Below are 134,113 nucleotides of genomic sequence, written 5' to 3' on the forward strand. Positions count from 1 at the left end.
CCATATCCCAGCTACTTTCCAAGCCAGCCAGTCCCTCTAGGGCCATGTCCGTATCCAGGGCCGTTTGGAATCACAGCGCAGCCTGCAGTTTTTCTGCCCGCCGCTCCACTGGCCAATCCAGTGCCGGATTACTTGGCCTACTCCATCTTCATCACGGTGTGCTGCTGCTTACCTCTGGGCATTGCTGCGCTGATTTTCTCCTGCTCTGTAAGTATATTAGTTTTATTTATTTTCTTTAACATTTAGCCTACACAACCATTAAACATAACATTGCATCACATGTTTGTAGAGTTTAATGTGGTAATCAGCAAAAGTTAATGATGTGTTAAACACGTGTTGTTTATCTTGACACCTTTAATGGGCAAAGAAAAAAGGGAAAATGATTCCTTATTGTTTTATGATCTTGATTCTTGACACTTTAATGGGCACAGGAAAAATATTATTAATTATTTTTATTACTTTTTTATTTCTCACTTTTTTATTTCTCACAAACTCCTTTTCAAGTTTATTTCTCACATATTTACTCAATTTACTAGCAACTTCCAAGTAAAAAAAAAAGAGAGATAGAGAACAGAAGTGTCTGACATATGTTTCACAATTGTTATTACAGACTCGAAATGCCAACTTCTTAGGACAGCGAGAATTAGCAGAGAAGAACTCCAAAACAGCACGCACCCTGAATCATATCGGCCTTGGTATTGGCACCGTTGTCACTGTAGTAGTTATTATCAGCCAGATTGTGTTTTGGGCTAGATTTAAGATGTAGATAAAAAGCTGTTGGATGCATTTTACAGATTTGTTTTTCTGTATTTTAAATGTTATTTTTAGAATTTGTCATTATTGTTATATATTGCATGCTTAAACCAATGAAATACCATACAGTTTATATAAATATATATATAAATATATATCTCGTATGTATTTAATATAAAGGTATGTATCATCATATGTGTAATGTGTCTTTAAGATTTAATGTTTTTAAAGAAACGCCCAAACAATTTAATAATGTGAGGATAAAATAATAAACAAATAAATTACAGTTACAAATTACATTGAGTATTTATTAGAAATTAATGTCTCAGAAAAGCAAAACAGCCAAAAATACTACAATGACATCAACCAACTTAAACAGAAATGAATAACTCAGCTACTCAAATAAACAAATCAGGAAGCACAAACACAAACATTTTTTATTTTTAAACTAGTGATAAAAATTCCTCAATTAATTAGAAGTCCTTTCCTTTTAAAAGGGGAGACCAGGGATGAAAGTGACACTTTTTGTTTGAGCATCAGAAACTGTTTTAGCATGTGGGTTTTAAGTTAGCATGAATGCAGAGTAATTTAAACTAGAGAAACAGCTACTTTAGGTTTTGTAAGTCAAATAATTGTATCTACAACAAAATGATTGCAAAAATGACTTTCTTTCCTTAAAATAATACACTTCCCCTGTAACATTAAAAATGTGAATGGAGTGTATGATATTTATGTCCTCATCATAGCTTCTTTTACAACTAACCTCGTGTTGCATCTAAAAAATTAAATACTTTCAAAACAATTAGGTGTATTTGTAGTTACATATTTTGTGCCCCAGTGATTGTTGATGTGCCACGTCAGATGGCATCCACTCCACAGACCCCCCCCCCCCCCCCCCCCCAATAAACCCGCTCAGAAATCATGAAATCATCCCCATCAGTTACATGTTGTTTCCACCAGGTGGCGCCTATTAGTCACTTTAATAGAAACGTCATAAATGCAACAGATTCCTCATCTTCACCGGATTACTGTACACACCAGAGACAGCCACTGTTCAGTGGTGCAAGAATACCACACCGTGTTTCTCAAAACCAAGAGAAACATGGATTCCAAAAAATTCAGCAACAGGGCAGCCTTTGCTTCCACTGCAGCAGGACCCTCCGGAGTACCCCAATGTTGGATTCCCCTTCATCCCAGCTATCCCAGCATAAGCTCCAGTGACACCTGTCCTGTACACTCAAGGGTCATATCCGGGACAAAATGTAGTCACTGTTCAGCCTACTGTTGAAGTGTTCACTCAATGTCAATGCTTTCCTGCTGTTTACCTCTGGGTCAGCTACCTCTATATATTTCTAACTAATATATATTTATGGTCAGAACATGACAACCACTTTACATTTTAGATTTTTTTTTACCCTTTTCCAGCCATTTTCCTTTAACAAAATAATTTATGTTCATTGTAATTTATGTTATGTAAACGTTTTAACAACCTCATTTAGCAGAAGATACTTACAGAAGATACTAACATGTTTTCCAGAAGACAAAATAAGTTAATTTTACCCTGATCTTCAAATTCAAAAAGCTTTTAGCCCCGGCTATTAATGCATCGTGTTTCCCTCCTAAAGCAGCAATGAGCGTTTGAACCTTTTGTAATAGTTGCATGTGAGTCCCTCAGTTGTCCTATATATTTTCTCATAATGTATTAAACTCTGAATTTATGAACAGTGGGCATTTTAACTGTTCAGGACAAACAAAGAGCTCATTAACAACTATCACTAAAAAAAAAAAAAAAAAAAAAAAAAAAAATCACAGCTGTGGTAACAACACAGTATTAAGAAACTTTTGAGCGGTGTATTTTTTGTAAATTCAACTATTATTTTCTCTTGTGGACTATATGTTACCGTCTTTTATGTGAAATATCTTATTCAGGTCAGTTCTAAATAAAAAAATAGCATGCATTTTGTATGATCCCTCTTATTTGGGTGAAGCAATTAACATTTGTACTTTTGATTTTTCTTTCCTCTCTGAAGTCTCCATTTGTTGGTAAAGTAACCCCCTTTCTGTCTAGCAGAAACATTTGGGATGTTAAAAATATCTTTTTTTTTTCTTCCCTCTGGTTAGTTTCAACGTCATTTTCATTACAATCAAGCACAATACATGCATTGTCATATTTGAAATTGTTTCGTGTAGACTGTGTTTTATTGCACAATGATTTAAGAGACAAAATCGTAACCTATATTTATTACACTGGTTAAAATGAAAGTATTGATCTTACAGTATACTAAACATCTTGAACTTATATAAGACCTTTAGTGTATTTGTGTGAAACTCGCAGGATGTTTTTATAGTACAATGTCCACTTACATGTCAAAACATCAAGTACAATTTGTAAATTACCGAAATTTTGCATATACATTAAACATTACTTCAAGTTTTGTGTGTGTGTGTGTGTGTGTGTGTGTGTGTGTGTGTGTGTGTGTGTGTTGACAGTATTTCAACCACTCAACATTAAAGTTCTTGAAATTTTATTGTTAATAACTAAGACATGCTCAGATTATTTATAGCATTTAAAATATGACCGTTTTTTTCACAGTATAACTCATTGTGCAACTTCCAGTTTTGTGACTTTCTGTAACTGTAGCTGTTTATAGCAGTGGTTTCAAAACTTTTTTTTTCTTTTTGAATTGACGCAACTCATATATGCAACCATTTAAATGGAAGTCAAGCATAGATAGATCTATTATCAGCACAGAAAAGCCTGAACCAGACTACAATACCAGACTACAGCAATACGTCTCAGCGGAGCACGAGGCGAATTCAATTGCAATCAAAATCCAAAAATCAAAAGAATAGATCCCAGTCTTTCAATCTTCCTCGAAGGACTGCAATTCAACTAAGAAATCAGCGATGTTGCATACTTCAGCACCACCACCAGCATACCAGTACAGTACCAGGACAGGCCCCAACACCCCTGTGCAGCCTGTGTTTGTGACCATCGGTCCACGGGCCAATCCAATGCCAGATTACATGGCTTACTCCATCTTCACCATGCTGTGCTGCTGTTTTCCTCTGGGCATTGCTGCGCTGATTTACTCCTGCTTTGTACTTACAAAGTCCATGTGCTTTCCTTTTATTCCATTTCTTTAACATAAATAGGCTAAGCATTAAAGGAACACTCCACTGTTTTTGGAAATAGGCTCATTCTCCAACTCCCCCCGAGTTAATAAGTTGATTTTTACCGTTTTGAAATCCATTCAGCCGTTCTCCTGTTCTGGCGATATCACTTGTAGCATAGCTTAGCATAGATCATTGAATCCTATTAGACCAATAGCATCGCGTTCAAAAATGACCAACGAGTTTTGATATTTGTTGTATTTAAAACTTGACTCTTCTGTAGTTATATCGTGTACTAAGAAAGGTGGAAATGCAAAGCTGCGAGTTTCTAGGCTGATAAGATTAGGAACTACACTTCCATTCCGGCGTAATAGTCAAGGAAGTTTGCTGCCGTAATATGACCGAAGCAGGCGGAGTATTATCAGAAATGAGTTCCCAGCTAGTTTAGCATTTGCACATGTGCTGCGTGGTATTACTGCACCTGCTTCAGCCTTATTACGGCAGCAAACTTCCTTGACTATTACGCCGGAATGGGAGTGTAGTTCCTAATCTTATCGGCCTAGAAAATTTAAGCTTTGCATTTCCACCGGTCTTAGTACACGGTATAACTGCAGAAGAGTCAAGTTTTAAATAGGACAAATATCAAAACTCGTTGGTCATTTTTGAACACGATGCTATATATATATATATATATATATATGTGTGTGTGTGTGTGTGTGTGTGTGTGTGTGTGTGTGTGTGTGTGTGTGTGTGTGACCCTGGACCACAAAACCAGTCCTGAGTAGCATATATATATAGTAGGGTATATTTGTAGCAATAGCCAACAATACATTGTATGGGTCAAAATTATCGATTTATCTTTTATGATAAAAATCATTAGGATATTAAGTATAAGATCATGTTCCATTAGGATATTTTGTTAATTCCTACCATAAATATATCAAAACTTAATTTTTGATTGGTAATAGGCATTGCTAAAAACTTCAGCTGGACAACTTTAAAGGTGATTTTCTCAACATTTTTTACTTTTTTACTTCAGATTCCAAATTTTCAAATAGTTGTCAAATATATATATATATATATATATATATATATATATATATATATATATATATTCAACACTAGCATGCTGTAACAAAACTTATGGTATTTAGGTGCCATATCAACACTATAAGAAAATGTGCCAAAATTAAAACAGCTGAACATTTATGTAACCATAGCAAAAGTAAATTTCTTAATGAAGTAACTTTTTTCATTTTTTTCATCTAATGTTTAAATCTGCTATTATTTCAAAGTCCAATCTGTTATTTATGTGTTTAGCTTTGCTAATGTCACAGTTCTGTCTGTTTGTGGTCTTAGTTTCTCCCATTGTCTTCCCCCGTCGATCTGTCTACTTTGGTTTTACCCTCATTATCGTCATCCTCTGCACCTGTCTGTTATTATCCATTCCCCTTTATAAGTCTGTCTTTGGCATTAGTTCATTGTCGGTCTTTATCGTTGATTTGAGTTCTACGTGTGTGGCTGTATCTCTGAAGATTGTAACCTACTGTGCGTTAATAACCACACGAAGCCGGTCACTATTAACAAAAGGGGTTATTATTATTAAAAGGAAGAAAAAACAAAAGCGATTAGGAGGATGATTACTCCCGCATTTACATTTGAGTGCAGTGTAAGGGAAATTCCCTGAAACCCGAGCCTTAAAGGCACAGACACCCAGACCGTTACAAGATATAAAAAGAAGTTGTTTGTTTGTATTCTAATCTCCCGTCTCGTTCGTCAAGCACAACCTATAACATCTAAGTAGCATGAAGACACTAGCCAGTTTTAAATATGAGTTGCACAGATGGTGAATGTAAAAACACTGCCCCACTATTTTAGAACAATGCTATTCTATGACATCATATAATTTTTATTTTTTTTTAAATTTATTAATTACTTCCATGAATTTGAATGAGAAACCATAAGAAACAGTTGAATAGAGACTGAATGTTCAAAAAATTATTTCAAGAAATGTAAAGCATTTTTGCTCATCTGTGTGTCTCCTGTTCTGTGAGACTTGTGTGGGGGGAGGGGAGTGTTATTTTCATTCCTGTGATTTTCTGAATGTGTTTCATCATCTTGTTGCCCACATTGTTTTAAACTGTGCTGTATAGCTGTGTGTTGCAATCAGGGCCGTCCAAAGCAAAATGAGCTTATTTTTAATTCTTAAAAAAAAAAAAAAAAAACATTATTTCATTTTAAAAAAGTTAATCGTTTTATTGACAAACGATAAGATTTTCATAACATTTTAAGCTCGTCATATGAACAAACATATGTTGTTTGCTTGTTGGTATATACTGTAGCGTAAATTCAATAGCGTCTAATACACTTTTAACTAACCTTCCATCAAATGAGAATGAAACATTACGTTTCTAAGAAAACCCATCCAGAGAGTGACGTCTGCCTCCTTTTTTGAGAGCTCCCCCATCTGCTTCATGGCTCAAAGAAAATCAGTGGTTGACATTATGTTTTACAATTTTTTTAACAGACTCGAGATGCCAACTAGTCTGCAGCGAGAATTAGCACAGATGAACTCCAAAAAAGCACGCACCCTAAATCATTTCGCTCTTGGTATCGGCCTCAGTATCATTATGTTGGTGATCATTTCCAAAACTGTGGCTTGAGTTGATAAAAGCTGTTGGAGCTGACATGGCTGGATGCAGAAACATTTGATTCTCTGTATTTTAAATGTTAATTGCTCAATGTATCATTATACTTAAAATGCATGCTTTAAGGCTGAATATTGTATGTCTTTCATTGTGTCATCTATCCATCTATCTATCTATCTATCAACACGTTTAAACCATTTTATTATGCAAGCAACAGTGCATCTGGCAGTTAACACCCAGGGTTGCAACACCTGTACCTGCCAATTTATGATAAATTAATTTTGTCAAAAAAACAAAAACAAACAGTACAATGATACCACAATAAAAGCTGGTTCTCAGGAATCATCCAACTTCAACAGAAATGGAATTGTTACACAATACTCAAACCACACACTAAAAATTGCCAAGTTGGGATGAATATGCACAAACCCAGTGACTGAGTTGTTTTGACACAGTCGTTGGATTAAATCTTTAACCCAGCTGGGAAGTTTTATTTAACTCAACATTTTATGACTGGTTTAAAGGAACTCTACTTTTTTTGGAAATAGGCTCATTCTCCAACTCCCCCCGAGTTAATAAGTTGAGTTTCACCGTTTTGAAATCCATTCAGCCGTTTTCCTGTTCTGGCGATATCACTTTTAGCATAGCTTAGCATAGATCGTTGAATCCTATTAGGCCAATAGCATCGTGTTCAAAAATGACCAACAAGTTTCAATATTTGTCCTATTTAAAACTTGACTCTTCTGTACTAAATGCAAAGCATCGATTTTCCTTTAAGATTAGGAACTACACTCCCATTCAAATGTAATAGTCAATGAAGTTTGCTGCCGTAAAGTGGACGCAGCCGGTGGAGTAATATCACCAATCAGTGGGCACAGCCAATCATTGGTGTCTGGTGGTAGCCATCTCTTCCTAGTCTCAGCCTCAGACGTCACGCCCACGGAACGTTGGCTAAACGTCTGATGCATATGGTACACTTAACTGGAAACACTTCAGGAATGTCGAAGTCGTCATCTGATTAGTTGAATTTGACCGGATTTCCGGAACACGCGAGTGTCGCGTTTATTTTCGGTCCACCGGGAAACAAAGCGCAGACTGGTTTACTCGGCGTTTTGCTAAAAGGTGCTTATGCAGACGCCGTTGTTGTTAAACACATTTGCGACATTCGCGAACAAATTACTGACTTACTGCTTGTTCTCCCTCTTCTTCGTTAACTTTCAATGCTGGTTATTTCAATGACTGACTTGTTGCATGCCAGTCAGTTGTTGTGGGGACATTTCTACGCCCCGAAACGTGACGCTGAACGAAACGAACTGTGATTGGTTGTTTGACATGTCGGTCAAACGGCCTTATAGGCGGGCCTTGGCCAATTAAAGCTGCCATGTATTCCAGACCTTAAGACGTCAGTCTGAAGGTCTGGCTACGCGAGACTAATCTCTTCCTAATTGTGAGTAGAGTGGTGGAACAAAGAGAGAGAGAGAGGTAGAGAGAAAAAGAGAGAGAGAGAACAGGAAAAGAACAAATACGTCCTGGGACGTAACAGTAAACTTAAAAAAAACTCACATAAAATATACCTGCAATGAATTCTCTAAACAGAATGGTGTCATTATTTTCTAAGGACGTTTGCTATCTGTTTTTAGTGTTTTAGGTCACAGAATGACTGCATGCTTGCTGGGTGACAACCTTTGCTATAGGTGACACGTGTATGAAAAATGCTCAGGAATTAGAAAAACATCCACATTTTTGGCCTGATATTTAATTTTACCTGAGCTCATCCAGTTACATATTGATTCCACCAGGTGGCACTTGCAGTCAAGCTGGAGAAGTTCAAGTTATGCAAAAATCTTGTCGCTCCTCCCCTTACAAAACAACCCAACCTACTGTACTAGTTCCCGTAAAGGGAATGTGATAAATGCAACAGTTCAGTGTTCACTGACTACTGACTACACACCAGAGACAAACACAGTTTAGAAGTGTAGAAAAGCTCATTGCGATCAAGAGAAACATGGATTCCAAAACGTCCCCAACAGAGTGGATTTCATCTCAGAATCCAGGACAGCCTTTGCTTCCACTACAGCAGGACCCTCCGCAGTACTCCGACGCTGGATTCCCTGCCCCCTACAGCTATCCCAACAGTTCCCAGCAATACGGAGCTCCGCCGACATCTGGCCTGTACTCTCAAGGGTCATATCCAGTCCAGAATGTGGTCACTGTGCAGCCTACTGCTGAAGTATTCACTCCACTGGCCAATCCACTGCCAGATTACCTGTGTTACTCAATCTTTACCATGCTGTGCTGCTGTATTCCTCTGGGATCGGCTGCCCTTGTTTACTCCCTCACAGTGAGTATTGGTTTATATGCCTGTCTCATATACTTCATTTAACCTATACATACCTGTCTTTATAGGGTACCACCATTTCAGTGTTTAAATATGTAGAGAATGACTGCAATCTTCACAAATAAATCTTATTCTCAGTCAGGATAAACATTTATTTACTGGTGATTTACCATTGTAGATTGATGTTGATATTGTGATTGTTACTTTTCATACATTTAACTTTGATTTATAGGCCTTTTTGTCATTCTTTCTTCATGTATTTACAATTAACATGGTAACTTTTACAGTTTTGTTGCTTCCTGTAACCTTCGTTTATAGAGAAAAAGGTGCGGCACCACAGAACAAAAACTGAATTAATTTAAATCAGTTCAGTCTTCCATCCGCTGAAATAGGGTTTAAACTTTAAGTACTTACATCTATGAAAAAGTGTTTGCATAAAACAGTTAGGCTATGTAATGATTTATGTCTGGAAAGAAGCCAATTTTAAAAATTCAAGCCAAAACAAGTTCCTTTGCAAGTTCACGCAAAACTAAAGCTATAAATATTGCCTATTTTCTTTGCTCCTTCTTGAAGAACACATTTTCTTTTCAGTTGACTGGTACTGCTTGGATAAAACATTTCTAATAAACGTATTTGTAAAGTGATGACAAAGAACAGATGTTCGGAGGGAACATGGGATAAAAACAAGTAAATCACCTTATTACAAGTCATTGTATGACTAGAATGATTTTAAAACCGTTTTGTATTACAAATGTTATTAGATTTTAAGTTTTAAGAAATGCTGAATATACAAATGAGGCATTACTTAATTGAATATACAAATTGCATACATTTCCAAAACAGAAATTTGGACATTGAATAAGTTCTTGTTTGACATATAGTTTTTGTTGTTGTGTTTTTTATACACAGAAAGTTTTTAGTTTCTCTTTTTATCATTCCATAAATCCAAAAATTTTGTCAACAGCCAGAAAAAAGTTTCTGTGTATAAGGAATACCTCTCTGTAACAACCTTCAGAATATAAACAAGAAAGTGGAGCTTCCTGGTAGTGCGTGAGGGGGAAAAAAAATTATTTTTGAGAAAACAGCCTTGCATGATTTTCCAATTTCCATTTGCTTTCCATAGTTTTTCCACTGTTAGTGTTCCATTTTGTGCAATGTTTTCTAAGATTTTTTATTATGACCTGTGAAGTGTTTTAATTATGCATGTTATTTAAGAGCGGTGCTTTACAAATGTAATATTGTAACATTAGTTTTTTTTTTTTTTTTTTTACAGACTCGAGATGCTAACATGTTTGGACACCAGCATATAGCCAGCAGGAACTCCAGAATGGCCCGCATCCTCAACCATGTCAGTCTTGCTATTGGCCTAATCTTCTGTTTGATTCTTGTAGTCTACATCATTCTTGCTTTCATCGTAGCTACACGCGTTAGCCGTTATGGACCATAAATGTAAGCAATCTCATGCAGTAAACCAAAAAGTTGAAGACAGTGAATGTTTTACAAACATAACCACCTTATGTTTCAAATACAAGCACATTTGTGGTTCTGCTTTTAAAGTGTTGCTCAAGTTATTTTTTATATGATAGCTTTTAGACTTTTACTGTATGTATGAGCACTATGTAGAGGACCAGTGAGGAATTATTCAGTGTGTTTAATGGCACAGACTCCTCGCCATATACGTAATTAAAACACATGCTTTTTAAAGGTGATTGTTTTATGATTTAAAACAATGAAAGCTTTAACTGTAAACATAATGTAGCATCATTTAAAACATTATATAAAATTTGGAAAAATAACAGAAGTGTCAGATTTCATATTTGAACTTTTACCATTGTCTGTTTTTTTTGTTCCATAATACACTTTTCATTTTGTCTTTAGTTAGTTTTATATACTAATTCATCATCAGCTTCTTCTTCTTCTTCTTCTCGTTTATACCTTTTAAATACATAGGTTTCCAGAGTGGCCGTCTTTACAAATAAAGCAACCTTAAACAAAAAAATGTCTAATAACTGTATTGATCTGTATTTATTGATATTATCTGGTTATCACAAAAAGCAGAATGTATAGGGTAATGAACAAAAATATCAAGTCTTGACCAACAAATAACGTAATTTTCAGAATAGGGAACACTTATTCACTATAAACTATGACTTTTCAATCAATAAATTCCTAATTTGCTGTTAGGAGTTATTATAGTAAGGTAGTTGTTAAGTTTAGGTATTAAGGGATGCAGAATAAAGTCATGTAGAATAAGGCATTGTTATGTGCTTAATTAATACTAATAAATGCCTAATATTCTAGTAATATGCATGCTAATAAGCAACTTAAGAGACTGTAAAATAAAGTGTTACCATGTAAGGCATATTTATGTATATCCTATAAAACATCTGGATATTTTAGAACATATTTGTTTGAGGACAGCTGTATTCCCAACTTGATTATGGAGAACTTCCTGTGTTAAGCCAGATGGGTTTAGGAGTGGGCTGCCTCCCCAGGGTCTCTGGGCGGGTCCCTCTGAATCCCACATATTAAGTTTGGACGAGTAGGCCCTCTTTGCGAACAGCCCTGCTCAGGGTTTAGCTGTTATGCCCTGGCTCAAACTTACTTTGCTTTGGAATTTTAGTGGTCCGAGGGACTAAGTATGTAACTATTACAGAAGGTTCAAACACTCACTGATGCTTGAGAAGGAAAAAACAATGCATTAATGCATTAAAAATGTGTACATTTTTCTTATTTTGCCTAACTATATATATTTTTTTCAGTTAGTACCCTTCAGAAGCAGAAGATACTTGTTTCCCAGAAGACAAAATAAGTAAAATTTACCCTGATCTTCAAATTCCAAAAGTTTTCACCCCTGGCTCTTAATGCATTGTGTTTTCTTCTGAAGCATCAGTGAGTGTTTGAACCTTCTGTAATAGTTGCATATGAGTCCCTTGGTTGTCCTCAGTGTGAAAAGATGAATCTCAAAATCATACAGTCATTGTTGGAAAGGGTTCAAATACACAAAAATGCTGAAAAACCAAAGAATTTGTGGGAGGATTTTTCTGGAGAACAGCAGGCAGTTTAATTGTTCAGGACAAACAAGTGACTCATGTACGAATATCACTAACAAAAAAAAAAAAAAAAAAAAAAAACCTGTGGATCATTCAGGTAACAACATGGTATTAAGATTCGAGTGTATGTAAACTTTTGAACAGGGTCATTTTTATACATTTACCTATTATTTTCTCTTATGGACTATATGTAAATGTCTTTTATGTGAAATATCTTAGTCAGGTCAGTACTAAAAAAAAAAATAACATGCATTTAACATAACATGTATGATCCTGTTACGGAGCAATAAACAAACGAGAGTACCAGAGGGGTGTTCCATAAAACAAATTTACCAAATAAGCCAGGCTTATTTTAGTTAGTCTGACATATTGTCACTTGATTTGGCTCAAAATAAGTCAGACTAACTAAAATAAGCCTGACTTATTTGGTAAACTTGTTTTATGGAACACCCCCCAGGGCAGGCAGCGAAACAGACAGGATGAGATAAACCAGGCAGGAAATCAAGACACGAATGACTAGACTTGATAACAAGACTTAACTTAAGACTAAGGAAACTAGGAAATCACTCTGTAATTGTAGCTAATGCTGCATTCAAGTCTTCCTGGGGCTTTCGTACTTAAGAGTTGGCAAGTCGTCATTACGACGTCAGGTGTGTTCAAGCCACTTTGGTCATTTTATTCATTTACCGTCAGTGCAGACAGTGCATATCTAATGTCTTTGGCTGCGTCCTACGTTTTTTTACCGACACACCCCAACTTGGAAACTCTGGGCTTAAAGAAAATTTTGAGTTTCCCACTCGTAATGATGAAATCGTGGTGGCGTTCATGTGCTTCCAACTCATAAATACGATCTATCCGACATGACTTGAACGCCAGTGGTGGACGAAGTAGACAAATCAAGCACTTCAGTAAAAGTACAGATACGTATAATAAAATATTACTCCACTAAAAGTAAAAGTACTCCTTTATCAATTTTACTCGAGTGAAAGTACAAAAAGTACTCTATTTTTATGTACTTAAGTAAAAAAGTACTGATAGATTGATTTATTTTGCAATTTTATATAGGCTACTTTACTTAATTTTATATTAGCATATATTTTTTACAATCCTACTGCTCAATATATATGGGATTTTTAAGATATAGTCAAGATATACTTTTGTTGTTGATATGGACTGCGTTTACGAGAGTGATGTAATGCTCACTGCGAAGTACCTGAGAGAAAACAGATTTGACCATTTTAAAGCTTGTTGTTTTGCAGAAAGTCATAGTTATATATTGATGCAAAAAATGACTGATTCCATGTCAGACGGGCGGGGGTTAAAAAGGTAATAATTTATTCAATGTTTTTAAAAGACATACATTTTTGAGCATAAAAATAAATGCCATAATTAAAGAATAGCAGCAATAACAAGAATCACATTATTAATGACTGCTCATTCCAATGTAATTTTAATGTAATTTTGATTAGAAGGAATAAACATATTAATTCCCAATTCCAAGTTCAATAATTAAATCATTTGTCAATCTGATCATATAAAGCCAAACCAAATATAGTCTAATTAGTCAAATTAGAATTAAAAATCAAGGTTGAATTAAAGATCTAAGTCAAATTCAAAGCCAATTAGAAATTTAATCAAATCTAAATCAAATCTGAGAGAAGTAAGTCTAATAGAAATATTAGACTGTCTAGGTGCACCCAGTATCAGAGTAAAAGATCGAAGAGCGGAGGGAAAGGAGAAGTAAGAAAGTCTCCGATCTGCAAGGGGTGCAGGGTTAGCACTTCTTATCCCCTAAAATCAGACAGTACAGGAAGTCAAAAGGTCGCTTAAATGTCTAATTTTGATTAAGAACACATTACTCATGTCTCAGCTCGTGAACAAAGGCGTTATTAATTTGCATGTTCGCCCACCAACCCAAACTTAAATAAGGTAAATTTACTAAGAAGTACTTCTTGTTCTAAGAACATAGGTCTGTGTCTGAGTTGATGATAGATATGATGAAATGTACGAAAATAACATAACTACACAGCAACAGCATACAGTCTCATGTCATGTCTCAAAAGGTCAGTCAGGCTAAAACTGTTAGGGCATTAAATACATATTCTCAAAAAGATTAATAATGATATAAGATAATAATTCATAAGACATATTCATATGTTAATAAGGCATAATCCTACATATGAATCTGCAAATTCTTGTTAATTTCATAAAGACACATCATATATGATATGAGAATAAGGCCTGAAGTTAGGAAGAACATTTTAAGGAAAATGTAATTATATTTTCATAATATTTTTTCACTTCTCAAACCTTGTCTGTGGTGTAAAAACACCCCTAGCCAAATGACACCCCAGTAATAACACCCCTTATTACTGTAGTTACCAAGTTCTGAACATCACATCCTTTCTTTTTCCCTCTGATGTAATCTGTCTAGGTGATTTAATAAAATTCCGTTTGCAAAGATGCATAAAAAAGCCTTATACTCACTCCTGCTGTGGGTGAAGCTGCATCACAAATGATTCACACGCACATAGATGCATATGTAGATAGGGATCGGTGCTTTCCTTTTAAAAACGAAACTACTGCTATGTTCATGATTACATCCAACAACAGAACACCTCAATCTCTCAATTAGAGTCTTCATCTGCACCTGAGTCGACACAATGGCAGTCGGACTGTTACAGCTCGGTGAGGGCGGGTCTAAGGTAAGACGCTCATGTCAGTCAACTGTGTTTCATCACAACGACAAGCTGCTGAGAATTATCTGATTTTAAAAAGGGGATATTACTTTTAAAGTTTAAAATATAACCACTGGGTGGATTTTTATCATTGTAGGGTGGTAGTACAGTGGCCGAGAGAGCTCAATGCGCTGCAACTTAAGAAAACACATGCAAACAGAAAAAAACGACAACAAATAAAGAAAACATCTTCATCAGTTTGACAACACAGGTGCTGCAAATCCTTGCAACGCAAACACAAATACGGAAACGCGCTGCAAATTCTCACAACACAACCAAACTCAGAAACACGCTGCCAAGCAAAGTTCGGACTTGCGTCCTTCGTAGTTTGGACTTGGAAGTTTGACTTGGGAGTTCGAACTCCCGAGGACGTGAGGATGCAAGTCCTGCAATTCTGCAAATGGAACAGCAGTGTACTTGATAACGTCAGTCAGCTCGCCTTTTCTACTCCGGTTATCTTCACTGCTTCACTGTATGTATTTACAATAAAACAAAATATAATATCAACCACCTCTGACTCTTTTCATTTTCATTTAAGCATATTAATGGCTGCAAAAACGTAGTTCAGGGAATGTACAACATTACAGTGAAACTAAATATTATATCAAACAGCTTTTACGTTTCATTTAACGTTAAACATATTAATAGCGACAAAAATGTGGTTCATGCAATGCGTTACAAAACAATAATTACAATAAAAGGAAGTGATATCAAACACCACTGCCTCTTTGTTTTCTTTTCGTACTCATTTAAAAAAAATGAAACATTAATATGCGATTTAAGCTAAATGTGCACTGTGTATAATACATCTTTACTCAATGTATAATAAAATGAAACATGACAAGCACAAATCTGCCTTTTTTGTTAAATGTCAGTTTTAATGAACAATATTAGCCATTATAAAAGTATAAGTATAAAGTATAAGAGACTTATGTATCGGAAATAAAGACAAAAGCAGACAATTCGGTCAAATACATGCTAAAAAGTCAGCGTTGGATTATGATTGATAAATAATTTATGAAGCATCAGGTCCCAGATGGGTTTGTCACTTTTTGAGGTCCCCCTGAAACATTTCCATTGTGGTCCGTGCTATTTGCAGTGCGTTCCTGTGTTTGCAGCGCGTTCGTGTGTTTGCAGCACGTTTCTGAGTTTGCAGCGCGTTTCCGTATTTGTGTTTGCGTTGCAAGGATTTGCAGCGCCTGTGTTGTCAAACTGATGAAGATGTTTTCTTAATTTGTTGTCATTTTTTCTGTTTGCATGTGTTTTCTTAAGTTGCAGCGCGTTGAGCTCTCTCGGCCACCGTATTACGGTTGTGTATACAAACTGCCAACACACATTAATGTTCAAACATGTAAAAATTAGTTTTGCATCCGATGACCCCTTTAAAACACAAGAGACCCTGATGTTGATCTGTATGCATTTAAGCATTTCAGTGGATCAGATCACCCTTTAGAGCAGATTTAGATCACAATCAACTGACAGTTGCAATAATTAATCCTAAAATAGTAACTTCCTTTTTGCAGCATCAGTCGCAAACGCGCTCACAAGATCTCCCGGTTCTTATTTATGAATTCAGTTCACTGGAGACTAGCTTTTAATGGCTTATTTGAATCAGTGAGTTGTCGACTCGAGAAGAACTGCAATCGGATCAGTCCAATTCGTAAATTAATCGTTTGGTGCGATTTACGAAACAATTAACAGGTTCATTGAAAAGGACCAGTTTGTTCATGAATCAGACACCGTTACTGCGTCTCGGAGTAGGGCTGGGCGATATGGGCAAAAATTCATATCTCGGTATTTTTAGGAGGAATGACGGTATACGATATATATCCGGTATTTTTCCATAAATGGTTACTTAAGAGTCAAAGCCTTTATTAAAACTTTATTAAACAGTTTTTGAGCAAAATATAATTAAAACACGGGGGTTTCCCTCCCTGTTTACAAATAAACAGCTGCACAAAATCTTTGATAAATAAAATACAGTGCAGGTTGTTTCTCCTGCTTAACACTATAAGCTGCACAACATATTTCAAATTATGAAAAAAAATTAGAAATGAAAAAAAAAAATAGACCAGGGGTCTTCAACTAAAACGGCTCGAGGTCCAGTAATGAACCCTGCTCACCAGCCGAGGTCCGGACAATTATAAATTAAAAAACAATTTATGTTTTTTGCGAGACCAGGTTATCTGCAGCATATTTTATCTTAAATTCTAGACATTTGAATACCTTTTTAAAGACCTGAACAAAAATAAATAAATAAATAAATAAAATGACTGTAAAAAGCTTGATTTACAATTCATATGCAGGTTACACAAAACAAAAAAGATTTCTTAAATGATAAACTTCACATTCCAGCCTTCAAGAGTCAAAAGTATCAATTCTTAAATAAATTTAAACAAACATTGTCAATCAAGTATTATATTAACAAATGCATATATTTTACTGCCTTAATTGTTTAAACTTGTCGATCCATCAGTTCACATGTACAACTCTACGTGTTTGCTGCTTAAAACCATGGATTGATTTTTTTTACATTAATCTTTTTGACAACAGCCGACATACGAGCTGATTAAAAATGTCAGATCATTGCCTTCCAGCAGGAGGCGCTGTCAGAATGGCACAAAAAACAGCTCCGAACGTGAAATGTGCAGCGCTCATATTTATATAAAGTCAAATTTATATTATGCCTTATAAAGTTTCATCGCAATTCTTGCCTTTTAGTCCCCAATTTAAGACGACCTGAAATCATAATTAAGACTTTCTTAACCCTTACAATACTGCAGTCATCAATGAAAATGAGAGCTTTATTTTAAACACCGACTTTCAAAAACAACCCCCCTTATCTACACAAAATACGTTTCTTTTAATGTTTTCCCCACTGTGTTCGGCGCACAAGAGAAATATTAGGGAAGTAAATGATTGTGTAATATCAGCATATGAACTTCATATTATGAAGTATATTCGTCTATCATTGTCTCTGAGAAAATGTGCACGTCGGATGCTAAAAGAGCTGTTTTTACTTTCGCTTTGTAGGCTGTTGCTCAGTTTTCACGTTGCTTGTGTGATATCCATTGGCTCACCTTCATGGTTTAAAACATAAATATGTATAAACATACAGTATAAAAAGATATATTTACAATATTTTGCGACTTAACCCCAAAATAATGCATTTCCATCAACGTTTTTCACTCACAGTTGACGACCCCGGGGCTAGACCATAAATCGGCTGTTAGTACGAAATGAGTCACTTTTGCAAGCCGCTCGGAAAGCTTCCCTCTGACCTCACTGTACATTTGCGGCAGAGCTTCTGATGCAAAGTACTTGCGATTGTAGCTCGTATCTTGGGTCAATGCTTTTTAGCGGCGTTTTAAAGCCCTCGTTTTCACGCAGAACGCGCACGCGCCATATCGATATGAACGATATTGGATAATCCCGTATCGCGTTGGGGAATCATATCGATATATCCCCAGAACTCGATATACCGCCCAGCCCTATCTCGGAGCACGTGATATATTATAAAGAGTAAAGATATGTTTTATAAAATGTAGTCACGTAAAAAGTACGATCTTATGCTTTGGTATGTAGTGAAGTAAAAGTAAAAGTTACTCAAAACAAAAATACTCCAGTAAAGTACAGATACTTGAAAAATGTACTTCAGTACAGTAACGAAGTACAACTACTTTGTTACTGTCCACCACTGCTGAACGCACCATAACACTAGGAGAGGAGTGTGCTAAACGCTCTGCAATACTCAGCCCGTAACAGTGGGAAGGGCCTCATATTTATACAGTATCTGATTGGACACACCTGTGTGTGTAATCAGTGAGGTGGAGCATGGGAAATGGAATGGCAATGCGACCTCTGGTGGCGAACAGACAGAAGACCATGGACTAGATAGATAACAAATATTGGTCAAATAGTTAAAGGTTCCATATTGTACACATTTCTGGAGGTTTATTTTAGTTGTTGATGTCCTTAAGAATATTTATTTGCAGTATAAGTGCCAAAATCCATCTCAATATATTTTTACAGCTCCTTTTTTATGAGCTCTGTCAAGAACAGGTCGATTTTGGCCCATCTAATTAATATTCATGAGCCTCTCTTCTGATTGGCCTGTTGTTTTCTGAGTGACGCACAGCCAGGCCAACCACTAGTAACTACGGTCATGTATGCTGTGGCCTAGCCCAGAGCCATAGAGAGAGCCTAACCTGCTGATACTCAACAGGATATTTCAGAATGATCATTAATGTTTCTTTCTTTTTCAAACACCGAATGCAGTAAGCTACGTAACTGTTGCTTTAGTAGAGTCCCTTTCACAATGCGCGCTGATTCCGGAAAATTACGGGAACGAGCGCTGTGTGAACAAAAGCCAGAACCAAATGCCATAAAGGCAGTGTTGTAGTGATGATGCACGTCACCCTGCGACTCTTCATGACGAAAAAATACGTGCAAAGTGGAATGAAGCAGTCCATTTACAAACCAATCAAAACGAATGATTTGGCGTACCCAGAGCCATAGAGAAACAGAGTTGCGACACGCTTTGATCTCGCCGCCGTGCAGTCACGTGGTTCTTGGAGCTCTCAATAGTTCCAAACAACTCCGCACTGTCAATGTGTTTGAATGGCTTTAAGTAGAATAGACAGCAGTTTTACTATATTTGCAGCAATTTCGAGTAATTATTAACACATAATGTGCATTGATTGAGTATTGATAACTACTCTGAATACGCTTTACAATCGCATTTTATTGTGGGGAGTGATAAAGAGACATAATTAATATGTTCTCATACTTTTTGGCAGTCAAATGTGACCAAACACCTTAAGTGTAACTTTTATTCAATTTAATAATTGTAATATATAGTTCAGTTCTAATTAGTTAATATATTGAGGAGTTTACTAAATAATATGTGCAATAATGATCCTGGCCATTTAAAAGATAACATTTTCTAATATAGTATTTATATTACAGTTAGTGTAATATTTAAGGTTAAATACATCTGAATGTGTATTTGCACATGATCAAACACTCTCTTTTTTGTTTCGATTTAACGTTAAATTTAAAAAAGTAATTTACTTGAGTTAGTTTATGATATTCAAATATACAACATAACTGAATATTAAAAGGCAAGCAAAAATGGCATTTAACATAATAGAAAAGATGAAAATAGTGTTTAAAAAAACACAAGTCAACGAATTGCATTCAGCATACATTTTTATTCTTGAATGCAGTCTTTACTGAAACTCATTCAACCTCCTACAGTGAGAGAAAGATTGCAGAAAGACTAAAAATGTAAAAATATGACAATTAGTATCTGGTTATGGTCGCTATTACGGTGTTTCTCACGTTATCTAACTGCATTTACAGTATAACTGTTTATTTTTTAACGATAAACATTAACTATGACACGCTTCATAAAATACCACAACTGGCCAGTTTTCCAATAGGTCAACTGATGCGTTAAAATGTAAAAATATGCAGTAATTTCTCCAATTTACCAGCGCTGTGCTTGAGAAACGCTGAAATGAATGGACTTCTATGGAGGAACTATTGGTTGTTTGGAACTATTGGCCGCTCCATGACACGCTTTACTTCCGCATTCCTCAGTTCCTATGGAAGCCTATGGGAGTGTCGCAACTCTGTTTCTCTATGGCTCTGGGCGTACCCATATTTGCATGCTGAAGGTTATACAGGTAAACACTCTTAAAAATAAACAGTAACGACTTAAACGTTAATGTTTACAATCAAAATACACAGAGATGAAGCATACTAGAAATAATATAAAGGCTTAATTAGCTCAAGTTTACCTGAGGTTACACATACGGTGCTGCAGATCACAAGGCAAAAGGAAATTACAATCAGCCAAATGGATTCCAATCAGCCTCCAGAAGCCAGCAGTTCATCTGAAAAACCAGGGATGCCTGCAGAAGCACCACCACCATATCCTACCTCCTTTCCAAGCCAGCCAGTCCCTCTGGGGCCCTATCTAGGACAGTTTGGAATCACTGCGCAGCCTGCAGTTTTTGTGCCCGCCGCTCCACTGGCCAATCCAGTGCCAGATTACTTAGCCTACTCCATCTTTATCACGGTGTGCTGCTGCTTACCACTGGGCATTGCTGCAATGATTTTCTCCTGCTCTGTAAGTATATTCGTTTTATTTATTTTCTTTAACATTTATATAACCATTAAACATAAAATTGCATCACATGTTTGTAGAGTTTAATGTGGTAATCAGTAAAAGTTAATGATTACATGTGTTGTTTATCTTGACACCTTTAATGGGCACAGAAAAAAGGGAAAATGATTCCTTATTATTTCATGATCTTGACCAGTGGCGGAGCCAGGGGGTGACTAACTTAGGTCACCACTGAGCTAGTCTCGCGTAGCCAGACCTTCAGACTGAAGGCTGAAGGCCCTGAATTCATGGCAGCTTTCATTGGCCAAGGCCCGCCCATAAGACCTTTTGATCGACATGTCAAACAACCAATCACAGTTTGTTTCGTTCAGCGTCATGTTTCGGTGCGTGGAAATGCCCCCACAACAACAGACTGGTGTGCAACAAGTCAGTCATTGAAATAACCAGCATTGAAAGATAACGAAGAAGAGGGAGAACAAGCATTAAGTCAGTAATTTGTTCGCGAACGTCGCAAATGTGTAGAACAACAATGGCGTCTGCAAGCACCTTTTAGCAAAACGCAGAGTAAATCAGTCTGCACTTTGTTTCTCAGCGGACCGAAAATAAACGCGACACTCGCGTCTCCCGGAATTCCGGTCAAATTCAACTAATCAGATGACGACTTCGACATTCCTAAAGTGTTTCCAGTTAAGTGTACCATATGCATCAGACGTTTAGCCAACGTTCCGAGGGCGTGATGTCTGAGGCTGAGACTACCACTGACCTAAGCTTGGCCGCCCTACTCAAAACTGCCTTTTTTCTTGAATGGGGTTGAATTGGTTTAAGCAAAGACTATAGAATACCCAAGACATGTCACTCGTATAGTTTTCAATGGGGAAAAATGCAACGCTCATTATGGCCGAGAAGCCCCGCCTTCTTAATGAAAGAGCCAACCGTTGATTAGTAAAGTCAGCGTGTCACTGCAGCTGCCGTTAGAAATCCCGGTTGCTATAGAAACAATCGGCGCTCTAAGACGTGCGCTCAGTACTGTGTATGTGCACTGGCTGATCTAGCCTGAGAAATAAGCGTTTTTAACACTATTGGAGCACAAGGAACGATATTTGTGAGACAGTTAATGTCAGATTTCGTTGGACATTTAATCACAAGCTTGGTGAACAGTTTTGGAGAATTTGATGTTTCCCCATTCAAAGAGATAGGAGCTGCACTTGCAGAATTTCAAAGATGGCCTCCGAGTGAAGGTCCACTGAAGTGCCCTGAAACACGCAGCGTTATTCTATGTGGTGACGTACTTTTAACTGAAACAAAAACATATCGCCCAGCCCCGCACACCAAAGGCTATAGAATACCCAAGACATGTCACTCTTATAGTTTTGAATGGGGAAAAATGCAACGTTCATTATGGCCGCGAAGCCCCGCCTTCTTAGTGAAAGAGCCAATCGTTGATTAGATAAGTCAGCGCGTCACTGCAGCTGCCGTTAGAAGTCCCGGTTGCTATAGAAACAATCGACACTCTAAGACGTGCGCTCAATACTGTGCATGCGCACTAATGGCTTAATTAGTGGAGCCGGAAAGACGATGGAGCCCGGTGGAGCTGGTGGACCGACGGGCGACGGTGGAGATGAGGGCGCTGAGAGCCGTGGTGGAGCCGCAGGGTCAGAGGGCCGAGGCGGAGTTCTGGACTCTGAGGCTGGAGGCGGAGCTGAGGGATCCTCCAGCCTGGACACCGATGGAAACTGGCAGACCCGCGGCGAGCCCACTGCACTGGTGGTGGGCTGAGGGTGAGCAGAGGGGCTGTCAGGGGACAGCGGTGGCCATTCATACGGAGACATAGGCAGAAGAGGGGGGTGGGTGGGAAATCCAGACAGGTAGATTGATCATGACAGATAGATAATTCGGTATTGAAGTCTATTAAATCACCAGAATTATCGTCCATGGCTTCAGAAAAGAAGTCAATTAAGTCCCCAGAGTTATTGTCCATCTCACCCTCAGCGGTGGTGCAGTGGGCAGGGCTCTCCATTGCCCTCACTTGCTCCACCTCCACCGTCACGGATGTAGTGGCCGGCTCTCGCACCTGGTCGGACGTACAGGACTTTGGTTCTGTCGCTTGGGGCTCAGGTTCCTCCTCCGCGGTGGGCTCGGGCTAATGCTCCGATTGTCGGGGTGATGGTGGGCTGCTCTCTGGGTCATGAGTGGGGCTGACGTCCTCCTTGACGATGCCGATAGTCCAAGTAGATTCACAGGACGCCAGCACCCACTCTATGTAATCGGCAATGTCCTCTCGAGGACCCTCCCCAGACAGCCGCGCTTTGATGGCGATGTTCAGTCCAGCATGGTAAAACGTGCACAGGCAGCTGTCCAGGTAGTGCGTGAGTGGTAAGAGTTGCACAAAATCTCTGGTGTGGTCCTCGAGAGAACGGTTCCCCTGCTCCAGGAGAATGATGAGAACAGCAGGGTTATCCATAAGGAAAAAGGAAACAAAAAGACTGAAACAAAACGGAAAAATAAAACGCAGGGGAAAATGCCGTGAACGGTTTTCGATCGGTCCTTCTGTTACGGTAGCATGCTGGACGAACGAGACGTGAGACGAGATACAAAACAAACAATATATTTAATATAAATCTTCAAGATGAAACAGGCAGGAACACAGAGAACTTCCACACACGTTGTGACAACATCAAGGACCGTCAAGAGACTGAAAACAAAGACTGACTTTTAAAGGGTGACTAATCATTGAACACAGGTGAAGGGGATGACGCTAACGAGGACTAAACCAAATATCACAGATCTACGGGGGGAGACAATGGGAAAAACCAAGTACAAAACAGACGTAAATGTGACAAACACACATAGGTGTTAGTCTTGCAATTTTATTGCCATCATATAAAAAAGCTAACAATTTATTAATTTTATAATGCAGAATTGTGTACTGTGATGTAAACTTAGACCACATAAAATATACCTGCGATGAATTCTCTAAACAGAGTGGTGTCATTATTTTCTAAGGATGTTTGCTACCTGTTTTTAGTGTTTTAGGTCACTGAATGACAGCATGCTTGCTGGGTGACAACTTTTTCTAGTGTGGTGACACGTGTATGAAACAGGCTCAGGAATCATAAAAACATCCACATTTTTGTCCTGATATTTAATTTTACCTGAGCTCATCCAGTTACATATTGATTCCACCAGGTGGCACTTGCAGTCAAGCTGGAGAAGTTACGGTAAATTCAAGTTATGCTAAAATCTTGTCACTCCTCCCCTTACAAAACAACCCAACCTACTGTGCTAGTCCCCATAAAAGGAATGTGATAAATGCAACAGTTTAATGTTCACTGACTACTGACCACACACCAGAGACAAACACTGTTCAGAGCTGCAGAAAAGCTCATTGCGATCAAGACAAACATGGATTCCAGAAAGTCTTCAACAGGACAGCCTTTGCTTTCACTGCAGCATGACCCTCCGGAGTACTCAGATTCTGGATTCCCTGCCCCCCACAGCTATCCCAGCAGTTCCCAGCAATACGGAGCACCGCCGGCATCTGGCCCGTACACTCAAGGGTCAAATGGAGTCCAGAATGTGGTCACTGTGCAGCCTATGGCTGAAGTGTTCACTCCACTGGCCAATCCACTGCCAGATTACCTGTGCTACTCCATCTTTACCATGCTGTGCTGCTGTATGCCTCTGGGATCGGCTGCCCTTGTTTACTCCCTCACAGTAAGTATTGGTTTATATAGGCCTACCTGTCTTATATACTTCATTTAACATATACATACCTGTCTTTATAGGGTACCACCATTTCAGTGTTTAAATATCTAGAGAATGACTGTAATCTTCAGAAATTAATCTTATTCCCAGTCAGGATCAACGTTTATTTACTGGTGATTTACTATTGTAGATTGCTGTTGATATTGTAATTGTTGCTTTTCATACATTTAACTTTGATTTATAGACCTTATATCCTTTCTTCATGCATTTACAATAAACATGGTAACTTTTACCGTTTTGTTGCTTCCTTAGAGAAAAAGGTGTGGCACCACAGAACAAAAACTGAATTAATTTTTAATCAGTTCAGTCTTCCATCCGCTGAAATAGGGTTTAAACTTAAGTATTTACATCTATGTAAAAGTGTTTGCATACAGTTAGGCTATCAAAAAGCCTAGTTTTTTCCCCCTTTAACTCCACTGCAACTTGAGAAGCATGTAACGATTTATGTCTGGAAAGAAGTCAATTTTGAAATTCAAGCCAAAACAAGTTCCTGTACAAGTTCACACTGGAAGAAGATGTTAAAGTTTCACTATCTTTCTCACAAAACTAAAGCTAAATATTGCTTATTTTCTTTGCTCCTTCTTGAAGAACACATTTTCTTTTCAGTTGACTGGTACTGCTTGGATAAAACATTTCTAATAAACGTATTTGTAAAGTGATGAAACAGAACAGATGTTTGGAGGGAACATGGAATAAAAACTGAAGTAAATCTAGTCATTGTATGACTAGACTGATTTTGAGACAAATGTTTTGTATTACAAATGTTATTACATTTTAAGTTTTAAGAAATGCTGAATATACAAATGAGGCATTACTTAATTGCATATACAAATTGCATACATTTCCAAAACAGAAATTTGGACATTGAATAAGTTCTTGTTTGACATATAGTTTTTGTTGTTGTGTTTTTTTATACACAGAAAGTTTTTAGTTTCTCTTTTTATCATTCCATAAATCCAAAAATTTTGTCAACAGCCAGAAAAAAGTTTCTGTGTATAAGGAATACCTCTCTCTAACAACCTTCAGAGTATAAACAAGAAAGTGGAGCTTCCTGGATTAGTGTGTGAGGGGGAAAAAAATAATTTTGAGAAAACAGCCTTTCATGGTTTTCCAATTTCCATTTGCTTTTCATAGTTTTACACTGTTCCATTTTGTGCAATGTTTTCTTAGTTTTCTTAGTTTTTATATTCTGACCTGTGAAGCGCTTTGATTATGCATGTTATTTAAGAGTGGTGCTTTACAAAGGTAACATTGTCACTTTAGCATTTTTTCATGTTTTACAGACTCGAGATGCTAACATGTTTGGACACCAGCATATAGCCAGCAGGAACTCCAGAATGGCCCGCATCCTCAACCATGTCAGTCTTGCTATTGGCCTAATCTTCTGTTTGATTCTTGTAGTCTACATCATTCTTGCTGTCATCGTAGTTACACGCACTAACAGATTTGGACCATAAATGTAAGCAATCTCATGCAGGACACCAGAAAGTTAAAGACAGTGAGTGTTTTACAAACATGACCACCTTATGTTTTATATACAAGCACATTTGTGGTTCTGCTTTTAAAGTGATGCTCAAGTTATTTTTTATATGATAGCTTTTAGACTTTTTACTGTATGTATGAACACTATGTGGAGGACCAGTGAGGAATTATTCAGTGTGTTTAGTTTCATTGACTCCTCACCATATTATTGTTTATACATAATTAAACCACATGCTTTTTAAAGGTGATTGTTTTATGATTTAAAACAGTGAAAGCTTTAACTGTGAACCTAGATGCAGCATCAGTTGAAACATTTGCTTTTCTGCTTGTCTTTATGTTATATAAAACTTGGAATAATCAATAACAGAAATGTCAGACTGCATATTTTAACTTTTACCATTGTCTGTTTTTTTTCCATAATACACTTTATTTTGTCTTTAGTTAGTTTTATATAGTAATTCATCATCAACTTCCTCTTCTTCCTCTCGTTTATACCTTTTAAACACACAGTCTTTACAAATAAAGTGTCCTTAAATAAAAAATGTCTAATAACTGTATTTATCTGCATATTATTATCTCAAAAAGCAGAATGTGTAAGTTAATGAACAAAAATATCAAACCATAGTCTTGACCAACAAATAAACTGGCAGCACTTTTCAGAATAGGGAATACTTATTCACTATTAACTACTTTTCTGTCAATAAATTGCTAATTTCCTGCTTATTAAGTTATTATAGTAAGGTAGTTGTTAAGTTTAGGTATTGGATAGGATAAGGGATGTAGAATAAGGTCATGTGGAATAAGGCATTAAAGGGGTCCTATATTATGCTCCTTTACAAAGTCTTTATTTTGTTTTTGGGGTGTACTTGAACATGCTGGCATGCTTAGTTGTTCTAAAAACGCATTATTTTTCACATAATTTACATTATTACAATAGCTTTCTCCCCAGGCTGGCACAAACGGCTCGATTAGTTATGTATCTCTTTGGGCTTTTAAGCGAACAGCCCTGCTCAGAGTTTAGCTGTCTGTGATTAGTTATGCCCTGGCTCAAACTTACTTTGCTCTGGAATATTAGTGGTCTGAGGGACTAAGGGACCCATATGTAACTATTGCAGAAGGTTCAAACACTCACTGATGCTTGAGAAGGAAAAAACAATGCATTAATGCAATAAAAATGTGTACATTTTTTTTCAGTTAGTACCCTTCAGAAGCAGAAGATACTTAATAAGTTAAGACAAAACAAGTTAAATTTACACTGATCTTCAAATTCCAGAAGTTTTCACCCCTGGCTCTTAATGCATTGTGTTTCCTTCTGAAGCATCAGTGAGTGTTTGAACCTTCTGTAATAGTTGCATATGAGTCCCTTGGTTGTCCTCAGTGTGAAAAGATGAATCTCAAATCATACAGTCATTGTTGAAAAGGGTTCAAATACACAAAAATGCTGAAAAACCAAAGAATTTGTGGGAGGATTTTTCTGGAGAACAGCAGGCAGTTTAACTGTTCAGGACAAACAAGTGACTCATGAACTAAAAAAAAAAACAGCTGTGGATCAGGTAACAACACACTATTACAGTTTTTTTTAATTGGTTTGGTACTATTTTCATAAGTAAAGTGTGCATTTTCAAATCTCTTAGTACAAAACTTTTAACTGATCACATTTGTAACACCACTAGTCATTCTTTCAAATCTGATGTCATGATTTCATTGTATTTGCACGTATTTTCATTCCACTTAATCATTGTTTCAGAACACAAGATCATTGTGATATATATTGAGAACATTTGCTTTAATCACCCAAACAAAACAGTAAGATCTTTTTTCAACTTAGTACTTTTACCAATCATTTCATTCAGGACCAAATAATACAAGGTAAGTGTTTCAAATTGTCCTTGGTGCTGAATGAGTGTAACTGAACTGTACAAATTTACACAGCAAATATTACACTTATGTTCAGAAAAAAACACACACACACACACACACACACACACATGAAAAAGGATTAAAAAAAACACAAGTCATTTACATAAGCAAAATACACTGCCTGGCCAAAAAATAAGTCGCCACCTGGATTTAACTAAGTGCTATGATCTGGGGTTGCTGCAGTTGGTCATGTCTAGGTTCAGCAACTGTATGTGCTCAAAGAATGAGGTCAGCAGACTACCTGAATATACTGAATGACCAGGTTATTCCATCAATGGATTTTTTCTTCCCTGATGGCACGGGCATATTCCAAGATGACAATGCCAGGATTTATCGGGCTCAAATTGTGAAAGAGTGGTTCAGGGAGCATGAGACATCATTTTCACACATGGATTGGCCACCACAGAGTCCAGACCCCATTGAGAATCTTTGGGATGTGCTGGAGAAGGCTCAGACTCTACCATCATCAATGCAAGATCTTGGTGAAAAATGAATGCAACACTGGATGGAAATAAATCTTGTGACATTGCAGAAGCTTATCGAGACAATGCCACAGCGAATGTATTTTGTGTAGTGAAAAGGATATTTTGTGATTATGTGTATTGTACTAACACAATTGAAAATATGCTGAAATGTTTGAAAAAAGTGCACTTTTGATGATTTGTTGTGATACAAGTACAAAGAGTTTTGAAAATGTACCAGTTGCTTGTGAAAACTGCGCCAAACCAATTAAAAAAGAACTGTAAGAGTCAAGTATATGTTAACTTTTGAACAAGGTTATTTTTATCAATTTAACTATTGTTTTTTTCTTATGGACTATATGTAAATGTCTTTTATGTGAAATATCTTATTCAGGTAAGTACTAAATAAAAAAATAACATGCATTTAACATAGCATGTATGATCCTGTTACGGAGCAATAAACAAACGAGAGTACCAGGGCAGGCAGCGAAACAGACAGGATGAGATAAACCAGGCAGGAAATCAAGACACGAATGACTAGAATTGATAACAAAACTTAACTTAAGACTAAGGAAACTAGGAAATCACTCTGTAATTGCAGCTAATGCTGCGTTCAAGTCCTCCTGGGACTTTCGTGCTTGAGGTCATTTTATTCATTTCAATCCATTTACCGTCAATACAGACACTGCATATCTAATGTCTCTGGCTGCGTCCTACGTTTTTTCACTGACACACCCCAACTCGGAAACTCTAAGATTTCGAGTTTCCCACTCGTAATGACGAAATTGTGGTGGTGTTCATGTGCGTCAAACTCATAAATACGATCTATCCGACATGACTTGAATGCCAGTGGTGGACGAAGTACACAAATCAAGCAGTTCAGTAAAGGTACAGATACGTATAACAAAATTTTACTCGAGTGAAAGTACAAAAAGTACTCTATTTTTTATGTACTGTTGTGTCGAGCAGTATGGATATGAAATCTCCTGACCTGATCTCCCTTGGGGACAAGAGCCCAGGGGAACTAGAACTAGAAATTTAGTTTAACAATTTATTTGGCCAAGAGATTCAAAAAAGACTGGGACAGAGAAAATAAAAAACAAAAGAATAAGGAACGGCACAGAAAGACACCAGACAGCGCCGAAGATGGACAACTGGACGAGGAGCCAGGAGCATCAGAAAATCCTTTATAAACTAAGGGGAATGATTCGACTGATAAAAAGACAAGAAGATATAAATAAAAGAGAATGAGGTTGATAAAAGAATTAATTGCATTGAATGATTTTTATTTGGAATTAAACTCTGTAGCAAATGATTTAGAAGCATTACGAAATCAAACTTCTCTTCTAGCTGAAGATGAGAGTGTCTCTGGTGTGAAAACTGCAACAGGTGAGGTTAGCTCATTTGTGATTGATGATAAGATAAGATTCCAATGTATGTGTGTTTTGCTAAGCTTTGCAAAAAAAAAAGTTTTTTATGCATTTCCCCCTCAGCTGCATAAAAAGTGTCAGTTGGAGGCCTAGAGGGGGAAACCACAAACTTCTATGTGACCCTGGACCACAAAACCAGTCTTAAGTCACTGGGGTATATTTGTAGCAATAGCCAAAAATACATTGCATGGGTCAAAATGATTGTGTCACAGTTCTGTCTGTCTTGTCATTGGTTTTTCCCATTTTGTCTCCCCCTGTCATTCTGTGATCTTTTGGTTTAGCCCTCGTTTGTGTAATCACCGTCACCTGTGTTTAATTATGAGTTACCCTTTATAAGTCTGTCTGTGAGTTCAGTTCCCTGTCGGTCCTTCTGTGTATTAGACGTGTGTGAATGTTCCTGCCTTGTTCCATTCGGAGATTTATATTAAATATATTGAACTTTGTAAATATTGTCTATCGTCTCGTCTACTCCTGCACGCACCCCTGACATAAGGACCGACCTAAAACAGTTTACCCGGCACCTCTCCCTGCGTTTATTTTCCGTTTTTTGTATCAGTGTTTTATTTTTTTTTCCTCATGGATGACCCTGCTGTTTTCATCATCCTCCTGAAGCAGGGGAACCGCTCTCTCGAGGACCACATCAGAGACTTTCTGTTCCTCGTGCCATCTACTCATTACCCGGACAGCTGCTTGTGCACGTTCTTCCGCAATGGATTACATGAAAACATCAAGACGCAGCTGTCCGGGGAGGGTCCTCGAGAGAGCCTTGCCGGATACATCGAGTGGGTGCTGGCGTCCAGTGGATCTTCCTGGACTGTCGGCTTCGTCGAGGAGGACGTCAGCCCCACTCACGACCCAGAGAGCAGCCAATCATCGCCCCGACATGCAGAGCGGGAACCCGAGCGCACCGCGGATCAGGGACTAGAGCCGCGAGCGACAGAGCCAGAGCCCTCTCCGGCTGACCAGGTGCGTGAGCTGGATTCTACATCTGCGACGGTGGAGAGCGACGTGGAGCAAGTGAGGGAAATGGAGAGTCCTGCCCACTGCAACTCCGCTGGGGGTGAGATGGAACACTCTGGGGACCTGATCGACTTCTTTTCCGAAGTCGAGGATATAATATCATATGACTTAATAGACTTTTTCTCTGAGCCACTGACCTGCATAGACTTCCCTCCCACCCGCCCTCTTCTGTCTGAAACTGCCTGGTCCCCGCTGGTTCCGCCCAGCCGTCCTGAGTCCCCGCTGGTTCCGCCCAGCCGTCCTGAGTCCCCGCTGGTTCCGCCCAGCCGTCCTGAGTCCCCGCTGGTTCCGCCCAGCCGTCCTGAGTCCCCGCTGGTTCCGCCCAGCCGTCCTGAGTCCCCGCTGGTTCCGCCCAGCCGTCCGAAGTCTCCCAGGTCATCAGTCAGTCCCCTTGCTCACCCTCAGCCCACCATCTCTGCAGTGGGCTCGCCGCAGGGATGCCAGCTAACATCGGTGGCATGGCTGGAGGATCCCTCAGCTCCGCCTCCAGCCTGCGAGTCCAGATCTCCACCTCGGCCCTCCGACCCTGCGGCTCCACCACGGCTCTCGACGCCTTCCTCTCCACCGTCGCCCGTCGGCCCACCAGCTCCACCGGGCTCCATCGTCCAAAATGTAATTTTTGATTAGTAATATGTATTGTTAAGAACCTAATTCGGACAACTTTAAAGGTGATTTTCTCAGTATTTTGATTTTTTTGCACCCTCAGATTCCTGATTTTCAAATAGATGTATCTCGGCCAAATATTGTCATATCCTAACAAACCATACATCAATAGAAAGATTATTTATCATAGCTTTCATATGATGTATACATCTCAGTTTTGTAAAACTTAACCTTATGACTTAGTTATTGTTTTAATAAACCAAAACCATGTTGAATGGTGATTCGTTTAAACCTTTTTAAACAAGACTCCTGAGTGATTATTAATTATAACCTATTATCTGAGACCTGAAAGTTACTCCTACCGAGCTCTATGAGACCGGACTTGACTGAGCAGCAGAGGACATCACCAGGAATTCCTTGAGTTAACTGACTACACACACAATCCTATAGGTGAGATGCTGGTTCCTTACTTATTTATTAAGGAATGTGTATTCTTGGGATTGCGTTGGTTTGCATTGAGGTGCTTTGGTTGATTCTTGAGTTCTAAGCGATGAAAAATATAACAGTACTTAAGTAAAAAAGTACTGATAGATTGATTTATTTAGCAATTTTATACAGGCTACTTTACTTAATTTTATATTAGCATATATTTTTTTACAATCCTACTGCTCAAAATATCTGGGATTTTCAAGATATAGTCAAGATATACTTTTGTTGTTGATTTGGACTGCATTGACGAGAGTGATGTAATGCTCACTGCGATGTACCTGAGAGAAAACAGATTTGACCATTTTAAAGCTTGTTGTTTTGCAGAAAGTCATAGTTATATACTGATGCAAAAAAAATGACTTCCATGTCAGACGGGTGGGGGTTAAAAGGGTAATAATTTATTCAACGTTTTCAAGACATATATTTTTGAGCATAAAAATAAATGCCACAATTAAAGAATAGCAGCAATAACAAGAATCACATTATTAATGACTGCTCATTCCAATGTAATTTTAATGTAATTTTATGTAATTTTGATTAGAATGAATAAACATATTAATTCCCAATTCCAAGTTGTCAATAATTAAATCATTTGTCAATCTGATCATATAAAGCCAAATCAAATATAGTCTAATTAGTCAAATTAGAATTAAAATCAAGGTTGAATTAAAGATCCAAGTCAAATTCAAAGCCAATTAGAAATTTAATCAAATATAAATCTAAATATAATCTGAGAGAAGTAAGTCTAATAGAAATATTAGACTGTTTAGGTGCACCCAGTATCAGAGAAAAAGATAGAGAGCGGAGGGAAAGGAGAAGTAAGAAAGTCTTCGATCTGCAAGGGGTGCAGGGTTAGCACTTCTTATCCCCTAAAATCAGACAGTACAGGAAGTCAAAAGGTCGCTTAAATGTCTAATTTTGATTAAGAGCACATTACTCATGTCTCAGCTCGTGAACAAGGGCATTATTAATTTGCATGTTTGCCCACCAACCCAAACTTTAAAAATGTTCTAAGAACATCAGTCTGTGTCTGAGTTGATGATAGATATGATAAAATATATGAAAATAACATATCTGCATAGCAACAGCATACAGTCTCATGTCATGTCTCAAAAGGTCAGTCAGGCTAAAACTGTTAGGGCATTAAATACATATTCTCAAAAAGATTCATTATGATATAAATATAATAATTCATAAGACATATTCATAATACAGTTAATAATGCATAATCCTACATATGAATAAGCAAATTCTTGTTAATTTCATAAAGACACATCATATATGATATGAGAATAAGGCCTGAAGTTAGGAAGAACATTTTAAGGAAAATATAGTTATATTTTCATCATATTTTTTCACTTCTCAAACCTTGTCTGTGGTGCAAAAACACCCCTGGCCAAATGTCCCCAGAGTGCATCACTTCCCACTTTTATTATTACTGTAGTTACCAAGTTCTGAACATCACATCCTTTCTTTTTCCCTCAGATGTAATGTATCTAGGTGGTTGAATAAAAATATTTGGACTTTATATATGTGACCCTGGACCACAAAACCAGTCTTAAGTCGCTGGGGTATATTTGTAGCAATAGCCAAAAATACATTGTATGGGTCAAAATTATTGATTTTTTTTTTATGTCAAAAATCATTAGGAAATTAAGTAAAGATCATGTTCCATGAAGATTTTTTGTAAAATTCCTACTGTAAACCTATCAAAATGTAATTTTTGATTAGTAATATGCATTGCTAAGAACTTAATTTGGAGAAGTTTAAAGGTGATTTTCTCAGTATTTTGATTTTTTGCACCCTTAGATTTCAGATTTTCAAACAGATGTATCTCGGCCAAATATTGTCCTCCTAACAAACCATACATCAGTAGAAAGCTTATTTATTGAGCTTTCATATGATGTATATCTCAGTTTTGTAAAATTTAACCTTATGACTGGTTTTGTGGTCCAGGGTCACATATAAAAATGACCTCAACTTGCACCAGCAAGCTTGTTAGCCAGACAGTTAGCGTCAGCTAGCAATATTTACTTATTATCAGTTTGGATATGAATAAACATTGATATCCGTCTACTTGGCTAGTTGATCCAAACAATATAAAAAATTATACCGTTGATAAACAATATAAAAACAGATATCACATAGGGCATTTTAATAAAACTGCGAACATCACAGCAGCGGGGAATATGAACGTGCATGAGTTATTTTATTTAAAGGGGTCATCAGATGCCCATTTTCCACTAGTTCATGTGATTCTTTAGGGTCTTAATGAAAAGTCTATAATATACTTTGATTAAAAATTCTCTATAGTAGTGTAAAAAAACACCCTTTTACCTTGTCAAAATCAGCTCTGCAAAATATCAGCTCATTTTAGGCATGGGCCCTTTAAATGAATATGAGCTCTGCTCGCCCTTCTCTGCTGAGGGAATACCACCTGTAATGTTTACTTTAGCCGCATTTTGCTGCGTTTAGCCACATTTGGCCACGTTTAGCCAACATGCACATTATTAAGAAATTCCATTTGCAAAGATGCATAAAAAAACCTTATACTCACTTCTGCTGTGGGGGAAGCTGCATCACAAATGATTCACACGAACATAGATGCATATGTAGATAGGGATTGGTGCTTTCCTTTTAAAAAAGAAACTACTGCTATGTTCATGATTACATCCAACAACAGAACACCTCAATCTTCATCTGCACCTGAGTCACACAATGGCTGTCGGAGTCGGACTGTTACAGCTCGGTGAGGGCGGGTCTAAGGTAAGACACTCATGTCAATCAACTGTGTTTCATCACAACGACAAGAAGCTGATAATGATCTGATTTTAAAAAGGGGATATTACTTTTAAAGATTAAAAAAATACCACTGGGTGGATTTTTATCATTGTTGGGTGGTAGTACAGTGGCCGAAAGAGCTCAACGTGCTGCAACTTAAGAAAACACATGCAAACAGAAAAAAACGATAACAAATTAAGAAAACATCTTCATCAGTTTGACAACACAGGCGCTGCAAATCCTCGCAACGCAAACACAAATACGGAAACGCGCTGCAAATTCTCACAACACAACCAAACTCAGAAACACGCTGCCAACACACGACCGCGCTGCAAACACAGGAACGCGCTGCAAATAGCATGGACCACAACAGAAATGTTTCAGGGGGACTTTAAAAAGTGACGAACCCATCTGGGACCTAATTATTTGTTCAGCGGCTGTTGGTCAGAGCAGAGGTGTTGTCGGTGAACTAAAAGGTGATAGTTCACCGACAACACCTCTGCTCTGACCAACAGCCACTGAACAAATAAGCCGTTTCTCAACACCAAGTACGCAAAGTTCGAACTTGTGTCCTTCGTAGTTCGGACTTGGAAGTTTGACTTGGGAGTTCGAACTCCCGAGGACGTGAGGATGCAAGTCCTGTAATTCTGCAAATGGAACAGCAGTGTACTTGATAACGTCAGTCAGCTCGCCTTTTCTACTCCGGTTATCTTCACTGCTTCACTGTATGTATTTACAATAAGACGAAATATGATATCAATCACCTCTGACTCTTTTCGTTTTCATTTAAACATATTAATGGCTGCAAAAACATAGTTCAGGGAATGTACAACATTACAGTGAAACTAAATATTATATCAAACAGCAGTGCCTCTTTTCCGTTTCATTTATTGTTAAACATATTAATAGCGACAAAAATGTGGTTCATGCAACGCGTTACAAAACAATAATTACAATAAATGGAAGTGATATCAAACACCACTGCCTCTTTGTTTTCTTTTCGTACTCATTTTAAAAATAATAAAACATATTAATATGCGATTTAAGCTATATGTGCACTGTGTATAATACATCTTTACTCAATGTATAATAAAATGAAACATGACAAGCACAACTCTGCCGTTTTTGTTAAATGTCAGTTTTAATGAACAATATTAGCCATTATAAAAGTATAAGTATAAAGTATAAGAGACTTATGTAATCGGAAATAAAGACAAAAGCAGACGATTCGGTCAAATGCATGCTAAAAAGTCAGCGCTGAATTACGATTGATAAATAATTTATGAAGCATCAGGTCCCAGATGGGTTTGTCACTTTTTGAGGTCCCCCTGAAACATTTCCTTTGTGTCCGTGCTATTTGCAGCGCGTTCATGTGTTTGCAGCGCTTTTGTGTGTTTGCAGCACTTTTGTGTGTTTGCAGCGCGTCCGTGTGTTTGCAGCGTGTTTCTGAGTTTGCAGCGCGTTTCCGTATTTGTGTTTGCTTTGCAAGGATTTGCAGCGCCTGTGTTGTCAAACTGATGAAGATGTTTTCTTAATTTGTTGTCATTTTTTTCTGTTTGCATGTGTTTTCTTAAGTTGCAGCGCGTTGAGCTCTCTCGGCCACCGTATTACGGTTGTGTATACAAACTGCCAACACACATTAATGTTCAAACATGTAAAAGTTAGTTTTGCATCCGATGACCCCTTTAAAACATAAGAGACCCTGATGTTGATCTGTATGCATTTAAGCATTTCAGTGGATCAGATCACCCTTTAGAGCAGATTTAGATCACAATCAACTGACAGTTGCAATAATTAATCCTAAAATAGTAACTTCCTTTTTGCAGCGTCAGTCGGTTCTTATTTGTGAATTCAGTTCACTGGAGAGTAGCTTTAAATGGCTTATTTGAATCAGTGAGTTGTCGACTCGTGAAGAACTGCAATCGGATCAGTCCAATTCGTAAATTAATCTTTTGGTGCGATTTACAAAACAATTTAACAGGTTCATTGAAAAGACCCAGTTTGTTCATGAATCAGACACCGTTACTGCGTCTCGGAGCATGTGATATATTATAAAGAGTAACTATATGTTTTATAAAATATAGTCACGTAAAAAGTACGATCTTATGCTTTGGTATGCAGTAAAGTAAAAGTAAAAGTTACTCAAAACAAAAATACTCCAGTAAAGTACAGATACTTGAAAAATGTACTTCAGTACAGTAACGAAGTACAACTACTTTGTTACTGTCCACCACTGCTGAACGCACCATAACACTAGGAGAGGAGAGTGCTAAACGCTCTGCAATACTCAGCCCGGAACAGTGGGAAGGGCCTCATATTTATAAAGTGTCTGATTGGACACACCTGTGTGCGTAATCAGTGAGGTGGAGCATGGGAAATGGAATGGCAATGCGACCTCTGGTGGCGAACGAACAGAAGACCATGGACTAGATAGATAACAAATATTGGTCAAATAGTTAAAGGTTCCATATTGTACACATTTCTGGAGGTTTATTTTAGTTGTTGATGTCCTTAAGAATATTTATTTGCAGTATAAGTGCCAAAATCCATCTCAATATATTTTTACAGCTCCTTTTTTATGAGCTCTGTCAAGAACAGGTCGATTTTGGCCCATCTAATTAATATTCATGAGCCTCTCTTCTGATTGGCCTGTTGTTTTCTGAGTGACGCACAGCCAGGCCAACCACTAGTAACTACGGTCATGTATGCTGTGGCCTAGCCCAGAGCCATAGAGAGAGCCTAACCTGCTGATACTCAACAGGATATTTCAGAATGATCATTAATGTTTCTTTCTTTTTCAAACATCGAATGCAGTAAGCTACGTAACTGTTGCTTTAGTAGAGTCCCTTTCACAATGCGCGCTGATTCCGGAAAATTATGGGAACGAGCGCTGTGTGAACAAAAGCCAGAACCAAATGCCATAAAGGCAGTGTTGTAGTGATGATGCACGTCACCCTGCGATTCTTCATGACGAAAAAATACGTGCAAAGTGGAATGAAGCAGCGATCAGGGAGCTCCTCGCTATCAGCACTGAAGCACAGATCAGGTTAGTTTCAGTTTAGTGAAATGTACGCGTCGCATTACATCTCACATCCAAACGTCACATGTCTTTATGTGTTGTGTGCAAAACAACTGTGAATGAACCAAATTAAACAATTCCGGAACAAATCATGGGATACATTATCCGTGTATTTTCCGGAATGGCTGTATGAAAGAGGCTGAAGTCGACGTGCCAGTGGTCTCTTATATTAACGTTTTTCGGAAGCCTGTGCAATGATGTAGTTTCCTGACATCTATCGACTGAACAGGGTTTTCTCGACTTGTTTTCATGTTGTTGTTGCTTAGCAATGGCATGGATGCGATGTCTGGGGGTTTGACAAAAGGAGGGTGGGACGGTGGTTGGTGCTCAGGGTGGTGACTGAAGGCGGTGACTGAGTAGATCGGACGTCACATTTTTACGGAAGTTTCAACGGGTCGTGAAAAGGAACAGCTACTTTAAGCAGGCTGTGTGCAGTTTACTGTGGATTGACTGTTGTGAAACTTATATGGTAGTTACATAACCCCTAGACCTCAGTTACCATCGATTTTGACAATATGGGACCTTTAAGATTTTGCAAGGTGTATGTAAACTTTTGACTTCAGCTGTAGGTGTTAGTCTTAAAACTTATTAATTTTATGATGAATTATTTTGTACTGTAATGAAAACTTGTACCATGTAACATATACTTGCAATGAACATTTTTACAAATAAACACTTTTTGAAGTGTTTTGGTTCACTGAATGACACCATGTTTGCTGGGTGAGAACCTTTGCTAGTGTTATGGAAGAATGAGTTGATATGTATGAAACATGCTCAGGAATTATGAAAACATCCACATTTTTGTCCTGATACTTAATTTTCCTGAACATATCTCATTGATTGATTCCACCAGGTGGCACTTGCAGTCAAGTTGGAGAAGTTACAGTAAATTCAATTTATGCAAAAATCCTATCACTCCTCCCCTTACAAAACAACCCAACCTACTAGTCACCTTAAGAGGAATGGGATAAATGCAACATATTAATGTTCACTGACTACACACCAGAGACTGACACTGTTCAGAGCTGCAGAAAACCTCAATCAAGAGAAACATGGATTCTAGAAAATCTCCAACAGAGTGGAATTTACCTCAGTATCCAGAAACAGGGCGTTCTTTGCTTCCACTGCAGCAGGACCCTCCAGAGTACTCAGATTCTGGATTCCCTGCCCCCCACAGCTATCCCAGCAGTTCCCAGCAATTCGGAGCTCCAGCGGCATCTGGCCCATACACTCAAGGGTCATATCCAGTCCAGAATGTGATCACTGTGCAGCCTACGGCTGAAGTGTTCACTCCACTGGCCAATCCACTGCCAGATTACCTGTGCTACTCCATCTTTACCATGCTGTGCTGCTGTTTGCCTCTGGGATCGGCTGCCCTTGTTTACTCCCTCACAGTAAGTATTAGTTCATATACCTGTCTCATATACTTCATTTAACCTATACATACTTGCCATACCTAGATAGATAGATAGATAGATAGATAGATAGATAGATAGATAGATAGATAGATAGATAGATAGATAGATAGATAGATAGATAGATAGATAGATAGTGTCTCTCTGTATATTTGTGTAACTCCAGTTCCAGTTTTGCTTCCTGTAACTTTTGATTATTGAGAAAAAGGTGTGGCACCACAGAACAAAATTGTGGTTTCTACTGGAAGCAGCCAGTAGAATGTTACTGTAAAAAACTGTCCTTCAGATGAGATGTTATAAACTGAGCACTTCTTCGTGATTGTCTGAAAACACCTGTTTAGTGACTGGAAGTAAAAATGGGACAGAATGATTTGAGAATGATTTAAATTTTGGCACAATTTTTCTCTATAGCTATAGTGTTGATATAGCAATTAGTAAATGAAAAGACATTACAAATTTCTTCCATCCACTAAAATGGGGTTTAATCTATAAAAAAAGTGTTAAAAATAAAAACGTTTTTTTTTTCTTTTTTTTTTTCACTTCAACAATACTCAAACTTCAGTTGAGACCACAGTCAAAGCGTATAATGACGTATGTTTGAAATAATGCCAGTTTTGAAATTCAAGCCAAAATTCCTGTACAAGTTCACACTGGAAGAAGATGTTACAGATTCACTATTTTTTCCACAGAACCCATATGAATTGTTCTCCCAGTTAAACCTTTTGTGTAGGAAGTTGTTAGATAAATAAATGTCATTTTGGATTTTAAATAGCACTTCTTGGTCCATTTATAATAAACATATTTGTAAACTGATAACACAGAACATATGTTTGTAGGGAATGTGGGATAAAAACAGAAGTCATTTGCTTTATTACAATGTAATAAATGTAACATTTATAAGTCATTGTATTACTAGAATGAGCTTGAAACTAAAAAAACAAAATAACTAAACAGTTAAATTTAACTAAATAGATATCACCCCACTTCCCAGCAGTTTAATCACAGTACATTAAGGCAACTGTTTTGTATTACAAATTTTATACAATTTTATGTTTTGAGAAATGGTGTATGCAAATGAGGCATTATGTTGTATGCAAATGAGGCATTATCTAATTAAATATACAATTTGCATACATTTCCAGAATAGAAATTTGGACATTGAATAAAGCAGTTCAAAATTCTTGTTTGACATATAGGGCCCTATTTTAACGATCTAAGCGCATGGTCTAAAGCGCACAGCAGGTGCACTTAGGGCATATCCGAATCCACTTTTGCTAGTTTAAGGATGGGAAAAATGGTCAGCACGCCCGCCACATGGTCTAAAAGGGTTGTCCCTATTTTCTTAATGAGTCAAGGGTTTTGGCAACTTCCTTAGCTGGTCAGCAGGCTGGTTTTAGAGGAGTTTTGGCCACTTCTTTAGCTGGTCAAGCTGGTCTTAGCTGGTCAGCAGGCTGGTTTTAGAGGGGTTTTGGCCACTTCTTTAGCTGGTCTTAGCTGGTCAGGCTGATCTTACCTGGTCAGCAGACTGGTTTTACAGGTGTTTTGGCCACTTCTTTAGCTGGTCAAGCTGGTCTTAGCTGGTCAGCAGGCTGGTTTTAGAGGGGTTTTGGCCACTTCTTTAGCTGGTCTTAGCTGGTCAGGCTGATCTTAGCTGGTCAGGCTGATCTTACCTGGTCAGCAGACTGGTTTTACAGGTGTTTTGGCCACTTCTTTAGCTGGTCAGGCTGGTCTTAGCTGGTCAGCAGGCTGGTTTTAGAGGAGTTTTGGCCACTTCTTTAGCTGGTCAAGCTGGTCTTAAGGCAGCCGTACACGGTGCGAATTCGGACGGTCGGAAGACAGTATGGCCATGCACACGTCACAAGTGACTTTTTTTACGGACGCAGTGGTACACGGCACGATTTTAAAACCTGCCGATTTCCGAGGCAATCACATTCTGAGAGGAAGGCTGCGTATAATAAACTGTGTATGTACTGTTAAATACAACTGCTGTCTGTCTTATCTCATAACTGCATATAAAAAATATGAGCCGTGACTCTTTGCTACACATGCAGGAACCGTCTGATCACCCTTGCGTGTGTACACGCTTCTGATTGGTCATTTCCAGTTTGATCAACAAATCGGCTCGTTCAACAGCACACACGTCACACTTTTAATCCGATAGCTCCCGAAGTTTTTTGACATGTTTAAAAATGATTGTGAGGTCGGGAAGTGCTCGTAAGGCACTCTGCTCGTCTCGTAATTTCTCACACACCATACGAGCCCCGACCATACGAGAAGAGACGATTTCCTCTGATAGCCCAAAAAATTGCATACAAGCTTGTACGACCTCAAAAATCGCACCGTGTACGCCCGACTTTAGCTGGTCAGGCTGGGAGACCAGCTAGAACAACCAGCTAAAACCAGCCTGACCAGACTAGCCAGGCTGGGAGACCAGCTAAAACCAGCTACTTCCAGCTAAAACCAACCAGCCTGGTTTTTAGTTGTTTTTTTTCAGCAGGGATATTATTAACATGCTCTTTAAATAACAAAAAAAAATATTGCGCCATTGACTTTAGACCAGGTATTAGTTGGTCAATGGCGCAGTCTATTTCAGTTGTCTCAAAATAACAATGTGCCAACAATGCGCCTGAACACACCTCGTTTTCAGACAAGCACGACTATGGGCGCACAAATGGGCATAAATGCATTTGCTATTTAAACAACCTGGTGCAGGACATGAAAATGATAACTGCGTCAGACTGAAACTAGCAAAATTGACTAGCCACATTGCGCCGGGTATTTGATAGGGCACATTGTTTTTGTTTTTGTTGTTTTGTTTTGTTGTTGGTGTTTTTGTCTTTTGTTTTTTGTTTTTTTACACAGAAGGGATTTAGTTTCTTATTGTATCGCTCCATACATCAGAAAGACTGTCAACAGCCAGAAAAAAAAAGTTTTGTTTATAAGGAAGACCTCTCTGTAACAAGTATAAACAAGGAAAATTAGCTTCCTGAGTGTGAGAAAAAAAAAATCATTTAGCATTTAAAGATATGTATGATTTCCTCATTTTCATTTGCTTTCTATAGTTTTACACTGTTAGTGTTCCTTCTTGTGTAATGTTTTCTCAGTGATTTTATATTCTGACCTGTAAAACCCTTTTGATTTAAATTGTATGCATGTTAAGAAAGGTGCTATACAAAGGTAACATTGTAACATTAGTATTTTATTTTTATTTTTTTTACTTTTTTACAGACTCGAGATGCTAACATGTTTGGACACAAGCCATTAGCCAGCAGAAACTCCAGAATGGCACGCATCCTCAACCATGTCAGTGTTGCTGTTGGCCTAATCTTTTGTTTACTTTATATTGTCTACATCATTGTTCCAAGTTTTCTCAGCTACAGACCATAATTGTAAGCAATCTTAAGGTAGGACACCAGAAACATGGACACCTTATGTTTCAAATACAAGCACATTTGCAGTCCTGCTTTTAAATGTCAGTATTGCTCACTATATTTTTTGTATGATAGCTTTTAGGCTTCTTCCTGTATGTATGAGGAGCTCCATCTGGAAGACAATTGAGGAATGATTCAGCATAATTCAAACGTTAATTATTTTATGTTTAAAAACATTACATGTAGCATTTATTTTCTGCTTGTCTTTACATTACATAAAACTTGAAATAATCAATAAAAGATTTTTTTTTCCATAATACACTTTCATTTCATTGTCTCCTGTTTTTATATTCTAATTCATCATGAACTTCTTCTTCTTACCTTTTAAAAATCCAGGGTTCTTTGAGTGACAGTCTTTTCAATTAAAGTGACCTCAAATGAAATATGTCTATATTTATCTGTATTTATTGATATTACACAAAGCAGAATGTATAAGTTTAGGAACAGAAATATCAAACCATAGTCTTGGCCAACAAATAATGCAATTTATAAATAATGAGTATCTTGACAACAGGATAATACAGTTCAGTTTCTTTACAGTTATACATTTGTCAGAGTAGACATTCAGTGTTTTAGGTCATTGAATGTCAGTATGCTTGCTGGGAGACAACCGAGGTTTAAAATTAACTTATTTGCTCACCAGCGACTGTGGCAACATGTACGAAATCAATGTCAAATTTACAATCGTGGTTCTTGGGGAAAACTGCACTCTCTTGGTCGTGTCATGTTGCTTAACAAGGCTCTATGTTATAAATAGAAAACCTACATTTTTACAGAACTATGTTTCTTCTGTGTGCAGTTGTGTTCTATTGTGTTGATTTCTCCAAAAGATTGTCTCACACACAGACAGGCTGCGCAATGCTCAGGCGTGACCTTCTTACTGTTCCTTGTTTAGACAAGCCACCTCAGTCATTTCCGGTCAACTGTAGTGAGCCATAATAGGAGTGTCCTTTGCTCGTTTTCTCTACATGATCAATTCACAATTTCACAAATTCACAAACATTACACGAGTAAATTCGCTAAAAATGCGCGAGTCATTGCTATGATTGACAGTAATAACCAAACAAAAAAATCTGACAAGCCGATGTCAAAAACTGTGCATTAAATGATTCAGAATAAATTCAGAGTAACAAAACTACAGCAGTAACAGGTTTGTGTTGGTTGAATATAGGCTGTTTAATACGCTATTACAGTTCAAGAGAAAACCTGATGTAGATAAAAGATGTAGTTAATAAATTAAATCTAAAATATTTAAAATTCATATTGATTCATATGGAATGCATTATTTAATTATTATACCATTATTTTTTAACTTATTTAATTTGTAGTGAACTATAAGTATTTAAATAATTTACCCTTATATGCAGTTTGTGACTGAGCTTATTTTATTTTAATGACTTTCTGCACTTGTTATACTATATACTTAAGTACAGTAAAAGTACTAAAATTTGTTATACCAATAATATTATAATAAATCGAAAAGCAAGACTTGAAAAAATCTCGGGAGTTGAAATGGCAGCTGCAGCCAATAATCCTCTGCTGCCATCTTCTGGTTAAGGGTAATTTAATGTCAATTTAATCTTAAAAAGTCGTTGTTTTCCCTGAAAATACTTTTTTCATGTGGTCTTTATGAATGAAAATTGCATCTTTGAAGTGAATTTTATTGCACAGCTGTAGAGATGAAAAATAATAAAGGCTTCGAAATATTACAACATTATAAAATGGGTTCATAAAGTCAAGTTATTGATTATCACCCTGCTGAAAAAAACAGCTAAAACCAGACTAGGCTGGTTGGCTGGTTTTAGCTGGTCAACCAGCCTGGTTTTAGCTGGTCAAAAAAGGAGCTCCATCTGGAAGACAATTGAATGATTCAGCATAATTGATTCTTAATTCTTTAATTGAAAAGTTTTCCCCAAGAACCACGATTGTAAATTTGACATTGATTTCGTACATGCTGCCACAGTCGCTGGTGAGCAAATATGTTAATTTTAAACCTCGGTTGTCTCCCAGCAAGCATACTGACATTCTATGACCAAGGTTTTAGCTGGGGTTTTTTTTTTCTAAAGAATGCTTTTGTTCTAAAGAATGCTCCGTGCATGTGATCAAATTAACCCGCCAAAGTGGCTAGTGGGAATGATCGTGTTACCCGCCAGTACTGAAATCTCAAATGGGTTAATGTCAAGCCCTGGTGACAACCTTTGCTAGTGTTATGGAAGAATAAGTTAATGTGCATAAAACATGCTCAGGATTTTTTTGTCCGGTTATTACATTTTTCTGAGCTCATCCAGTTACATATTGATTCCACCAGGTGGCGCTTGCAGTCAAGTTGGAGAAGTTACAGTAAATTCAATTTGTGCTAAGATGTTGTCACTCCTCCCCTTACAAAACAACCCAACCTACTAGTCACCTTAAGAGGCATGAGATAAATGCAACAGATTAATGTTCACTGACTACTGACTACACAACAGAGACTGACACTGTTTAGAGCTGCAGAAAACCTCAATCAAAAGAAACATGGATTCCAGAAAGTATCCAACAGATAGGAATTCATCTCAGAATCCAGAAACAGGACAGGTTTTGCTTCCACTGCAGCAGGAGCCACCGGAGTACTCTGATGCTGTATTGTATCCCAGCTGTTCCCAGCAATACAGAGCTCAAGTGGCATCTGACCCGTACACTCAAGGGTCATATCCAGTCCAGAATGTGGTCACTATGCAGCCTACGGCTGAAGTATTCACTCCACTGGCCAATCCACTGCCAGATTACCTGTGCTACTCAATCTTTACCATGCTGTGCTGCTGTTTGCCTCTGGGATCGGCTGCCCTTGTTTACTCCCTCACAGTAAGTATCCATTCATACCTGTCTTATAGACTTCATACTACAAAAGTGTACCTTTTGAAAGGGTACCACAACAGCTTTTGTTCCCGTTTTTCTGTTAATGTATAGTCAAAGGGGAACTAAAACATGCAATAGAGAAGATCAAAAATGAGGCCATTGTTGTTATATTTACCAAGGTTCAAATTTCAGTGTTTAAATATGTAAATGATTGTAATCTTCAGAAATGATTTTCATTCCCAGTCAAGATTCATTTACTGGTGATTTAACATCATGGATTGGTAACTCACTTCCCGTAACTTTCGTTTATAGAGAAAAAGGTGTGGCACCACAGAACAAAAACTGAAATTAAAGTAGGTCCTCTTGAGTACAAAAAACTGAGGAAAATAATACATGCAGTACAGAGGTTCTTTCAAAACAAAAATGCCCTCTAGCTATGCTGTTACCGCCATTACCATACAGCTCTTCCTTGTGTTACTGATTAAACAGCCAGTAGAATGTCAAAAATCTGTCTTTCATTAGACGTTAAACTGAGCACTTATCTGTGGTTGTCTAAAACACCTGTTCAGTGAGAGGAAGTAGGAAATTACAGTGTGAGAATGATTTAATATTATTCTGTCATTAGATATTTCACAAAGGGTTTTGTCTGTATCCACTGTAAACCAACTTTATCACGTGATATTATACCCGCTAACTAATAATTCATGAAATTCATGAATTTTAAATAAACAATAAAAACTGCAATACAAATTGTACTGTGGTTAAATAAATGGTCAGCGATATCAGCACATTTTTTTCTCTATATACATATATCAAACAATAAATACTGTTTTGTGACTCTTTAATGTGTCCTGCCAGATCGCTGTAGTGCCTCAGTTCAATTTGCATGTGAACCAACCAAAAAATTTAAGGGACCTCAAAGTTTTTTTCAGAAGAACAGCAGACAGTTGTCTTAATGTACTGTGATTACTCAGCTAGGAAGTAGGGTGAAATATATTTATATTATAGTTAAATTTAGCTATTTAATGTTATTTTAAATCAGTTTCAAAATCTTTCTAGTCATACAACGACTTGTAAAAAGGCAAATGTTTCTATCCCACATTCTCTCCAAACATCTGTTCTGTGTTCTCAGTTTACAAATATGTTTATTAAAAATGTATTATCCAAGCAGTACTATCAGTCGACTAAAAAGATAATATGTTCTTCAAAATTCATTAAAGAGGAAGCGAAGAAAATAAGGAAGTGATATTTAGCTTGTCCAATCATTCCTAAGGTGAGAGAAATTCCAAATTGACATTTACCCAACTTCTTACATGAAAGATTTAACTGACAGAACAATTCATGCGGTTTCTGTGAGAAAAATATTAAAACTGTAGAACATGTTCTTCCAGTGTGGACAGGAATTTTGGCTTGAATGAATCTCTAATCTGGGTTCATTCCATACATACATCATTACATGCTTTGACTGTCGTCTCAACTGACTCTTAGCCTGGAATTTGACTGACAGGCGATCTGACCAATCATAATGCCAAATCTGCCATTTAGTCAGACAAACTATACAGGAGAGTAGATTTGTGTGGATGGATTTGAACTTGAAAAAGTGTGAACACTTTCTGCAGTTTAAACAAGATACTTTCCCATGTTCATTCATGTTTATTTTATGCTATAATTAGTAGAGGGAGATATGGTTTTTCAGCATGTTTGAACCCTTTCCAACAATGACTGTATGATTTTGAGATCCATCTTTTCACACCAGGGACAACTAAGAGACTCATATAGATTAAGAGCCAAGGGTGTAAACTTTGTGTGTACAATTTTTTCCATTTAGTACTGCCCTTCATAAGCTACTGAAGATACTTACATGTACCCCAGAAGACAAAATAACTTAAATTTACCCTGATCTTCAAATTCAAAATGTTTTCACCCCCTGTCTCTCAATGCATTGTGTTTGAACCTTGTGTAATAGTTGCATACTAGTCCCTCAGTCCTCAGTGTGAAAAGATGGATCTCAACATCATACAGTCATTGTTGGAAAGGGATCAAATACAGGAAAAAATGCTGAAAAAAGAAAGAATTTGTGGGATTTTTCTGAAGAACAGCAGGCAGTTTAAGTCATAAACAACTATCACTAAACAAACAAACAAATAAAAAAACAGCTGTGGATCATTCAAATAACAAAACAGTATTAGAAATCAAGTGTATGTAAACTTTTGAACAGGGGCATTTGTATATATTCAACTATTATTTTCTCATGTGGACTATACGTAAACATCTTATATGTAGAATATTTCATTCAGTTCAGTACTACACAAAAAATCTTTTTTTTTTGTATGATCTCTCTTATTTCTGTAAAAAAAATTAACATTTTGCAGATTCTGCAAGGTGTACAAACTTTTGACCTCAACTGTATTTTTTGTTCACACAGAAGGGATTAGTTTCTCTCTTTATTGCTCCATAAAACAGAAAATACAGTCAATAGTCAAAAGAAAGCCTCTCTGTAACTTTTCTTACCACTAGTGCAAAATAGAACAAAAATTCTGAACAACAGATCATGCCGAACCAGTTAATCTAGTTTAGACCAGGTACGTAGTAACTAGGTAGCAAAGATTTAAAGATTGCAAAAACTAGTGCAAATGCTAGTGATGTTTAAGAACTCAGATAACATTGTAACATTTGTAAAAAAAAATTTTTTTTTTTTTTTTTACTTTTTTACAGACTCGAGATGCAAACATGTTTGGACACCAGCAAATAGCCAGCAGAAACTCCAGAATGGCACGCATCCTCAACCATGTCAATGTTGCTGCTGGCCTAATTTTCTATGTGATTATTGTAATCTACGTCATTCTTGTTGTCGTCGCAGCTACACACTATAGACCATATAGACCATATAGACCATAATTGTAAGCTGTCTCTTGGTAGGACACCAGAAAGTTAAAGACAGTGAGGGTTTTACTGTACGTATGAGGAGTTCCACCTGGAGGACGACTGAGGAATGACTCAACATGTTTAATGTTTAACGACTCCTCAGCATACCATTGTTTATACATAAAATACATGCTTTTAAAGTTTTTTTTAATTTTATGTTTGAAAGAAAGCTTTAACTGTTAAAGTAAATGTAGCATCAATTAAAACATTTGTATTCCTGCTTGTCTTTATATTAAATAAAACTTGAAATAATCAAGAACGGAAATGTCAGGTGTCATATTTTACCTTTTACCAGTGTCAGTTTTTTTCCATAACACTTACATTTCATTTTCTCTTGTTTTTAGTTTAGTTTTATATAATTCTTCTTCATCATCATCTTCTTCCTTCTTTTTCAAACCCAGGGCTCTCTAGGGGCCTTTACAATTAGTGACCTCAAATAAGAAATGTCTAGTAACTGTATTCATCTGGTTTTCACAAAAAAAAGAACAGAATGAATAAGTTGAGCAGAAATATCAAACCATATTCTTGGCCAACAAGTAATACAATTCATAAATCACTACCAGTCAAAATGTTTTTATGTTGTTTTTTTTTTTAAGTCTCTTCTGCTCATCAAGCCTGCATTTATTTGACCAAAGTGCAGCAAAAACAGTACAATTTTGAAATATATTTTCTATTTGAATATTTTAAGATGTAATGTATTCCTGTGATTTCAAAGCTGAATATTTAGCATTTTCACTCCAGTCACATGATCCTTCAGAAATCATTTTAATATTCTGATTTGCTGCTCAAATTTATTATTATTATTATTATTATTATTATTATTATTATTATGTTGAAAACAGAGTAGATTTTTTTGGATGAATAGAAAGTTCAAGAGAACAGCATTTATCTGAAATAGAAATCTTTTGTAACATTATAAATGTCTTTATCATCACTTTTGATCAAAAGCATCCATGATAAACAAAAGTATTAATTTCTATAATTTCTTTCCTAAAAATGCTTTTGAATGGTGTAGTTCATAAAGTTACAAAACTTTTTTTTTTATTATTTTAGATAAATGCTGTTCTTTAGATCTTTCTATTCAACAAGAATTCTGAAAATATAAAATAATATTGATAATAATTATAATAATAATAATAATGTTTCTTGAACAGCAAATCAACATATTAGAATGATTTCTGAAGGATCATGTAACACTTAAGACTGGAGTAATGATGCTGAAAATTTATCATTGATCACCGGAATAAATTACATTTAAAAATATACATTTAAAAATACATTTAAAAGTATTTCACAAAATGAGAATATCATGACAAAGTTCAACCTTGTAGGCTCCCTGTGTCCCAATCTAGTCAGCTAATTAACGCAAAACACCTGCAAAGGTTTCCTCAGACTTTGCAATTGTCTCAGTCTGGTATAGTAGGCTTCAGAGTCATGGGGAAGACTGCTGACTTGACGGTTGTGCAGAAGACCATCACTGACACCCTTCATAAGGAGGAAAAGTCTCAAAAGGGAATTGCAAAAGAAGCCGGATGCTCACAGAGCGCAGTATCAAAGTATATTAAAGTGTTAAGAGGAAGGGAAAAATGTGGCCAGAAAAGGTGCACAAGTGACAGGGATGACCGTAGCCTTGAGAGGATTGTCAAGCAAGGGCGGTTCAGAAATCTGGGGGAGCTTCATAAGGAGTGGACTGAGGCTGGTGTCAGTGCATCAAGAACCACCACATACAGACGTCTGCATGACATGAGCTATACAGCTGGAGAATTCCATGGGTCAAGCCACTCCTGAACCAAAAACAACATCAGAAGCGTCTGTGCTGGGCTAAGGTCCTGTTTTCAGATGAAAGCAAATTTTGCATTTCATTTGGAAATCAAGATCCCAGAGTCTGGAGGAAGACTGGAGAGGCACAAAACAAAAGTCAAGCTGCTTAAAGTCCCCGAAATGCAGACGAGCTGAAGGCCAATATCAACTTGGGGTACCATAACACCTCAACTGTGTCAAAGGCTGATCGCCTCCATGTGACGCCGCCTTGATGCTGGAATTAGTGCAAAAGATGGCCCAACAAAGTACTGAGGACATAATACAGTATATTAACACACTTTTCAGAAGGCCAACATGTGTTTAAGATCCTTTTTTTTATTGGTCACATGAAATATTCTAATTTTGTGAAATACTGGATTTGGGTTTTTTATCTTTACTCCATAATCATCAAATTTTAAACAAATAAAGGCTTGAAATATTTCACTTTGTGTGTAGTGAACTAATATAACATACAAGTTTCACTATTTGAAACAAATTATTGAAATACATTTTTTGGCACATACCTGTATTTTCAACATCGTTTTCTCTCCTTTTGTACCTAACATATTTAGACCACACGAGGGCGCATAAAGTGTATCATTCCGTTTCCTTGGCTCTAATATGAAATATAACGCAAATGGTCTCCTGTCTAAACGAGAAAAGGCTCAAATGCGGTAATAGGTAAATACGGAGCAGCATTAATGTTTAGTTTACATCTTAAATGTAATATACGTGCTCTGTATGTCTGCGGACACCCCGCCCACCGCTCCTCTCTCTGCGCAGTCTTTGCAGGACGCGCCGTCTCTCACGTATCTGCATCCGCTCGTCACAGTGTCAAGGTCACGTGCAGCAGCGTTCGGAATTCCACACTTTCCTCATCCTGACATTATAATGTATACATTCATGCAAGCTCACTTCTGCTCTGTCATAGTGACCAGGACGTGCGCTATAATATCCTATAGGAGGCTATGGAAAAGGTTAAACAATTTAATTTAAAAAAATGCTTGCCTTGTGAGCAAGTTGAATGAACGAATACATGTCATTTTAACCTAGTCAAATTACATGATTTCTTTCATGGTCACAATTGTTACCACAGCGCTATTCCCCGGTATCTATAGGGGAAATTAATAATAAACCAAGAATAAATACACACTCGTTTCATTTAATAGCCTAGCAAAAATGAGAATCAACCAGTCGCATAAACAGTCGCAGTCGAAATAACCATATATCACCAATTAAATGTTACTTCCCTATCCTCACAAATTGACATTAAGGCTCCATTTACACCCCATTTGAACTCAAACTCAATCAAGTTGTTTGTCATTTGAAAGAATCTATGCTCCACTCTTATTCTGGATTCCACCAAAGCAGTAGAAGTAGAGATTTGACACAGAAAACAACTTTTTAGGGAAAATTTAAATTAAAAGGCTCTGGATATCTTGTGAAAGGTAAAATATAATTAGATGCATGGAGGATATGCATCTTTTACAGTTTAGGTGTCCATTTTGGAAGTCTAGCAGATCACTGCAGCACCAAACTGCGCTTGTTTCATGCATGTTATAAATCTCCCCTCTATGTCCTTGTATAGTAACGTCTTACACCGTTTCCCATCAGCGTTTCCATAGCATTCGTGACAGATAGCTCGTATACACTTCTTTAAAATTATCCTACGAAGACGGCGTGACGTCAGGTTGCTAGGGTGACCAGCCCCGGTGGCACGTGTCCGGTATAAAATGGTGCAGCATTACGCGGAAACTGAGCAGATCCGCAGCAGCATCACTGAAGGAGGTGAGTTCTCCCTTATATGGGCTTACATCAGATTTGTTTCGAGTATATAGACTGAAAAATGTCATACACATTTTAAACATTTTAAAGATGACTTTTTAGCTTTGCAGGATGTTGTTTGTCTGCGTTTCGGTTTGTAAGGAAGTTGTTACATAATCAGTTTATGCGTGATGCGCGAATATGGAGGCGTGGTTCATTCATACACTTCATGCGGCTTTATTAAAAAATTGGCGTGTTTTTTTTTACTACAAAATATTTTTTAAAAATCACACATTTGTGATATTTTTGTATTTTTTATATAAAAAAATATCGAAGAATGAACAGGGTGACGTGACTTGCGGGCCTGTAGCGATGGGCTCATTGCGTCATGTCGTTCCAGAATGTACCATCTGCTAAGATGCTGCGAAAGAGGGGAGGAAATATTATTTAATAAATTATTTTTCAAAACAGCATCTTTAAACGCGACCGTGTGTCGTTTGAGCGATTTGTAGATTGTTTATTTTAACTCAAATGGTTGTTATGTTTAATCGACGTATTTACAGTAACAAACAATGAATGAAGATGAAACAAACTCCCCCTTTTTGAACATAAAAGCAGCCGTTTGCGGCCTAATGCATATAAAAGCGGATAAACAGAAGCCTAATAATAGGACATCACTCGCATCATGAAGGTCGAATGAGCTGTCAAGGTCAAAATGTTATAATGCCTTGCGATTATTCAACATGTCTTTCTCACAATAGCTGCGTTTTGAACGCTTTATACGAGAATATAAATATGCCAGTGCGTCTACCTGTATTTTAACCTAAATGTGAACAGGACACATGTTACACTGGGAGCATCATGGGAGGTTTTCTCCCTCATGTACGTGACTCGACTCATGTTCGATGCTGCAGTGGAGAACATGACTCAGATCTGAAAACCTTGGGTATCATGAGCAATACTCAACTTCAGAATTGACTTCTTTAGTCATTTCCTTCGAATTCCCCATAAAACACATGAAACCAGACTAAGGTGGTTTACTAGTTTTAGCTGGTTTTCCAGCAACCACCTGAGCAGGTTTGGTCTGATTTGTGTTTTTCAGCAGGGTATTCTGTGATGATTTAAAATAAATAATGGCATTACTATATTCTGTAATGCTTAAGTGTAATTCAAAGACTGTGGGATGAAATATAATATGTGTATGCGAGGATGTGACATGAAGGCCGCATTTCCATCCCTTCTTCACTGACCTTCTGCAGTCTGACTCTGCAGTTGCCACTGGCAACCAGAAAGACCTTCAGCTGGCCATTTAAGAGTCACTTATAGTAACTGTTACCCTGTACCAGGTGAATATGGTAATCATACTGATAAAAAAGAAGCCAGTACAAATTAAATCAGGTGTTTGATGTGCTGATTTATGAATCATGACATCACAAACAGCAAATGATGTGCATTGGTTTGACACTTGTGTCTGCATCATCAAAAGCGTCTAGATGGCAGGCGGATTAAACCACTGTAGCAGCGATTTCTCAGAATGAAATCTTGAATAGTGCATTATCAAAATAGTGCATGCTTATTGCATGTTTTATGTTATAAATGAGCTACCGTACGGTCATACAGTCTGTGCATTGTAGAGAAGGTGTTTTTTTTTTCTCTGGGGTTTTACAGGCTGTAATTAGCAACCTTGGAGGGATAATTTTTAGAGTTAAAATACCATTCCCTTCTGTCCTACAACGAAGCCAAGAAGGGGAACAGTAGGTTGCAGTGTGGGGTAATTAAATTTTTAAAAAACTGCGACTGCAGCCAAGTCACCATTGGCACACAAATAATGGTCCCAATGTTAGACATTTATGTGCTGGACTAGTTGAAGTGCTTATCCTGCTGCTATTGTCTGGCTACAATGACACAGCACTTCCTCCGTTTGCCTTTTACAGCCAAACATCTAAAAATGCAACACTTCTTTACTCAATATTAATTATATTATTATTTTTAAAAAGTCCATAAGTGATTGTTATGGAATTAGTTGCATGCTATATTTTTGTAGAGTGACAATAATGAAGTTCCTGTTTCGTTTTAATGCCGCACAGCATTATTTATTTTCCACTCAAATGACTGTTTGCGTATCCCAGAAAAACTGTCCTGGTTATGCATTTGTATGTCCTTGTTCTGTCACACTGGGTGTCTTTGGTGTGAGGAAATGGCTGCATGCAGGTCAGAGGAAATGCAGTACTCTTGTCTCCAAAAGAGGTGTGGCATTGTGGTTTGTCAAGACTTGCTTCCTACTACATCGGGAGATTGACCAATCCTGCCAAATGAGAGAAAAATGAACACAAAATGACAGAAAATTATTTAAAAAAAATACCTATAAATAAAAAAATACAATTAATTAATATAATATGTATAACAGTTCAACTGTATGCTATATACAGTTGGAGACTTGGAGAATTTAGCGATTAATCAATTTTTTTTAAAATAAATTGGAGTCACATTGATTTGTTGCTTCTACAAAAGCAAATATTTTTACTTAAAGTCACAACCAGAAAAGTAATTTTGGAAAAAAAAGACATTTTAAAACATTTTGGTTCAAAATGGTCAAAATAAGACTGATTTCCATTTCATGCCAACTTTTAAAAATCTCAGAGTTCCACAGAAGGTTGCTCTAATAAAATTTTAATTTTACTTGATCATTGTGCTCTGTTGATGTGTGATCACAGGTGCATCCAATCAGATTATGAAGCTAGAATTAATAATAATTTGAAAATGAGCATTTAACACATGATATGCACGTGACAGTGTTGTTAAGACTGAGAGACGCTAAACAGAACAGTAGGGGAATTGAATTTAGGGTCAGTTCAGAGGTGTATGTGTGTCATTTGATCCAGGCCTAATTGGAGGTAGCAGGCTTTTGGCAGGAAACCAGTTCTCATTGACTCTGTTCCACTGTTCTTTCTGTTGTTCAAGTTTTCTGAAAACACAAAGAGAGATTCACATCCATTAACAAAAATGCATAGTGGCACAATTTGTAAAAACACTGGAGAATCGAAAGAGCGAAAACCAAAATTCAAACAAAAGAAGTCAGAGGAGAGGAAGAGAAACCTAAGATGCCGACATGGCCACTGTTTTGCTGCACTGAATGACCTTGTTAACGTCATGTGACCGTTCTCTGCAGTTTCATCAGATCATTTGGCTTTTAAGGCTTACATTCGTTGATTGCATCCAAAAGCTTAATTTCTAAATTAATCAACACCCACTTTGTCAGATGCTGTTTGCACAATAAATAATTTCTGCATAGGATAGGGACTTGGATTAGGATTACTCAGGCAGGTCAGGTGCAGTATTAGGAGATTATAGTCTTCAGTTACACATCGCCAGCTGCAAGGACGGTCAGTGTCTATGCATGCTGTGAAAGAGTGAGCTTCCTTCTTTCATCACTGACCAAATCAAGATTCTTGATAATGTAACATTTCAGTTGCAGCTGCAATTGCTAGTACTTTCCCCTCTACTTGCTATAGATGGAGTTAAGACCTCATTTAGATTTGTCCTTGGCCGTCCATATGGCCAATCGAAATACACTGAACAAAAAGCAGAATTTTTTGAAAGCTTGACATTGGCATTAAAATAAGTCATTTTTTCTTCATCTCTTTTCACATTGCCCTTGAGCAAATACGACCTGATTTCATCTGCCGATATGGGCCATTGGTTATAGTGCATTAGCTTGCAATTGAGTTCGGGGTCAGCGCTCATCTTGTACAACCAGCATTGGACAAATAAGGAAACGTCAAAAAGCAACTGATTACTAATTCAAAGTGAACTAAACGTTATTCATATTGTGTTTATTGAGATTTATACATGATCTGAAAGCTGAATAAAACTTTCTGTTGATGTATTGTTAGAATCGGAAAACATTTGGTCAAGATACAACTATTTGAAAATCTGGAATCTGAGGATGCAAAATAAACATTGAGAAAATCGCCTTGAAAGTTGTAAAAATGAAGTTCTTAGCAATGCATATTACATAAAAAAAATAATGTTTTGATATATTTATATACAAATTTTGATATATTTAAATTGACAATTTTGACCCATACAATGTATTTTTGGCTACTGCTACAAATATACTACTTAAGACAGGATTTGTGGTCCAGGGTCACTTATGAGTGAAATGGCTTTTATCGTTCCAGGCAAGTATATGAACTCATTTTAGATTGTTTGGTCAAGGTGTCGCCTTGATTAGTTGCTGTATCCTGAGCCTGGGGGTGGTCTTTCAGTATTCCTGGAAACTACCATTGCCATTGGGAAATGGATCGTTCAGTGCCTAGACAATAAAACGCTAATGAAAAATTTCCTAAGCACTCTTCCCTTTATAATAAGCTGCCGTTGTATCCATCTCTAGCTCATAACCTTTTGGATTTGCAATTAATCTTTACATGCATACACAGAACAGCTTTTTGCATTTTCTGCCTCATGCATATTATAAAAAGCCAATTTTCCAAATTCTGCAATTTAGGACATGATTGATTTCATATCCATTTCAAACCGTAACAGAGTTCAGATTAACCATATCCCAGATCCAGTGTTTTTATTAGTAATTAAACTAGTCAAAATTTAATCTGTTTTTTTTTTTTAATATGTCAATATATTTTTTATACATTTTATTTGTTTTAATCTAAATTAAAATGAGAACTGTTGTATTGGAAACTAGAAAATAAAATACGTTTTTAGGGTTTAAAGTAACTTTTTTTACGCCAAGCAGGCAGTGAAGGTCATTTTTGGCCATTTCAATGGTGGACACAGAAATCAAAATGGCAGATGAGGTCCGATCAATGGTGTCTATGGAAAACCTGTTCATTTGTCTCAGTAATGACCATGTGCACTACTTGCCTTGATGAAAGCATAAACATGTGGACTCAAAACAAACCATAGCTCACTAAAATCCAACAGATGAGACATTCTCCATTAACTAGCCACATCTATGGGCTTCTAGAGAGCTATATTTTGTTGTGACTTCACATATACACATTATAACTCAGTTAGCTATAATATGTTTGCATCTTAAGATGTCAAACAAAGTATAACGTATTAGAGCCACTCCCTTGAGTTATTTCATACTCAGTCTTGTAGTGTTGAGGTTAATTCACATCTAGCTATAAAAACAGCGACAGCAGAAATCAACCTATTCTAAACATTACTAAAGCCTAAAGTGATTTAGACTGCCAGTTTATGTTAAAGTTGATCTAAATCAACTGAAAGCTACTTAAACTTTTATCTGCATTTATTTTTTGTTACATTTTGCGTTGTATATTCAATGAGTGCGTCACATCCTTAATTTCATATGCAAATATATCCATTTTCAGTTGCAGTTAAACATCCTTCTCTTCCCTTTTCACTCATCAGGCTTTATCCATATATGGCATGATGTAAAAATATTTGACTCCGTTCCAGTTGTCAGGCTCATATTACATAAGACCCATCCTCACATACTGTGGCACTCTGATAGTATAGAGAAAACTGCTAACTATGTTGGGCATGTGATAACTTGCTACATGTTGAAGCCCAGTGAAGTTTGTTTGGCAATGCACTTAAATTCCCCCTTTCACTGAACTATCAATATTTCAGCAACTCCCTGTGCACACAAGGAAGTTCAAGGACAGATTGTAAAATGCACGACTTGCTGCCCCTGTTCTGCATGAAGGGAGGAGAATAAAAGACGTGTCTTAATACAATAGATCTTCTGCTCTGCCAGGCTAATAAAGTATGCAGGTCCTATGAGGCTGAGGTTTGGAATTTTCCCAGACTGCATGCTAATGGACCCAAGAACAATAAAAACTGGAGATCAGTTCAAGCCTCCACCCACCATCCAAAACACAACACTGGCTCAGAGAAAGTTCACAAAGATCAATCCCACAAGCGTGTTTAGACAGAACACTGAGCTGCTAGAGAGGGTGGGGAGTATGATCGAAATCTTATATCATCGCAATCTAAGAAAATGAAATTAAATCTATATCACACTAAAGCTATTAATTCACTACATAATGCCTATTTTTTTTTATTCTTTTCTCTTATTTTGTGGAGGTTGATGGGAGTCAAAAGAAATGGCAGTTCTATACAAAAACAGTTTCACATTATTAAACACTTGAGTTTAGAACAGTAAAACTAAAATTATTATAAATGTATATTATGCATTATAAAGTTGATGCAATTCTAAAACCCTGCTTTGTTTTTGTCTTCTCTTATTTCAGGTTCAGGTCCACCATCTATACACTTGCAATAATGTCTGATCTTTGCGTTGGAATCAATGGGTAAGTTCACATCTGATCTGTCAGGATTTTTTAACATATGATTACAACATCACAAAAATATAAAAAAAAATGCTAAATGCACAAATTAAGTCTCTTTTTGACTGTTGTATCTGTTCCAAAACCTAGTAAGCCACCTAAAAATTATAACATACCTGATAAACAGTGGTATTAAAATGAATGAAGCAAGATGAAGATCAATTCTAAGTAAACTTAGAATTAATTCAGTACCTGAAAGTATCTGAAAGTTGATTAATTTAATTGATGAATAATTTAAAAATAAATATAAAACACTTTCTAAAAGAAAATATGACTTTACCTGCTTGTCATGTGACCATTAAACAACATTAGAGAACATTGAAGTGTTATTAGGTATTACCTTAACAAAAAAAAGTTTGAGAATCTCTGATAATGATAATAAAGACAGTGGTTTACAGTGGTTTGTATTTGAAGTTGCTGACTATGATTTTCTTTTTCCTTTAAATTAAATTAAATTTTTGTTCCTTTAAATTAACTTAAATTTATTTATTTCCTTATTTAATTTAAATTAATTACTCACCCTCATGTCGTTCCTGTAAGACCTTCGTTCATCTTCAGAACACAAATTAAGATATGTTTAATGAAATCTAAGAGCTTTCTGACCCTGAATAGACCGCAATGCAACTACCACATTCAAGGCCCAGAAAGGTAGTAAGGACATTGTTAAAATAGTCCATGTGACATCAGTGGTTCAACCATAATGTTATAAAGCTACAAGAATACAATTTCTTCTCTTACGGCTCTTACGGATTTGGAACGACATGAGGGTGAGTGAGTAATGAAAGAATTTTCATTTTTGGGTGAACTATCCCTTTAAGGTTTTTTAGAGGCAGTAAACAGCAATGCAGCTCACTAGGCTTTGGAGCAGAGCTAACAATTCCATAAACAGAGATTGAAAAATGCAGATAGACAGAGAGAGAGAGAATGAGAGAGAGCAAATGGCCTGATTCACAATGATTACAAGAACAGGATTACCCAGGATGAGCTTAAACCTCTATCTACACAAACACATACACACACTTCTACTGCATAGTCTTTCAGGCAATGTGACTTACCTATCAGTCAGATATTAACATGAGTTATTCACATTAGCTTTACATGTTGGTATATTTCAATGAAAACATGTAGATATTCCTTTGTTTCGACCAATGAAATCTCACAGTCCTTCAGGGGAATTTTCCATCGTGTTCTCTGGCATCTGTCAAAATAACAGATACAAGACAGAATGTGTCATTATGAAACATCTTAAATAACTCTGCTGTGTGTTTGTGTAGATTTGGCCGCATTGGCCGTCTGGTCCTCAGGGCCTGTCTGCAGAAGGGAATTAAAGTCACCGCCATCAACGACCCCTTCATCGACCTGCAGTACATGGTGAGATTCACTGAAGCAGAAATGATGAGTCTTGGCACTGTTTAAAGCAGCAGCCATGTTAAACTAACATACAGGCCTGTGGGCTTGCACTGCATGAAGTGTTTTTTTTTAGCATGAGATTTTAGATGCTTTCAAACATGCTGCTTTTGCTATGATTTTTTAGCATTCATGCTTAAAGTTAAAACCCTACACTTCAAGTCAAATGTTTTTGAACAGTAAGGTTTTTACTGTTTTTTTTTTTTTTTTTAATCTCTTCTGCTCACTAAGCCTGTATTTATTTGATTCAAAATACAGCAAAATCAGTAAAAAAAATCAATGCACAATATGACCAGGAATATGCATTAAGACATTAATATACGCTACCAGTCAAAAGTTTTTGAACAGTATGATTTTCAATGTTTTTTAAAAATGTTTTCTGCTCAATATTTTTACTATTTAAAATAACTGCTTTCTATTTGAATATATTTTAAAAAAGTAATTTATTCATGTGATTAAAGCAAAATTTTCAAGAAGTCTTCAGTGTCACATGATCTTTCAGAAATCATTTTAATATGCTGATTTGCTATTCATTTATTATTATTATTATCATCATCATTAATATTTAGGGGGGAGAAATTATAGAAAATTAATACTTTTATTTAGAAAGGACACTTTAAATTGATTAAAAGTGACGATAAAGACATTTATAATGTTACAAAAGATTTCTATTTCAGATAAATGCTGTTCTTCTAAACTTTCTGTTCCTCAAAGAAACCTGAAAAATTCTACTCAGCTGTTTTCAACATAATATTAATAATAAATGTTTTGAGCAGCAAATCTGAATATTAGAATGATTTCTGAAGGATGTGACTGGAGTAATTCAGCTTTGAAATCACTAGAGTAAATTAAACTTAAAATATTCAAAAAGAAAACAAGTTATTTACTTCAAATCAAATAAATGCAGGCTAGGTGAGCAGAAGAGACTTTTTTAAAACATCTTACTGTTCAAAAGTAAGACTACTTTTGACTGGTAGTGTATATTAATGTCTTAATGCATATTCCTGGTCCAGTTATGCACCATTGCTTCATTGCTACAACATTATTAAACAAGTATATGAAAATATCTTACACATATATAAAAATACAAATGTATAAGTAATAAAATTTGTGCTGCTGAAATTTTAATTTTAAGCCTAAAACATTAATTAATTTAGCCTATCTCTGTGAAATGTATCCTAAAGCAGTACTCAAACTTGGAATCATTTACCTTGCTTTACAGGTCTACATGTTCAAGTATGACTCCACTCACGGCCGTTACAAGGGAGATGTGCACCAGGAGAATGGAAAACTGGTCGTTGATGGTCAGGCCATCTCTGTGTTCCAGTGGTATGTTTTATTGGTCTTATATATCATAGTCAACATTCGAGAACATCTCTCTTAGGAGGATGTAGCTCCAATCTTGACACATAGACTGCAAACATGTTTAAATTCATAGTAAACACTGTCAAATTAGAAAGATTTGCACATTATACTGCCCAGTATATACTGCATACTTGTCACCATTTTTGAAAAAGTATTATAAACAGTGCGAAGTATCTACTAATTCTGATTCATTGGTTCACTGCACATTGCATTTTGGGTAACAGTACTGTTGTAGCCATTTCAAACATAGCCTGTAGTGTTGTGCTAATTCCCTTTCTCCTTGCGCTTAGTATGAAGCCTGCTGAGATCCCATGGGGCGATGCTGGTGCCCTGTATGTAGTCGAGTCCACTGGAGTCTTCCTCAGCATTGACAAGGCCTCAGTAAGTCTGCACCTCAGTGGGATCTGGAATGTAAATGTATAGCATCAAATATTATTATAATACTAATAATTTCTGAAATTCGTTCCCCTAGTCTCACATCCAGGGTGGCGCCAAGCGCGTGGTTGTTTCTGCCCCATCACCTGACGCTCCCATGTTTGTCATGGGAGTCAACCAGGACAAGTACGACCCCTCCAGTATGACCATTGTCAGGTGAGCAAACCAAGTGTAATGCATGCCAGCATGCAAATGAAATTTTTATTGCATGGATGTACTGAACTTATTGTTTAATTTTAATGCAACACTAGGAAATAACCATATTAACGTGTGTGTTTTTTGTTGAAAACATCACAGCAATGCATCCTGCACCACTAACTGCTTGGCTCCCCTGGCTAAAGTTATTCATGATAACTTTGGTATTGAGGAGGCCCTCATGGTAAGTCGATCCCATAAATTACACAGTATATGCACAATTAGGCCAAAAAATCACTTTGCAACTATTCTGAGAGTAATTTAAACAAAGACAAACTGAGACAAACTAACATCTGTTTTTTAGACATAAAGGCTGAAAAGAAACCAAAAGGCATGACACTGTCAAACCAAAATGTATTCAGACACCTTTGAAATTTCTCACATTATTAGTTTATTAAAATTTGGTTAAAAAAAGTTAAACTTGTCAGAACAAATTCATCTTGATGTCAGATAACTTTAATAGAAAAATATGTAACAAAACATTTTGTCAACAGTGTCAAATTTAATTTTTGGTCCCAAATATTTATACATTTTACTGGTAGTCCACTGTATGAAGAATTAAATTTAAGGGTATAATATGTCCACGTATAATAGTTTACTTTATTTAGTTTTCCTCACTTTGATAAATGAACTATAGTGTCCTGCACCCACTAGTAAATAAAATATCAAAAATTCTATCTGTCTGTCTAAATCATTTTTGGTTTGACTGTAACATTGAAACAGCATTTCTAATGTGAAACATTATGTGTAGACTTTACATTATTACATAAAAACCTGCCTATTTTGTGTAAATGTAATTCAAAATGCCTTTGACAGTTTAGTAATCACATTAAGACATTTTACTTGTATTAGTTTTGATGCAGAAGTCAAGTTTAATTCTCATCTCTGAACGCTCTTGTTGATATTTTTATCCAGCGAGGATGCATTAAACTGATCAAAAATGACAGTAGAGACATTTGTAATGTTACAAAAGACTTCTATTTTAAATAAATGCTGTTCTATTTTTTTTTTCAACATTGATAATAAAAAAATCTCCAGCAGCAAATCAGCATATTAGAACAATTTATGAAGGATTATGTCACACTGAAGGCTGGAGTAATGATGCTGAAAATTACATTTTAAAAGATATTCAAATAGAAACCTGTTATTTTAAATTGCAATAATATTTCACAGTTTTACTGAATTTTGACCACATAAATGCAGCCTTATTGAGAGTAAGAGACTTCGTTCAAAAACCTTAGAACAGCAGTGTACTCTATGTGTCTTTCTCATTGTTTCTTTTCTTGTTTTTTCCTCTTCACAGACCACAGTCCATGCCTACACTGCCACACAGAAGACAGTCGATGGTCCCTCTGCCAAGGCCTGGCGCGATGGACGTGGCGCTCACCAGAACATCATCCCAGCCTCCACTGGCGCTGCCAAGGCTGTGGGCAAAGTCATTCCTGAGCTGAACGGGTCAGTGCAAGACAGATCATAAAGATCCATTTTGATGTAAAATGGAGAAATTAACCATCTCTTTCTCATTTGTAGCAAGCTGACCGGTATGGCATTCCGTGTGCCAGTCGCCGATGTGTCCGTTGTTGACCTCACCTGCCGCCTCTCAAGGCCCGCCAGCTACGCTGACATAAAGGAGTCTGTCAAGAAGGCCGCTCATGGACCAATGAAGGGAATTCTGGGATACACAGAGGATTCCGTAAGTGCTAACACTTTAAGAATTCCACAACTCACTTGCATATTTTGACATATAGTAATCAAATTTGATTTTTCGTTTAGGTTGTTTCTTCTGACTTTATTGGTGACACTCACTCCTCAATCTTTGATGCCGGTGCAGGCATCTCCCTCAATGACAACTTCGTCAAACTCATCTCCTGGTAAGCTAAGAATAAAAAAATAAAAATAAATAAAGAACATTAGCAGAAAAAGCAGTGCTCTAATGTTCTTTTGTCTTTGTCTCTCACAGGTATGACAATGAATTTGGCTACAGCCATCGTGTTGCCGACCTGTTAGTGTACATGCACTCCAAAGAGTAACTTACCAAGTTTTGCGACAGCAGAAAGGCCCTACCATTCCTTCTTTTCGACGCACTTATTTCATAGCTGAAGCCATAGTGACACACCTTTGCATTCCTGTTCCCACCTACGAGACGCGTTCGTCTCTGTAGACGTCTGTGTGTGCGTGTTAGTTTCTTTTGACAGTATTTGTGTCAGTGTCGCTCCACAGGCATTGCTGTAGTTGTTGCCATTCTGGGTGTAATCACGTTGTGTTGATGTAAAGAGAATAACTGATATAAAGTTACATGAGGTCAAAGGCTACTGTATTGCAGTTTAAAAAGAAACTAATTAAAGTGTTTGGAAAAACAAATGTGTTTCTGTTTTTCTGTTTCTTACAAGGTGTACTTACAAACATCATGGCAATGGTTTAACATTGTGAATTATACTGTATTATATGTGACCCTGGACTACAAAACCAGTCTTAAGTAGCATGAGCATATTTGTAGCAATAGCCAGAAATACATTGTATGGGTCAAAATTATCATTAGAATATTCAGCATTCAGATCATGTTCCATCAAGATATTTTGTAAATTTCCTACAATAAATATATCAAAACTTAATTTTTTTTTTAGTAAAATGCATTGCTAAGAACTTCATTTGGACAACTTTAAAGGCGATTTTCTCAATATTTAGATTTTTTGCACCCTCAGATTCCAGATATTCAAACAGTTGAAAAAAAAATTAACACTTATGACTGGTTTTGTGGTCCAGGGTCACATATATGATAAATTAATTGTAAGAAGGTGAAGATGATCATACTTTTGCTGAAAATATTTGTTGCACACAATCTTTTACAGTTTTCTGCTGAATAACTTATGGTTACGTGATCATAGTTTTTTTTAAAGGGGCTATATGTAACTTTTTCCCCAAAATAAACGTAACAATAGCCTTTTTATTTGACCATTTATGACTCAAACATCTCCTGATGAGCATACTGACACCTTGTCAGCTCACAGTGGGTGCACCTATAAAGCCTGTATCATATTTTTTCTTTTTTCTGTCGGGTCGGATTTTTCGCGCGCTGTCTGCGGATGTGACGTCAAGCGCGTTCATGTTAAACGTTTCAGATCACTCTGCCACCACCGCTAGTCATATATATTGCAAACAAACTTAGTTTCTCAAACAATATATGTATTTGACTGTTCTTACCTCTGTAAACATAATGTAGACTTCTTTGCAGCGGATGACTTGTGAAGTGTGCACGTACGAGCGCGCGCTGCGAGAGCGAGCAGAAAGGAAGAGCAGTTCCGTTTTTTGGCCACAGGTGTCAGTCGCGAGTTTAAATTTCAGAAAGTTACATATAGCCCCTTTAATTTAATAGTAAGAATAAATATAACAGTCTTTGAAGGAATTATTATTTGTTTAACCCTCAATAATCATCGTGTTTCACTGCATTTTGTTTTTAAAACTACAGATCAGGAAATCAACGATGTAAATATATTATAATAATGCATACAATTGGTACGTATATAGAGTGAAAACTGATATTTATATTAATTATACTGTATAAAATCTTGTTGATTTGCATGGCAAGCTATTAGAAGTTTTTATCTTACTTTTTGTTCATATAAATACCAGCTGCACAAAATTGCACATATTTCCTCAGAGCCTCTAAATTAAGATATGGTGTTTTTTCCCTCAAGATGAGCTTCATATAATATATGAGTTATTAAAGTCTGGTGCATCAAATATGACAAAACAGATATGTAATATAAATATGATATAAATATAATGCACATGCACAAACGACAACAAAAAGCAGATTTATCGTTTTTGGCAATGACTGATGTCAAGCAGTAGAATGAATGAATGGATATACAATTTAGTCATTTAATTGTTTATTGTATTAAGCAATGTTTACACATTCATAATTGTCATAATTATGATATGATAATTACACATTCAGAATCATTTCCATCCCATTCTATCCTATTTCCTTTCTCTCCTTGTAAGGAGACTGATTCACAACTTAACGAGGGCCATTCCACGGAATGAATGCCATTTGCTTCCCAAAAAAAAAAAATTTATATATATTTTTAAAGACTGAATTTAGTAATACACAAATTTAACTATTAAAAATCTGTATTTTTCCATCTCATCACTTTATTTAATTTTTTATACAGTTTTTAAATGGAAGATGGATGCATTTTTCTCAGTCGTGTTACCAGAACTCTTATATCTTTTAACAAGCATGTTTAAAAATATGTCAACAAATTCCTTCATTTTTCCCTCAGGCAAGTGTTTATTTTAAAGTAATTGTTGGTTTCATTAGTCAAACAATTGAGTGAAAACCTGGGAACACGACTAAAATGTGTATTTTATCTAAAATATTATAGATTTATTTTGAAAGAAATGTACTTAAAGCACAGATGGGATATAAAGGTACACATAAATGCATATATTTCATGTTAAAATGTAGCGTTAGACACTGGGGACATTACAAATGCTATATTTTCAGTGTTTTAGGTCGTTTTTAAAAATGTTTCAAAAATTATATATTTAAAAATTTGCAGGTAGATTAATGTGCACTTTGCTTAATAATAAAATGTACTGTATAGATCATTTTTATACATATTTGTACATGTCCTGGGGACAGAAATGGCACGAATAAATTATATCAAGTTATAGAATTATTGATGAATGAATATACGTTTCAGTCCTTTAATCGTTCATGGTGTTCAGCAATGTTTACACATTCATACGGTCACTATCCCGTTCATTTTCTCTCATTGTGAATGAGATGGATTCACAACTTAACGAACAACTTCGTGACTAATGAATACTCTGGCATCCTACATATCTGGCATACTGCTTTTTGAACAATATATAGCAAGGAGGTACGCATATTAGGTGTCATCTTGCATTAAAGCCACAGCCATTTTAATAGTTGTGTATCACGCTTATAGCTATTCTATGTTTAGAATGAGACGCGGAACTACAGTAAAACAGAGAGCGCTTGCGCTCGGACTTTTTAAAGTGATGCACCGGTGGATTATGTGACCTGCTCCTGTCACTGTAAAATCGCGATTTTGCTGGTAAAAAAAAAAAACATTTGTTCTTTTAAATAATTAATGGTAGTAGTATTAGATTAGTTGAGAAACAAATACATTTCATAATAAGTTATATAATTATTATATATCGAGTATTTTCTCACGAGTTGAGCACGCTGCCTGATACCGATGTAGTAGATGTGCTGTTTTAACGTTTATAAGCTGTTGACGTTTTAATAAACCAAAAATATCAACATGTATACAGATGTAGTAAAGCTATAACTTTAAGTATACTGTAATTTGTGTAGATAAAATAATATTTTAAATGCATCATTCTGGGAATATCTAATTAAGGTGTTTTTCTTCATTAACAGGATCTAAGGAGAAAAAGCACACTACCATGACGCTTTTTCATTTCGGAAACTGTTTTTCCTTGGCATATTTCCCCTATTTCATTACATACAAATGTAGTGGATTGTAAGTATTTATACAAAATTTTTTTCCATACTATATTATATCTAGCTAACTTAATTTCGATTGAATTGTGTAGAATAGATATTATTGGCTCAATATTGGTGCTGCTGTATGTATTATTGAAGATGTGGTGTTTGTTTTATATACTGAAGCATGTCAGTGTACAGTAAAATCATCTTGAGTCATATGCCAAACTAATGTTTTTAGTATGAGGCATGGTGTGTGCTTTCAAATTTTGTTCTTTTTTTTTTTTTTTTTTGACTATATAATCATTTAACAGTTTTCATCTGTTGGACTGATGTATGCTACAAAGATGAAAAAAACAATTCTAGCTGTGATCACTCTTCTAATCTTCACACTTTGTTTTTTTGCCAGATCTGAATATAATGCATTTTGGAGATGTGTCCAAGCAGGTGCTACCTACCTCTTTGTGCAGCTGTGCAAGGTGAGTGAACCCTTTAGTCCTCACAAAGATGTTTCTAACATTTGTGGGTCTCAAAGAGAATGTTATGAGCTTTTCTGTTAATGTGTGATATCACTTTTAGATGCTGTTTCTTGCAACATTTTTCCCCACCTGGGAGGGAGGAGCTGGCGTGTATGATTTTGTTGGGGTGAGCTGTAAATGTGGCACTATATTTAATTAATTTTTTTAGCTTTTTATTATTCCTTTATATAGATAACTTTGATTTAAAATATTACAAGGCATATTAAAGGAATGTTTCACTCAAATGCTGAAAATGAGTTTCTTCTTTAGAACAGGTTTGGAGAATTTTAGCATCACATCATTTGCTCACCAATTGATCCTCTGCAGTGGATGGGTGCCGTCAGAATGAGAGTCCAAACTGCTGATAAAGACATCACAATAATTCTCAAGTAATCCACACCACTCCAGTCTATCAATTAAGATCTTGTGAAGTAAAAAGCTGTGTGTTTGTCAGAAACAAATCCATGATTAATATTTTTTTTAAACTTAAAACCAAAACGTTTTGGACTGTTCTCACTTCTAAATGTTGTTTGAGCATCTGCATATCTTTCCCCTGATTCAGAAAAAGTGATATTGTAGATAGGGGACTTATATTTTAGGCAGATGAAACAGTTTAAAGGTAAAAACATCTTAATGGATTTGTTTCTTGCAAACATGCAGTTTTTCACTTCACAAAACTAATGGACTGGAGTTGTATGGATTACTTTTGAATTTTTGTGATGGTTTGATCAGCTTTTTGGACTTTCATTCTGATGGCATTCAATCATTACAGAGGATCACAATGTAAGTGATGTAATGCTGAATTTCTTCAAAGTTTTTGTGCTGACAACTTGTTCGAACAATATTACTTCAGCTGTGCTGACAGTGCAAATAATCATGTTAACTTCTTTCATTCATGTCCTTTTAACCCCAGGAGTTCATGAAGGCCACAGTGGACATGGCTGATCTTCTAGGTCTTCATCTGGTTATGTCTAGGAATGCTGGGAAGGGCGAATATAAGATCATGGTGGCAGCTATGGGCTGGGCTACAGCCGAGCTCATCATGTCAAGGTATTCTGATCATCCTGAGATATACAGAATCGACCACAATCATGGCAGATTTTCACTGGCAGTAACCAGTAGAAATTAACATATATAGTTTGGTTATGCACTTTGTTCAAGTTTTTGGAGAAATGATCAGTACAGGGAGAAAAAAAAAATACTTTTGTCTGTTAATTTCAAACAGATGTATTCCGTTGTGGGTGGGAGCTCGTGGCATTGAGTTTGACTGGAAATACATTCAAATGAGCTTTGATTCCAACATCAGTCTGGTAAGATATGTGCCTCCTTTTATTAATTTTTCGTGTTTGCATGAATCAAAGAAGTCAGTATCACAAATAGGGTTGAATACAAAAGTTTACATACACCTTGCAGAATCTGCGAAATGTTAATTATTTGACCGAAATAAGTGGGATCATACAAAATGCATGTTATTTATTACTGACCTGAATAAGATATTTCATGTAAAAGTTACATATAGTCTATAAGAGAAATAATATTTGAATTCATAAAAAGTTGAATTACTCTGTTCAAACGTTTACGTACACTTGATTCTTAATATTGTGCTGTTAACTGAATGATCCACAGCTGTTTTTTTTTGTTTAGTGATAGTTGTTCATGAGTCCGTTGTTTGTCCTGAACAGTTAAACTGCCTGCTGTTCTTCAGAAAAATCCTTCAGGGCCCACAAGGGGTCTTTGAGGGGTGAAAACTTTTTGAATTTGTAGATCAGGGTCAATGTAACTTATTTTGTCTACATGTAAGTGTCTTCTGTGGCTTCTAAATTGCAGTACTAAATGAAAAAATGTGATATTTATGCAAAATAAGAAAAACGTACACATCTTCATTTTGTTAAAAAAAAATCCCCCCCCCCCCCCGTCTCTTAATGCATTGTGTTTCCTTTTGAAGCATCAGTGAGTATTTGAACCTTCTGTAATAAGTGCATATGAGTCCCTCCGTTGTCCTCAGTGTGAAAAGATGAATCTCAAAATCATACAGTCATTGTTAAAAAGGGTTCAAATACACAAATATGCTGAAAAACTGAAGAATTTGTGGTACATGAAGGATTTTTCTGAAGAACAGCAGGCAGTTTAACTGTTCAGGACAAACAAGGAACTCATGAACAACTATCACTAAACAAAAAAAAAAACAGCTGTGGATCATTCAGGTAACAACACTTTTGAACTGGGTCATTTTTATAAATTCAACTATTATTCTTTTATTAATCTCTTGTGGACTCTATGTAAACATCTTTTATGTGAAATATATTCTTGAGTTCAGTACTAAAAAAAAAAATTAACATGCATTCTGTATAATCCTTCTTATCTTGTCGAAATTTGTAGCATTTTGCAGGTTCTACGAGGTGTATGTAAACCTTTGACTTCAAATGTAAATGTGACCCTGGACCACAAAACCAGTCTTAAGTCGCTGGGGTATATTTGTAGCAATAGCCAAAAATACATTGTATGGGTCAAAATTATTGATTTTTCTTTTATGTCAAAAATCATTAGGAAATTAAGTAAAGATCATGTTACATTAAGATTTTTTGTAAAATTCCTACTGTAAACCTATCAAAATGTAATTTTTGATTAGTAACATGCATTGTTAAGAACCTAATTTAGACAACTTTAAAGGTGATTTTCATAGTATTTAGATTTTTTTGCACCCTCAGATTCCAGATTTTCAAATAGATGTATCTCGGCCAAATATTGTCCTATCCTAACAAACTATACATCAATAGAAAGCTTATTTATTGAGCTTTCATATGATGCATATATCTCAGTTTTGTAAAATTTGACTTTATGACTGGTTTTGTGGTCCAGGGTCACAAATGTATTTAGCTATTTATTTATTTTACTGTTAACTTTATCCTGTCCCTGAATTTAATATTAGTTTCTCATCCATATCAGGTACATTATATTGCCATGGCAGCAGTTGTGTGGATGTTCACTCGATACGACCTTCCTAAAAGCTTCCGACTCCCTGTTACCATCCTGCTAGGATTGTGTGTTTACAAGGGATTTCTCATGGAGTGAGTATCACAGTCATACTTGTTTATATTCATTCTGCCTTAAGAAAAACTTGTTTTTAACACGGTATTTCAACAGAGCTGGTTTGAGTCAGCATTATCAATACTCTTAGTTTGTCTATAATATTTTTAATCAAAAATCCAAACAAGTTTTAAGATGTATTCAAAATTGTGGCATGTTTCTAGTAAACAGTGTTTGTGATTTTATGAAAATTAAATTTGAATAAGAATGCACAATATATTTAAAAAAAAAAAAAAAAGTTGTCATCAGTCTGGATAATATTGGTGCTTAACTTTTAATTAATTTATTACAATTAATTAAAAAAAAAGGATATTTAATAGTAGAGCTGGTGCACTTTTTCATCTGTTTTCTAGATGGCACTGTTGCCTTAACTTTATTGCCATTGCTGCTTTAGTTTCTGGCTGTGTTTGGAATTAAATACTAGCTTATTACTTACTGAATATTGTACACTGTACACTGTACTGCTTACTACTTTTTTTTAAAAACAGCATATGAAATACATTACAAAGTATAATACTGTAATATGCCCGCTGTCAAAATATGTTGATATTTTTTTCAGCATCTTATGCACTTTGTTTTGCACCTAACTATTTATTTTTCATGTTTGTGTCTCTCCTCCAGACTGTTTGTTCATGTTTTCCTCCTGGGCAGCTGGACGGCTCTCCTAGTGAAGGCCGTGCTCACTGGTGCTATCTCCCTCTGTTCACTCTTCCTATTCGTCACACTCGTTCACAGCAACTAAATGCTAACACTGTACAGTGTCTCCACTCAAGGGGCATTTCAATTATTTGAACAGCAAATCCACATTCCTACTTTGACAACTGTTGACTTTTGTATCTGCCACGAAGAGACTGTGAGAGTATAACTGTTATTAGTAAACGTGTTTATACTTTAATCAATAACTAAATAAACATTCGACTTGAATACTTGGTATAGTTTTGGACAAGAAACCAGTTATGGTATAAACCTACTCCAAGAAAGACCTTCATAACAACAAGCTAACTTATTAATAAAAGCCACATGGGACAAAAAGCACTTGCAGTTTTTGTATGGTAGTATTTAGTGATCATAAAATATCACCATGTGTGAGTAAACCAAACCCAGCATGCATTTAATACTTGAGCACTTGATTTTTTTTCTGAAATATTGATGATCTTCATTACTCATAATTCGAGGCATTTCAGCAAAATTCTTTGTTTTGTGGAAAACTCAGCGATCAAAATTAGAGAACAGTAACCACTATAGCACAAAAGATGATTACAACTGAAATTTTGGAGGTTTACAGCTGTTTGTTATGAACTTGGGCTAAATAAATATAACTTGGTCTCATCACTAAAGTGAACTTTAGACCAATTCTCCTCTCTCCACACAATATGCCCCTCAGCAAATGTGAGCTTAGCCTTTTGGGTCTTTCTGCTGATGAGGGGTTTTGTCATTGCAGAGTGCGCTTTCAGTCTGACTTCTTTTAAACATGTCAAGACAGATCCTTAGCCTGTTCAGCAATTCCAGCTGCAGTGTTGAACCGATTCCCCATTGAGAGTTTCTGAATGATCCTGTCTTCTTGTGCGTTTGTCTTACCTGGATGATCGGCCTTTTGGGGGGACTTGAATAAACCTGCATTATTCAAGAAATTACAGTTTTGGCTGAAAGGGTCATCCCTTTGGCTTTCATCTGGGCAACCTCTTGTCGCTTGGTTTCCGTCACTTTAGAGCAGCTTCAGTCTGAGTGAAAACTGCTGCCAGTTAAATAGTTTTTTGTCATGTTAGCAGCATGTGCCAGATTAACACCAATAATTTGGCAGTTTGTTGTCTAATTTGGATCTCTATTTATATACAGTATGTCACAAAAGTGAGTACACCCCTCACATTTCAGCAACCATTTTAGTATCTTCTCAGCGGACAATACTATAGAAATGAAACTTGGATATATTTTATAGCCAATACTGCTTGTACAGCAGTCCAGATTTATTGTCCCCTGAAAATTACAACATACAGTCATTATTGTCGAAACACCTGGCAACAAAACTGAGTACACTTAAGTGAACTTGTCCAAAGTATCAATATATTGTGTTAGCACCATTGTTATCTGGCACTGCCTTAATCATTCTGTGCTTAAAATTGACCAGAGCTGCACAAATTGTTGTTGCTGGGATCCTCTTCCACTCTTCAAGGAACTGCTAGATATTAGACACATGGTGCTTCTCCACCTTATGCTTGAGGATGCCCCACAGGTGCTTAATAGGGTTCAGATCTGGAAACATGCTTGGCCACACCTTCACCTTCAGCTTCCTGAGCAAGGTTGTTGTCATTTTTGTTTGGGATCATTATCATGTTGAAAAACTGCTGTTTGGCCTAGTTTCTGGAGGGAACGCATCATGTTCTGCTTTAGAATGTACAGTACATAATGGAGTCCATGTTTCCCTCAATGAACTGCAGCTCCTAAGTACCAGCAGCACTCATGCAGCCCCAGACCATGATGCTACCACCAGCATGCTTGACTGTTGGCAAGACACAAATTTCTTGGTACTCCTCACCAGGGCATCGCCACACATACTGAACACCATCTGAGCCAAACAACTTTATCTTATAGTCGCACAAGACCACAGGACATAGTTCCAGTAATTCATGTTTTGGACAGGTTGTCTTCAGCAAACTGTTTGTGGGCTTCTTGTGAGCCAGCTTCAGATGAGGCTTCCTTCTGGGATGACGCCTATGCAAACCGACTTGTTGCGGTGTGCAGCGTATGGTCTGAGCACTGACAAGCTGACCTTTTACTTCTGTAACCTTGAAAGCACTCATGTATCTGTTCTGCACCTGATGCACAGAACGAGTGCTCATCTTGCGACCCTTCCGAGGCCTGTTCCAAATGGAACCCATCTGGAAGACCCTGAGCACTGTAATGTGACTCAGTTTCAGAGTGTTACTGATCTTCTAATAGTCTTGGTCATCTTTGTGGAGAGCAACATTTCTAATTCTCAAATCCTCAGAGAGTTCTTTGCCATGTGATGCCATGTTGAGCATCCAGTGGTCAGTATGAAAGAATTGTACTTAAAGCACTTTAACTGCTCTAATACAAGATAAACAACTCTGTATGGTCCTGTCAAGCAGACAAAACATAAACATGATAAATAGGACATGTGGCTTTGCATGGTTAAACAACATACTGCTGTTATCACTTAGGGTGTACTCACTTTTGTTGCCAGCTATTTTGACAATAATGGCTGTATGTTGAGTTATTTTTAGAGGACAGTAAAGCTACACTGCTACACAAGCTGCATACTGACTACTCTAAAATTATATCCAAGTTTAATTTCTATAGTGTTGTCCCTTGAGAAGATATACTAAAATGGTTGGTGATAAGGGGGGTTTACTCACTTTTGTGAGTGAGATACTGTGTGTGTGTGTGTGTATGGACTGGGGTTAAAATTCGGCCCTGGAAAAATCCAGCCCATCCAGCCCACGAATTCCCCATGAATGAATGAATTGCTGGGTTATAGGGCCTTCAATTGGAGTAAATAAATGAATAAATAAAACAGGACAGAAACAAATAACCATAGATATTACTGAATTCATGGCAAATGCAACAAAATTAACAATGCATTTTTAATGCATTAATGCATAATTAATGCAATAATGCGTTCCAAACCTGTATGAATTACTTGCTTCTGTGGAACACAAAATATATTTTGTATAACATTACCAAACCATTTTGATTACCCATATGGACAAACATTTCTGGAATTTCTGAAATGATCTTCTTTTGTGTTCCACAGAGGCAAAAAAAAAAAAAAAACATTCACATTTGGAATAACACAATGTTGAGTACATGATGACAATTAAAATGTTTGGTTGAACTATCTCTTTAAGAAATGTAATTTTGTAAATAACCACCTAAATTATATAAGACACAAATTGTTTTCTTAAATCAGGCTCTTACTGAATTAACATAATTAAACAATAAGTAAACTATGAAATCTGTAATAAAAAACGGTAAACATGTATAGCTAGAAGCTACAAAAACATTTTATAAAAGTGGCCCACTACTCTACCGGCCCACAGGGAATGTCCCGGTACACACACACACACACACACACACACACACACACACACACACACACACACACACACACACACACACACACACACACACACACACACACACACAAGTGTTACCTATTAATCTTTGAACAGCACTATGATTATCCTCAGGACAAGGAATGCAAAGCTCAGCTGGAAGCAAGCTTAAGGTGTTAAGGGACAAGAATGGTTAGCTACTGATTTTGGTCAACTGTAAATACACTTTTCCAAAAAAAAAAAAAAAAAAAAAGGAAGGGAAAGAAAAGAAACTGCTTGTGATGTTTATAAAACCGTTAAAACTGTTTTATTGACCAGTATAAAGTGTGTCAGAAATGTGTCCTTTGCTGTTGGTAATATTTGTCTTGAACAAAAAAAAAAATCTTTTTTAACCATATTGCCCTTTCAGTTCTAGTTAAAGAAATATATCCAGTATATATATGACTAAAAGGCATTGTAATATAAACTTTTTTGCCTGCTAGCTGATTAAACTAATAAGTTCTAAAAATATTGTCATGTATAGCTACCTTCAATGATCAACAAGTTGATAAGATCTTAACATGTGCATTCTCTTCATTTTGCCCTCATAGAAAGTTTACTGTGATAACTTGAACTTGTTTTTTCCTTCTTATCATCCATCTCCAGCTATAGTTCACCTGGTTGCAACGATAACGGTCATGTAGTTACAAACCAGCTTTGCAGTTTAAAAATAAAAGGAGCATGTTTTCCCTCTCCATGGGCACAGCTTAGCTAAATTTGTGAAAAGAATTGAATAAAGAGCCAAGCCCTCTGGAGTTTCACTGTTGGATTGTGGGTCACTCTCACATGTATTCTGTTACCTGCAGAGACTGACTTTATCGAACAATCAAGCTGTAATCAAACTCTAGTGTCACATGTTCATCTCTAAGGGCTTTTTTCCCCCAGCTTTTTCTAAACCTTATGATCTTTCTTTTAAAATCACTTACTTTGAAACTTTATTTCAAATTCAGGTTTTGTTCTTTACATTTGTTCTTTGAAGATTGTTACATGATTTTGTTTTCTTTCAAATGTTTTCAAATCTTTTACAGACTGTTTAATTCTTTCTTTTGAATTTAAACCCTTTTAAGTATTTTTTCTTAAAATGAAATTCTAAAAAACACATCTTTTTTTGGACAGCTTACCACATAAATATCCAAGTTTATGGATAGTAGTATTACCAATTACTTTCTTTGTTGTTGTTTTTTCAGAAAAAAAAAATCATTATAAAAGAATTATCCCTTTAAGTTTTTTGCACATAAATCCCCCTTTGTGAAGCGCACTTGGGACCTAACCTTTCCACCAGCAGCAGATATATGGTTTCCTGTATATACAGGCTTTAGGGATGGTACAGATAAGGGGCTTAGCCCTGCCCCTGTATGTATAGACATCACAATGCATATTGAGAAAAATAGACAACTAAACAAAAAAGACATGTTATTTACTAGAGGTTTTGGCAAAATGTGAATTGCTGCAGTCTTAAAATATACATTCAATATTCAACAAATAGTTTAAAAAAATAAAGATTGAATGAATGATTCAATGACTTGATCAAGAGACTTGTTTTATTCCTGAATAAATCAATGTTTTTTTTTAAACAAATCTCTTTTTGTGACATTTTTTGCCACCTGCTGCCTTAAAGTTGTAGTTGATACAATCTTTATTTGAAGTCTTGTTCAAAAAGGAAATTTATTTTATTTTGATCACTACAAAAGTGTTTATACCCCAGCTATAAACTTTTATACCAACACTTCTGTGATTATTCGAGTGTTTTTAGCACAGAAATAACAATGTTTTGGCTAACGCATTTCAAGTAACACAAGTTACATAATCGATTACTTTTTTCAAGTAACTAGTCAAAAATGCATTAGTTTTTAATTTACAAGAAATATCTGAGCAACATTTCCATGCTTTAGGAGCCTTTAATTGTGAGAGTTTTTACATTTGACAAAAGTATATTTTTTACAAAAAAAATAAACATGCAAGTCCTGCTTACTCCTGCAGGTTGAAAAGTAAGGCAAAAGTGACGCATTACTTTCCATAAAAGTAACCAAGTAGCGTAACTTGTTACTTTTTAGGGAGTAACGCAATATTGTAATGCATTACTTTTAAAAGTAACCTTCCACAACACTGGAAATAACACTTTGTAAAGATGTTTCGGTAACGCTTTACAATACGTGTGCACAAATATGCATTAATTCATGCTTAATTAATGCACAGATAATCACAAGTTAATGTATAATTAATGAAGAACTAAACAATTTATTAATGATTACTACATCGGCAACTAATGAACATTCTGTATGATTCATAGACTAAGTAATCAATAAATTGTTATTAGTTAATTCTGCCATAATGTATTCATTCCCTAATAACTTATTTTATTAACTAATAGTGTAAATTCATGTGTTAGTTACCACAGTGGTCAAAGCTATGTATTTCAACTTCCAGTTTTCTGCTTTAATTACTCATTAGCTAATGATTTGCAAAGATATCATTATGTTATGGCTTTACTTATTGAGGCACAAAACTATTAAATAATTAAGTATGTGATTGTGGTTATGATATAGAGTTAGTCAGTCATGTGCCTTAATGTGTTGAAGCCATGCATTTAAACTTCCAGTTGTCTGCTTTAATTACTCATTAGCTAATGATTTGCAAAGATATCATTATGTTATGACTTTACTTATTGAGGCACAGAACTATTAACTAATTGTTAAGTAATATAGTTATAGCTCATGATTAATTAAAGCAGACAACTGCAAGTTGAAATACATGGCTTGAACCCATTTTGGTGATTAAAACATTAATTTACACTATTAGTTAATAAAAGGGGTTATTAGGGAATAAATTCATTATGACACATTTTACTAATAACAATTTATTGATACTTAATCTATGAATCATATAGAATGTTCATTAGTTGCTGATGTAGTCATTAATAAATTTAGTTCTTCATTAATTATACATTAACTTTTGATTATCTGTGCATTAATTAAGCATAAATTAAAGCACATGTGTGCACACGACACGTATTGTAAAGCGTTTACATACGTTTCATATACAATAACTGCTCTCTCTGGGTCAGCCGCAGACCAAACGAATATTTGAATGTTACAGTGTGGTTAAGGGGTTTATACATAGCTGAATAATTGTCTTTTAGAAACAAGATTATGTTAAAGCGAGATCGCGATCTTGCTATTTAAATATCAGTAGCGCGGATTGCATTTACCACGGGAAGCAGGATTTCTAGTTCTTGGAGAGCAAATCAAAATTCATAAAACGTATTTTGTTTTTGAAGTCAATGGTCCATCGTAAATAAAGTTCTGGGGATTTTGGCAAAACATCAGTGGCTAGACACCCCCTTAGACCCTCACAGCGTCACTGTTCCCTGTTAGGTTGATGAATGCTCTCACCGTCAAACGTCATTCTCTCTCTCTCTCTCTCTCTCTCTCTCTCTCTCTCTCTCTCTCTCCTCCCTGCCAAACATAAGTGAATTCACACAGAACACGGTGTACAAAACTTCTTTGTTTTTCCAAGTCCGGTCATATAATGGCGAATAACGGTTTGTATCTGGATTACCATGGTCTCCTGCTGCCTAAAATAGTTCATTCAGAGGAAAGTCTCAAATACCTCGAGAATTTCCAAGTCAAAGATGACGATATCTTTGCTGTTACCTATCCAAAATCCGGTAAGATCTTTTTGTTTTCAACGCAGAAAGTTTATTTTTCCTCCACGTTTTTCTCATATTGTTTTAATCTAAGCAAAATTTGTTATACTGTATGTATTAACATTTCAATATTAAACTAATGCATTCTGCATAACAATGTGTTCATTTTTCTATGCATTGTAAATCAAATCAATTCTGTGGGTTTTTTACATGCATGAAGATGATCAGCGCATCCTCACTGATCTCTGCCTGTGTTTTTCAGGTACCACATGGATGCAGGAAATTCTTCCTCCGCTCCTGAATGGAGGAGACCTGTCGTCTGTGGAAACCATCCCTAACTGGGACAGGGCTCCCTGGCTGGAGGAAACACGAGCTCCAGTGGTCCTTGATAAACTCCCTTCACCGCGAACCATCGTCTCCCACATGCATTATCATGTAATGCCTTCCTCCTTTTTCAAGTCAAAGGCCAAGGTACAGAAAACAGTATAACTGCCATATAAATACATAGTCTTTTAAAGACTTAGAAAATATGACTGTGTGTGTGTGTGTCTATGACATTGCCTGTAGTAACGTCACTGTATAACTCTCAATACAGTATTTCATTATTGGTAATTATTGTAATATCCTTACATTTTCATACAGTGTTCTCCCATACCTAAATGCATGTCCGGACTAGTCTCTCTTTAGTAAAACAAAACTAAGTGTCTTATCATTGCATCTTTTTTTTTTTTTTTTTTTTTTTTTTTTTGCCTACAGGTAATCTACGTCACTAGGAATCCTAAAGATGTTATAGTCTCATCTTTCCACTTTCATCAAATGGCCAGTTTCCTTGAAGACCCTGGAACATTTGAAGAATTCACTGACAAATTCCTGTCAGGAAAAGGTGAGACATTTGAATTCATTTTTAAGTATTCATGTGAACATTGAACATTGGTGTATTTTTTTTTATATTGATGCCGTATTAAGACCCACTTTACATCATGCCCAAAAACACCCTTTTAACTATTTTAAAATTTCATACATTTTATTGTATATAACAATAAGCATGCATCAAACATGATAAGTGTAAACAGAGACAATTCAATTTGCAATTGCTTGCACAGTTTTTTTCGGAAAGTGGACGGACCATGTGAAAAGCTGGCGAAACCCTGAGCTCGGTGACAGAATTATGTACATCACCTATGAAGAAATGCTTCAGGTAAAGTGAAACCATGCTGCACATTCAGATATCAGAAAGAAACATGTGGCGCCAAATATCCAATGCAATAAAATGAAGTTTCTTGCAATTGTAGGACCTCCATGACGCCCTGAGCCGGATTTTAAAATTTCTCGGTCGGGAGCTCAGCGCAGAGGCTCTGGATCGTGTGGTTGATCATTGCACTTTTAAAAATATGAAAACAAACAAAATGTCAAACTACTCTCTGGTGCCAGAGGAGATTATGGACAACAAGAAGTCAGCCTTCCTCAGAAAAGGTACCCAGGTTTTAAAACACTAGCTATTTAAGAGCATTGAAAACTTATAGTTGTTCTTGATTGAAATCTCTCTGCATATTTAAAGGTATCGCTGGAGACTGGAAGAATCACTTCAGCCCTGAGCTTGATGCCAAGTTCACAGCGGCAATTCAAGAGGAACTGAAAGGAAGTAACATGAGATTGCCATGTGATGATGAATGACTGAATCTCGGTGCACATCAAAATAAATGTATGGAACGTGATTGTTTAATTCACTTTGTGTTGAGTCAAGTTTATTGCAGAGTTATTGCAGCAACGCCCTCTGCTGCCCTATAGCTGTGTTGGAGTTGCTCAAGATGATAAGACGTTAAAGTGCAAGACAGTTAGACCAGTTTCGGGTTTTTGCAACATAACAGTGAGGATGCAACATCCAACATCTGTTTAACTTATATTGCATTGTAGGTTACGGTATTAGTGTTGTGTAGTAGGTCATCCGGGTGTTTCACACATACAGAAATATGTGCACACTACCTACAATATACATACTATATGTATGTATGTCTCCAGACTTGTTTGTTCATGTTTTTCTCCAGGGCAGCTGGACGGCTCTCCTAGTAAAAGCTGTGCTCACTGGTGCTATCTCCCTCTGTTCACGCTTCCTGTTCATCACATTCATTCACAGCAACTAAATACTTATATTGTACAGTGTCTCCACTCAAGGGGCATTTCAGTATTTGAGCAAATCCACATTCCTACTTTGAATACTGTTGAATTTTTGTATCTGCACAAGATGACTGAGAGTATTGAAATTGTTATTAGTGAACGTGTTTATACTTTATCAAATAACTAAATAAACAGGTCAATCAAGTAGATGAATTTCTTCCTAAGAACATATTTTGAGAAATTCATTACATCACTTGCTCACCAATAGGTCCTCTAGAGTGAATGGGTGCCATCAGAATGAAACTCTAATCAGCTGATGAATTCAACACAATAACCTTGTGAAGCAAAAAGTTGCGTGTTTTTAGTAAACAAATTCATTGTTAAGATTATTTTAATTTTAAACTCTTCTGAAATAAGAATCCTCTATATTGTTTTCCTCCAAAAAAGAAAGAAAGAAATGAAACTCCTGATGTTCATAAAACATTTAAAACGGTCTTATTGACCAGTATAAAATGTGTCAGGAATGTATTATATGTTGTTGGTAATATTTATAGAACCTTGAATATCCATGGAACCTTTCAAATGCAGAAAAGGTTTCTTTATAGTCGAAAAGCGTTCTTTAGATTTTTTAAAATGTTCTTCAAAATGGTTCTTTTAAGAACTGTTCACTAAAAGGTTCTTTGCAAAACCAAAAATGGTTCTTCTATTGGAATCACTGCAATAACTCCCTTTTGAAACCTTTATTTTTAAGAGTGTGTAGTTAAAATTAAGACATATCCAGTAGATTTGGATTTTTTTAGGTTTAAAAATGGCTAAGAAGTGATTGCCTGCCAGTTGATTAAACTAAGCAAAAATACTGTAATGGATATACTGTACCTGCAATTATCAACAAGTTGATAAGTTCTAAACGCGTGCATTCTCTTCATTTTGCCCTCCTAGAAAGATTACTGTGAGAACTTGAACTTGTTTTTCCTTCTTATCTCGAGTTAGCTTACCTGTAGTGATAACAGTTAGTTACAAACCCACTTTGCAGATTTTAACAACGTAAGCACAACTTTTTCCTAACTTTGTGTTCTTTCTTTCAAAATCTCTTTCTTTGGAACTTTATTTCAAATTCAGGTTTTGTGCTTAACATCAAACTTTTTTAAACATTTTCTCATCTTTCGTTTGTTCTTTAAAGATATGTTACATGCTTTTGTGCTTATTTTAATGTTTTCAAATCTTTTACAGACAGTTTAATTCTTTCTTTTGAAATTTATTTCTTTATTTGTTATTTACTTTAAACCTTTTTAAACATTTTTTTTTATCTTTGATTATTTTGATTTGTTCTTTGAGGTTTTGTAACACTATTTTTTTTTTTTAAACGTTTTCAGTCTTGTTTAGACTCCTTTAAACATTCTTTTCATCTTTGATTCTTTGTTACATTCTGCATTTTTATATTTTTTATATTTTAAATCTTTCGACGACTCCTTTCTTGCATTGGAGATTACAATGCATTGTTTCACTAAAGCAGCTTACCACATAAATATTTTGGTTTATGGATATAGTAATCATAAAGTATCATATTATTACAATTTGGTTGCAAATACTATGATACTTTGGTTTTTCTTTCTATTCAGAAAAAAAAAATCTTTATAGAACACTTTGCAACTATTCTTGTTCCTTTTCAGATTTTTGCACATAAAATCCCCTTTGTAAGTGCACTTGGACCCAAGTAACCTTTCCCCCAAACTCTCCTGAGAATGTCCTGAGAATATATGGCCCCCTGTTGAGTTAATGAATGCTCTCACCGTCAAACATCACACACTCTCTCTGTCTCTGTCTCTCTCTCTCTCTCTCTCTCTCTCTCTCTCTCTCTCCTCCCTTCCAAACATAAGTGAACTCACACAGAACACAGTGAATTTACTTTTTTCCAAGTCCGTCAGTAGAGAATGGCGGACAGTGATTTGTATCTGGATTACCATGGTTTCCTGTTGCCTAAGGTAGCTCATTCAGAAGAAAGTCTCAAATACCTTGAGAATTTCCAAGTCAAAGATGACGACATCTTTGCTGTTACCTATCCAAAATCTGGTAAGATATTTGTTTGTTTTCTATTATTGTTTATTTATCCTCTCATGCATTCAGCAAAAGCCTTATTGCATTTTCCTCATATAGCTTTATGCATTCTTCATAATGTGTTCATTCTATGTGTTTTTCAGGTACCACATGGATGCAGGAAATTCTTCCCCCGCTCCTGAATGGAGGAGACCTATCGTCTGTGGAAACCATCCCTAACTGGGACAGGGCTCCATGGCTGGAAGAAACACGAGCTCCAGTGGTCCTCGATAAGCTCACTTCACCGCGAACCATCGTCTCCCACATGCATTATCGTTTAATGCCCTCCTCCTTTTTCAAGTCAAAGGCCAAGGTACAGAAAACAGCAAAACTGTCATATTTAAGTCTAGTCTGTACTGTTTTGACATACCACTGGAAAAGAAACTATAAGATTCTTTGCATTCAATAGTCTGTATCGACATCTGCTGTCAATAAAAAAAAACAAACAAGTTAGGCTGGTTAAACTGTCCTAATTAAATAACTGGTTCATCAGGATTTGAAAATTATTAATTTACATAAATATTAATTCCTGGCTACTGCATATTTGCAGATTAACTTTAATAATGTGATGTTGATACATCACGTCCCTGCATGCACTGTGGCATGAATGAATTATGTGGTTGTTTGTTCATTTTGCTAAATGCTTAGTTTTTTTTAGTTTAGTTTATTCTGCAGTATTTTTTTTTTGTTGTTGTCACTTTAAGTTTTATAAGGATGTCAGCTGTCACCACTGATAAATTCATCTACAGATATGTTCTCGCCTAAAATAAAAACTCTTAAAACTACATTTTGTGACATAAAAACGGTATTGTTTTGTAAATAATAGTGGATTTGAGCGTCCTTAATGACACTTGCTGTGAGAAATACTGCAGGTGGAGTAATACAAGCTGTTATCATCACTAGAACATTTCAGCCATGCAGAAAGAACTTATTTTAAGAGGTTTTTAGGCAAGAATGTATTTGTTTAGACTACAAATATGTGGTTTGTTAATAAAGATAATGTTTTTTTGAAAATTAGCTTCAATGTTTTTGGAAATGTAAGCTCCAGGGTGTCAGCGGCCATTCAGCGCTTATGAATCTGCCTAGAGCAGCCTTACCTCAACCAGATCTTCTGGAATTTACTGCAGGCTCTGATGTCTATATTGGTTAAACATAAGATATAATTAATTGTGGGTAAATCTAACAGGCAGTCTTTGGTCACATTAATCTATTATTTGTTCGAGAGCAAATAGTTTTGGCAGAGAGCAAAATCTCATCACGTTGTATTTTATGTAACAATCATTTTCGTATATAAGAACGCTGACTTTGTACTTTTGACTGAATTGCCTAGCAACTTTTATGATGGCTGTTGTTGTTTATTAAAAAGTATTATTCAATAAATAACATTTATTTAAATAATAGTAGTATTTAATAATACTTTTGGGAAAACAGTGTGTTTGTTCATGATGGGTAATTAGTTACATTTTTCCAAGAGAAAAGAGAGTCAGCAGTAAACTAAGTTATTTTTACTTTCAACACCTCATTGTAAGACACAGCCAACAAATGCACTGACTGGTGTTATTATCAGGAAAATCATCCTTATCATCCTTGTTTTATTGTGAATAAGAGATTAAGATGAATAATGAATGCTGTATTAGATGGAGTAAATCACATTCGCTCAGTCAGCAATACTTTACTTTTAATACGGTAATACAGTAAGTTTTCAATAAAGCAACTCAATGTTCCTTTGTTACTAGTTCTAAAGTGACATTTTCAAATTAGTAACGGAGGCTTGGGCTCAGCTGTTAAAATGTCTTGTTTAGTTATACATTTGTGCCGTCGAACTGTTGTATAAAAGCAATATCTCAGTCGTACCTGTGCAATATTGCTATATATTGATAATGCTGTGATTACCTATAGTCTATATATATATATATATATATATATATACACAGTGCCTTGCAAAAGTATTCATACCCCTTAATTTTTTTCACGTTTTGTTGCAGCATTATGTTAAACTGCTTTAAATTACTTTACACATTAATCTACATCTCATACACCATAATGGCAAAACACAAAACAGGTTTGTAACAACTTTGCAAATTTATTAGAAATAAAAACTGAAAAGATCCCGTTGCATAAGTATTCATATCCTTTTCTGGGACACTCGAAATTTAGCTCAGGAGCATTCGTATTGCTTCTAGATGTTACTACACTTCGAGTGGAGTTAAACTGTGGCAAATTCATTTGAATGAGTATGAGTTAGAAAGGCACATACATCTCAGAAAAGGTAAAACAGCTGAAAATGCATATCAGATCAAAAACCAAGCCCTGAGGATAACTGCCTGTAGAGCTCAGTGACAGACTTGTGTTAAGGCAATGATCTAGGGAAGAGTTCAGAAAAAAATCTGCTGCATTGAAGGTTCACAGAAGCTTGGAAGACGACTGAAACAACTAGGACTCTAGAAAATATCTGCCAGCCCCCATCCAAGCTGACAGAGCTTGAGAGGTGAAAAGGTGAGGCAAAGAATGGCAGATAATTGCCAAATGCAGATGTGCAAAGCTTGTCACATCATACCCAAAAAGACTTGAGGCTGTAAAGGTGCTTCAACTATGTACTGATTAAGGGTGTGAATACTTATGCAATGTACTTATTTCAGTGTTTTATTTTTAATAAATTTGTAAAATTTGCAAATCTGTTTTTTGCTTTGTCGTTATTATGGTGTATAGAGTGTAAATTGATGTGGGGAAAAACTAATTTAAAGCAGTTTAACATAATGCTGCAACAAAACAAAACGTGGAAAAAAATTAAGGGGTATGAATACTTTTGCAAGGCACTGTATATAGTGTTCTCTTATACCAAAATACATGTCCAGACTAAACTCTTTTTTCATTGAAGCAAAACAAAGTGTCTAATCTTTAAATATTGTTTTTCATCTCCAGGTAATCTACGTCACTCGGAATCCTAAAGATGTCATAGTCTCATCTTTCCACTTTCATCAAATGGCCAGTTTCCTTGAAGACCCTGGAACATTTGAAGAATTCACTGACAAATTCCTGTCAGGAAAACGTGAGACATTTGAATGTTTAAGTATTCAGTATTCATGTGACAAGTAAAAATGCTAATTTTTTTTTTTTTTTTTTGGGTGTATATTGATATTTGCTGCCATATTAAGGTCTACATTACGTCATGCCCAAAAACCCTTTATCTGCTTTAAAAGCGCTATTAAAGCAGATTAATTTCTGTATTTAAAGGGATAGTTCACCCAAAAATGAAAATTTGATGTGTACCTGCTTACCCCCAGGGCATCCAAGATGTAGGTGACTTTGTTTCTTCAGCAGAACACAAACTAAGATTTTTAACGAAAACCAGTGCAGTCTGTCTGCCAAATAATATGAGTGGATGGGCACCAAACCTTTAAAAGTAAACAAAAACATGCACAGACAAATCCAAATTACACCCTGCGGCTCGAGACGATACATTGATGTCCTAAGACACGAAACGATCAGTTTTTGCGAGAAACTGAACAGGTGCCCATTCACGTCCATTCTATGGCTGGCAGACTGCACCGGTTTTCGTTAAAAATCTTCGTTTGTGTTTTTCTGAGGAAACAAAGTCACCTACATCTTGGATGCCCTGGGGGTAAGCAGATAAACATCAAATTTTCATTTTGGGGTGAACTATCCCTTTAACAACAAACATGTGTAGATGCAGAGAGCAAATATAAATACTGAAATGATCCATTTGCAAATACTTTCACAGTTTTGTTTGGAAAGTGGACGGACCATGTGAAAAGTTGGCGAAACCCTGAGCTCGGTGACAGAATTATGTACATCACCTATGAAGAAATGCTTCAGGTAAAGTGAAACGATGCAGCTCATTCAAATTTCAGAAAGAAACATGCGGCACCAAATATCCAATGCAACAAAATGAAGTTTCTTGCAATTGTAGGACCTCCATGACGTCCTGAGTCGGATTTTAAAATTTCTCGGTCGGGAGCTCAGCGCAGAGGCTCTGGATCGTGTGGTTGATCATTGCACTTTCAAAAATATGAAAACCAACAAAATGTCAAACTACTCTCTGGTGCCACAAGATGTTATGGACAGCAAGAAGTCACCCTTCTTCAGAAAAGGTACCAAGGTTTTAAAATATCAGCTGAGAGCTGCTATTTAAGAGCATTGAAAACTTGGACATTATAATGATATTTATTCTTGATTGAAACTTCTCTGCTTATTTAAAGGTATTGCTGGAGACTGGAAGAATCACTTTACCCCTGAGCTTGACGCCAAATTTACAGCTGCAATTCAAAAGGAAATGAAAGGAACTAACATCAGATTTCCATGGGATGAGGAATGAGTAAATCTTTTGTCCTGACATCTCGGTGCACATCAAAATAAACAGTCATAGATAGAACATGTGATTGTTTTATTCATTTTGTGTTAAGTCTAAGTTAATTTCAGAGTTATTGCAGCAAATCCCTCTGCTGTTCTGAAGCTATGTTGGAGTTGTTCAAGATTATGTGTAAACTAGGGATGCTCCGATCCGAATCGGCCAATCATTTGCGCGTTTTGTCAGTAAAGCCGGTTCTGTAATCAGCGGTAAATGCCATCAGGTGCGTGATTTCACGTTGAGCCGTATATACTACACACATCCGTTGTTCACTGACGAGCTTCGCACATTCACACTGATAATGAACATGGATATGCGCAGCTCGTCAGTGAACAACGGCTGTGTGTAGTATATACGGCTCAACGTGAAATCACGCACCTGATGGCATTTACCGCTGATTACAGAACCGGCTTTACTGACAAAACGCGCAAATGATTGGCCGATTCGGATCGGAGCATCCCTAGTGTAAACAAGTTAGACCAGTTTTTTTTTTTTAACTTGAGTTTTGTTTAACTTAAGTTGTCATTGTCGAAGTTGTTTTAGTGACAATAACGCAAATAATAAACCAGGTATGAAAAATGTCCAGAGTTTTCACATTATTTGATTTTTATCAAAAAAGTAAATTTGTACATATTGGCAGCACTGAATGTAAATAATGCCACTGAACCGAACAAAACTTGCATATTTTGGTGATTATTGCTGCTGAAAATGGTCAATTACTGTCATGTTTTGTGCTGTACTAATCGGTCAGACTAGGAAAAACATTTAGGCCCGGTTTCACAGACAGGGCTTAGACTAAGCCAGGATTAGGCCATAGTTTTGTTTCAATTTTGTTTCAGTTGAAACAGCTCAGACTTACATTTTAGTCTAGGACTAGGCTTAAGCCTTGTCTGTGAAACCGGGGGTTAGAGTACTATAGACTGCCAAAAGTTATAACAAATCAAGGAGAAGAGTGCAAAAAACTGTCTGAGGAATAAAAAGTGTTTGTGTTTGGCCAAACTCAATCAAGATTTCCAGGACAAGAATCTTGACAACATTCATGTTTGTTCTTATCATTTCTGTTCAGGCAGGTGAAATATTAGACTAATATCTTAATACTGCTTGTACGTACCACCTATTAACTTTAGTTTGTCAAAATAGTGTGCACTTTCCTGCTTACTAAGTCCTTCTCTATATGATTTAGCAGCCTCCATACGTTTTTTCTGTAGTTTTTTCTAAAGCATAAATTCGCAGAACAGTGTATTCAGTAGTACAGTAACCAAGCAATCTATGCTGTTGTTTACATCCGAGTATTGCCAGTTTGGCTGTACATCCGTGTTACTGACCAAATCGTGACGCAAACCTTCTATGCATTTCAAAGGATTTGATATTCAGAGCAGAGTAACTATAGTATCTACAGGCCTTACTATTCTCACATCATATATAACTCACATCATAAAACAACAAGCTTTAAAACACTTTTTTTCTTACTGCTGAAAATTAGATCTTTTTACTGTGAAATCCATTTTCTCTAAGGTATGCTACATCACCAGTGCAAGCTCAATGGTGAAAACTACATCACTTTTGTCATAGTTGCAACAAAAAAAATATATATCGACTTTATCAAGTGGTTAAACAGTAGGGAGGGCATTTTCCCCCACTCTACCCTACTTACAATTAGTTGATAAGCTCTAAACATGTGCACTCTTTATTTTGCCCTTATAGAAAGTTTACTGTAATAACTTGAACTTGTTTTCCCCTTCTTATCACCTATCTCAAGCTTGTTTGAGCTCGAAGAAAATGTTGGAAAGGGTGCAACTGGCTGAGGGAGGAAATATGCTAATTAAAATAAAGAAGTGAATGGATTTGTATCACTGTAGTTGTGGTTGTGTCCACGCTGATACATTTAAATGCAAACACCATGTAAAAGTAAATTTAGCATCTGATGTCCCCTTTAATTGTGTGTATTTTCCACAAGGTGGCAGAAATATTCCATTTAAGCATGTCGAATTTTCCATCACTTATCTATGTAAAAATGAAAAATGCACATGTTCTTTTACATACAGTCAAACCAAAAAGTAAAGGCACCGGATATAATTTTTTATTTTTTTTAATTAGTGGGTGCAGGATACTATAGTACATTTATGTGAGAATAGCAAAAAAAAAAAAAAGACATACAGTGGACTACCAGTAAAATGTATAAAAATACAGGACCAAAATAATTCAGACACTTTGACTTGACCATATTTTGCTATTTTTTCTTTTCTATTAAAGTTATGACATTATCAATGAATTTATACTGACAGTTTAACTGAGTTCTTGTCATATTTTATTATCGTTTTCTAAACTATAGCGAATAAACTGATAATGTGAGAAATGTCGAATGTATCTGAACAGATTTAGGTTTGACTGTAATTATTTTATTTCTTTCAAACCATTTCAAAGATTCATTCGATTTTTGATTATTTTGTTATTCTTGTTTTTAATTTTTCTTTGAGGTTTTGTTACAAACTATTTCTTTCCGATGTTTTCCATCTTTTTTAACAGGCTCTTTTAAGCATTCTTTTCATCTTTGATTCTTGTTGCATTGTGTATTTTCAATCTTTCAAACTCCTTTCTTACTTTCAAACTTTTTTTCTCACATTCTTTAACTGACTTTATTCTGACGTTCCTTTATTCTGCACCTTTCCCCTTTTTTTGGACATTGCAATACGTCGTTTCCCTGACGCAGCTTTCTACATCTTGGTTTATGAATATACACTGCCCTCAGAAAGTTTGAAAACGCCCTGGAAAAGTGGGGTTTTGGACAATATTGGCATGAATCCTTTTAATTTGTGATAATTTTACACTGATAAGGGACAACACAAACTACGATTTTATCACATAAAAAGTTTATACATAGAAAACACTTAAATCTTTTGATTCATCAAAATATCCACTATTAACAGCTAATACAGCTCTGCATAATCTGGGCATCCGAGCTGTCAGTTTATTCAAACATTGACTTGATATATTACTCCAAGCCTCCTGAAGGATTGCCCAAACATAATTCACACTGTGCTGATATCGTCCAAAGCCATACTTTGCCAGGGGTGTTTCCAAACTTTTGGAGGGCAGTGTAGTAATCATAAAGTATCATTGTATTACCATTTGGTTGCAAATACTACACAGTTTTTTTTTTGTTTTGTTTTTTTTTAGAGGGAAAAAATCCTTATAGAACTATAATAGGATTATACTTTGCAACTATAATTTTATCTTTCAGGTTTTTTTGCACATAAAATCTTCCTTTGTCAGTGAACTTGTACCCAGGGCTGGACTGGGACAAAAAATCAGCCCTGATATCAGACCCACGACTACTATCAGAATCAGTCCAGCTGGACAGTACCCATATAATCACATTTGGACCCCATAACGTTAAGATATTTTTACTTAATTTATATTGTACAATTGCCATTTTTAACTGATTTTAGCTTTGTGAAATGCTAAAATGCAAATTCACTGTCTGCCTATAGGTGGCGTTTATGGAACAGCGATTTTATGGCGTCTGTTCTCTCCTCTTTTCGTTTGTCTTTATCGTGTCCATTCTCTAGCCTCTGCTTAGAAATATTTCCTCATATTTCGAGAAGCCCCTGTCTGCAGCCTGCAGATCGAGGCGGGGCTGAATCTGGGGCGGGGCTGCACGTGTCGCCCCGCCCACATGCCTTCTCATTGGTTGTAGGTATATTAATAATGTCGAAATAACGTTACTCCCACAACTCATCTCATTGGTGGCAAAGTAATGACGTTGAATACATTATGAAGTTAAGGGAAATGAAATAGCAGATAAAATAGCAAAAGAAGTTATTAAAAATAATCAAATTGATTTTACAGTTATTATTAGAGGAACAAAAATTATTATAAAAAATAAATTAAAGAAACAATGGCAACAACAATGGGAAGAAAATAGAAAAGGACGATGGTTTCATAAGATTCAAAGGAGAGTGGGAGAAATAAGGTGTACAGAGAGGAATAGGCAAGAAGAGACAAAAATATCAAGGCTTCGGTTTGGACACACGGGATTAAATGAAACATTACTGAAAATAGGTAAACATGGCACAGGGAAATGTGAATATTGCCGGCATGAAAAAAGAGAGGAACACGTCATATTAGAGTGCAGGAAATATGAAACTGAAAGAAGACAATTGACCTTATGCACGGAGCGTAATATGGAATTACCCAATATATCCAAAAGATGGCAGCAGAGTATTATTTATTATGCAGCTGCCTTTTAAATTCCCTACATTTTTCAAGATGTCTTGCTTTTCGATTTATTATAAAATTACTAGTATAATAAATTTTAGTACTTTTACCGTCCTTAAGCATATATTACAGGAAGTGCAGAAAATCATTAAGCTCACACACAAATAGCCTATAAGGGTAAATTATTTAAATACTAATATATAGTTCACTACAAATACATTAAATAATTATGGTATAATAATTAAATAATGCACTCAATGTGAATCGATAGGAATATTAAATATTATATAAAATTTAATAACATCTTTTAAGTTTTATCTTGAACTCTAAAATCTATTGATCTATATATTAACCATACTTGTTACCGCTGTAGTTTTGTTACTCTAAATTTAGTCTGAATCATTTAAGCTTTTTTTTTTTACATCAGCTTGTCAGATGTTTGGTCCAGTTATTACTGTCAATCATAGCAATGAATCGCGCATATTTAGCCGAATTACTCTATTTTTTTAAACTGGCATTTGTCATTCTTGAAACGGTATACAAGGACGTTTGGTCCTCTTATGGTGCGTTCACACCGGACGCGACTTGCGCGGAAAAAACGCGCTATTCGCGCGTAGTTGAACGCTTGAACATTTGAGTTTACTCGCGCCATTCGCGCGGTAAAATTCGCGTCATTCGCGCATGACATTTTCTTCACAACAGACGCGAATTCGCGTCAAGGGAGGGGCTTCTGCCACTCGTCAGCGGGGAAGTAGTTGTAAAATAGGTGAATGAGCTCAATTTGCCAGGTTTAGCTTGCTTGTAGTCTCAATATGTATGTATATGTAGGTTAAATTGAGTAAAGAGCGTTTTTTAAAACTAACCAGATTGTCCGACCTCTTCACTCACTTTATTCTTAGCAAGATCCTTTTTATTCCTGTTTCTACAAAAGTCCAAAGATGTATCGTACAGCTCCGAGGAACCACAGACAGCAACGGTGATTTTGTCCGCCATTGTTGTTTCGGATTTCTGCCTCCGTCACTACTAGAGCAAGCTCCTGATTGGTTACCGCGGCGCGGAATTCCGCCGAAGTTCAGATTTTTGAACTCGCGCGATTCGCGCGAATGGCGCGGCAATCGCTTGAACGCTCAATGCGCGCCGCGCCATTCGCGCTATTCGCGCGTTTCGCGCCGCCTCATTCGCGCGTTTCGCGCTGCAGGATGGCTATTCGCGTCTTTGCATTGACTTAACATGTAAATCACTCGCGCTTGCCGCTTCATTCGCGTCCGGTGTGAACGCACCTTTAGACAAACAACACTTTTCTTCGATTGTGAATGGATTATGTAGAGAAAATGAACAAAGTACGCTCATATTACGGCACAGTACAGTTGACCAGAAATGACTTGGCTGGCTTGACTAAACAAGGAAGTAATCCGATATGGTCAATTAATAGCGAAATTAGAAGAAATTAAAATATGTTTCATTTTAGTAGATATACTTCGGGAAGGGTCAACAGATTGTTATAGGGTGTTATTTCAATTCCTTAGAGAAATTAATGTATTTGAGCACAGAGGACCCAGACTGCTATTTTGCGTGTCATTAGACTGTGGGAGGGAGAATCAGAAATAACTGTGAACATTATTATCTTAAATAAATAACAGTGAACTTCATTTATGTGTCGTCATAATTCATTCATGTGTCATAAATGTTTGTATTTATAAACAACTCTGATGTTTAACAACACTTTTCTATTTATTAATTTAATAACATAAGGATAGTGGACACTCTTGCTGATAATTTTCCACATTTATGCATCTTATTAACAATTAAGACAATAATAAAAAAAAGCTGTAAATAAACACCACTGGTTAACATTGCATAACATGCTTGTAAATGTATGTAACCTTGGACCACAAACCAGTCATAAGCGTACGTTTTAATTGAGATTTGTACACATCTGAAAGCTGAATAAATAAGCAAAGGATTCCGCGTTTATATTAAACGTATAATTCATAAGTATAGTTTCCAACTGCATTCAATAATGACTGATTGCAGAACAGCAGAACCATACGTCACAGCAGTCACACGGCAGCAGCGCCACGGCAGCAGGCTCAGACGGTAGTGGGCGGAGTCTCCTGCTGCAGCCCAATCAGGTCCCACAAAATATCCGTCCTAAATAGTATTCGAAAAGTATTCCAAAGATTTCCGGACGGTCTACTACAATTTACCTTTAGAATTCGAAGTACGGATTAATGCGCACTCTAACGGCTATTATATTGCCCACAACACATTGAGTGTTGAACGAGGATTTGATTAGAACTACAAATACGCATAAAAAGTGTAAAAAAAACTACAAACATGGCGTATATGCGCGACCAACGGATGGGTAGAAAAATGGGGTTTAAGTTATAAATAATCAGTGTGTAACCTTATAAAAAAATATATTTATTTAATGTTATTCGCGTTATATTTCATGTGCAGCAACATAATGAACTTTTATAATGGCAGAAACAAATGATGAGAGTCTGCTGGCCAAAGAGCCCTTCATGTTTCACTTTGAATTTAAGGATGATATGGACATTTCCTTAATGAGTGTGTGAACAAATCATGCCTCTGGATTAATTGCATGTTTAAAGAGTTTTGATTTATTTAGGTTTAAACTAATTTAGTTAGGTGAGTAATGTGTGGTTATTATTGTTGTTAAATGTGTGCCTTCTGTGCTATATGTTTTGTTTGATTTTGTAATATTTTTTTTTTTGGAAAATCCAGTTTATGATGGGTATAGTGTATAGTACATGGTATTATGTACAATGAAAAATTGGTTAATACTGAAATGATTAGGTAAAAAATATAGTTTAACTAAATAAAAACATTCTATTGCTCAAGTTTTGTTTTGTTTTTTGTTTGAGCTTTGTACTCAGTTTATACTGTTTAAAAATATATGGAAAAATATAGACGTTTTTCCTGAACGCGGAAGTAAGTCCGACTCTTAACTGAAAGAATGCTTTGCATTTCCGGTCTGCATTGTTTCTAGTCAAATTAGGGTATATTCCGAGCTAATAAACTAATGTTAAACCTATTAAAATGTTTTTAAAAAGCACATGGCTCCATAGCGCCATCACTTGGCAATGTCGCAATGACCGTAATTTGTCAGTGCCTCACTTTAATGAGTGTGTAGTAGAGTGCGGATCGGGCCGCATTTTTCTGTCCGAGCCCGGCCCGCGTCCGACAGAGCAGTAGCCGAACCCGACCCGAGCCCGACAGGCATTAAGATATTTATGTCCGAGCCCGATCCCAGCCCGACACAGTTAAAATCTTTTTTTTTCTCATACTAATGACACATGCACTTTTTTGTGTGGAAAGCCCGCTTTTATTAAGCAACTGTAGGAAAGCGTTCGGAATGTCAACAAATGAGCGCATCAGTGCACACGGGGCAAAAAGCGCTGTAATGACACAGGCGCACTATAGCGTTGATGTGACCGAGCCCGACCCGAACCCGAGCATCCTTTCTAAATATCTGTCCGAACCCGGCCCGGCCCGTCGGGTTCCGTCGGGTACCGTCGGCCTCGGCTCGGGTATCCATCCTCTAGTGTGTAGATGACACGAAGCAGCGGACGTTAGCTACATTAAAAACAGATGGACGCTATTTGAATGGGTTCCTATGGAGACCGGAACAGAAAAGCATTCAATCTGACGTTAGAATTCGTAATGGCGGCGCTCATCGTTTACTCAGGAAAAAGGTCTATAAGTTGATCATTATTTTCACCCACTTTCGATCTCAGATGGAGACTCCGCCCACTACCGTCTGAGCCTGCTGCCGTGGCGCTGCTGCCGTGTGACTGCTGTGACGTATGGTTCTGCTGTTCTGCAATCGGCCCTATCTCACTGCATTTGGCGTCAATCCATTTCACTAACCAATGAGATGAGTTGTGGGAGGGATGTTGCGTCGACGTCATTACTTTACCTACTACCAATGAGAAGGCATGTGGGCGGGGCGACACGTGCAGCCCCACCCCAGATTCAGCCCCGCCTCGATCTGCAGGCTGCAGACAGGTGCACTTGCATATTTCAGGGTTAAAACAATATTTGTATGGGCGGAGCAAGATACTTCCCTCGTCCATGGCGTATTTTGATTGGGTTTTACTCTGTCAAGAGAGAAGACAAACCAATGCGCCGTTGTCCCTGCATGAGGAGCCAAAGTATCGGCCCAAAGTGCGTCGGCGTCCGCCCCTGCTTGAACCCAAGTGACCTTTTCCCCAAACTCTCCTATGAATGTTAGCAGTAGATATACGAGTCCCTGTGAGGTTCAATACTCCAGTCAAACGTCACTCTCGCTCTCTTCTACTCACACAGGACACTGTGAACAAAACTTCCTTGTTTTTCCAAATCCGGTCAGCTGAGAATGGCGAGCAGCGATTTGTATCTGGATTACCATGGTTTCATGTTGCCTAAGGCGTCTCATTCAGAGGAAAGTCTCAGATACCTCGAGAATTTCCAAGTCAAAGATGACGATGTCTTTGCTGTTACCTATCCAAAATCCGGTAAGATCATTATTTGTTTTAATGCATATAGTTCATTTCTCCTGTCATGCATTCAGCAACACTGGAAGCAAATACTTGTTGCATTGCATTTTCATAATGTAGCTTTAATCCTTGCAAAAGATGCAACGTTTTCTCAGCACGCAAAACTAAATGTGCAGCAGAACAATGCAAAACTATTTTTTGACTATTGCTCAATCTAAGTGTATGCATTTTGATTTCATCAGACTGCAAATCACTCTGTTTCATTTGATAGAAAATTGTAACATTGTAATATTGAACTTGCACTATGCATTCTGCACAATGATGTGTTCATTATTCTATGGATTGTAAGCATTGTTTTTTACATGCATGAAGATGATCAGCGCATCCTTACTGATCTCTGCCTGTGTTTTTCAGGTACCACATGGATGCAGGAAATTCTTCCTCCGCTCCTGAATGGAGGAGACCTGACGCCTGTGGAAACCATCCCTAACTGGGACAGAGTTCCATGGCTGGAAGAAATACCATCTGGATTGGTCCTCGATAAACTCCCTTCACCGCGAGCCATCGTCTCCCACATGCAGTATCATTTAATGCCTTCCTCCTTCTTCAAGTCTAAGGCCAAGGTACAGAAAACAGCAGAACTGTCATACCAATAAAGTTTGTATAGTTAATGTTTTACTTGACATACTACTAGGAAAGAAACAATACATTTTTCTGAATTCACTACTCTGTACTGACATCTGTGTTCCAAAGAAATATACATGCCAGTTCATCAGTGCTAAAAACTAAATTTATTCATTTAGAGTCTATTTTTACAGTAATATTTACAGTAGTAGTTCTACAGTCTATTATAAATAAATGACCGCTGCATATCTGGAGATGAATTTATATCATATGTGATGTTGCCACTTCACTTGCAAGCATGCACTGCGGCATGGATGAATTATGTAGTCGTTTGTTTACTAATTGCTGCTTTAATGTTCATTGAATTTAGTATTAAACACAGCCTCTAAAGCTGAACAAGCTCTCACAGACACAACTATTCGGCCCTGCAAGAAAAAGCTATGTTAAATATGATTAATTGAAAACGATTAAGTTAACAAATTTCCTTCATTATATATACTTACTGCAGTATTCTAGAGTCCAATGTGAGGGCATCCGTCCAACAGCTAAAGCTTGGGTGAAATTGGGTCATGCAACAGGTCAGTGATCCCAAGCACACCTTAAATCTACAACAGATCGTCTGGAAAAGAAAAGAATCAAGGTGTTGCAATAGCTCAGTCAAAGTCCAGACCTCATCCTGGCTGTGAGCAGTGCATGAACAAATGCCCACAAACCTCAGTAAACTGGAGGAATGATGTAAAGAAGAATAGCCCAAATTTCTTTCACGAACAAAGTGAGAGACTGATAAAGTGATACAGAAAATGATTACTTCAAGTTATTGCTGCTAAAAGTGGACTTACAAGCAACTAAATCATAGAGTGTCCTTAGTTTGTCACCCATGGCTTTTCTTTAATTACATTTTTTAATAGGGTCTCAATTTTTTGACTGTATCGTGTTTGTGTGAATGTATGTATGTATGTTATGCCACAAAATTACATTGCATTACATTTCTTACAGCGTTCTCTCATATTAAAATGCATAACCAGACTAGTCTCTTTTTACAATAAAGGCAAACAAAGTGTCTAATCATCTTCATTTTCGGTCTCCAGGTAATCTACGTCACTCGGAATCCAAAAGATGCTTTAGTCTCATCTTTCCACTTTCACCAAATGGCCAGTTTCCTTGAAAACCCCGGGACACTTGAAGAATTCACTGACAAATTCCTGTCAGGAAAAGGTGAGACATTTGAATACATTTTTAAGTATTCACAAGAACATTAAATACAGATTTTGGTGCATTTTTTTATATTGATGCCATATTAAGACCCACTTTACATCATGCCCAAAAACACCCTTTAAACTGCTTTAAAGCACTATTAAAGCAGATTCATTTTTGTATTTAACGATAAATATGCATCAAACATGATAAGTGTAAATGGAGAGTGTTCAGTTTGCAACTTCTTGCACAGTTTTGTTTGGAAAGTGGGCTGACCATGTGAAAAGTTGGCGAAACCCTGAGCTTGGTGACAGAATTATGTACATCACCTATGAAGAAATGCTTCAGGTAAAGTGAAACGACGCTGCTCAATCAGATATCACAAAAGAAACGTGACAATAAAATGAATGTTCTTGCAATTGTAGGACCTCCGTGATGCCCTGAGCCGGATTTTAAAATTTCTCGGTCGGGAGCTCAGCGCAGAGGCTCTGGATCGTGTGGTTGATCGGTGCACTTTCAAAAATATGAAAACAAACAAAATGTCAAACTTCTCTCTGGTCCCACAAGATATTATGGACAACAAGAAGTCAGCCTTTCTCAGAAAAGGTACCTGGGTTTTAAAGCATCAGCTGAGAACTGCTATTTTGAGCATTGAAGACTTAAACATTATAGTGATATTTGTTCTTGAATGATACCTCTCTGCTTTTTTAAAGGTATCGCTGGAGACTGGAAGAATCACTTCAGCCCTGAGCTTGACGCCAAGTTCACAGCGGCAATTCAAGAGGAAATGAAAGGAACAAACATCAGATTCCCATGGGATAAGGAATGAGTGAATGTCAGTAATATGTAATTATTATGTAATTAATTCTTCTGTGACCACAAAATAATGAGGTTTATTTTTGAGAAGGAATGCTTCAGTGAATCACAGTAAAATATCACTTCAGTGAAATATCATATTGCAGTATACCTACACATAAATATGTAATGAAAAACCTTGTATATGAAGTTTAATGCATATAAAACAAAAACAGTACATTCATCCTTTGGACAAATCAGTGTTTTTCTGTGTGAAGTTTCTTGACTTTCCCTAAAAGAATAGTTTGACAATTTGCTGAAGATTTACTCACTTAAAGGCAAAACAATATAGATGTGGATGAGTGTTTCTTTATCAGAACAGATTCAAATAGCTCATATTAACATCACAACAATTAACTTGAGAAATGTTATGATCGTTTATATCAGCTCTTTCAACTCCCATATATATAAAAGAAAGAAGGTCATCTCACTCAATATTTATTACTTTTATAGCATTTGTAAATATTTAACAAACAGAAATGAAATAATGAGCCCTTGAACAGTGCAGGGGTCACTATCAAAAGTAGCAGTGTGTATCTTGTGTCTCCAAACATTTGCTAGCTTTTGCTGTGAGATTTTTCAGCAAGGTTTTGAAATATCTCAAACACATCTGGGGGAAACACATGGTTACATGTGGTTTGCCATTGCAAGATCTATCAGCTGTTCTTCCTGTCTCCCTGTAGCACTGTCTTAGGCCTCTTACATTATGGCATTACAGTTTATTGTTGGACTCATCTGCACTCCTGCAGCAGGACTATAGCATGTTCATGCAAGGATATCAGGAGTCAGTAGAAAGGTCTTTTTAACGTCAGGTATTGTAACTAAGACCTTTATTCTCCACTGCCAGTAAATTGTAATTGTCTTATAGACTGTGCAATAATTGTTTATGATTCATTATACAAGCATAAAAGCTTGCTTCATTTTTTTTAAATGATCACAAATATGAACATGCAAAAAGGCGTTAATATTTGCTTTGTAAGTTCTAATAAACAGACAATATGCTAGTAATATGCATTTTTATAAGCACCTAGTTAATAGGGACATGCATATAATATTTTTATTGTTCTTTACATTAAACTCTTTCAAACATCTTTCATCTTTTTCATACATTTGTAACATGCTTCTGTTTTCTTTCAAGTGTTTTCAAATCTTTAACGGACTGTTACATTTTTCCATTTAAACTTAATTTCATTATATTGCTGTTTCCCTCAACCCTTTTTAATACTTTTTGTTTGTTTTTTTGACGTTTTGTTACAATCATTTTTTTTCTTTCAATGTTTGAAGTCATTTTACAGACTCTTTTAAACATTATTTTCATCTTTGATACATTGAAGTTCTGTATTTTCAATCTTTCAAACTCCTCTTCACTTACTTTTAAATATTTCTTTCTCAGGTTCTTTTACTGACTTCATTCTGACCTTTTACACTCTTTCCCTTTTAAAAAACTTTTTTGGACCACATAAATATCTTTTTCTATTCAGAAAAAAATCATTATAGAAGACTTTGCAACTATTCTTTTTCCTTTCAGTTGTTTTCACATTAAATCCCTCTTTTCATGCACACTTGGTCCCAAGTAACCTTTCCCTCCTGTGATTGTCAGCAGCAGGTATACAGTGCTAATTGAAAGTTTGTGAACCCTTTAGAATTGTCTATACTCCTGCATAAATATGACCCAAAAAATTATCAGCTTTTCACACAAGGGGGAGACAGGAGAAAGTAGACAAAGAGAACCCAGTCAAACAAATGAGACATGAATGTTTTCTTTTTCATTTATATATTAATAATTAAGTGTCCAATGTTACATCTGTGAGTGTCAAAAGTATGTGAATCTCTAGGATTAGCTGATAATTTGAATAAATCCACTGAGAGGGGTTTCTATTCATTGACATGACTGTCAGGTGGCATTGCCTACCCTGTTTCATTTAGAGAACGGATCTATCAATGTCTAATCAAGTGGCAGTGTATCAAGGAGATCTCTGAGGAGACCTCAGAAAAAAGAGTTGTTGCATATCAGACTAGAAAGGGTTACAAAACAATCTCTAAAGAGTTTAGAATCCACAAAGCCACAAACTGTGCACAAATGGCGGAAATTCAAGACCACTAAGTGGCTGATCAACAAACATCACTCCAAAGCAAGATATGTAATTGTAATTTCTAAAGGCCTTTCTCGCATTGGCGGTAATGTTCATGAGCGTGTACATGTACATGAAAGACACTGCTCTCCAAAAAGATCATTGCTGCCAGTCTGCAGCTTGCTAAAGGTCTTGTGGACAAACCAGAGGGCTATTGGGGAAATGTTTTATGGATGGATGAGACCAAAATAGAACTTTTTAGTTTAAATAAACAGCGTTATGTTTGGAGAAAACCTTGCATTCCTGCATAAGAACCTTATCCCATCTTTGAAACATGGTGGTGGTAGTATCATGGTTTGGGCGTGTTTTATTGCATCTGGACCTGGTATGGCTTGCCATCACTCATGAAACAATAAATTCTGAATTATACCAGCCAATTCTAAAGGAAAATGTCAGAACATCTGTCAGTGAACTGGGTCTGAAGAGGAAGACATCGATCCCAAGCACACAAAGTTGTTCTACCAAAAAATTGCTAAAGAGGAACAAAGATAATGTTTTGAAGCAGCTGATTCAAAGCCAGTATCTTAATCCAATTGCAATGTCATAGAAGAACCTGAAGCAAGCAGTTATTAGGAGAAACCCACCAATTGAAGTGGAAGTTGAAGTGGTTTTGTATTGAGGAATCTGTTACAAGAAATATTACCTGCTGCAAAACGAGTCTCACCAGATACTGAAAGCAAAGATTCACACATATTGCCACTCACACATGTGTAACACTGGATTATTTTTCTCAAATAAGTGAGAAAGACAACATATTTGTCTTATTTGTTTGATTGGATTCTTTTTGTCTACTTACAGGACTTGTGCGAATATCTGATATATAGAAATTAAGTCAATTCTAGAGTTCACAAACTTTTAAGCAGCACTGCATGGCTCTTTGGTTCTACCAAAAAATAGCTAAAGAGGAACAAAGTTAATGTTTTGAAGCGGCCGATTCAAAGCCAGTACCTTAATCCAGTTGAAATGTCATGGAAGAACTTGAAGCAAGCAGTTAATAGGAGAAACCCACCAATATTACAGAGTTGAACTGTATTGAGGAATCAGTTTTGTATTGAGGAATCGAGTTGTATTGAGTTAAAAAGAAATATTACCTGTAGTTATTGCTGCAAAACGAATCTCACCAATACTGAAAGCAAAGCTTCACATATTTTGCCACTCACACATATGTAACACTGGATTATTTTTCTCAAATAAGTGACAAAGAAAACATTTTTGTCTTATTTGTTTGATTGGGTTCTCTTTGTCTACTTTCAGGACTTGTGCAAAAATCTGATATATAGAAATTTAGTCAATTCTAGAGTTCACAAACTTTCAAGCAACACTCTATGGCTCTCTGTTGGGTTAATGAATGCTGTCACCATCAAACGTCACTCTTGCTCTCTTTCATTTACTCTCTCTCTCTCTCCTCGCTTCCAAATATAAGTGAGTTGACAGAACACTGTGAGCTTCCTTATTTTTCAAAGTCTAGTCAGCAGAGAATGGCGAACAATGATTTGTATTTGATTTACCATGGTTTCATGCTGCCTAAGGCATCTCATTCAGAGGACAGTCTCAAATACCTTGAGAAGTTCCAAGTCAAAGATGATGATGTCTTTGCTGTTACCTATCCAAAATCTGGTAAGACCAATATTTATTTTCAATGCGTAGTTTATTTCTTCTTAATCCAATTTCTTAATTTAATTTTTGCAAAAGATTATTTTGATTCTCCCCAGACTGCAAATTCAGATTGTGCATTAACATTTTAATTTTAAACTTCCCAGGCTAATGCATTCTGTGTAATGATTGTAATTCAAATGCAAATGTCAAATTCTGTGGGGTTTTTTCCATGCATGAAGATGATTAGTGCATCCTCGATGATCTCCGCCTTGTTTTTCAGGTACCACATGGATGCAGGAAATTCTTCCTCTGCTTCTGAATGGAGGAGACGTCGCGTCCGTGGAAAACGTCCCTAGCTGGGACAGGGCTCCATGGCTGGAGGAAACACGAGCTCCAGTGGTCCTTGATAAACTCTCTTCACCGCGATCCATTGTCTCCCACATGCAGTATCATTTGATGCCTTCCTCCTTTTTCAAATCAAAGGCCAAGGTACAGAAAACAGCAGAACTGTCATACCAATACTTAGTCTGTAGTTAATGTTTTACTTAACCAGAAATAACCAGGTCACTGCTTTATATATAAATTATATCACAAACAAAATCCTGTCATCCTCCTCCCTTCTTCTTTCATTTGTCCGTTTTGCCAAAAGTCTTTTAGGAGGGCAAATCAATACAGTACAAAAAAAACAACAACAACAAAACAAACTTATAGACAAAAATAAGTACTATGGGTCTGCTAAAATGTCTTTACTGATAACCAAATGCTCAGAAGTCCTAAAAGCTCTCATCTTCAGAGTCCTCTGTGTCAATAAGGAAGTGCTGTTTTTCTGCACAGTCCTTGCTTGTGAACTCTGGTCTGCGGAAACATAAACTCTCTTCATGCCAAATCTTAATGGTGTTTCGTGGGATCAAAGTGCGTGATATTAGAGAGAGTTCAGCTGGACAGTACACTCGCTTTGTTATGCCATAGAAGAACCTTTTTGCCTAAATGGTTCCAAAAAGAACCTTTAACTTTTGTTTCACAAAAGGTTCTTTGTGGCAAAAAAGGTTCTTCAGATTATAAAAAGGTAAGCAAGAAATGGTTCTTTGAAGAACCTTTGACTGAATGGTTCTTTGGAACTAAATATGGTTCTTCTATGGCATCGCTTGAAGAACCTCTTAAAGCATCTTTATTTTTAAGAGTGTAGGTCACAGAGTGTCTGAGTTTCATACACTTTTCGAGTCTTCTCAATTGCTTCAATGCAAAAGAAACCAATGCACTGTTATTTGTTGAGCACTAGTGATGGGAATGTTCAAGTAAGATAGATATGCACATATGTTGTGCAATCCATGCTTGACAGGCTTCTGTCTCAACATCTCCACAGGCCTCTGCCTTTGTGGAGATCTGTCCACCTGAATGTTTTAAAAATTCAATTCTGAAAAATGTTGTACATGTAAAAGAACATAAATTGTCCCAGGAGGACTACAAATCTGATCAACAATCATGTAATGTATAGTGGTAGAAATCCCCCTTCACACCTGGCTTAACATACCCGTCGGATTTCGTCTACTGGTAAAATATAAATATTGTAACATGCTCATATCAAAATGCATTTTTTGGATTAGTTTGGATTAGTCTCTTTTTTTTTTTCAAAAAAGCAAAACAAAGTGTCTAATCTTTATATAGTGTTTTTCATCTCTAGGTAATCTACGTCACTAGAAATCCTAAAGATGCTATTGTGTCATCTTTCCACTTTCATGAAATGGCTAGTTTCCTTGAAGACCCTGGAACATTTGAAGAATTCATTGACAAATTCCTGTCAGGAAAAGGTAAGACATTTTAATTTTTTTAATAACATTTTTTATCTCATTATTTTTAAGTATTCATGTGACAGGTAAAAATGCAATTTTTTTGAGCATTGGTGTATTACTATTATTAGAGGTTCACTGTACACCATGCCCATAAACACCAATTTAACTGCTTTAAAAGACTATTAAAGCAGATTAATTTCTATATTTAACAATAAACATGCATTATACATTATATGTGTAGATGGAGAGTTTAAATAAAAATATTGAAATAATCAATTTGCAATTGCTTGCACAGTTTTGTTTGGAAAATGGACTGACCATGTAAAAAGTTGGCGAAACCCTGAGCTTGGTGACAGAATCATGTACATCACCTATGAAGAAATGCTTCAGGTAAAGTGAAACAATGCTGCTCATTCAGATATGAGAAAGAAACATGCAGCGCCAAATATCCAATGCAATAAAATGAAATTTCTTGCAATTGTAGGACCTCCATGACGCCCTGAGCCGGATTTTAAAATTTCTTGGTCGGGAGCTCAGCGCAGAGGCTCTGGATCGTGTGGTTGATCATTGCACTTTCAAAAATATGAAAACCAACAAAATGTCAAACTACTCTATGGTGCCAGAAGGTATTATGGACAACAAGAAGTCCGCCTTTCTCAGAAAAGGTACCCAGGTTTTAAAGCATCATTTGAGAGCTGCTATTTAAGAGCATTGAAAATGTATATTTGTTTTTGAATGAAACATTTCTGCTGATTTAAAGGTGTCGCCGGAGACTGGAAGAATCACTTCAGCCCTGAGCTTGACGCCAAGTTCACAGCTGTAATTCAAGAGGAACTGAAAGGAACTAACATCAGGTTCCCATGGGATGAGGAATGAGTGAATCTCTTGTCATGACATCTTGGTGCACATCAAAATAAACAGTCATAGATGGAACATGTGATTGTTCAATTCACTTTGTGTTGATTGAAGTTTATTGCAGCAATGTCCTCTGCTGTCCTGAAGCTATGTTGGAATTTCTCAGGATGATAAGATATTAAAGTGTATAACAGTTAGACCAATTTCACGTTTATGCAACATCCAGCATCACTAAGGTCACTAAGGGAAGTTGCAAACACAGACGCAGTGATATATAATTAATTCTTTTATGACATGAAATAATGAGCTTTATTTTTGAGAAGGACTGCTGAAATGTAATTTAAAAATATCGTGGTTTTCTACAGTGAAATGTTTTAATTATTTTATCAGGGTAACCCAGCATATGCTCATATATAACCCAGCTTCATGGTTTTGCAAAAGCATAAGAAATTAAATGCATAATAAACAAAAGTCAGTACAATCATCCTTTTTACTTAACAGTATTTTTCTGTGGAAATTTTCTTGACTTTCCTTAAAAAAATAGTTTGACAATGTGTTTATTTTTTCACCTTAAGGCCAAACAAGATGTAGATGATCATTTCTGGCAATATTGTCGACAGATTGCACTGATACTAAAAAAAAAATAGCTTACTATGGTCCTCTTGCATTGTCGACAGTATTTTAATACTGTAAAGCTGTTTTGACACAATCTGTATTGTAAAAAGTGCTTTATAAATAAAGGTGACTTGACTTGACATGAGTTTGTTTCTTCATTAGAATATATTAAAAATTTAGTCCAAACAGCTGATGAAGACAAAAAACACTGAAGAAAGCAAAACTATGAAAGACTTATATGTCTTATATAATATTTTAAACAGATGCAATGGTTTGAAGTTGGGATGTTTTTATCAGCTATTTGGACTCTTATTCTAATGGCACCCATTCACTTCAGAGGATCCATCCATTGGTGCGCAAGTTATGTAATGCTGAATTTACCCAATTCTGTTCAAATGATGAAGAAACCAACTCATCTACATCTTGGATGGCCTGAAGATGAGTAAAGTTTTAGCAGATTGTATTGTTTGGGTGAATGATTCCTTTAAACTGTAAGAAAGAAATACTGCAAACAAGATTAGTTACAGTTGTGTGTCCTCTGGAGTTTTAAAACTCAAAACAATTTACCAAGTTACTAAAGTGTCTTACCAAAATTCATAAATCCATGTATGGAGCAAATAGAATGAACTGCCTACTACATGCGGTTTATTGCTCAATACTCTCTAAGTATTTCAACAATAATCTCATGTGTTTATTTGTAATTTTCTGGTGATCAGGAGTCAGTAGAAAGGTCTATTTAATGTCAGTTATTGTAACCTTGACTTGCCTGAACTGTTATTGTCTTTTGAATGTGCAATAACTGTTTATTGAACAAGCATGGGAAACATTGTTTCAACCCCTTCCAAGGTCTCTAAAGCATTATAACTGTTATAAATATTTCTTATATGGGTACACTTTAGTTTAGGGACTAATTCTCTATGAACAAACTATTAACTACTCATTTTATCTCAATAAACGTCTAATTTTCTCTTTATTATTAGTTGATAAGGTACAGTAGTTGTTAAATTTGTATGTGGGGTAGGATGAAAAGATCAATGTGCATTAAAAGGCATTAATATATGTTTTAGAAGTACACTATAAAAAGTTAGTGGTGAAGTAAATACAGAAAAACAAATGTATTTTCTATATTAAATAATTTAGTTCAGGCAAGAATAAAAAAAGAGTAAATTCAATATTAGTACTCAATTTGAGCTTGTAGAATTTTAAATATGAACTTATGGGTATAGTTGACTTGGAATTGTTTGTTATTTTACAAAGATTAAGTAAATATTAAAGTCATGATCCTGTTGTTCCCATACTGCATTGGGCATGAAAAATTATTGAGATTAAATTTTTGCTGTTTTCAAGATGTAATTACACTGTTTTATGGTTGCTTTTGTTAGGTTAAGTATCTTTCTGTTTTGTAACATCTAGAGTTCATTTTCTACTCAAAATGACACATTCATACTCAAAAACTATTCAGTGATTGTTACCGTCATTGTGTCTCATGTGCCAAGTGTTGAGTTCTCTGTGTTCATTTAGTAAGTAACTACATGGAGTCAACATATGTGACCCTGGACCACAAAACCAGTCTTAAGTCGCTGGGGTATATTTGTAGCAATAGCCAAAAATACATTGTATGGGTCAAAATTATTGATTTTTCTTTTATGCCAAAAATCATTAGGAAATTAAGTAAAGATCATGTTCCATGAAGATTTTTTGGAAAATTCATACTGTAAATATATCAAAATGTAATTTTTGATTAGTAATATGCATTGTTAAGAACTTAATTTGGAGAACTTTAAAGGTGATTTTCTCAATATTTAGATTTTTTTTTGCACCCTTATAGATTCCAGATTTTCAAATAGATGTATCTCGGCCAAATATTGTCCTATCCTAACAAACAATATATCAATAGAAAGCTTGTTTATTGAGCTTTCATGTGATGTATACATCTCAGTTTTGTAAAATTTAACCTTATGACTGGTTTTGTGATCCAGGGTCACATATATCCTTTGAAACAATAAGGAGCCATCTACTTGCCTACGTACATGTTTGTAAGTGAACTACAAGCTTTAATGGCATTTTTTGTTTTGTGCTAAGATGTTTGAGTAAAGTTAACAAACCGTGGCTGAGTGAACTGTACTTGAGGACTGCAGGGTAAACTTAAAATAATTAAGTATCCTCGCAATAATCCTCGCAATAAAGATATGTTAATAAATAAATAAATAAAAGTAGAAATTAATCATCAAACTCTTTTATTAGTTAAATTTACTTATTTCCTTTGCTAATTTTACTTAACTTAGTTTAGTATTTTTTACTTAATTGCATACTTAAATTTTACTTAAAAAGTTTGCATGCAAAAACTTGCAAAATAAAAATGTACTTTTTTTCAGTGCAATAAACAGACAATATGCTGGTATTATGCATTTTAATAAGCAACTAGTTAATAGTGAGAATTGGACCTTAAAATATATACAGTATATAGCGAGAGAGAGAGAGAGTGTGTGTGTGTGTGTGTGTGTGTGTGGGTGGGTGTGTGGGTGTGTGTATTAATCACATTAAATAAAAAATAAAAAGTTTATAAATAAATATATATATATATATATATATATATATATATATATATATATATATATATAACTTTTTTTATTTAATGTGATATTTTAATCAACTTTTTTTAAATTACAAAAAGTTATCTTTTGTTTTGATTAGGCATACTATATGCATGAGCATCATGAAATAAGCCTAATGGTTTCATAGTAATGACAGTTGTTATTTATGACAATTAAATTTATTGTAAAAACTAAAAATGTATTTTAGTGCAACTGATAGGTTTGGTTTAGATGTTGATTTGATATAAAGCACTTGTCCACTCAAAGCTGTGTTTTTACTACAGTTCTCACTGTATTGCACAACCTGGCTTACTGCTTGATTTTAAATCACCATCTTCAGAGACCGAGACAGAGATGACCTCATTGTAAACAAACATCCATGTAATTTACTTCCAGATTATTTAAATGAAGCCTGCTGCACTGTGATTGGTTGCCAGATTGGCTGCAAGTAAACTGGCATTGACATGTGAAAGCGCTCACGTTTGCACTAGCATTGTTGTGTACGTGCTGACTAGTGTATGTTAAACCGGTAAAGCGTACGTCTTCTCCTCTGAGGGCATTTCACCCCAGGGCCGCTGCCGTACGTGACTGTGCTGGGGTTCGGCGCCTCCCTCTTTACCGATAACGCTAATGAACTTCCTGTGATTTCCTGTAATTGGGGCACTTTGGGCGGGACACACGTGTGAGTGTGGGCATCGTCAAGGCATGTTGATGGCATTTTTCATGCATATAGGCTGCGCCTGTATTGTCAGGCACGCCGACATTGTTGCTTCGTGATTGGACAGTGGAGCCATATATCCTCACGTATTGTCTGTGCTAGACAGCTGGCGTACAGTACGCATGTGCATCAGCGTGCAGACAGATACAGATAAAAGATCAGCTTAGATCATTAGGACAGGATGGCCACTAGAATAGAAGGATATCAAAGTGTCTCCTCTCTTGATGTCCCAGGAAGACCCAGCATGGCATGGTGGGTGTCCATGGGTGTGGATGACAGCGTCTCTCTCAACCCTCTCAAGAACAAAGGGTCAGCTTGTATTTGGACTAGTGTCAACACTCAAGGGACGCAGAGATAAAGAAAGGGAGGGCCGTCTGACATAAACTGGCAGTGCTCATTTAAATCAATCATCCAAAGGAATTTATTTCCTTTTATTCCGTCATGCTGTTCTCATCCTTCACAATCTGCTGACTGGAGATTTACTTAAAAGGCACAGAAAAAAAAAAATCTTCATCTTCAGAATATTTACATTTATGGACAGGCAGACTTGTTTGCAATTATACTTTATTTATTATGATTTCCCACATTTCAGAAGTCATCCAAATGGTCAACATAAATAGAAGTGTGGAGATTATAGTTTATAGTAGATTATATAGTGACCAGAAATATATTATATAGAAACAAATTAAATGTGTAATATATACAGTCAAGCCTGAAATTATTCATACCCCTGGCAAATTCTGACTTAAATTTACTTTTATTCAACCAGCAAGTTTTTTTTGTTTAATTAGAAATGACACAGAAAAGATAATAAGACAATGTACAAGAGGCATCATTGAGGAAAAAATTATTACTTATCTTTTATTTACATTTGAACAAAAAGTGGCATGTCCAAAATTATTTATACCCTTCTCAATAATCAAGAGAAAAGCCTTTATTGGCTATTACAGCAATCAAACTCTTCCTATAACTGCTAACCAGCTTTTTGCATGTCTCCACTGGTATTCTTGCCCATTCATCTTTAGCAATGGAGGTTGGAGGGTCTCCTTGCCATCACCCTGATCTTTAGCTCCCTCCACAGATTCTCAATTGGATTTAACCTTTTCACACGTGAGTTTAAAATATTCTATCTAACCCCAAAAAGTGAGTTTTTTTAGGCGACGGATACTTTGGAATGTTTCGCATTACTGTTTCCATGGCGACGCGTCATGTGACACAGCAGCCACAACAGCACTGTAAGACACATGGATCGCTTTTATTTCGTTTTCCCTTTTTTATTATTGATATTCACAAGCATGCTCGCTATATTATGAAATCTCTGATATTCGAAATATGTGCCGGTAAATGTATTGAAAAGTTTAAATACTTTTATAAGGACCGCGTTAGCTAATCTATACCGGGTGATGGGCGCCGCCATGTTTGTTCGCGCTGAATCCGAGCTGTGGGATTCAAAACACGCAAATGCATCCTCTCCTCCCAAATGACATTAAAGTAAGTCTCTGGTGAGCTGGGAGAAAAGGAGAGTGAACGTTATAGTTACCTACATAATCTGTTTATGATATCAATAAAATATGTTGTCAGAATATATTTGTAGGATCATTATTGCTTCTTCTATAGACATCAGTGTGTGTTTTTACAAACTATATGGTTTTGCTAGAACTTATGTGTATTTGAGTGTCTGAAACCTAAAATAAGCATTATATGGTTGAAAACACTGAATAGTTGTGATAATATGACAAGCGCTCAACGCGTCCGATCTGGCACAGCGCCAGCCAACGCGCCAAAACCGATTTGAATTTAGCAGCTGATGACGTGATGCAGCAAACGTTCGAATCACACCGGTGTGATCGTACGCTTCAGGGACCAGCCAAGACAAATCACACTGGTGTGATCGTACGTTCTGAAGGGTTAAGTCAGGACTCTGGCTGGGCCACTGCAATACGTTAATGTTTTTGTCTGCTAACCATTTCTTCACCACTCTTGCTGTGTTTTGGCCCATTGTCATGCTGGAATGTCCACTGGTGCCCAAGGCCAAGTTTCTCTGCAGACTGCCTGATGTTGTTGTTGAGAATTTTGATGTATTGCTCCTTTTTCATGGTGCTGTTTACTGTGATTAGGTTTCCTGGTCCACCGGCTGAAAAACACCCCCAAAACATTAGGTTCCCACCACCATGTTTGACAGTGGGGATGGTGTTCTTAGGGTTGATGGCTTCTTCTTTTTATGCCAAATCAAGGCTACATCATTGTGGCCAAACAATTAAATTTTTGTTTCATCTGACCATAAAACAGAAGACCAGAAGTATTCATTGTAGACATGAGCATTAGGCCATGACTGTCCACAAACCAACAGCAGATAGCTTCTGTTTTTCACCTGCTGAGTTGATTAAAACAGCTGTTCCCAGTGAATCAGGGTAATTAGAACAGCTTGGACTATTTGGAATGGTATAGAACTTTGGATTTTCCCACAGATTGTGACAGTTTGCATAGGGTATGAATCATTTTGGACATGACACTTTTTGTTCAAATGTAAATAAAAGCTGAGAAAAAAAAAATTCCACAATGATGCTTCTTGTACATCGTCTTATTATCTTTTGGGAGAACCCTGTGTCATTTCCGGTCAAAAAAACTTGCTGGTTGAATAAAAGTAACTTTAAGTATGAATTATCAATAAGGCATTTTGTTTATGCACAGCTCTCACCACAGCATTTGAGTCAGGATGAGGTCTTGTCTTTGAATGGGCTATTGCAGCTCCTTAATTATTTTCTTTTTCAGCTGTTCTGTTGTAGATTTGCTGGTGAGCTTGGGATCATTGTCCTGTTGCATAACACAGTGTTGGCAAAGCTTTAGCTGTCGGATGGACGTCCTCACATTTGACTATTGGATACTTGGGTTTACATGAGTGATTTAATTACTGTGAGGTGCTTAGGTCATGTGGCTACAAAACAAGCCCAAAATCATCAGCCCTCCTCCAGCATGCCTGTCTTTTGGTATGAAGTGTTTGTGCTGATATATATGCTCTTTATTTTTTATTTTTTTATTTTTTTTTACCAAAAATGGCGCTGTGTATCATGGCCAAATGTGTCCACTTTAGTCTTGTCTGTTCAAGGGACATTGTTCTACAAGCCTTACAGTTTGCTCATATGCAATGTGGCAAACTTAAAAGCATTCTGTCATGTGTTTTTTGAAAGAAGAGGATTTCTTCTGGCATACCTTTCAAACAAGCCCTACTTGTCCCATATTTTTTTAATTGTACTGTCATGAACGTTATAATTTAACATGTTAACTGAGGCCTGAGTCTGAGGTGTAGTTCCTGGGTTGTCTGCCATTTCTCTGTGTTACACAGTCTGATCTTGTGGTCTAATTTAGGTTTAAAAGTGATGAAAAATCTGTATTTTTAACAGTGGGCATGGGTACCGTTGATCCCTGTCTGCACCAAAAACTATTTGGAGGGTTAGCTCCAAAAAAGCTCATTTTTAGTTTCATCTGACCATAGAAGCCAGTCCTGTTTGAAGGAGGTCCAATCATGTCTGACGAGTGAATATGCTGGAGTTTGGTTTCGAGCCAGGAGGATTTTTCTTGAAACCCTCTGGAACAACATGTGGTGATATTGGGGCTGTTTGATCATTTTATTTTAGGCTTTCTGACTCAAAGACTCAACTAAACCCTACGGTTCTCCAGCTGTGATCATTGGAGAGTCTTTGGCCCCTTAAACTCTCCTCCTTATCGTGCATTAGGATGATAAAGACACACGTCCTCTTCCAGGCAGATTTGTAACATCTTTAGTTGATTGGAATGTCTTAATTATTGCCCTGAGGGTGGAAATGGGGATTTTCAATGCTTAAGCTTTTTTCTTACAGCCACTTTCTATTTTGTGAAGGTCAACGAACTTGTTCTGCACATCAGAACTATGTTCATTGGTTTTACTCCTTGTGATGGATGCTAAAGGGAATTTGGCCTTTGTGTTCCTCATATTTATAATCTTGTGGAACAGGAAGTCATGGCTGCACAATTTCATGCTTCTAGTCACCCTGGTGCACTAAAACAAATGTAAATACGAATAGGAATATACTTCAGAGATATTTTATTCATAGGAATTTCTAGGGGTGCCAATAATTGAGGTCAACATGCATTAGAGAAAACCATTTATTTCATAATGTGAGTTTGCCCCACTTTCAATTGTTTTACCTCAATGACAGGTTAGATTTTTGTACATTTTTTGGATAAAATATCAAAAAAATAAACAGCATTTCTTAAAAAAAAAATAGTATTTTTTTAGTAATAATATCTATTTTTTAAGAAATGCTGTTCTTTTGAATGTCCAATTCATCATTCTTCAAAATTATGAAGCTGCAAAACTGTTTTCAACACTGATAATAAGAAATGTTTATTGAAAAGCAAATTAGAATTATTTCTGAAGGATCATGTGACACTGAAGACTGGAGTAGTGATGCTGAAAATTCATCTTTGTATCACTGGAATAAATTACATTTTAAAATACATTAAAATAAAAAAACAGTTATTTTATATAGTATTATTTCACAGTATTTACTGTATTTCTGATCAAATAAATGCAGCCTTGGTCAGATGCCTTTCAAAAACATAAAAGCAAAATCTTATCGACCCAGTAGTTAAAAGATTACACTTATTACACTTATGCATGCATTAAAGAGTTAAAAATAAACCAGGACTGCCTTCAAAACAAACAGTTTAAGCTTAACAAACCTACACAAACCTTTTTAGCCTTTTAATTTTTGTAAAAAAAAATATATATATATAATAATAATAATAACAAAAGCATGCCGTTGTTGCCAGTTTAGTAAAATGTTCCAGATAAACACAGATGGTTATTTCAGGCTTGTTTTTATGTGTTGTTATCTGGGTCAGCGTGTGTCATAGTGCTGTAGTTTCCTGGTCCAGAAAATTAAGTTTATTTTTCTTTGCTATTCCGAGACCTTTCTGCCTGACATGCGGGTGGCCTCTGAATAGCGCTGCATTGTGGGTATTTAATTAGGCAATGTTTTTTCCATTATGATCTTACTTTAAATAAAGACTATTGCAAGTGGTAATGACACAGAGGACTTTCACCAGGTCACAGGTTTATTGATATACCACTTACAAGGACAAGCAAACGGGTTATATTTGGCAACTGTTTGGTGAAAGATTATTAACTCCAGACTTTGAACTTCATTTGATTCAGAGTCACTATAAGATTTAGGCTTAATGCTTTGTACAAATAAAGCATATGTGACCCTGGACCCTGATTTTTTTTTTTAAACTGAGGTATATATATCACCTGAAAGTTGAATAAATAAGCTTCCCATTGATGTATGGTTTGTTAGGGTAGGACAATATTTGGCCAAGATACAAATTTGAAAATCTGGAATCTGAAGCTGCAAAAATATATTGAGAAATTCACATTTAAATTTGTCTAAATTAAGTTCTTAGCAATGCATATTGCTAATTACTTTTTAAGTTTTTATATATTTATAGGAAATTTACAAAATATCTGCATGGAACATGATCTTTACTTAATATCCTTTTAACATTGATAATTTGACCCGGCTATTGCAAGAGCTGTAAATAATAATGCATATGAGAACAAAAAGACAGTTTTTTGCACTCTTCTCCTTGATTTGTTGTAATTTTTCCTGGTTTGACCGATAAGTACAGCCCAAAACATGACAAAAAATACCATTTTTAGAAGCAATGATCAGCAAAATATGCAAGTTTCATCTGGTTCATGGCATGCCACCAATATGACTGACTGATAAAGCGTTCTGAAAGCACTATTTGCTGTTATCAATTAATAAAAATAAAATAAAAATAAAAAATAAAACTATAAAAATGCTTTATGTGAAATAAAATAAACATTACCTGAAATGAAAAAAAAACATATTAAAAAAACTAAACTAATTTTATTTAAGGTAGCTGCCGAAACATTTTGTTTAGTTTAACTTAGTTAGTTAGTTTAACTAGTTTTAAAATGTAAATTTGAGTTGTTTTAACTGAAAGAAATTTGCACTGACTGATCTTCAAATATATCAGTGCCTTTGTTTTGTCTCAAGATGAACACCTGTAATGCTTTTTTTCTAAGGCATGTAAAGTACTTAAATATCTTAACTGAATTATAATCCTGGCTTAGTCTAAGCCCTGTCAGTCAAACCAGGCCTGAAATAACTGAAACTGAAACTAGTAAATAAAAATAAATAAGAACTATATAGACATTAAAAACAAATACAAATTACAAAAAATGCACAACAAAATGACTAAAACTGAACTAAAATTTAAGTAAAAACTAAATATGAAAATAAAATCAAAAGAAAAAGAAAAACAAAACTATAAACTTCTAAACATGCCTTTATCAATCTTAACCAACTTTAAAACCGTTAGAGACCATAGCCATGAAGACTGACTTACAGTTTATTTATAGTCCTCTGAACGCTAGGGTTGCCAGGTGTTCAAAACAAAACCCTTCCAATTGCTACTCAAAACTAGCCCAATCAAGTTTGGGAGGGGTCCCTCTGTTTCATTTCAGGTGCTAAATATCACATTATTGGGGATGCTCCAACCTGTGGGCATGGCAAAAAAAAAAAAGCAAAAAAAAAAGCATGGCAACAGTGTTAAAGTAGCCCAATTTCACTGGGAAAGCTGCAGACTTGGCAACACAGTGACACAAGATCTCACAGAGACTGGCAAGATCAAATGTGACTAGTGAAGAAAAACACATGGAGGACAATCGCCGTTGTCAGCTTGCTCTCCTAGCGCACATTTTGTTGTACATTAAAAAACAAAACAGAAAAAAAGAGTATAGTTGATGTTCGTTCTCAGTAGTCTACTTTTGTGCCATGTTTGTGGCTGCCAAGTTTCAGCTGTCCACAAGTGTGGGCATGGCCATTTGTAAATTTTATGGGTCTGGCTTCCGGTCTCATCTGCCAAGTATGTGTTGTGTGTTATGTGTTGCCATGTCAATTGATTTTCATGTCCGTGGGTCAAAACAACCCCAGTAACTTGATATTTATTTCATTTATTTCAATAATTTGTTTCAAATAGTGAAACTTGTATGTTATATTAGTTCACTACACACAAATATTTCAAGCCTTTATTTGTTTCAATTTTGATGATTATGGATTAAAGACAAAAAAAAAAAATCCAGTATTTCACAAAATTTTAATATTTCATGTGAACAATAAAAAGGATCTTAAACACATGTTGGCCCTCTGAAAAGTGTGTTAATGTACTGTATTATGTCCTCAGTACTGAGTTTGCTGGCCAGTCAAGTACAGTTATTCCATGCCATTAAACCAGGTACCGATAGTTTTGGCTTTGTGGGCAGGTGCCAAATCCTGCTGGAAATAAAATCATCATCTTCAAAAAGCTTGTCGGCAGCATGAAGCATGAAGTGCTCTAAAATGTATTGGTAGACAGCTGCGTTGACTGTGGACTTGATAAAAGACAATGGACCCACACCAGCAGATGACATGACTGCCCAAACCATCACTGACTGGAAACTTCACACTGGACTTTAAGCAGCTTGACTTTTGTGCCTCTCCGGTCTTCCTCCAGACTCTGGGACCTTGATTTCCAAATGAAATGCAAAATTTGCTTTCATCTGAAAACAGGACTTGGGACCACTGGGCAACAGACCAGTACTTTTTCTCCTTAGCCCAGCACAGACGTTTCTGATGTTGTTTTTGGTTCAGGAGTGGCTTGACGCATGGAATTCTCCAGCTGTATAGCTCATGTCATGCAGACGTCTGTATGTGGTGGTTCTTGATGCACTGACACCAGCCTCAGTCCACTCCTTATGAAGCTCCCCCAGATTTCTGAACCGCCCTTGCTTGACAATCCTCTCAAGGCTACGGTCATCCCTGTCACTTGTGCACCATTCTGGCCACATTTTTCCCTTCCTCTTAACACTCTGTTAATATACTTTGATACCGCACTCTGTGAGCATCCAGCTTCTTGTGCAATTGCCTTTTGAGACTTTTCCTCCTTATAGAGGGTGTCAATGATGCTCTTCTGCACAACCGTCAAGTCAGCAGTCTTCCCCGTGATTCTGAAGCCCACTCAAAAAAATGATTCTTTAAACTAACTCAATTCAATTATGGACAGTGGTTCCAAACAACCAAATTGTTTTTTATTAACATAAGGATTTTTTTTATTTTTATCTATTCAAAATTATTCTGTTTAGACAACACAATTGAATTAGAAAAATCAATGTGAAATAGTAATGTCCAACCAAATCAATGCAATCAATGTCCTTTAACTTAAAACCATTAAGTTTAGTCAGCTTGTTTTGGTTTACTAAAAAATAGGCCAAACAGCTCGTAATTTATTCATGTCGCAATGCATGATGGGAGTCATGGATGAGTTTTGATTGGCTACAACATGTTTTTTTGGTGGTCACCGTTGTTGTGATTCTCACACTGATTCTTCATGTCTGTGTGTCTGAATTTAAAAAAAAAAAGTTTTTTTCTTTCTTCATCTGTCTTATAAAGCCAAAACTGACAGATCTTTTGTTCACAGTTCCATTGAAATCTGTAAGGAAAACCTAAGTCAAGTACTTAAGTCACTATATAATGATAGCTATTTTAAATGCAGTCAGTGCTACTTGATGACTTTTGTTCTTGGCTTTTCTGGCTGTTATAACTCAGTAAAAGCAGCCAAACAAAATCTAACACTGAATATTTAAGGGTCAAGAGCCCAACTAATGCAAACATTGACCACTATAATGGTTGCTTTTTCTCTTTTGTTGATTCTGCTTATTGATATCAGACTTAATTAATTACCTAATTATCTCAGTAACTACAACACTGCTTCAGTGTTTATATGTGTCCACACTCAGAGTGTTTTATAAATTAACACTGGGGATTTTGCTGTGTACACGAAATGTGACACTAACAGAAACTAAAGACTTGGTGTTAACACAAAGAAACTACTTCTAGTGCTACCACCATGATCCTTTTTCGTGTCTTCATCAAATACTTTAGAAATTGTCAATAGAAATTAAACCCTTTACGTTACTTTAACAATTCATAATTAAGTAAAGTGGATAATTAAACAGTTTAAGTTATTTAAGCACAATACAATAGTGTTTTGGCGGACAACAATATATATATATATATATATATATATATGTGTGTGTGACCCTGGACCACAAAACCAGTCTTAAGTCGCTGGGGTATATTTGTAGAAATAGCCAAAAATACATTGTATGGGTCAAAATTATTGATTTTTCTTTTATGTCAAAAATCATTAGGAAATTAAGTAAAGACCATGTTACATTAAGATTTTTTGTAAAATTCCTACTGTAAACCTATCAAAATGTAATTTTTGATTAGTAATATGCATTGTTAAGAACTTAGTTTGGACAACTTTAAAGGTGATTTTCTCAGTATTTTGATTTTTTTGCACCCTCAGATTCCAGATTTTCAAATAGATGTATCTCGGCCAAATATTGTCCTATCCTAACAAACCATACATCAATAGAAAGCTTATTTATTGAGCTTTCATATGATGTATATATCTCAGTTTTGTAAAATTTAACCTTATGACTGGTTTTGTGGTCCAGGGTCACATATATATATATATATATATTTAAATAAAACCAACCATGGCACAAAACCATTTTTTTGAGTGTACTAAGCCAGAATGAGACAATTTAAAGGCTGAGGAAACCTTTGCAGGTGTTTTGCATTAATTAGGTGACTAGATTGGGACACAGAGAGCCTACAATATTGAACTTTGTCATGATATTCTAATTTTGTGAAATACTGGATTTGTTTTTTTTTTAAATTATTAATCCATAATCATTAAAATTGAAACAAATAAAGGCTTGAAATATTTCACTTTGTGTGTAGTGAACTAATATAACATACAAGTTACACTTTTTGAAACAAATTATTGAAATGCGCCTTTCCCTTAAAATGGACTTTCCCTCAACATTTTAATTTTTTGGCACATACCTGTAAAACTGTCTTCTATGCCAGTAAAACCAACAAAATTGCACTATTTATCATAGAAAGATAAATGATTGAGTACATTTTCACCTGGTCAAAAAACTAGCTGTATAAGAGAATTGAACACATTTGACTGTACATTTTGAAAAGTGCCCCTCAGAAAGTAATAAAGTCGCCTGTTTGTATCAAATTTCTGCTGACGTGCCATTAATAATCACTGGGGGGGAAAAAAGATTCATTGGTAAGTGTTTGTAATCAATTTATTTTAGCAACATTTAAATAAACCCATTTTGTTGGCTTTCAACATTTTTTTACTTAAATGCAGCTAAAATAAATTGAATGAATTGAAATTCAATGAAAGTTTTTTTTTTCAGTGTACAGACACTGAACTATTTTAACAACATCATATCCAGTCTGCTTTGTCTTATTGTTAGCTCTGTATTTACAGTTCATTAGGCCTGTTCGTATTTATTCGTGTGGTTTTATTTACTAGTGCTGAAATGCTGAGGTCTTCCTGCTATTGTCTGAATGATTATCTTCACCTGAGTGATAAGACGAGTCTTTACATTAAATCAGATTCTCTGAGTGGACACTCCACCTTTGTTTTGACTTCGCGCTAATGCTCCAACACAAATATTAAAAACTCCAACAGCATCGCAGAGGCGAGCAGCTGCAGTGACACTGGCGTCAGAGGAACAGTTGCTTTATTCTAAAAACATAAACTTTACTAGTCTAACAAATGCTTTGTTGATAAAGTACGATCAACAAAAAGCTGTAACATTAAAAGACTGCGTTTCCTTTTTGTGTTTAATTTATAGTCATATCAGGAAATGTTCTAAGCTATTTCAAACTAATATCTATAGTGTGAGATAAAGCTTACAGTGACCTTTTGTGCACCCAGTTTCACGCCAGATATTTTGTCCTTGACTGTCCACTGTACGTCACAAATACAGTTGTAAGAGAGGACACTTTCCTTCCTCTAATACACAAATGACACGTACTAGGAAACTATATATAGCTGCCTTTGTCTATTTTGAACTACAAAGTGTATTCTTTATAGATATCCTTTAGTTTAGTTTAGATGGGCTTCAGTGCCAAGTGGCTTTTGACAGGCGGAAGATTCTATTAGCATTTAACAAATGGACTATACGTTGGAATCTTTAGGCTCATCAGTGCATAGTTTAACGGAGTCGACTTTTTGAAAAGGGACATTTTGTTATTATTTACTCATCCTTGTGTTACGTTAAACACAAAGGGAGTTTGAAAGTTTAGTTTACTTTTTTTTTTTTTTTGTGAATGATGGCAGAATTTTCATTTTTATTAAAAATACTCTTTTAAGCTTTACATCACAAAAAGAAGTTGTGCTTTTTTGGCAAATGCATTTCTGAGCTTTAGTTTCCAATAGTAACCTATTAGATAAAAAGATTCAAGTAAAATAAAGTAAAAAAAACCTAAAATTAAATGTACATGTATGTATGTATGTATGTATTTATTTATTCATTATTTAACTTTACATTTTTGGTAAAAAAGAAAAAAAAAAAAAAAAAAACATTTCTGAGCTTTAGTTAAAAAAAATAACCTATGTGATTTTTAGAATCACAATCATTCCAATAAATGCATTATTTTATAATAAAAATTAAATTAAATTAAATGTGCATTTATGTATGTATGTATGTATTTATTCATTCATTCATTTTATTTGATTTTACATTTGGTAAATACATTTCTGAACTTTAGTTTCCTTTAAAATTTAGTTTAGTTTTTTTTTTTTCTGAATGCTTGTTTGTCCACTATAAAAAGATTAAAATACAATACAATACAATACAATACAATACAATTAAATTAAATTAAATTAAATTAAATTAAATTAAATTAAATTAAATTAAATTAAATTAAATTAAATTAAATTAAATGTACATTTATGTACAATTTTTCGAATCACAGTCATTCCAATAATTATACATTATTTTATTTTATTCTAAATGCTTGTTTGTCCGCTATAAAAAGATTAAAGTATAAAATAAAAAATAAAAAAAAGAAATTTAATGTACCTGTATGTATTTATTCATTCATTCATTCATTCATTTTATTTCATTTTACATTTGGTAAATGCATTTCTGAACTTTAGTTACCCCTTCAGTCGAATCACTTCGACGTTACATTGGGATCTCGCTTGAGAGACCGATCACCTCTGAGCCTTATTAAAAAGGCCAATTGAAAATTGGCGAGTGGACGTGCGCGCCGGCCACGCCCCCGTACATACGGGTATATAAGATGGCTGCGCGCACCACTCAGTCAGACTTTTGCTTTCAGAGCCGATGTGTCGAGCCTCTAAACAGCCGAGAAGAGTTCTTCAGAGTTCATGCTCCCTCCTGCTGCTGCGCTGCCATAACTAAAAGAGTGTTTCACAGAAAGAGCATTGTTTGGCAGCCGTCAGCGCGGTCCCGCGGGCGGCCGTTTTCACGGCCATATAAAGCCTTTTTGCATTCCAGCGAGCAGCCCCGGCGAGTGCATTGCCCCGCGGCCCCTCCCTGGGCAAACCGGGATCACAAAAGAGCAATTTCTAGCGGCCGTTTTAGACGTCCTTTTCAGGATGTCTTTTCGGCCGTGCGTTTCTGGATGTGGTAGTTTCCTCTCCTCAGCGAACGGACATGAGCGCTGCCTCACGTGTTTAGGCTTTGAGCACGCTGGGGTGGTGCTGATGAATGGTCCATGCGGTGAAAGCATGACCATGACCACGCTGAAGTCCTGCCGCTCGTTCGCGAGCTGGCTCCCCCCGCCTCCCTCCCGTGGTCAGCCGTTGAGCCGCCTATGCTCTTCGGCCACCGCGGTGGGGCGCGGGGGGGGACATTCAATTTACGATAGACAGCGTTCCGCCGGCTCAAAAAGCCCTGCGGACCTCTCTATCTCAGCGCGGTCCCGTTGAGTTTCCGCAGCAGACACTTCCCCGCCTGGCGGGCTGAGCGTCTCCTTCGGTGCTCCTGCAGAGGATGAGATGTCTGTCACAGCATCAGAGGGAGAGTCAGACGGTGACACATCTCTTCCCGCGGCGCGGCGCCCACCCGTGGTCGCTGCCCCCCCGGAGGTTGATGTCGAACTGTCGGCTATGCTTTTCCGGGCAGCCGGGGGGGATCGGTTTGAGGGTTCCTCAGGGGCCTCCGGCCGATCCTTCTAGGCTGGACGACTGGTTCCTGGGGGGGCACCGGCGGCAGCGCCGCGCTCCCCCCCGGTCCCGTTCTGACCGGATGTGCATGAGGAGCTGACAAAATCTATGGCGCCCTATTAATTTGAAGCGCACTCCAGCTCCTCTCCCCTCGCCACTCTCCATGGCGGGGCAGCCAAGGGGTACGTGGCGGTCCCCCAGGTCGGGCGCGCCATCGCGGTGCACCTTTGCCCGCGGGCGCGGCCGCCTGGTGGGGCCCTCCGCGTCTCCCTTTTAGGGCATGTGAAATTTCTTCCGCCCTCATCGGCTGGGCCTTTTCTGCGCCCCCCGACATGCTGCCCCGCCCTGCAGGCCATTGCAACACTGCAAAAGTGCCAGGTGCAGGCACCTTAAGGCCTGCACGAGAGTGGTCCTGACCAGGGGGTACTTGAAGAACTCCGCGCCGCCACTGACTTCGCCCTTCGGGCCACTAGGTCGCGGCGTGTCCCCTTGGTCAGGTGATGTCCACCTGCGTGGTCCAGGAACGCCACCCTTGGCTGACTCTGGCCCGGATGGCAGAGGCCGACAAAGTTCGCTTTCTCGACTCTCCCATTCCCCAGAGCGGCCTATTCGGCGACACCGTGAAGGGTTTTTGCTCAGCGGCGTCGAACGTATCGCCGGCCCCCAAAAGCCTGCGATCCTCCGCCCATCAGCATACCCCGTCGAGTTGCCAGAGCAGTACGCCTCCCCGTCGTTCGGGCTGGGCGTCTCCTCTGGCGCTCCAACGGTCCAGAGGCAGACGGAGGCCGTCCAACATATCCTGCCCCGCCGCGAAGTTACCATTCCGCCGCCTGGGCCCCCGCCTCCGCCTGCCCGTCGCCGAGGGCGTCCCCCCGCAGCTCCGTCCCCTGCTGAGCCACACGATCCAGGCTCGCAGCCGACGTCGAGCCGCCCGTGGGAGAGGGACGCCGCTCGCCTCTCAGGGTCCTGCGACGGAAGACCCTCGCAGGCGAGCTTCGAAGCGTCCCTGATGCGAGCACCCCCGGAGGTGGAGAGAGCTACTCTGTCGGCACTCCCGCTGGAAGCGGGACTTAGCCGGTCATTTGAAATCACAGAAAGACCCAGCTTTCTCACCTCTGGGGCCCCGGCCCCGAGTTTCCTTCCTGAGCAGCACTTCCACTCCTCGGAACCAGACTCGGGACCGGATGTCGCCAGCGCGGGAACCAGGGAAGTAGGTAAGCACTGCTTAGCGCAGTTAGACACTTCTCCAGGACGTTTATCCTTCTGGGTTTTGTCTCCTTCCCTGTCTTTCCCCAGGCTGCCCCACCACGGTCACGCCGGTCAACGTTCCCTTGATACCACTACACTGGTTGATACGGACGGTACGGCCCGGCTCCAGGCGTCCGCCCAGACTCACAGGTACCCCTTACATTCTTTATTCGGAAACAGGCGTGCCTCTGTTCTGCCTGCGGAGGTCGCGTTCCTACTGGCGAAGGACGCGATCCAGCCTGTCTCTCCGGCCGGGACGAGGTCGGGGTTTGATAAGAGTCCTGACTTCACGTGTCCAGTTAGAGTGGTGGGTTAACATCCGCCCTGGATGGAGCTCTGTTCCGATCCCTTCTTAGGCTGTCGGCACACATGCTCACGACGACGCACATACAAGTATGTTTCCGTCTCCAGGGCTGGGTTGCAGCCATCTGCCTGAAGGGCACCCGCTGTCGCGTCTCGATCTTCCCCGGTGCACACCCCTCCGGCGGTCTGCCCCGGGGGTCGAGCGCTCAGCGCGAGGTGCTTCCACTTGGCTAGTCCCTCTCCTTCCTGCCTTCTTTAGGCCATAGGAGCTCCCCTGTCCCCTCTTCGGCAGACAGGTACTCGCGTCTTCAACCGTCTCTTCGACTGGTGCTTACCAGCCCACTCGTGAGTTCCGTTGTGCGAATACAGGGACCTGGTGCCTCGGCACCCCCGCCATCTGGTCCTTCAGGCCAACCGAGGGAATCCCTTTCCTCGGTCGGGAGCCCGACTCGGTCCACAAGACGGCCCGCCTTGCTACCAAGAGCGCGCAGTTGGTGCTGTAGTCTCTGAGCTAATCAGGAACTATTCAGCGGTCCCCTCAAATCAGAGGCTCCTGGGGCACATGTCAGCTCTAGCCGCTTGCCGTTAAGCTGTTTCATGTGAGACCGCTGCAGCACGATCGAGTCCTATGATGGGCATGGCATCTCGGCTCTCTCCGGACTGGCGTTTTCCCGCAGTATTGCCGACAAGTCAGCCCGTGGCTTACCACGGGTTGGGTTGCCATGTACAACAGAGGCTTACAGCTCCTCCCATCTGCTCCCATGGAGTCCAACGTGGCAGATTTTGCTACTTGCCATTCATTTAAAGCAGGGAAACTCAACCGTGCAGCCCCCCGGTTCCCACGGCAGTCCACCCACCTGCAGAATGGCGACTCCACCCCGTGACGCAGCTAGTTGGAGTCATATCGGCAGGCCCAGCCACATCCGCTCGCCCTCCCGATTCCTCCCATTGCCAGAGTAACTCTGGCACATAGCTGACCTCCGGGGCCCAAGTACGCCCTTCCCCAGTGAGCCTCCTTGCGCAGACTCTGTGCGAGTCCAGGGAGGACGAGGAGTAAGTCTGGAGGTTGCGCTGCAAGGACGGCCCACCCGGACTTAGGTCTTAGTAACCTTCCCCTCGCGGCAGTCCCTCCCTGTAAGGGCACGGCTTGACACCATAGATCTCTCCGGCCTTCCACAGGCCGTGATACAAACTATCACTCGGTACTGGGCTCCCTTGGCAAAGGCTGGCTCACGCACTGAGATGAGGTCTATCGCTGGCATTCCTCTCGCTGAGAGGCACAGAGATACACGATTGCAGTAGTGCTTCCTATCCTGCAGGAGAGTTGGAGCGCAGGCTGTCCCCTCGACTCTCGGAATATATGCCGCCGCTTAGCCGCATATCACATGCAGTAGATGAAGCAAAATAGGTAAGCACCCACTGGTCGTGAGGTCCCTCAGAGGTGCCAGACCGCGCCTCATACCCTCTTGGGACCCCCCCGTCGCCCTTCGGGGCCGCGGGGCGCTTCATTTGAGCCCCTGGCCTCAGTCGAGCTAGAATTCCTGTCATTTAGACAGCGCTCCTGATTGCCCTGGCCTCCATCAAGAGGGTAAGGAGACCTACAAACTTCTCTGTAGGGAAGCTTCCCCGTCGCCTTCTCAGGCCGCGGGGCGCTCCCTTGGAGCCTCGGGCCTCAGTCGAGCGAGAAAAACGCTCCTGACTGCCCTGGCTCCCATTGAACGAGCAAAGGTTCCCCAGAGGTGCTCAGTGGGCCTCAGTCGAGTCCTGTCATTAAGACAGCGCTCCTGACTGCCCCGGCTCCTATTAAGAGGGTTGGAGACCTTCAAGCTTTCCTTGCCAGCAAAGTGTGTCAAGAAGTTCGGGCCCGGCGACTCTCACGTTACTACCTGAGACCCCGGCCCGGCTATTGTGCCCAAGGTTCCCCACCACGCTTTTCCGCGGTCAGGTGGTGAACCTGCAAGCTCTGCCCTGGAGGAGGCAGACCCAGCCTTGCGATGTTGTGTCTATGTGAAAATGAATTCGCTCGGCACTTCAGACGCACCTAGCAGCTTATCTGCTTGGGGTTCAGCAGAAAGGGAATGCTGTCCCCAAACTGAGGTGGCTCATTGGGTGGTAGATGCCTCTCCCTCTCTTATCTATATCTGGGAGAGCCATGCCCCTTAGGTGTTCATGCCCACTCCATTAAGAGTGCTGCTTCATCCTATGCGTTGGCTCATGGCGCCTCACTAGCAGATATCTATAGAGCTGCGGGCTGGGCGACACCTAATACCTTCGCTAGGTTCTTCAACCTCCGCGCAGAGGCCGTTCCTCCCGTGTCTTAACATAAGACTTCAGGCGAGCGGGGGGACGGCTGGTGTCGGCTTGCTGCGCCATTCCCACGTGGATCCGTGCGCTATCTCCCAGAATGTTCCCTCCGGCGAACCTGGGTCCTCCATGCCCCGCAGTCAGGGCTAGATGCGGAGTAGTCCTTGGCTGTGATCCTGCCTGGGTCTCCTTCGCCCCGCAGGTTGTGGCTATACTTTTCAATATTTTCCAGCGGAGGAGACCGCTGTTTCCCTCGTGTATCCCTAAGAAATCTTATGGATATATTGAATTATTCTCATTTCCACATGCACAAATTGCATGTGCTCCGCCCCCCCAACCCATGCTTCAGTACATCTGGCATCCCTTCAGGCCCCCTTATAAAAAGGGGGCCTCGGGGCGTTGGGAAGGTTACGTTCAATGACCGCCTGCGGACACGTCTGGGAAGACCTGCCGGCACGTGGCGTTGTGCGTAACGCGGCGTCAGGGTCGTGGCCTTTTCCATGGGTCTAGTTCCCAATGTAACGTCGAAGTGATTCGACTGAAGGGGTAACGTCTAGGTTACGAAGGTAACCCTCGTTCCCCGAAGGAGGGAACGGAGACGTTACATTCCCCTGCCACGCCCCTGGCGTCGCGCTGACGCTGGGCTCTCCCGGCTCTTCAGCAAAAGCCTGACTGAGTGGTGCGCGCAGCCATCTTATATACCCGTATGTACGGGGGCGTGGCCGGCGCGCACGTCCACTCGCCAATTTTCAATTGGCCTTTTTAATAAGGCTCAGAGGTGATCGGTCTCTCAAGCGAGATCCCAATGTAACGTCTCCGTTCCCTCCTTCGGGGAACGAGGGTTACCTTCGTAACCTAGACGTTTCCTTTAAAATTTAGTTTAGTTTTTTTTTTTTTTTTTTTGTTCTGAATGCTTGTTTGTCTACTAATAAAAAAGAAATTTAATGTACCTGTATGTATTTATTCATTCATTCATTCATTCATTCATTTTATTTCATTTTACATTTGGTAAATGCATTTCTGAACTTTAGTTTCCTTTAAAATTTAGTTTAGTTTTTTTTTTTTTTGTTCTGAATGCTTGTTTGTCTACTATAAAAAGATTAAAATTAAATTAAATTAAATTAAATTAAATTAAATTAAATTAAATGTACATTTATGCATGTATGTATGTATTTATTCATTCATTCATTTTATTTGATTTTACATTTGGTAAATACATTTCTGAACTTTAGTTTCCTTTAAAATTTAGTTTAGTTTTTTTTTTTCTGAATGCTTGTTTGTCCACTATAAAAAGATTAAAATAAAATACAATTAATTTAAATTAAATGTACATTTATGTATGTATTTACATATGTATGTTTTTATTTATTTGCTTATTCCTTCATTTTATTTTCTTAAGTTTACAATTTTTAGAATCACAATCATTACAATAAATATTAATTATTTTATTTAAAAAAATTTAAATAAACAAAAATGTCTGTGCTATAGTTATTATTTATTTATATAATTTATATAGTTATGTTTTATTTTATTTTATTTTATTTGTCATTTTTTGGTAAAAAATTTTTAGAATCACAATCATTCCAATAAATATACATTATTTTATAATATTTTATTTTATTTTACTTTGGACTTGTTTCTCAACTATTTAAAAATGTTCAGTTTTTGTACGTGAATATAAAAGTCAAATAAAATGAAACAAAAAAAGCCAACATTTCTGACCTATATCTTACAAACCTAATCATTCTAATACATTTACATTTATTTATTTATTTCATCTTACTTCTTTTTATTTTACTTTGGATTCTTGTTTGTCAACTTTATAAAAAATATTGATCAGTTAGAAAAATGATTTTTCCAAAGTAAATAATAAAGTAAAATTTTATAAATAAATAAATAAAAAGCTAAAAATTCAAAAATGTAATTCTGATAAAAGTACGTTATTTTATTTTATCTATCATTTTATTACTTGTTTTGGAAATCAAATTTCAGAGCTATAGTATCCAATAGAAACCTATTGGATTTTTAGTATGATTGTCCAAAAAACTCCTATAAGTTCAATCAGTAATCAGTTAGATCTACACTGCTGGATGTAATTACAAATTTGGTTTCAAAGAATTTTGTCAAGCCAATAAATTGAAACAATCACTACCATGCCTTTTATGGCCTCTATTCAGTGTCTTTATGGAATGAGTTTGCAAATGTAATTTTAGGCTTTGTGTCCAGATATCATAGGAGTTCGTCTGGCGTCTGCCCGATCTTCCTGAAGCATCTGTTCACGCCCGGCGCAGCTGTCTCAGACAATAACCTGAGCGCCTCAGCGCCTGCGTGCGTGTTTGTGTGTGCGTTTCTTACTAGCGTGTTTTTATTATATGTCAGCACTACGCTACTGGCTCCAGACTAACACCCCATTGTCTGTGCAACTATTGTTTGTTTACTAGGCTGAGAGAAGGACAAAGACGGGAACAGTTGCTGGTCTACACTTCTGGGAGCTGGCGTCGTGTGGCATCCCTAAACTGGTGGGTGTGGGCTCATTGTTTTGGGGGTCTTAAAAGGGAAGTTCCTTTACTCTAGAGATTTGGCAAACGCATGGGACATGTACAACAGATCATCCGAGCTTCAGTGGGATCCTATTCAAATCGAATTCAAGTTATATTCGAGGCCTAAAATGCACTAAAATGTAGAGAACTGGTGAAAAAAGACAAATAACAAGCTCCTTTTCATCTCCCACTGCCCAGCTTTGAAAGCACATGCTCCCTCATAATGAAAGAAAATGAGTGGGGCCGATTATCACACTGATATGAAGTCCTAAATGGGTGGACTTCATTCCCAGAGGCCCAGAGGACCATTGCATGAGACCATGCATTGCCTTTGATTGACCTGCTATCAAGCATCGAGGTGCTGGGAAGCAGTGCTTGCCAGTTGCCCTCGTTGCTGATAAGGTAAGAGGTGTGGAGGTCTCTCTGAGAAAACAGGAGTGGCACAGATTGCGCAGTTGGTGGCAAAACAGATTACATAGTGCCTTTGTTGCTACTACTTAGTATTTGGAAAGGCTTTGAGGGAACAGTTCTGGGAAAAATTAACATTTGTCAGCATTTACTCATTCTTCAGGGTTCTTTCAGTTGTGTAATACAAAAAAGAAACATGTATTTTTATTGCTGAGCGCCATAAAAGTAGTGTCATATGTGACCCTAGACCACAAAACCAGTCATAAGGGTCAAATTTCTGAAATTGAGGTTTATACAACATCTAAAAGCTGAATAAATAAGCTTTCCATTGATGCATGTTTGTTAGGATAGGACAATATTTGGTCGAGATACAACTATTTGAAAAATTCGAAAAAAGGGTGCCAAAAAAATCGAAACACTGAGAAAATCGCTTTTAAAGTTGTCCAAATGAAATTCTTAGCAATGCATATTACTAATAAAAATTAAGTTTAGATATCTTTACGTTAGGAAATTTACAAAATGTCTTCATGGAACATGATCTTAATATCCTAATGATTTTTGTCATAAAATCAATCATTTTGACTCATACAATGAACTTTTTGGCTATTGCTACAAATTTACTCTTGCTGCTTAATACTCAAAATCTCAGTTTACACTGGCGTTCAAAAGTTTGGGATCAGTATGATTTTTTGGATGTGTTTATTTGATGAAAAATACAGAAAAAAAATTATATTGTGAAATATTATGTTTTAAACAAATGTTTTTCATATAGTGTAAAAATCTGTGTGACATTTCAGGTGAAACAATGGCAGCTGTGGTTGCCAGAAAAATTATGGTAGCAACATTTTAAGTTTTATAGTTTAAACTTACCTTTACAGTAAAACAAACAAACTCTGTTTCATTCCTGTACAATACACTGAGAAACACCAAAAAAAAGGTGGTAATGATTAAAGCTACAGATAATAGATAAAAGCTTATTAAAATATTGCAATAAACATTCATTAAACAACATAAAATGTAACATAAAACCCTAATATACATAACTGATAGGAAAAATAGTTAATTTTAATGGAAAACCATCAAATGTCACACAGGAAATTCTTCAGTGTCACATGATCCTTCAGAAATCATTCTAATATGCTGATTTATTATCAATATTGGAAGCAGTTGTCCTGCTTAATATTAGTTTTGGAAAGTGTAATATTTTAAGGATTCTTTAATGAATAAAAAATGTAAAAAGAACAGTTTTTATTTAAAATAGAAATCTTTTCTAACAATATACACCACCGTTCAGTCAATTTTTATTCTTTTTTTGAAAGAAAATAATACTTTTATTTAGCAAGGATGTTTTAAATTAATAAAAAAAAAAATCCAAATATTCCACAAAATAAATTAACAGCACAACTGTTTTCAATATTGATTATAAATCAGCATATTAGAATGATTTCTGAAGGATCATGTGACACTGAAGACTGCACGATGCTTAAAATTCAGCTTTGCATCACAGGAATATTTATAATATATATATTTATAATATTTTAAAGTACATTAAAATAGAAAACTGGTATTTTAAATTGCAATAATATTTCACAATATTACAGTTTTTTTTCTGTATTTTTGATCAAATAAATACGGCCTTGATGCGCATAAAGAGACTGCTTTAAATAACATTACAAGTTTGCGGAAAAACAAATAAACAAACAAATGGAAAATGTACTAGTAATTTTCCACCAGGACATTATTCAATAATTTTAGAAACATTTCCAACCTAATCTCACTGTATTTCATACATATTTTACAAGGTAGCTAATTCGTACAAATTCACACCACCTCACTCATAATTTTGCAAAATCTTACATATTTTACGAGTTTCCCACATTGTATGGATTCGTACCATCAAAGGGTGAGGTCGTACAAATTTGTATGAATTAGACACCTAATAAAATATGTACAAATTGATCATGAGATAGCATAGATATTTCTGTTAAATCTAAAATTCAGCTGTAAAACACCTGTAAAAAACATCTATATTGAAAACAGTTTTTTTTTTTTTGGTCGGAGGGAGTGTAGTAAAACAGACTAAAATTAGTTGTTCACTTCCCACCAAGATGACTATTGTAAAGCAATTTGGATGCTAACTGCTGCTTTATTTTGGATCCCAAAAACGACCAGTTTCCAGGATGTTCACACTCTAGGGGGAAGAGGCTTTTTATTTCGAAAGATAAGGTCTTAAAATGAATTCAATTTTCGCTACCTTTGACTTTGAAGATAAGGTCTTGCATCATAGCTTGTGCATGCTCGACTGCTCAGTGCTGTGACTGATGTTGTTTTCACTTTATTTCCAGTTAAATAAACCATTACCACCAGATAAACCCATTTAGATTGTGTTCAATCACTGCCAGAAAGCAGACGTGCTCCATACTGGAGCATTATAAAACTGCTTATGTAGGTCGCAGAGCAATTGGTGTAATTGAAGATGCTCATGGTTTACAAGAAGACAGAGAATTAGACATAGCTCTGTTCACATCAATAAAGTGGAGATTTCATGTCAATCTTTAGAGTGTTGATGAACTGATTTGACATTTGGCCTCTGGCCTTGAAATCATATCAGAGAGTGAGAATAGAGTTCATAAGCCATAAACGTGCCACTTATCAGCGTCGTTGACCTTGACCTTCACTTTTCTTCTATTAGTTAATGCAAACTCACTTTTATCATGTGTTACCTAGATGATTCTATAACCTTTGTGTTGCTAATGTAAGCCTATGTTATTTTGTCAGTGTTAGTATTATTTATCAAACTATCAATATAGCATAATATCAATGATTTAATACGTTTTTAATTATCTAATTCTAAATACAAAGCTTCATAACAAATACTGCTTTCTCTGACTGTCATTGTGAACTTTCTTAAACATCAAACAAACACAAGTTTGATCCTGATATCTTGGTTTTCTAAATGTTCTTGTAAATAAAACTTAATATGTAATACATTTTCTTTATTTTTATTTTTATATGTATTATATATTTTTAGTTTTGTCTGTTGACCAAGTAGACTAAAAATTAATTCGATTTTTTCATATACTTATTAATCCAATAAGTAAAAATATGACTAATTTTTATTTATTTAAAATGATATATGTATATATACATTGATGTTCAAAAGTTTGGGATGAGTAGGACTTTTACTGTTTTTTAAATAAGTCTGTTATGCTCATCAATGTTCAATTAATTAAATATTATATTATATATTATGAAATATAATTGCAATTAAAAATAACAACTTTCAGTTTTAATATACTTTAAAATAAAATTTATTTCTGTGATGCAAAGCTGTATTTTTCAGATTTATTTGGAACCTGTGATACTTTTTTCAGCATTCTTTGATGAATAAAATGTTATAATGAACAGCATTTATGCAAAATTCAAAATAAATCTTTTCTTACAATGTAAGTCTTTACTATCACTTTTTATCAATTTAACACATCCTTGCTGAATAAAAGTACTAATTTCTTTCAAATAAACAAAGAAAGAATAACTGACCCCAAACTTTAAACGGTATTGTATATTGTTGCAAAAGATTTCTATTTTAAATAAATGCTGATCTTTTTAACTTTTTTATTCATCAATGAATCATAGTTTCCAAAAAATAAAAATAAAAAAAAATTAATCCAACACTGATAATAAATCAACATATTAGAATGATTTCTAATATGAAGGACCATTTGACACTGAAGACTAGAGTAATGATGCTGAAAATTTTGCTTTGCATCGCAGAAATAAATTTCTTTTTAAAATACATTTTAAAATGAAATAATATTTCACAATATCACAGTTTTTTTTTCTGTTTTTAAGCAAATAAATGCAGGCTTGATGAGCAGAAAAGACTTCTTTAAAAAAAATATTCAAAATCTTACTGATTAGTATATATTACTAATATGAATTTTGGAGTATATAGAATTCACCAAAAATAATTAAATTTTTTAAAAATCATATTTAAAATATTTACATTTTATTTACATTTTAAATATTTTAAAATAACTTGCTAAAACAAATGCTATTAAAAGTATCGTCAAAATAAAAACTCTCAAGTACTTGCCTGGCCAACAGAAATTGTCATGTAAGTTTGATCTGTTTTCAGAAAAGTGCTTTAATGTTTTGTTTTAATACATTAAATTATTAAAGAAATTGGTCAAAATTAGCCAAAATTCAGTGATGATCATTGATACGTGAGGGTACATCCCATGGGGCTGAAACAACAGCTATTGTTTTCTGCACGCAAACGTGCTGAGCTGTAATTTATCAGAGCAGGTGAGTCAAACTACTGACGCGGATTGTTCTGCTAAAGACAAAAATAACCTTTTGTTTGTTTATAAACCATCTCTTCTGCTGATTACACTTCTATGATACGTGACTGTAATCATTGCATCCTTTAGGAAGACATCCTTGTGTTAGAATGAAGACTTTCATCATTGTAATGCATTGTAACTCACTGAATCTCATTTCTGATTTGCTGAACACTCCTTTTTTTGGTCACTACAGAACTCTCCCTCTTCATATCATGACATTGAATAAAATAGACCAGAATTTGATGACAGTTCACAACAATTATTCTCATTTAAACACATTTGTGTATAAGCTCAAAAACATGTAGTTATTGATATAACGTAAATATAATCTTAATAAATGGTTAATGATTTGCCCTTTTTTTAAATATTGAATTATTAATGTTTTCTCTCATGAACGGAAATGGAGATGCGTTATTTTGCTGCTGTTAAATGATTTGGTTAGTGTGTTTGTGGTTTCTCTTGGTTCATGATTTCTTGCTGCATCCCAATTCCTAAATAGTATTCGAAATTAGAAATTGTCTAATTATCTTAGAAAGATCCATTGAGTTTTGGATCAGGATTCATCTAAAAACAAATAAAAAGTACAACCATGGCAGATATACAAGACCAAAGATCAATCAATATCTAACCTAATGAAAAACACATGTATTTAATAGTGATTCTTAAAATAAATGACTCAAAAAGAACCAAATGAGCCAGTTTGACCAACTGAAGAAGTTCGGCAAGGATTACTAAGGATTCTGATGAGCCTGAGGCACGTACTGGAAATACTGGGGAAATTTAAAGTAATGCATTACAATATTGCGTTACTACCAAAAAAAAGTAGGCTAACTAGTTACATTACTTTGTTACTTTTTATGGAAATTATGCATTACATATTTTTTTGTTTCCTTTTTAAATCTAGGCAGGGCTTGCTTGTTTTTAATATAAAAAGTAGTCTACTATTTTTGGCAAACATAAAAGCCCTTTCACACCAAACGTGAAATGAATAAGCCTAAGGCTGAAAAGTAAA

At 36.7% G+C, this 134,113-nt stretch overlaps 7 protein-coding genes and 2 long non-coding RNA genes across 9 annotated transcripts; all 9 read left to right on the forward strand.

The window, feature by feature from the left end:
* Nucleotides 1–24,064: 24,064 nt before the first annotated feature.
* On the forward strand, nucleotides 24,065–26,581 carry LOC141343357 (proline-rich transmembrane protein 1-like). Its single transcript, XM_073847955.1, has 2 exons — nucleotides 24,065–24,491; nucleotides 25,826–26,581. The coding sequence occupies exons 1-2, from the start codon at nucleotides 24,180–24,182 to the stop codon at nucleotides 25,997–25,999; spliced, it is 486 nt and encodes a 161-aa protein (XP_073704056.1). The 5' UTR covers nucleotides 24,065–24,179; the 3' UTR covers nucleotides 26,000–26,581.
* Nucleotides 26,582–38,783: 12,202 nt separating this feature from the next.
* Nucleotides 38,784–42,898, forward strand: LOC141342064 (uncharacterized). Its single transcript, XR_012356654.1, has 3 exons — nucleotides 38,784–39,201; nucleotides 42,451–42,626; nucleotides 42,729–42,898. It is a non-coding gene; the product is annotated as an uncharacterized lncRNA (long non-coding RNA).
* A 2,213-nt stretch (nucleotides 42,899–45,111) lies between these two features.
* Nucleotides 45,112–48,678, forward strand: LOC141342086 (uncharacterized). The gene is made up of 2 exons (XR_012356659.1): nucleotides 45,112–45,494; nucleotides 48,204–48,678. It is a non-coding gene; the product is annotated as an uncharacterized lncRNA (long non-coding RNA).
* Nucleotides 48,679–51,908: 3,230 nt separating this feature from the next.
* Nucleotides 51,909–64,075, forward strand: gapdhs (glyceraldehyde-3-phosphate dehydrogenase, spermatogenic). Its single transcript, XM_073847638.1, has 11 exons — nucleotides 51,909–52,001; nucleotides 58,217–58,276; nucleotides 59,587–59,683; nucleotides 60,942–61,048; nucleotides 61,375–61,465; nucleotides 61,557–61,675; nucleotides 61,817–61,898; nucleotides 63,018–63,169; nucleotides 63,245–63,407; nucleotides 63,488–63,585; nucleotides 63,675–64,075. Exons 2-11 carry the CDS (start codon nucleotides 58,248–58,250, stop codon nucleotides 63,742–63,744), a joined length of 1,008 nt encoding a protein of 335 aa, XP_073703739.1. The 5' UTR covers nucleotides 51,909–52,001; nucleotides 58,217–58,247; the 3' UTR covers nucleotides 63,745–64,075.
* A 2,654-nt stretch (nucleotides 64,076–66,729) lies between these two features.
* Nucleotides 66,730–72,138, forward strand: tmem147 (transmembrane protein 147). Its single transcript, XM_073847645.1, has 8 exons — nucleotides 66,730–66,801; nucleotides 67,131–67,233; nucleotides 67,606–67,675; nucleotides 67,776–67,841; nucleotides 68,628–68,764; nucleotides 68,940–69,024; nucleotides 70,661–70,782; nucleotides 71,423–72,138. Exons 2-8 carry the CDS (start codon nucleotides 67,157–67,159, stop codon nucleotides 71,541–71,543), a joined length of 678 nt encoding a protein of 225 aa, XP_073703746.1. The 5' UTR covers nucleotides 66,730–66,801; nucleotides 67,131–67,156; the 3' UTR covers nucleotides 71,544–72,138.
* A 6,243-nt stretch (nucleotides 72,139–78,381) lies between these two features.
* Nucleotides 78,382–80,802, forward strand: LOC141343041 (sulfotransferase 2B1-like). Its single transcript, XM_073847634.1, has 6 exons — nucleotides 78,382–78,580; nucleotides 78,822–79,030; nucleotides 79,316–79,442; nucleotides 79,663–79,757; nucleotides 79,852–80,032; nucleotides 80,118–80,802. The coding sequence occupies exons 1-6, from the start codon at nucleotides 78,442–78,444 to the stop codon at nucleotides 80,231–80,233; spliced, it is 867 nt and encodes a 288-aa protein (XP_073703735.1). The 5' UTR covers nucleotides 78,382–78,441; the 3' UTR covers nucleotides 80,234–80,802.
* Nucleotides 80,803–82,605: 1,803 nt separating this feature from the next.
* On the forward strand, nucleotides 82,606–87,326 carry LOC141343330 (sulfotransferase 2B1-like). The gene is made up of 6 exons (XM_073847927.1): nucleotides 82,606–82,744; nucleotides 82,873–83,081; nucleotides 85,691–85,817; nucleotides 86,511–86,605; nucleotides 86,700–86,880; nucleotides 86,989–87,326. The coding sequence occupies exons 1-6, from the start codon at nucleotides 82,606–82,608 to the stop codon at nucleotides 87,102–87,104; spliced, it is 867 nt and encodes a 288-aa protein (XP_073704028.1). The 3' UTR covers nucleotides 87,105–87,326.
* Nucleotides 87,327–95,568: 8,242 nt separating this feature from the next.
* Nucleotides 95,569–98,714, forward strand: LOC141342680 (sulfotransferase 2B1-like). Its single transcript, XM_073847180.1, has 6 exons — nucleotides 95,569–95,875; nucleotides 96,272–96,480; nucleotides 97,570–97,696; nucleotides 97,929–98,023; nucleotides 98,101–98,281; nucleotides 98,389–98,714. The coding sequence occupies exons 1-6, from the start codon at nucleotides 95,737–95,739 to the stop codon at nucleotides 98,502–98,504; spliced, it is 867 nt and encodes a 288-aa protein (XP_073703281.1). The 5' UTR covers nucleotides 95,569–95,736; the 3' UTR covers nucleotides 98,505–98,714.
* Nucleotides 98,715–100,939: 2,225 nt separating this feature from the next.
* LOC141342607 (3-beta-hydroxysteroid sulfotransferase-like) lies at nucleotides 100,940–105,658 on the forward strand. Its single transcript, XM_073847100.1, has 6 exons — nucleotides 100,940–102,279; nucleotides 102,539–102,747; nucleotides 103,940–104,066; nucleotides 104,344–104,438; nucleotides 104,533–104,713; nucleotides 104,809–105,658. Exons 1-6 carry the CDS (start codon nucleotides 101,988–101,990, stop codon nucleotides 104,922–104,924), a joined length of 1,020 nt encoding a protein of 339 aa, XP_073703201.1. The 5' UTR covers nucleotides 100,940–101,987; the 3' UTR covers nucleotides 104,925–105,658.
* Nucleotides 105,659–134,113: the final 28,455 nt, after the last annotated feature.

Source organism: Garra rufa, chromosome 9 (genome assembly GCF_049309525.1).
Source record: "Garra rufa chromosome 9, GarRuf1.0, whole genome shotgun sequence".
NCBI classification, from domain to species: Eukaryota; Metazoa; Chordata; class Actinopteri; order Cypriniformes; family Cyprinidae; genus Garra; species Garra rufa.

Coding starts and splice junctions, on each gene's coding strand:
- LOC141342607 (XM_073847100.1), top strand. CDS start 101,988: ATGGCTCTCTGTTGGGTTAATGAATGCTGTCACCATCAAACGTCACTC. Junction 104,067..104,343: donor CAAATTCCTGTCAGGAAAAG/GTAAGACATTTT, acceptor TTGCTTGCACAG/TTTTGTTTGGAAAATGGACT. Junction 104,439..104,532: donor CCTATGAAGAAATGCTTCAG/GTAAAGTGAAAC, acceptor TTGCAATTGTAG/GACCTCCATGACGCCCTGAG.
- LOC141342680 (XM_073847180.1), top strand. CDS start 95,737: ATGGCGAGCAGCGATTTGTATCTGGATTACCATGGTTTCATGTTGCCT. Junction 98,024..98,100: donor CCTATGAAGAAATGCTTCAG/GTAAAGTGAAAC, acceptor TTGCAATTGTAG/GACCTCCGTGATGCCCTGAG. Junction 98,282..98,388: donor GTCAGCCTTTCTCAGAAAAG/GTACCTGGGTTT, acceptor GCTTTTTTAAAG/GTATCGCTGGAGACTGGAAG.
- tmem147 (XM_073847645.1), top strand. CDS start 67,157: ATGACGCTTTTTCATTTCGGAAACTGTTTTTCCTTGGCATATTTCCCC. Junction 67,676..67,775: donor TCTTTGTGCAGCTGTGCAAG/GTGAGTGAACCC, acceptor TATCACTTTTAG/ATGCTGTTTCTTGCAACATT. Junction 67,842..68,627: donor GCGTGTATGATTTTGTTGGG/GTGAGCTGTAAA, acceptor TTTTAACCCCAG/GAGTTCATGAAGGCCACAGT.
- LOC141343041 (XM_073847634.1), top strand. CDS start 78,442: ATGGCGAATAACGGTTTGTATCTGGATTACCATGGTCTCCTGCTGCCT. Junction 79,758..79,851: donor CCTATGAAGAAATGCTTCAG/GTAAAGTGAAAC, acceptor TTGCAATTGTAG/GACCTCCATGACGCCCTGAG. Junction 80,033..80,117: donor GTCAGCCTTCCTCAGAAAAG/GTACCCAGGTTT, acceptor GCATATTTAAAG/GTATCGCTGGAGACTGGAAG.
- gapdhs (XM_073847638.1), top strand. CDS start 58,248: ATGTCTGATCTTTGCGTTGGAATCAATGG. Junction 61,899..63,017: donor GTATTGAGGAGGCCCTCATG/GTAAGTCGATCC, acceptor TCCTCTTCACAG/ACCACAGTCCATGCCTACAC. Junction 63,586..63,674: donor TTCGTCAAACTCATCTCCTG/GTAAGCTAAGAA, acceptor TGTCTCTCACAG/GTATGACAATGAATTTGGCT.
- LOC141343330 (XM_073847927.1), top strand. CDS start 82,606: ATGGCGGACAGTGATTTGTATCTGGATTACCATGGTTTCCTGTTGCCT. Junction 83,082..85,690: donor TTTTCAAGTCAAAGGCCAAG/GTACAGAAAACA, acceptor TTTCATCTCCAG/GTAATCTACGTCACTCGGAA. Junction 85,818..86,510: donor CAAATTCCTGTCAGGAAAAC/GTGAGACATTTG, acceptor ATACTTTCACAG/TTTTGTTTGGAAAGTGGACG.
- LOC141343357 (XM_073847955.1), top strand. CDS start 24,180: ATGGATTCCAGAAAGTCTTCAACAGGACAGCCTTTGCTTTCACTGCAG. Junction 24,492..25,825: donor CCCTTGTTTACTCCCTCACA/GTAAGTATTGGT, acceptor CATGTTTTACAG/ACTCGAGATGCTAACATGTT.